The following is a 144,179-nucleotide window of genomic DNA, read 5'->3' as shown; positions in this document are numbered from 1 at the left end:
TGTTGCAGTAGTGTGACTGGTCCTTTGACCTGCGGTGCTTCGGCTACTCACAGTGAGGTTATTGTAGTTTGACTGCACACATACATGGTCTCTAGCCATATGGGTCCATGCAGTGTAGATTGGCTGCAGTAAGTTCACTGTAGGAGTAGGGTATGCACCTATAAGGAATCTATCGACCTTGATAGAAGAGGAGTGATCCTATGTGATTTGTTAGACTGAGTTCTAAGACCTTGGCCAGGGCAGTAATATAAAGTGGAAAAAGAGTTTTCCACTATCGAACTCGAGTCGAATAAATCTTGACATATGACAGACGATGGGGTTTGACGAATTGTCCATGACCTCCGTCCTGAAGGGATCCACGATAGTAGGACTGTATCACACGTTAACTGCACCTAGAGGTTCATCATTCCATTCTGCTGGGTAGCCACTACATGCTGCTAGGTGTCACTGGTGGATGGTGGGACTCATAGGGATTATCTTGATGATCGATAAATCCTAATGAGTTGAGTTGGAATCGTTCCAACCCATTGAAAGGAGTTTTCAATGATATTGAGATAGAGATCACAATATATCTCACTACCAGTCAGAATAGAACCTATGGGGTCACACACACTAGAAGTATTGACCGATCCGATGGTTGAAATCGTGATTAGGAATCACAAGTAATCAATTTGATTGATAAGAAGTTGAAGAAGGAACAAAGGGAATTAATTAATTGGACTTGAAACAAGAGTCCTACTTCGAGTAGGATACCTAGAGTCCTAATTGGATTAGGACTGGGATTCCTACTTGGAATAGGATTCCTACAATCCTAATGAGATTAGGAATTTTGAATTAAAATTAGATTCCTACTTGGAGTAGGATTCCTAGAAATCCTAATTGGATTAGGACTTCGGATTCAAATAGAGTCCTAATTGGATTAGGACTAAAATTAAATACATCCTAATTGGATTAGGATTCCTTAAGTCTAAATTAATTATTAATCTAATGAATCAACATGACTCCTAATTGGATTAGGATTGAAGAGTTCAATTGAGTCATGGTTCATTCAAGTCCTAATTGGATTAGGACTAGCCTAGATTGGATCCAAATTGGTTCACCCTTGGGCTAAGCCTAATTGGATTAAGGCTAAACCACATTAGGGCCTCCCAATCCTCATTAGATGAGGATTAGGGCAACATGAGAGGGAGGGGCTCACGCCCCTCCTCCTTGGATCTCTTGGTCCGGCAACAAGAGGGGCCGGCGCCCCTCTTGGTAATACATCAAGGGCTCCTAACTTGTAGGAGCCCTAGATGTTATAAAAGGAGGACTCTTGGGGGCTGACCTAATGGATACAGGAATCCCCCTCCTCTCCATCACGTGGCCACCCTCTCCCTCCCTTGGTTCAGCCGCCAGCAAGAAGAAGGGAAAAAGAAGCCATGGCGCCCTCCTCTTCCTCCTTTCCTCCTTCCAACGCAGGAAAAAGAAAGTAGGCTGCAGGGGCCTTGCTTCTTCCTCTTCTTCTTCCTTCTTCTTCCTCCTCTCAAGTACATTCATGAGTTGAAAGAAAGAGAGGAGATCAGCCATCAAAAGTTATCTCTGCAAGGGAGCTAGCACCCCGGTGAGATAGAAAGCTTGGATCGGATCCTGCTTCGTGTGGATACCCGTAGAGGCCGGACGTTTGAACGGCTTCAAGCGAACCCTCTTCCAAAAACCACGAATTCAGATTTGCGGTGATCATCTACCCGCGCAAGGTGAAGATCTGATCTTCCTAATAGTTTTAAAAGTATTAATTCTTACCTAATTACGAAAGGTCTCGAAACAACGTTCATGCGATGAACGTCGAACCCGTGCATGCCGATTCCGCTGCCATCTGAAAAATTTTTGAAATATCAGCGGCGTGGGCGGGTTCCCAACAGTGGTATCAGAGCCTAGGCTTCGTAGATTAAGGTAAGAATTAAATATCTAAAGGCTTATTAGATCTGAAAATTGAATGATCATGCATGCTGAAAAATTCTGCATGCAGATTTTTCAGGGGTGCTGATTTTTTGCATGCTGATTTTTATGTGATAAAAAGATGATTCTAAATGCATTGTTAATGGGATTACAAAGTTTAGAATCATGATTAGCATGATCAGCGACCTATGTCATGATACAATCAGTTAGTTTTCAAATCTGAAAATTATAATTGTTGCATACGGTGATGATCATACGATTCAAACCCTTTTGGTATCAAATGTAATGACCTGCGATGTGATCTACGATGTCATGTAATTTTTCAGATGCTTGCATGCATCTTATTTGATGTTTTGAGAGGCCTGCGTGCCTCCTAAAAGGAGATGTAATTTATTTTTATTTTTATTTTACATCTGGTTGTATTTCTGTGATGTGATGTACATCAACGATCAAGTTGAAGCAAAGGCATGAGATGAAAGGTGATCTAAGCGGTTGATGGCGATGGGATCAAGAGTTGATCAAGGATCGAATCAAGGAGGCTTGGAACCAATTCAAGAGTTGAAGACCACTTGATCGATTGATGTGCATGTGCTTGTAATACGACCTAATTAGAATCCATGATCATCACCTATTTAAAGTTTAACTTTATTTGATGCTGCGATTATAACTGCCTGTGATGTACCGTTTGCATGTGATGTGAATGCGAGTCGGGTAGATAGGTTTACATGTGATGTAGCAAACCCAATTGAGACCTAAATCAAAACCTCCTCAATCAAGTCGAGAGTGAACCGACATGAGCAAGTCATATTAGATTAATTGATCTAATTGGTGTCTAGGAAAGCATGAAAGGTGGTTACTTAATTAGGACCTTACTCTCTGAGTAAGGAGAGCCTCCCACCTGCTTACCTGGCCAATTGTTCGATTACCTCTTATGAAGGGCTCAAGTTGCAAACACTAAGACCTGATTAACCAATATTAAGTCAATAGGTCTTCCACTGTAGTAGAGCTGCTAAGGCCTTTCTGATGTTGATTTGTCTCGGCTGGACACAGTGGTCAAGTTGCATCGGGGGGCTGGACCTCTCTATAGACATGAGATGTTGTAGGGTAAAGGTGGGGTTGGGCACCAATAACTGTTAGGTGAGGACCCAATGACGACTTTATTCCTACGGTTATACGGTGGGTCTGACTTAACTAAGAAATGGGACCAATAACTGTTAGGTGAGGTCTTCATGGCTTAGAGACCAAGTTACACTGCAACATGCTTGAGAAGCATTGTACAAGAGTTGTACACTCATCCATCTATGTGTCACCAATAACTGTTAGGTGAGGTGGCATGTAAATTGGTGGGACCGCAGTACCCACTAGAAACCCTAGTCGTGTGGGATTTCCGTTTCCCTACCAGGGGAGTGTGAGGGATTCGAGAAAATAGTGGGAGTTACAGTTGTTCTAAAAGACCTTAGAACAGATTAGGATCAAGTACAAAAGTCTAACTAGAATCTTTACTCTCTGCAGATACAATGTCGGCTTCAAACCCTTTGACCCGTATTCTTGAGACCAACCGACTGACCGGAACCAATTACAAAGACTGGCTTAGAAATCTCAAAATAGTTTTGGACTGTGAGAAGATAGGCTACATACTCGATTCAGATATCCCCACACTACCAGCACGTCCTACTGATGTTCAGCGTGAAATGCATAAAAAGTGGTTGGATGATGACATTAGAGTAAAATGCTATATGATGGCATCCATGTCTAATGAACTCCAATGCCAGCATGAAAATATAAAGGCTGCTAGGGACATACTGGCACACCTGCAAGAGTTGTATGGTGAGCAGAGTCGCACAGCTCCTTTTGAAGTGTCCAAGAGGCTCTTCAAAGCGAAGATGCGCGAGGGGTAGTCTGTCCATGATCACGGTCTGACCATGATCAAGGACCTAGAGGAGCTTGAGAAGCTCGGTATGGACATGCACAAGGAATTACAAGTGGATTTGATCCTACAGTCACTTCCTGATTCATTTGGTCAGTTTATAGTAAACTACCACATGAATAAGATTGAATGCACTAAGACTGAACTAATCAACATGTTGGTAACTGCTGAGGGAGCCTTGAAAGGTTCAAGGGGCAATATCCTTGCTGCTGAGTTGACTTCTGGTTCCAAGAGAAAGTCTACTTGGAAGAAAAAGAAGCCTGCTAAGAAGCCAAAGAAGGAAGTTCAAAAGAAAAGTGCTAACGACAAAGGAAAATGTTTTCACTGCAATGTCGAAGGCCACTGGAAGAGAAACTGTCCTTCATACCTCGAGAGCCTGAAGAACAATAAAGGTGACACACCTTCAGTAGGTATAGACTTGCTCATAATTGAAACTAATCTAACGGTTTCTTCTACTTCTAGTTGGGTTATAGATTCTGGTTCTAGTGCTCATTTGTGCACTACCATGCAGGGTCTAAAGGAAAGTAGAAGGCTGGCGGAAGGTGCGGTAACCCTTCGGGTTGGCAACGGGGCAAAAGTTGCTGCTGTGGCTGTGGGCACCTACCATCTGCGACTACCGTCTGGATTTAGTTTAATACTTAGAGACTGCTATTATGTACCTGTTGCTAGCAGAAATTTGATTTCTGTTTCATGTCTAGCACAGGAAGGTCATGTTTTTACATTTGACAAAGACTGCTGTTTTATTTATTTGAGAAATAAAATAGTCGCACGTGGTTTCATGATTGACAGTCTCTATCATTTACATATGGATGTATCTGTGAATGTTACCGAGCAAGATGTGAGTGCCAAAGGATCCAAAAGATCCAGAGATGAGATAAACCAAAGATATTTGTGGCACCTCAGACTTGGCCATATTGGAGAGGATAGGATGAACAAAATGGATAAAGATGGGCTTCTCGGCTCATTGACTTCCAAGTCATATCCAGTTTGCGAGTCCTGCCTTCAAGGAAAAATGGCTAGACTGCCCTTTGTAGGACATGGGGAGAGGACCACTGAAATACTTACCCTAGTACATACAGATGTATGTGGCCCATTCGATGTGCTTGCCAGGGGACGTTATTCTTACTTCATTACCTTTACCGATGATTATTCACGGTATGGGTATGTGTATCTTATGAGACACAAGTCTGAATCCTTTGAAAAGTTCAAAGAGTTCAAGAATGAAGTAGAAAAACAAACTGAAAAACCTCTTAAGGCTCTTCGATCAGATCGAGGAGGATAATACCTTAGTGGGGAATTCCGGGACTATCTCAAATAAAACGGCATAGTCTCACAATGGACACCTCCGGGTACACCTCAACTCAACGGGGTGTCAGAGAGGAGGAATCGGACCCTGTTGGACATGGTCAGGTCCATGATGAGCTTCACTGATTTACCTATGTTCCTTTGGGGAGATGCCTTACTCACAGCGATTTATTTATTGAATAAAGTTTCCTCTAAATCCGTTCCTACCACACCGTATGAGATATGGCATGGTAAGAAACCAAGTCTGGGTCATCTCAAGATTTGGGGATGTCCGGCCCATGTCAAGAGACTACAGGCGGACAAGTTAGAGGCTAGGACCATAAGTGCTCGTTTTATAGGATATCCTAAAGAGTCATTAGGATACAATTTTTACGTCTCAGAGGATCACAATGTGTTTGTGAGCCGTCATGCCATCTTCTTGGAAAATCAGTTTATCCTTGATAGAGGCAGTGGGAGGAAAATTGAGCTTGAAGAGAAAGTCTCTGAAAAGCAACGAGTCATGGATCCTATTGAACCCATTCATACAGAGCCAGTACATGATGTCCCTCGACCACCTCGTAGATCTAGTAGGATCTTCCATCCTCCCGATAGATACTTAGGTATACTAGAAGAGGATACCGAGGAAATGTTCCTAGTGGGAGATAGGGATCATACACAAAATTCCAAAACCTACGATGAGGCGATATCTGATATCGATTCCGAGAAATGGCTGGAAGCCATGAAGTCAGAGTTAGACTCCATGCATTCCAACCAAGTCTGGACCTTAGTAGACCCACCAGAAGGTATTGTACCTATTGGATGCAAATGGATCTACAAAAGAAAGATAGGTTCGGATGGAGAGGTAGAGACCTATAAGGCAAGGCTTGTGGCGAAAGGGTATAGTTAGCGCGAAGGCATTGACTATCAAGAGACCTTTTCACCTGTAGCCATGCTAAAATCCATCCGAACATTGCTTGCCATTGCAGCATTTCATGATTATGAAATCTGGCAGATGGATGTGAAAACTGCTTACCTGAATGGATATCTTGATGAAGATATCTATATGGAACAGCCTTTGGGTTTCACTTCCAGTGATGGAGATCACAAGGTCTGCAAGCTGCAAAGGTCCATCTATGGACTAAAGCAAGCATCTCGGAGTTGGAACACTCGTTTCGATGACGCAATCAAAACGTTTGATTTCATCAAAAACGAAGAGGAACCGTGTGTTTCAAAAAGGTTAGTGGGAGTGCTGTCGTTTTTCTCGTACTGTATGTAGATGACATTCTCCTGATAGGGAATGATATTCCCATGCTAACCTCGGTTAAGGTCTGGTTGTCAAAAGAATTCTCCATAAAAGACCTTGGAGAAGCATCCTATATTTTGGGAATAAAAGTCTATAGAGATAGATCTAAAAGGATGCTTGGCCTTTCACAGAAAATGTACATAGAGGAGGTGCTGAAGAGGTTCAGCATGGAAAACTCCAAGAGGGGTCTCTTACCCCTAAGACATGGAATTCATCTCTCCAAGAAGATGTGCCCCAACACATCTGAAGAGATTCAACGCATGAGCAAGATTCCCTATGCATCGGCAATAGTAAGCCTCATGTATGCCATGCTGTGTACACGACCTGATATAGCTCTTACTGTGAGTGTCACAAGCAGATATCAGTCGGATCCAGGCAAGAAGCACTGGATAGCTGTGAAGAACAGTCTTAAGTACTTGAGAAGAACTAAGGACATGTTCTTGGTCTTTGGGAGAAGATCAGAGTTGAAGGTAGAAGGATGCACACATATTGATGATAGAAAGTCTACATCAGAATATGTGCAATTGTGGTTCAGTAAATTGGAAGAGTTCCAAACAACCGATCATTATAGATTCTACCTTAGAAGCTGAATGTTAAGCCGTATCTAAGAGTGCAGTGGAAACCTTCTGATTAAAAGTTAATTGCAGAGTTAGGTGTAATGTCATTAGATGCCATAACACTTTACTGCGATAACATTGGCACCATAGCACTAGCTATGGAGCCATGGTCTCATCAGAAGTCCAAGCACATAGAGCGGCGCTTCCATTTCATACGCGACTATGATGTAGAGGTGCAGAGAGTAGACTCCGCGGATAACGTGGCAGACCCGTTCACTAAGCAGCTGAGTCAGCAAAAGACTGAAGCCCACCTTGAGAAGATGGGCCTAAGATATATGACCAATTGGCTTTAGTGCAAGTGGGAGATTGTTAGATGTATGCCCTAGAAGCCAATTTGGCTGACACATTGTTGATTCTAGGGACATAATTTTGTACTTGACTATTTATTATTGAATAAATAAAAGGCATCTTTTCATTCATATTATTTATGTGTCTATGAATCGTCCAAGGAATTAATAAGATGATGATACATATTCTCAAGAGTTGAGAATTTAAGGCATGTATCATTGGTGATTAATTTCTAAATGCTCCTGATCAATGGATCATCACGAGGACGGTGATCGATCCGATCAGTGCACAGATCACTTTCCTTCTGGATGGACGAGACTTGAGTCCATAGTGTAGGGACACTAAAGTGATAGTGTAGGTGCTTGTTAGAGAACAAGGGTACTGAGCGTGACCAAGACAAGAAGTCACTTGGATGTCTATCCACTCGTCAGTGACTTGCTTGATGTTGCAGTAGTGTGACTGGTCCTTTGACCTGCGGTGCTTCGGCTACTCACAGTGAGGTTATTGTAGTTTGACTGCACACATACATGGTCTCTAGCCATATGGGTCCATGCAGTGTAGATTGGCTGCAGTAAGTTCACTGTAGGAGTAGGGTATGCACCTATAAGGAATCTATCGACCTTGATAGAAGAGGAGTGATCCTATGTGATTTGTTAGACTGAGTTCTAAGACCTTGGCCAGGGCAGTAATATAAAGTGGAAAAAGAGTTTTCCACTATCGAACTCGAGTCGAATAAATCTTGACATATGACAGACGATGGGGTTTGATGAGTTGTCCATGACCTCCGTCCTGAAGGGATCCACGATAGTAGGACTGTATCACACGTTAACTGCACCTAGAGGTTCATCATTCCATTCTGCTGGGTAGCCACTACATGCTGCTAGGTGTCACTGGTGGATGGTGGGACTCATAGGGATTATCTTGATGATCGATAAATCCTAATGAGTTGAGTTGGAATCGTTCCAACCCATTGAAAGGAGTTTTCAATGATATTGAGATAGAGATCACAATATATCTCACTACCAGTCAGAATAGAACCTATGGGGTCACACACACTAGAAGTATTGACCGATCCGATGGTTGAAATCGTGATTAGGAATCACAAGTAATCAATTTGATTGATAAGAAGTTGAAGAAGGAACAAAGGGAATTAATTAATTGGACTTGAAACAAGAGTCCTACTTCGAGTAGGATACCTAGAGTCCTAATTGGATTAGGACTGGGATTCCTACTTGGAATAGGATTCCTACAATCCTAATGAGATTAGGAATTTTGAATTAAAATTAGATTCCTACTTGGAGTAGGATTCCTAGAAATCCTAATTGGATTAGGACTTCGGATTCAAATAGAGTCCTAATTGGATTAGGACTAAAATTAAATACATCCTAATTGGATTAGGATTCCTTAAGTCTAAATTAATTATTAATCTAATGAATCAACATGACTCCTAATTGGATTAGGATTGAAGAGTTCAATTGAGTCATGGTTCATTCAAGTCCTAATTGGATTAGGACTAGCCTAGATTGGATCCAAATTGGTTCACCCTTGGGCTAAGCCTAATTGGATTAAGGCTAAACCACATTAGGGCCTCCCAATCCTCATTAGATGAGGATTAGGGCAACATGAGAGGGAGGGGCTCACGCCCCTCCTCCTTGGATCTCTTGGTCCGGCAACAAGAGGGGCCGGCGCCCCTCTTGGTAATACATCAAGGGCTCCTAACTTGTAGGAGCCCTAGATGTTATAAAAGGAGGACTCTTGGGGGCTGACCTAATGGATACAGGAATCCCCCTCCTCTCCATCACGTGGCCACCCTCTCCCTCCCTTGGTTCAGCCGCCAGCAAGAAGAAGGGAAAAAGAAGCCATGGCGCCCTCCTCTTCCTCCTTTCCTCCTTCCAACGCAGGAAAAAGAAAGTAGGCTGCAGGGGCCTTGCTTCTTCCTCTTCTTCTTCCTTCTTCTTCCTCCTCTCAAGTACATTCATGAGTTGAAAGAAAGAGAGGAGATCAGCCATCAAAAGTTATCTCTGCAAGGAAGCTAGCACCCCGGTGAGATAGAAAGCTTGGATCGGATCCTGCTTCGTGTGGATACCCGTAGAGGCCGGACGTTTGAACGGCTTCAAGCGAACCCTCTTCCAAAAACCACGAATTCAGATTTGCGGTGATCATCTACCCGCGCAAGGTGAAGATCTGATCTTCCTAATAGTTTTAAAAGTATTAATTCTTACCTAATTACGAAAGGTCTCGAAACAACGTTCATGCGATGAACGTCGAACCCGTGCATGCCGATTCCGCTGCCATCTGAAAAATTTTTGAAATATCAGCGGCGTGGGCGGGTTCCCAACAAAGCCTAATTGGATTAGGGCTTGACCACATTAGGGCATTCCAATCCCTACCTAATATGGATTAGGGTTTACCATGAGGAAGGGGATAAGCCCCTCCCCTTTCCACGTGGAGAAGGGAGAAGAGACGGCGCCCCCTCTTAGGAAAGACATCAAGAGCTCCTAAATGTTAGGAGCTCCACATGTCTATAAAAAGGGACTTGTGGGCGGCACCTAGGGCATAGAAGAAGTCCTCTTCCTCCTTGTCGTACGCCTCCCTCTCCTCTCCTCTTGGTTCAGCCGCAAGCAAGGAAGATAAAAGCCAAAGGTGTTGGCGGCATCCTCTTCCTCCCTTCTTCCTTCCAACGCAGGGAAAAGAAAGAAGGCTGCGTGGGGATTCTTCCTCTTCCTCTTCTTCATCCTTCTTCTTCCTCCTCTCAAGTGCATTCAAGAGTTGAAAGAAAGAGAGGAGATCAGCCATCAAAAGCTATCTCTGCAAGGGAGCTAGCACCCCGGTGAGATAGAAAGCTTGGATCGGATCCTGCTTCGTGTGGATACCCGTAGAGGCCGGACACTTGAACGGCTTCAAGCGAACCTTCATCCTAGACCACGAACTTCAGTTTGCGGTGATCATCTACCCGCACAAAGTGAAGATCTGATCTTCTAATGTATTTAAAAAGTTTTAATTCTTATCTTACTACGAACGGTTCATGAAACAACGTTCATGCGATGAACGTCGATCCCGCTTATGCCGATTCCGCTGCCATCTGATTTTTTTGAAATATCAGCGGCATGGGCGGGTTCCCAACAGTGGTATCAGAGCCTAGGCTTCGTAGATTAAGGTAAGAATTAATTATCTAAAGGCATATTAGATCTGAAAATTGAATGATCATGCATGCTGAAAATTTCTGCATGCAGATTTTTCAGGGGTGCTGATTTTTGCATGCTGATTTTTATGTGATAAAAAGATGATTCTAATTGCATTGTTAATGGGATTACAAAGATTAGAATCATGATTAGCATGATCAGCAACCTATGTCATGATATAATCAGTTAGTTTTCAGATCTGAAAATTATAATTGTTGCATATGGTGATGATCATAGGATTCAAACCCTTTTGGTATCAAATGTAATGACCTGCGATGTGATCTGCAATGTCATGTAATTTTTCAGATGGTTGCATGCATCTTATTTGATGTTTTGAGAGGCCTGCGTGCCTCCTAAAAAGAGATGTAATTTATTTTTATTTTTATTTTACATCTGGTTGTATTTCTGTGATGTGATGTACGTCAACGATCAAGTTGAAGACAAGGCATGAGATGAGCAGGAGTCTAAGCAGTTGATGGCGATTGGATCAAGAGTTGGTCAAGGATCGAATCAAGGAGGCTTGGAACCAATTCAAGAGTTGAAGACCAGTTGATCGATTGACGTGCATGTGCTTGTAATACGACCTAACTAGAATCCATGATCATCACGTATTTAAAGTTTAGCTTTAATTATTGCTGCGATTATAACTGCCTGCAATGTGCCGTTTGCATGTGATGTGAATGTGTCGGGTAGATAGGTTTACATGTGATGTAGCAAACCCAATTGAGACCTAAATCAAAACCTCCTCAATCAAGTCGAGAGTGAACCGACATGAGCAAGTCATATTAGATTAATTGATCTAATTGGTGTCTAGGAAAGCATGAAAGGTGGTTACTTAATTAGGACCTTACTCTCTGAGTAAGGAGAGCCTCCCACCTGCTTACCTGGCCAATTGTTCGATTACCTCTTATGAAGGGCTCAAGTTGCAAACACTAAGACCTGATTAACCAATATTAAGTCAATAGGTCTTCCACTGTAGTAGAGCTGCTAAGGTCTTTCTGATGTTGATTTGTCTCGGCTGGACACAGTGGTCAAGTTGCATCGGGGGGCTGGACCTCTCTATAGACATGAGATGTTGTAGGGTAAAGGTTGGGTTGGGCACCAATAACTGTTAGGTGAGGACCCAATGACGACTTTATTCCTACGGTTATACGGTGGGTCTGACTTAACTAAGAAATGGGACCAATAACTGTTAGGTGAGGTCTTCATGGCTTAGAGACCAAGTTGCACTGCAACATGCTTGAGAAGCATTGTACAAGAGTTGTACACTCATCCATCTATGTGTCACCAATAACTGTTAGGTGAGGTGGCATGTAAATTGATGGGACCGCAGTACCTACTAGAAACCCTAGTCGCGTAGGATTTCCGTTTTCCTACCAGGGGAGTGTGAGGAATTCGAGAAAATAGTGGGAGTTACATTTGTTCTAAAAGACCTTAGAACAGATTAAGGATCAAGTACAAAAGTCTAACTAGAATCTTTACTCTCTGCAGATACAATGTCAGCTTCAAACCCTTGGACCCGTATTCTTGAGACCAACCGACTGACCGGAATCAATTACAAAGACTGGCTTAGAAACCTCAAAATTGTTTTGGACTGTGAGAAAATAGGCTACATACTCGATTCAGATATCCCCACACTACCAACACGTCTTACTGATGTTCAGTGTGAGATGCATAAAAAGTGGTTGGATGATGATATTAGAGTAAAATGCTATATGCTGGCATCCATGTCAAATGAACTTCAATGCCAGCATGAAAATATGAAGACTGCTAGGGACATACTGGCACACCTGCAAGAGTTGTATGGTGAGCAGAGTCGCACAGCTCGTTTTGAAGTGTCCAAGAGGCTTTTCAAAGTGAAGATGCGCGAGGGGCAGTCTGTCCATGATCACGGTCTGACTATGATCAAGGATCTAGAGGAGCTTGAGAAGCTCGGTATGGACATGCACAAGGAATTACAAGTAGATTTGATCCTACAGTCACTTCCTGATTCATTTGGTCAGTTTATAGTAAACTACCACATGAATAAGATTGAATACACTAAGACTGAACTGATAAACATGTTGGTAACTGCTGAGGGAGCCTTGAAAAGTTCAAGGGGCAATGTCCTTGCTGCTGAGTTGACTTCTAGTTCCAAGAGAAAGTCTACTTGGAAGAAAAAGAAGCCTGCTAAGAGGCAGAAGAAAGACAAGAAGCCAAAGAAGGAAGATCAAAAGAAAAAGGCTAACGACAAAGGAAAATGTTTCCACTGCAATGTCGACGGCCACTGGAAGAGAAACTGTCCTTCATACCTCGAGAGCCTGAAGAACAAGAAAGGTGACATACCTTCAGAAGGTATAGACTTGCTCATTATTGAAACTAATCTAACGGTTTCTTCTACTTCTAGTTGGGTTATAGATTCTGGTTCTAGTGCTCATTTGTGCACTACCATGCAGGGTCTAAAGGAAAGTAGAAGGCTGGCGGAAGGTGCGGTAACCCTTCGGGTTGGCAACGGGGCAAAAGTTGCTGCTGTGGCTGTGGGCACCTACCATCTGCGACTACCGTCTGGATTTAGTTTATTACTTAGAGACTGCTATTATGTACCTGCTGCTAGCAGAAATTTGATTTCTGTTTCATGTCTAGCACAGGAAGGTCATGTTTTTACTTTTGACAAAGACTGCTGTTCTATTTATTTAAGAAATAAAATAGTCGCACGTGGTTTCATGATCGACAGTCTCTATCATTTACATATGGATGTATCTGTGAATGTTACCGAGCAAGAAGTGAGTGCCAAAGGATCCAAAAGATCTAGAGATGAGATAAACCAAAGATATTTGTGGCACCTCAGGCTTGGCCATATTGGAGAAGACAGAATGAACAAAATGGATAAAGATGGGCTTTTAGGCTCATTGACTTCCGAGTCATATCCAGTTTGCGAGTCCTATCTTCAAGAAAAAATGGCTACACTGCCCTTTGTAGGACATGGAGAGAGGACCACTGAAATACTTACCCTAGTACATACAGATGTATGTGGCCCATTCGATGTGCTAGCCAGGGGACGTTATTCTTACTTTATTACCTTTACCGATGATTATTCACGGTATGGATATGTGTATCTTATGAGACACAAGTCTGAATCTTTTGAAAAGTTCAAAGAGTTCAAGAATGAAGTAGAAAAACAAACTGGAAAACCTCTTAAGGCTCTTCGATCAGATCGAGGAGGAGAATACCTTAGTGGGAAATTCCGGGACTATCTCAAGGAAAACGGCATAGTCTCACAATGGACACCTCCGGGTACACCTCAACTCAACGGGGTGTCAGAGAGGAGGAATCGGACCCTATTGGATATGGTCAGGTCCATGATGAGCTTCACTGATTTACCTATGTTTCTTTGGGGAGATGCCTTACTCACAGCGATTTATTTATTGAATAGAGTTTCCTCTAAATCCGTTCCTACCACACCGTATGAGATATGGCATGGTAAGAAACCAAGTCTTGGTCATCTCAAGATTTGGGGATGTCCGGCCCACGTCAAGAGACTACAGGCGGACAAACTAGAGGCTAGGACCATAAGTGCTCGTTTTATAGGATATCCTAAAGAGTCATTAGGATACAATTTTTACGTCTCAGAGGATCACAATGTGTTTGTGAGCCGTCATGCCATCTTCTTGGAAAATCAGTTTATCCTTGATAGAGGCAGCGGGAGAAAAATTGAGCTTGAAGAGAAAGTCTCTGAAAAGCAACGAGTCATGGATCCTATTGAACCCATTCATACAGAGCCAGTACACGATGTCCCTCGACCACCTCGTAGATCTAGTAGGGTCTCCCATCCTCCCGATAGATACTTAGGTATACTAGAAGAGGATACCGAGGAAATATTCCTAGTGGGAGATAGGGATCACATACAGAATCCCAAAACCTACAACGAGGCGATATCTGATATCGATTCCGAGAAATGGCTGGAAGCCATGAAGTCAGAGTTAGACTCCATGCATTCCAACCAAGTCTGGACCTTAGTAGACCCACCAGAAGGTATTGTACCTATTGGATGCAAATAGATCTACAAAAGGAAGATAGGTTCGGATGGAGAGGTAGAGACCTATAAGGCAAGGCTTGTGGCGAAAGGGTATAGTCAGCGCGAAGGCATTGACTATCAGGAGACCTCTTCACCTGTAGCCATGCTAAAATCCATCCGAACATTGCTTGCTATTGCAGCATTTCATGATTATGAAATCTGGCAGATGGATGTGAAAACTGCTTTCCTGAATGGATATCTTGATGAAGATATCTATATGGAACAGCCTTTGGGTTTCACTTCCAGTGATGGAGATCACAAGGTCTGCAAGCTGCAAAGGTCCATCTATGGACTAAAGCAAGCATCTCGGAGTTGGAACACTCATTTCAATGACGCAATCAAAACGTTTGATTTCATCAAAAACGAAGAGGAACCGTGTGTTTACAAAAAGGTTAGTGGGAGCGCTGTCGTATTTCTCGTACTGTACGTGGACGACATCCTACTGATAGGGAATGATATTCCCATGCTAACCTCGGTCAAGGTCTGGTTGTCAAAAGAATTCTCCATGAAAGACCTTGGGGAAGCATCCTATATTTTGAGAATAAAGGTCTATAGAGATAGATCTAAAAGGATGCTTGGCCTTTCACAGAAGATGTACATAGAGGAGGTGCTGAAGAGGTTCAGCATGGAAAACTCCAAGAGGGGTCTCTTACCCCTTAGGCATGGAATTCATCTCTCCAAGAAGATGTGCCCCAACACATCTGAAGAGATTCAACGCATGAGCAAGATTCCCTATGCATCGGCAATAGGAAGCCTCATGTATGCCATGCTATGTACACGACCTGATATAGCTCTTGCTGTGAGTGTCACAAGCAGATATCAGTCGAATCCAGGTGAAGAACACTGGACAGCTGTGAAGAATATTCTTAAGTACTTGAGAAGAACTAAAGATTTATTCTTGGTTTTTGGAGGATCATCAGAGTTAAAAGTAGAAGGGTACACAGATTCAGACTTCATGACTGATGTCGATGACAGGAAGTCAACATCTGGATATGTGTTCTTGTGCAATGGTGGTACGGTGAATTGGAAGAGTTCTAAACAACCGATCCTTGCTGATTCTACTATGGAAGCTGAATACATCGCCGCCTCTGAAGCTGCTAAGGAAGGCTTCTGGTTCAAGAAATTCATTGCAGAGTTGGACGTGATGACATCAGATGCCATAACACTCCACTGCGATAATAATGGCGCCATAGCCCTTGCTAAGGAGCCAAGGTCTCATCAGAAGTCTAAGCATATAGAGCGGCGCTTCCATCTCATACGCGACTATGTTGAGAAGAAATATGTAGAGGTGCAGAGAGTAGACTCCGTGGATAACGTGGCAGACTCGTTCACTAAGCAGCTAAGTCAGCAAAAGACTGAAGCCCACCTTGAAAAGATGGGGCTTAGATATATGACTGATTGGCTTTAGTGCAAGTGGGAGATTGTTAGATGTATGCCCTAGAAGCCAATCTGGCTGACACATTATTAATTCTAGGAACATAATTTTGTACTTGACTATTTATTATTGAATAAATAAAAGGCATCTTTTCATTCATATTATTTATGTGTCTATGAATCGTCCAAGAAATTAATAAGATGATGATACATATTCTCAAGAGTTGAGAATTTGAGCCATGTATCATTGATGATTAATTTCTAAATGCTCCTGATCAATGGATCATCACGAGGACGGTGATCGATCCGATCAGTGCACAGATCACTTTCCTTCTGGATGAACGAGACTTGAGTCCACAGTGTAGGAACACTGAAGTGATAGTGCAGGTGCTTGTTAGAGAACAAGAGTACTGAGCGTGACTTGCTTGATGTTACAGTAGTGTGACTGGTCCTTTGACCTGCGGTGCTTCGGCTACTCACAGTGAGGTTATTGTAGTTTGACTGCACACATACATGGTCTCTAGCCATATGGGTCCATGCAGTGTAGATTGGCTGCAGTAGGTTCACTGTAGGAGTAGGGTATGCACCTACAAGGAATCTATCGACCTTGATAGAAGAGGAGTGATCCTATGTGATTTGTTAGACTGAGTTCTAAGACCTTGGCCAGGGCAGTAATATAAAGTGGAGAAAGAGTTTTCCACTATCGAACTCGAGTCGAATAAATCTTGACATATGACAGACGATGGGGTTTGACGAGTTGTCCATGACCTCCGTCCTGTAGGGATCCACGATAGTAGGACTGTATCACACGTTAACTGCACCTAAAGGTTCATCATTCCATTCTGCTGGGTAGCCACTACATACTGCTAGGTGTCACTGGTGGATGGTGGGACTCACAGGGATTATCTCGATGATCGATAAACCCTAATGAGTTGAGTTGGAATCGTTCCAACCCATTGAAAGGAGTTTTCAATGATATAGTGATAGAGATCACAATATATCTCACTACCAGTTAGAATAGAACCTATGGGGTCACACACACTAGAAGTATTGACCGATCCGATGGTTGAAAAGTGATTATGAATCACGAGTAATCAATTCGATTGATAAGAAGTTGAAGAAGGAAAGGAAATTAATTAATTGGACTTGAAACAAGAGTCCTACTTCGAGTAGGATTCCTAGAGTCCTAATTGGATTAGGACTGGGAATTCTAGTTGGAGTAGGACTGGGATTCCTACTTGGAATAGGATTCCTGCAATCCTAATGAGATTAGGAGTTTTGAATCAAAATTGGATTCCTACTTGGAGTAGGATTCCTAGAGTCCTAATCGGATTAGGACTTCGGATTCAAATAGAGTCCTAATTGGATTAGGACTAAAATTAAATATGTCCTAATTTGGATTAGGGTTTCTTAAGTCACAATTAATTATTAATCTAATGAATCAATAAGACTCCTAATTGGATTAGGATTGAAGAGTTCAAATGAGTCAAAATTGATTTAAGTTCTAATTGGATTAGGACTTACCTAAATTGGATCCAAATTGGTTCACCCTTGGTCAAGCCCTAATTGGGTCGTCTGGGCCGCGGGCTGGCCCTGATGTCGAGATGGTGCAGGGCCAGACCAACAAGCGGCCCAGGGATTTGGGGCTGCTACAGGGCATGGACCGGCTTAGGTTTACAATCTGGGCCGCGGCTCTACTGGCAAAGGACGCACGGCCAGCGTGGCGCAGGGGGCAAATCGTGGGTCGGCCATGGCTCGCTACACTGGTGCGCTTGGCGCGCCAGCGAACACCATACGCGCTCGTGCGAGATGCCCTGGGCACGTTTCGGGCCGCGGGGAGCTCAGCCCAGCAAGCCGTGACAGCGACTGCTGGGGCTTTTGATGAGTCGAGCCCAACAACAGGGCTTGGCCTGTTCAGTCTGAGCCACGGGCTCGGCTGATGTTGGGGTTTCCTTGGTTCAGGGGTGGTCTCCGGGGGGCGGTCAGGGTGAAGGGGGGGGGGGGGGTCTTTATTCCGCTTTGGAGCTAGCCACTCTATGGTGAGTCCTTAGCAGGGAGGGTCTCCAGGTGTAGTTTTTGGGGTTATGCAGCCTAGTGATGGGGGTGATGCAGTTGGCACTATGGCTGCACGTCCGGGGTGTTGGGAAAAATTTAAATGCGCACGCGGCCCGAAATTTGGCCGCGTGCGCGTTTGAGAGGAAAAAAAAAGGTAACGCCCAGCGGGCGTTACGCATTTCATTCTGGAAACGGCCGCGGCCGCGGCCGCGTGCTCGTTTGAAAACGAAAACGCTCGTTGGCGTTTTCGTTTGCATTAAATGGGACGCGTGCGCCCGTTGGCGCACGTTCACGAGAAGAGCGCGGACGCGTCCGCCGAAAAGACCATATTGCCCCCGATTAAATCCCTATATAAACCCCTCAATTTCATCTCCTTTGGTGTACGAAAAAAATATAGAAAAATAGTGGAAAAACTCTGGAGAAATTCTTCTTCCCCTTAGCCACTTCCGATTTTCATTTTTACATTTTTATTCAGTTTTATTTTATTCTTTTCATACTGCTCTTTGCTGGATCTGCAAGTCCGATCGGGTTCGTTTTGACTTCTTCCGAGACGTGCCGAAGAAGAGGTTGTAGGGTCGTCGTATCTCCGAGAAGGATTGCCGGGTGACCCGTACGTGGGGGCAAATACTTCTTTGGGACAGCGTCTACGCGCTTCGACCTGCTTTCAATCAGGCTACTTTCTTCTACCTTTATTTTTAATTTAATATTAGTAGATTGGTAGGATTTGAAATTCTATGATATAAACTTATTAAATGCATAGATTTATTTTGTGCTAGAATAGATTTATTTTGTATTAAAATAGAATTATTTGGATGCCAAATGATATGCATGTATATTATTTCCTTTAAGATTTTTATTAATTGAATTTATAGATTTATTTATTTAGTTAGGAGATATATTGCTAACAATCCAAAGAAGTATTTGTTTTTTGTTAGTAATATATAATTAATTAAATTCTTTATTACAATTGTGGCATATTAGATTTTAATTGCAATAATTGTTTTTGCTAGCACATCATTAATAATAAATTATTCTAAAGAGTTAATAATTTGGTTAACCTCCAAGAGGTTTATTATACCTTAATTTGGACTCCTCAAGGAGTAATTTCCAGATCCCATTCAAACGGGAAATTCGGAAATTGGTTGATATATAATAATTAATCTATTGAATTGACTTATTAGATCTTAATCAATTATTCTAATAAAGAAATAAATCTTTTAATTTATCGAATTGACATCTTAATTACAATAATTGATTTGCTACAAAATTAGTAATTAATTATTCTAATAAGAAAATAAATCAATTCTACTATATATAATTTATTGAATTGATAAATTAGATTTCAATTACAATAATTGTTTTGCTAGAATTAAATTTAGTAATCAATTGTTACTAATTCGGAAAGGTCAAACAAAAAAAAATTCAAAAATTAGTTAATTCGTTTAAATTTGCATTTAGGTTATTTTAAATATTGAATTTGTGTGATTTCTAGTGATTATATCCACTAACTAATAGTGTCTAAGAAAAGCTTGTCAAAAAGGCATACGTGCCTAAGAAAGGCTGGTACTTAAGTGAGCCTAGTGCTCCACCACCAATCTGGAGCTGATCTGGCTATTAGTTTTTTGGATATATCAATTAGACATCCAAAGTTCAATATAAATATTAGTGCAATCTTTTGACATAGATTTTTTGCCTTCAATCAGGTTTCTGTCACTATTCTGTAACCCTGATCCTATGGCCTCAAACACTAGTGACCATCTTAGTGCCAAACCTGAAAAATTTGATGGCCATAACTTTAGGAGGTGGCAGAACCAAATGCGGTTCTGGCTCACCACATTAGGGTTAATCTCAGCCATAGGTGAAAGTACGACCGAAGTTGATAACGGGTCCAACCCAACTACCTCTTCCAACACTGAACATTCTGCCTCCACTAGCACACCCTCTAGGACACCTGATGAGATAGATTATCATTGTATCCATAGAATCCTAGGTGCTCTTTCTGAGAGGCTGTATGATATCTATTACACAGCCAAGAGTGCCAAAGAACTCTGGGACACCCTAGATAGCAAATATGGTCTTGATGATGCTGGGGTAAAGAGGTTCAAGGCCTCCGATTTCAATAAGTTTAGGATGGTGGACTCAAAGCCTATGAATGACCAAATTCATGAATTTGAAATCCTGATCCACCAGCTTAGGGCTAATGGAACCAATTTGGATGAATCATTCCAGGTAGCCTGTTTGATAGATAAACTACCTACTTCCTGGTCTGATTTTGCTAAGACCCTGAGCCATACCCAAGGAATTCTCACCCTAACCCAAGTCTTAAACTCCATTAGGATTGAAGAGCAGCATAGGCTCAGAAATAATACCTCTACTGGACCCAAAAATAATGCATATAATGTAGAAGCTCCTCCTAAGAAAAATCAGAACCGACCCTTCCGTAAGAATTTCAAGAAGAAACCCTACAACCCTAGAAACCCTAACCACCACTACAATGGGAAGCCTATTCAATCCCAGGAGCAGAAGAAGAAGAAAGAGGAAGGTGGTGCTCGTTTCTGTTATGTGTGTGGTCGGACCAACCATTTGTCTCCACAGTGCTTCTATAAGAAGACTGCACCTCTTCAATCTAAGAAGAAGGGTCCACACACATCCAGTGCTCAAGTCAACATGGTGACTTCCGGCGCTGGCTCCTCTGAGACAGCTTTCAGGTCTGTTTCCTTCACTCCTGAAGTTAACATGACTTTACAATCACTAGATTGGTGGATTGATACCGGAGCTGGTATTCATATTTGTTCGGATCGTTCCTGGTTTTCTTCTTACCAGATCTCAAGTGGAGGAGCTGTGATCATGGCAAACAGCTCGGAGGCACGTGTGTTAGGAGTAGGACGTGTGGACTTAAAGCTTACCTCTGGAAAAGTCCTGTCACTGCACGGCGTCCAACATGTTCCAGTTGTTAGGAGAAACCTCATTAGTGGTTCTTTGCTTGTCCAGCAAGGCTTTCGTATTGTTTTTAAGTCCAATAAGGTTGTAATTTCTCATGGTGTTATGTTTATTGGAAAAGGATTCCTTAGTGAAGGATTGTTCAAATTGAATGTAATAGCTCCTTCAATAAATGAAAATCCTTTGATTATGAATATAGAGCCTCCTTCTATTTGGCATGGTAGATTAGGTCATGTAAATTATAATTCAATTAAGCAACTTATGAACCTAAATCTAATACCAAAAAGTGATCTCAAGAACCATGAGAAATGTCAAACTTGTGTAGAAGCCAAACTCCCTAGGAAGCCTTTTAAATCTGTTAATAGGGATTCTGATCTATTAGAGTTGATTCATAGTGATGTTTGTGACTCTGGTAGAACTTCTAGGGGAGGTAACAGATACTTTGTAACATTTATAGATGATCTATCAAAGTTCTGTTACATCTACCTAATTAAAACCAAGGATGAGGTGCTCAGCAAATTTAAAATTTTTAAGATTGAAGCTGAGAACCAACAGGAAAAGAAAATTAAAATTCTTAGATCAGATCGGGGAGGTGAATATACATCAAATGACATAACTCAATTTTGTGAAGATCATGGAATCATTCATGAAGTGACTGCACCCTATTCTCTCCAATCAAATGGAGTAGCAGAAAGGAAGAATAGGACTTTAATGGATATGGTGAACTCCATGCTTATAAGCTCAGGAGTGCCAGAAAATTTGTGGGGGGAAGCTCTTGTTTCAGCCTGTTATATCCTTAATAGGATTCCCTCTAAAAATAATGATCTAACCCCATATGAAGTTTGGAAACATAGAAAACCTAATCTTAGCTATTTAAAAGTGTGGGGGTGCTTGGCAAAAGTAAAAATACCTGATTTTAAGAGAAAGAAAATAGGGCCTAAAACAGTGGATGCCATATTCATAGGTTATGCAGCCAATAGTAATGCCAATAGATTTCTAGTGATAAATTCAGAAGAAAGTGATATTAGTAACAACACCATCATAGAAGCCAGAGATGCAACATATTTTGAAGGCACCTTTCCACTTAAGACTAGAGTAGATAGTGGTATAGCTAGTAGCTCTAGTAAAATAAGGACAAGTGAAGTAGAAGTAGAAGCAGAACCTAAAAGGAGTAAGAGATCCAGGGTAGAGAAAACATTTGGAGATGACTTCTATACTTTTCTTATAGAGGACTCTCCAACTACCTTTGAGGACGCAATGAAATCCTTGGATTCACCTTTTTGGAGAGAAGCTGTGGATAATGAGATGCAGTCAATTATCCAAAATCATACTTGGGAATTGACTGATCTTCCTCCTGGTTGTAAAACTATAGGGTGCAAATGGATCTTTAAGAAGAAACTTAGGCCTGATGGCTCTGTAGATAAATTTAAGGCTAGATTAGCTGCCAAGGGCTTTACTCAGAGACCTGGGATAGATTTCTTTGATGTTTACGCACCTGTAGCTAGGATTACTACTATTAGAGTCCTTATAGCATTAGCCTCCATTCATAAATTAGTGATTCATCAGATGGATGTTAAGACAGCTTTTCTAAATGGAGACTTAAATGAAGAAATTTATATGGACCAGCCAGAGGGATTTAAAACCCCAGGCCAAGAAAATAAAGTTTGCAGACTAGCCAGATCTCTTTATGGTCTTAAACAAGCACCCAAGCAATGGCACTTGAAATTTGATGAAACCATAATGATATTTGGATTTGAAATCAATAGCACAGACGAATGTGTATATCATAAGAGAGTTGGACACAAATTTGTGATCTTGTGCCTTTATGTAGATGATATACTGATCTTTGGGACAGGTCTTCAGATAATTGATGAAGTAAAACAATTTTTAAGTCATAAGTTTGATATGAAAGACTTGGGACAAGCTGACTTAATTTTAAATACCAAAATAATTAGAAGTGCAAATGGAATTGAGTTATCCCAAAGTCATTATGTTGACAAGATACTCAATAAATTTAATTATTCGGATTGTCAGCCTGTCTCTACTCCCTTTGATCCCTCTACACATCTTAAGAAGAACTTAGGAACTCCTATCCTTCAAAGCCTATATGCTCAAATCATAGGCTCACTAGGATTCCTAACAAACTACACTAGGCCAGACATAGCATATGCTGTAAATAGACTTAGTAGATATACTGTTAATCCAAATAGAGATCATTGGACAGCATTAGAGAGAATTCTTAGGTATCTTAAGGGTACCAAGTCCTATAGTTTGCACTTTAGTGGGTTTCCTGCTGTTCTAGAAGGCTATAGTGATGCCAACTGGATCAGCGATACCTTAGATGTTAAATCCACCACAGGATACGTCTTTCTCCTAGGAGGTGCTGCTGTGTCTTGGAAATCCACCAAACAAACCTTAATATCTAGGAGTACCATGGAGTCTGAACTGATAGCTTTAGACACTACTAGCACTGAGGCTGAGTGGCTCAGAGATCTACTTATAGACCTTCCTGTAGATGAGTCACCTTTACCACCTGTCTCCTTACATTGTGACTGTAAATCTGCAATAGATAAGTGCAACCAAGAAAATGCCAATGTAAAAATGAACAGGCACTTAAAAGTACGTCATAAATCATTGAGATATAAATTGAAAAATAATGTTATTGCCTTGAATTTTGTAAAATCAGAAAATAATTTGGCTGATCAGCTTACAAAAGGTTTATCTAGAACAGTGGTTCTAGAGTCGTCGAGGGGGATGGGGCTTAGCCCATAAAGATAGATCACCACGGTGGGAACCCAACCTTAAAAGGTTCAATGGGTAGAAACAAACCGAAGTGTGACTAAGAGGAGCACTATTTTATGTTGTCCTCATCCCTATGGCGCTAGTGCTCATAAAAGCAAGCGGTAGGATGAGTTCGTTTGTATAACTCTTAATGAGTCCGAGACTCAAGAGGCAGGAGCTTCCTTGCTAGCATCCTTATTAGGACTCACCTATATGTGCAGTCGTGAGGCCGCGATTATGGGAAATGGGCGATTCCCTAAAAAGCACATGAAAGATACCTGCGCATGGCCATAATAGCGCAACCCGCTTAGAACCCAGATCGGGCTATATTATGTGTGTTGTTGATTTAATCTGAGCCATGGACCGAGGTTCAAGGTTAAGACCACCTTGGCTCCACAGATGTAATCAATTGTCACTAAGTGAAGGTTCAAACCGAAAGGTACCTACACCTATTACATAATATAAGATATCCAGCATTTTATTTTGATTTTAAAATTATTTAAATTTTTGTGGGGGATTGGTGGGAAAAATTTAAATGCGCACGCGGCCCGAAATTTGGCCGCGTGCGCGTTTGAGAGGAAAAAAAAAAGGTAACGCCCAGCGGGCGTTACGCATTTCATTCTGGAAACGGCCGCGGCCGCGGCCGCGTGCTCGTTTGAAAACGAAAACGCTCGTTGGCGTTTTCGTTTGCATTAAATGGGACGCGTGCGCCCGTTGGCGCACGTTCGCGAGAAGAGCGCGGACGCGTCCGCCGAAAAGACCATATTGCCCCCGATTAAATCCCTATATAAACCCCTCAATTTCATCTCCTTTGGTGTACGAAAAAAATATAGAAAAATAGTGGAAAAACTCTGGAGAAATTCTTCTTCCCCTTAGCCACTTCCGATTTTCATTTTTACATTTTTATTCAGTTTTATTTTATTCTTTTCATACTGCTCTTTGCTGGATCTGCAAGTCCGATCGGGTTCGTTTTGACTTCTTCCGAGACGTGCCGAAGAAGAGGTTGTAGGGTCGTCGTATCTCCGAGAAGGATTGCCGGGTGACCCGTACGTGGGGGCAAATACTTCTTTGGGACAGCGTCTACGCGCTTCGACCTGCTTTCAATCAGGCTACTTTCTTCTACCTTTATTTTTAATTTAATATTAGTAGATTGGTAGGATTTGAAATTGTATGATATAAACTTATTAAATGCATAGATTTATTTTGTGCTAGAATAGATTTATTTTGTATTAAAATAGAATTATTTGGATGCCGAATGATATGCATGTATATTATTTCCTTTAAGATTTTTATTAATTGAATTTATAGATTTATTTATTTAGTTAGGAGATATATTGCTAACACGGGGGACCAACTGAGCCCTAGCTCAACAGTGGCTGAGGAGGTTATGGTGGACGAGGCTCAGGAGAGTGAGGCCCTAGCTTCTCGTGTTAGTTCTGTCCTGGGGGACGGTGAGGAGAGTGACCAGAGTGTAGGATGGGGGGCTGTTGGCAGGGTGACTGGGGATCACTCTTCGGTGGTCCAATAGGTCAAAGCAGCGGTAATGCAGGTTGGCTCGGGTATGAGTGAGGGAGGTGACCGGAGGGTGGCAGTAGGCCACGACGTGGAGGTGGTCCATGAGGCTTAGGGGCAGATTGACTCCGAGGCCACACTATCAGGAGGTTGCCTATGAGGATCCTAGTATGGAACTATAGGGGGGCAGCCAAGCCTTCATTTATGTCGTCATTTAGGAGACTGGTGCAGGTCAATAGTCCAGAGATCTGCATTTTGTGCGAAACGCATCTGTCTGGAGACGGTCTTAGCCGGATGCAGCGACGCTTTGAGTTTATCTGGGAGCTGTTTGCAATAGAGGCCCAGGGCCGGTCGGGGCATTTTGGTCCTGTGGAAATGAGAGGTGGCAACCATTGACGTATTTCGACAATGCACCCAGCATGTGATTATGGTTATTTCAGAATCTCAGGCAGCTCCATGGATTCTTTATGCGGTCTACACAAGTACGGATTATAGGACTAGGAGAGTACTATGGGAGGAGATTGCCAGTCTGATCTCCCAAGGCTTTCCAACTGTTGTAGTGGGTGATTTTAATTGTATATTGTCCCCCAGTGAAAAGAGGGGAGGTAGGGCCTTCACGGATTCTCGGGATAAGAGGGAGTTTCGGAACTTTGTGTCACAAAATGCCCTGGTGGACCTTGGATACACCGGGCCACGCTTCACATGGTGTAATAATCAATCTGGTAGAGCGAGGGTTTGGAAGCGGATTGATAGGGCTCTGGGTTCCCTAGAATGGGTCCTCCGATTCTATACCTATCAGGTGAGGCATCTTCCCCGGATTGCATCGGACTTGCTTATCTCCACGGCTTTGGGCTCCAGCCATAAATCTCCTTTTTGTTTTGAGAAGAAATGGTTATCTTACCCCCAATCATGGGATATTGTGAAGTCAGCCTAGTCCATGCCAGTCCGAGGTGATGCAATGCAAAGAGTTTCTCATAAGTTTGAGCTCACCAAAAGGCGGCTTCGCCGATGGAACTGTGAGGTGGTGGGTAATATATTCAGGAGGTTAGAGGAGGTGGAGGCCTCGATTGTTGATCTGCAGGGTAAGAAGGATCAGAGTGGCGAGCTCTTGGCATCTGATATGGTAGGTTTGTGGGGACTTCTTGCCACCCACCACTCACTCTTACGACAACAAGAGGTTTTTTGGAGACAAAAGTTTAGAATACAGTGGGTCAGTGAAGGAGATCGTAATACTAGTTTCTTCCACCGATCGACTATTATTAGAAGACATAGAGGCACGATTAGATCCTTGCGAGATGAGAGGGGTCAGTGGGTGGGGGATGAGTCGATGGTTCGGGGGATGCTACTCGACTTCTTTAGATCCAGATGGACGGAGGTGGAGGATTCCTCTGGCACTGGTCGCCTTCCAACACCAGAAGTCCTTATAGGTGATATGGAAAATGAAGGCTTCGTTTGACCAGTTTTGGATAGGGAGGTGTAGCAGGCGGTTTGGTCCCTAGCGGCGGACAAGGCCCCGGGTCCGGATGGCTTCTCCCCCATTCTTTTTTTGTAAATATTGGTGCATCATTTGGAGATCAGTGATTGAGGCGGTCCAATGTTTTTTTCGACAGGCACATATGGTGGAGGGATGGAAGGCCACATATGTCACCTTTATCTCGAAGCATCAGGACGTGACTGAGCTGAGTCATTTTAGGCCCATTAGCCTATGTACAATATTGTATAAGATTGTGGCAAGAATTCTTGTGGCAAGGGTAAAGCTAGTGTTGCCGGCTATTATTTGCCAAGCACAGGGGCTTTTGTAAGAGGTAGGAATATTTCGGATAATATCATGATTGCCCAGGAAATGATGTGGGATCTTTGGAGGGCACCGAAGAGACGAAGTTTGATGGCGATTAAGTTGGATATGGAGCGAGCATATGATAGGATCCGATGGAGCTTCCTCAGACTTGTTCTGGAGAGCTACGTGGTGGGGACACCAGCCTGTCTGCCATTTAATTGTAGTTTGTCTGTTATTTTCTTGGAGTCTTGAGTTTTTAATTTACATCCAGTATTTTAATTTGAAGTTCAGTTCAAGTTATGTCAGCCCAGTCCAATTTTGGTTTGAATTTGTGTCAAGCCTAGACTAAGTCATGTTCACATGGGTTACATAATGAAACCAGCCCAAAGAACCCAATGCCAGCAACCCTATGGATCCCACCACCCCATCTCGATGTGTCCATCAAAGAACACCCATCATGTGGATCCCACGGTATCCTCTATCGCACCTCAGCCCAGTTTCACATCATTTAAGAGCTCCATCGTGAATTCCTCATCCCAACAAAGCATCCCAGCCCGGTTCTCCTCTTCCCGAAAAGGACTCCAATACAGCCCAACCGAAGCAATTGAAGACATTCCAGCCTGCAGCCGGTTCTCCCCGATTCAGCCAACGAAGGATATTCGAAATGATGCTGTGAAGAGTCCCCGTTTCCCATCGGGATTTCCCTTGCAGTTCCAGCCGAAGAAGATGAAGAGGAAGTTCAGCCTTTTTCCTCCTTTCCCGAAGCAAGAACCCAGCCGGTTCTTCTCCCAGGTTCTTCCCTTCCCGCAGAAGCTCCCAAACCGAAGAAAACCCACCCGGTTCCAAGCCCTCCAGCCGTTCCTTGAAGAATCCCAAGAGGCATCCCGTTCTTCTTCCCAAAGCATTTCAAGCTCCAAGTCTTCTCCCCAGGTGGCTCTTTCCAACATTCCAAAGTCAGCCACGTCTTCATTAAAATCCCATCACAAGATGTGCAACCGGCTTCTTCCCAAGGTATTCTTCCCACAGGTGGTTCTTCCAACACTTCAAAGCAAGCTGATTCCAAGGACTACTCTTCCCCTTTCCGAGGCACTTCCAGCAAGTCACCCATCCCCATCGAGTTCTCCCATGCAACGCTGCCAACTGTGCTTTGAAAACCAAAGAGTAATCTAGGAATTGAATCCCGAATGAATGCTGTAAAAATCGAGAATGAGTCCTTGTTATGCCTATAAAAAGGGCTTGATATTATGAATGAAGAACAGAAGCTGTTTGACAAATTGCCTGAGAGAGTTTGGTTTCCAAACCCAAGAACCTACCTTTCTTCCTTCTCTAAAATCTTTCTCTTCTAAGTGAACGCGGCTTCTCCCTGTCTTCCGCGAGTTCTTCTAGCGCAGGCGGCGCATCCACCGGCTCATGTTCTCCTTCCGGATTTCTTTCCCGATCCGACGATCCGTCGTCCGGATTAGTTATCTTGTATTTTAAATTTGTCTTGTTCCATTTCAGTCCACACAAAAAAATAATCCCTTAAAAAAAATCTTGTTTTCAGATCTACTCGGAGTCCACCGTGTGCCGAGACGAAAGGCGGCCCGTTCGACGATCCCGGATCTCAGGGCCTTCCTCCCTCTTCCAGGATTCCAAGCGTCGTGTCGGTGAGAATCTTTCCACTTTTATCAGGAGTAGATCGTTATTGGTAATCATGTGACAAAAAGCCCTATTTTATGCTTAACCCGGTATAATTTAAAAGTTAGATCGAGGTGCCTTAATTTTGTGTCGATTTCTTAATCGACACCGGTCCATATTTTCTTAATTTAAAAAGGAATAGAATTTTCTGCATTTTGTTCCGCATCGTTGGTAAGGTCAGCTAAAATCTTTGACACATGAGTAACCCGAGAAGAGCTGCACCAGTTTTCCCTAATATTCTACCAGGTCCAAACCATATTTCATTCGACGGAGTCGAATTTTTTTCAGCCTGGGAGAATTGGTGGGGACACCAGCCTGTCTGCCATTTAATTGTAGTTTGTCTGTTATTTTCTTGGAGTCTTGAGTTTTTAATTTACATCCAGTATTTTAATTTGAAGTTCAGTTCAAGTTATGTCAGCCCAGTCCAATTTTGGTTTGAATTTGTGTCAAGCCTAGACTAAGTCATGTTCACATGGGTTACATAATGAAACTAGCCCAAAGAACCCAATGCCAGCAACCCTATGGATCCCACCACCCCATCTCGATGTGTCCATCAAAGAACACCCATCATGTGGATCCCACGGTATCCTCTATCGCACCTCAGCCCGGTTTCACATCATTTAAGAGCTCCATCGTGAATTCCTCATCCCAACAAAGCATCCCAGCCCGGTTCTCCTCTTCCCGAAAAGGACTCCAATACAGCCCAACCGAAGCAATTGAAGACATTCCAGCCTGCAGCCGGTTCTCCCCGATTCAGCCAACGAAGGATATTCGAAATGATGCTGTGAAGAGTCCCCGTTTTCCATCGGGATTTCCCTTGCAGTTCCAGCCGAAGAAGATGAAGAGGAAGTTCAGCCTTTTTCCTCCTTTCCCGAAGCAAGAACCCAGCCGGTTCTTCTCCCAGGTTCTTCCCTTCCCGCAGAAGCTCCCAAACCGAAGAAAACCCACCCGGTTCCAAGCCCTCCAGCCGTTCCTTGAAGAATCCCAAGAGGCATCCCGTTCTTCTTCCCAAAGCATTTCAAGCTCCAAGTCTTCTCCCCAGGTGGCTCTTTCCAACATTCCAAAGTCAGCCACGTCTTCATTAAAATCCCATCACAAGATGTGCAACCGGCTTCTTCCCAAGGTATTCTTCCCACAAGTGGTTCTTCCAACACTTCAAAGCAAGCTGATTCCAAGGACTACTCTTCCCCTTTCCGAGGCACTTCCAGCAAGTCACCCATCCCCATCGAGTTCTCCCATGCAACGCTGCCAACTGTGCTTTGAAAACCAAAGAGTAATCTAGGAATTGAATCCCGAATGAATGCTGTAAAAATCGAGAATGAGTCCTTGTTATGCCTATAAAAAGGGCTTGATATTATGAATGAAGAACAGAAGCTGTTTGACAAATTGCCTGAGAGAGTTTGGTTTCCAAACCCAAGAACCTACCTTTCTTCCTTCTCTAAAATCTTTCTCTTCTAAGTGAACGCGGCTTCTCCCTGTCTTCCGCGAGTTCTTCTAGCGCAGGCGGCGCATCCACCGGCTCATGTTCTCCTTCCGGATTTCTTTCCCGATCCGACGATCCGTCGTCCGGATTAGTTATCTTGTATTTTAAATTTGTCTTGTTCCATTTCAGTCCACACAAAAAAATAATCCCTTAAAAAAAATCTTGTTTTCAGATCTACTCGGAGTCCACCGTGTGCCGAGACGAAAGGCGGCCCGTTCGACGATCTCGGATCTCAGGGCCTTCCTCCCTCTTCCAGGATTCCAAGCGTCGTGTCGGTGAGAATCTTTCCACTTTTATCAGGAGTAGATCGTTATTGGTAATCATGTGACAAAAAGCCCTATTTTATGCTTAACCCGGTATAATTTAAAAGTTAGATCGAGGTGCCTTAATTTTGTGTCGATTTCTTAATCGACACCGGTCCATATTTTCTTAATTTAAAAAGGAATAGAATTTTCTGCATTTTGTTCCGCATCACTACGGCTTCCATAGGACTTGGATAGATTGGGTGATGGGATGTGTTTAAGGGCCTAGTTTTTCTATTTTGGTCAATAACACACCATCACCTTTCTTTCGTTCCACTATGGGGTTGAGGCAGGGGTGTCCACTATCCCCATTTTTGTTTATTATGTGCTCGGATGTTTTGTCTCGGGCCTTACGTGAGGTAGTGGCCACTTGTGCCTTGGTAGCCTATGTTCCTACTCTAGGAGCTAGACCTATCTCTCACATCCTCTTCGCTAATGACTGTCTTCTAGTAGTGAGGGCTAGGGCGAGGGAGGCACGAGTTCTTAGAAGAGTGATAGCTGATTATTGTCTAATATCTGGGCAGCGAGTGAATCTTTCGAAGTCAGCCATTACGTTTAGCCCGAGTACGGAGCATGGTGTTCGTGGGGAGATCAGGGGGATCCTTGAGATATCGGAGTAGGAGGGAGCTTGGAGCTATCTGGGGGTACCTATTACTGGTAGGAGGCTACGGGTCTCGGAGTGCTCTGGCCTCGTGCAGCGGGTTCAGAGCAGGCTAGAGGGCTGGCGAGCTCCATCTCTCTCCATGATGGGTAGATTGACCCTGGTTAGGTCAGTGCTGAACTCAATACCTATATACCTTATGGCCAACACAGTTGTACCGCAGACGGTGTTGGCTAGGATCGAACGGCTCCTTCGGAGTTTCCTTTGGGACTCCTTGGGGGGGGTGCATTTGGTCGACTGGGAGAGCGTGTGCCGGCCTCTACGGGAGGGTGGCTTCAGTGTGCAGTCTCTTCGGGCGAGGCGAGAGGCCATTATTGCCCGTCATGCCGTACGGTTTGTGCTGGAGCCTCAGGAACTCTAGAGTCAGGTTATGGCAGCTAGATATGGTCATGTGGGGTCTGCGGAGATGCTTCGGCGTAGACGCACGATCTTCTTTATGTGGTGAGAGATCGAGAAGTATTTGCCGATTGCTATGACCAACACTAGATGGCTGATAGGGGATGGGAGGAGCACCGATGTGGCAGGGGATACGTGGGTGGATGCATTGCCCTTGAGCCTATGGCCGACTATGGTTAGTACATAGGTGGGCAATGGACTACGAGTGTTTGACCTGCTTAGTCTTGAAGGTGGTCCGTGGGATGGTGATAGACTGCGGCGGCTTTTCGAAGAATCCCTTGTAGCACAGGTACGATCTCTTTCGGTACCTGAGTGTGGGGGTCCGGATGTCAGGGTTTGGCAGTTTTCATGTAGGAACAGGGTTAGGGTGGGGAATGTTGCTCGAGTTCTGCAGCAGGATCTCGAGGCAGGCCCGGACTATGCTTGCGTCTGGCAACTCGGCCTTCACCCGAGACTGGTTTTGTTTCTTTGGAAGGTGGTCTGGGATCTCCTACCGATGAGATCGGTACTCAATGACCGTGGGGTGAGGATTCCCCCCCGGTGTCCGACGTGTGATGTTGACGAGACAGTTGAGCATGTGCTGCTACAGTGTGTGTGGGCGAGGAGGACCTGGTCTCTCGCAGGGTTCCCACAAGACGACTGGGGACTGAGGGATCAGTTCTTACTGGTCATCCGATGCTAGTCTGCCAGGCCCCAGCTGCGCCTAGTGGCTATTAGAGCTATGTGCATTGCTTACTAGATCTGGCTGGCAAGGAATGTTAGGATCTTTGGCGGACACCGTATGTCGCCGAGATATGTGGTAGAGTATGCGTCTGTACAGGCAGAGGAGCTTAGTTATGGGACCTCGTCAGGTAGACCTTTGATAGTTCGGGATATCTGGGACTCCCATTTCGCTCACGCGACGCCTCGTTTGGTGTTCTTCACGTGGGAGCCCCCACCCCCGAGCTTCCTCAAGATTAACTTTGACGGGTCGGTATTGGATGGTGGATGTAGAGGGGTCGCTGGGTTCGTTATTAGGGATCTGAGCTCTCGTGTAGTAATGGTGTTAGATGTATGCCCTAGAAGCCAATCTGGCGGACACATTATTAATTCTGGAACATAAATTTGTACTTAACTTTATTATTATTGAATAATAAATGGGCATCTTTTCATTCATATTGTTTATGTGTCTATGAATCGTCCAAGGAATTAATAAGATAATGATACATATTCTCAAGAGTTGAGAATTTGAGCCATGTATCATTGGTGATTAATTGCTAAATGCTCCTGATCAATGGATCATCACGAGGACGGTGATCGATCCGATCAGTGCACAGATCGCTTTCCTTATGGATGGACGAGACTCGAGTCCACAGTGTAGGGACACTGAAGTGATAGTGTAGGTGCTTGTTAGAGAACAAGGGTACTGAACGTGACCAAGACAAGAAGTCACTTGGATGTCTATCCACTTGTCAGTGACTTGCTTGATGTTGCAGTAGTGTGACTGGTCCTTTGACTTGCGGTGCTTCGGCTATTCACAGTGAGGTTATTGTAGTTTGACTGCACATACACATGGTCTCTAGTTATATAGGTCCTTATAGAGTAGATTGGCTGCAATAGGTTCACTGTAGGAGTAGGGTATGCACCTACATGGAATCTATCGACCTTGATAGATGAGGAGTGATCCTATGTGATTTATTAGACTGAGTTCTAAGACCTTGGCCAGGGCAGTAATATAAAGTGGAGAAAGAGTTTTCCACTCTCGAACTCAAGTCGAATAAATCTAGACATATGACAGACGACGGGGTTTGACGAGTTATCCATGACCTCCGGTCTGTAGGGATCCACGATAGAAGGACTGTATCATACGATAACTGCACCTAGATGTTCATCATTCTATTCTGCTGGGTAGCCACTACATACTGCTAGGTGTCACTGGTGGATGGTGAGACTCACAGGGATCATCTTGGTGGTCGATAATTCTTAGTGAGTTGAGTTGGAATTGTTTCAACCCATTGAAAGGAGTTTTCAATGATATTGTGATAGAGATCGCAATATATCTCACTACCAGTCAGAATAGAACCTATGGGGTCACACACATTAGAGGTATTGACCGATCCGATGGTTGAATGTGATTAGGAATCACAAATAATCAATTAGATTGATAAATGGATAACCCGCTAAGAGTTAGTGGTTAGAAGAAGGAATAATTGTAATCGGATTGCAATTTAATTTAATTAATTGGATTTAATTAATTGGACTTGATTATGAATCCTACTTGGAGTGGGATTCATAAAGTCCTAATTGGATTAGGATTTTAATTAAATTAGAGTCCTACTTGGAATAGGATTTCTAAAGTCCTAATTGTCTTAGGGCTGAAATTTGAATAAGTCCTAATTAATTTTAATTTTAATCTAATTAATTAAATGACTCCTAATTGGATTAGGATTGAAGAGTTCAATTGAGTCATGGTTCAATTAAATTCTAATTGGATTAGGATTTGGAGGAATTAAATTGGGTGCACTTAGTCCTATTTTGAATAGGATTGGACCTAGAACTAGTCCTAACCCAATTCCCACTTAATTTGATTAAGTGGGGCTAACCAAATGGGAGAAGAGGGAGGGGCCTACACCCCTCCCTTGGCTGGTGGCGTGAAGGAAAAAGGAGGGGCCACCCCCCTCCTAATTTGAATTCACAAAGAGATAAAGATGAGCTCCTAAAATTTAGGAGCCCATCTCTATCCACACACCATAAAAGAGGGGTTCAAAGGGGCTACGAATTTTTCATGATTTTTCTTGGGATTTTTGGCAGCAAGGAACCATCTCCCATTCCTCCATTCAACCACAAGAGCAAGGGAAGAAAATAAAGGTGGCGTCATCTCCTTTCTCTTCTTCTTTTGGTTCTAGCGCAAGGGAAAGTAAAAGGCTGCGAAGAGCCTTTGTTTCTTCTTCCTTGGCATTTCCTTCTTCTTCCTCCTCTCAAGCCAATCAAAGGTTGATTCAAAGGAGAGGACCTCAGCCATCTAAAGCCATCTCTGCAAGGGAGCTAGCACCCCGGGGAGATCCAAAGGCTTCGATCGACTCACTATCTCGTGTGGATACCCGTAGAGGCCGGACACGTGTGCGGCTTCCATCGAACCTTCTACAAATCCACGTAAATCAGATTTGTAGAGACCATCTACCCGCACAAGGTGAAGATCTGATCTTCTTAATGATTTTAAAATGGTTTAAAATAATTTAATTCTAATCTATCTACAAACGAAAGTTTTTTAAAATACGTTCATGCGATGAACGGATCCCGCATATGTTTTTCCGCTGCAATCTGAAAATTATTTCGAAATTTTCATGGCATATGAGGGATGCTAACAAACGGCTGATGGCTGTCAGCTAGTAGAGACCCCGGTTCCTAGCGCCGAGCTGAGGGCTGCATGGGAGGGCCTTCGATATGTGCGGCGAGTATTGCAGGCCCACTCCATTATTATGGAGGGCGACTCGGCCACTATTATAGGGTGGATCCAGGAGGGTCTGAGGGAGTCGGGGTGGGATCATCCCCTACTTCGAGATATTTGGGCTATGGATAGAGATGGGGACACCTTCCTAGCCATACATGTTTATAGGAAGGCTAATGAAGCCGCTGATTAGATGGCATCTTATGTGACCAGTCACTCAGGCGGTACTTTATGGATGCACGGAGGAGAGCTGTCTATGGCTTTCCGTGATATAGTATTTTCTAATTTTATTGGATGTCCTCGTACTCGAGTACTGTGAGACATCCGTCTAAGAAAAAAAAAAAAATCTTATAATGGCCGTTTTATTGGCCCATGGGCGTCGTAGTATTTAACTATTTTCCACCCTGCCGTTTGCCGGTGCCAGTTTATTCAAGCACGCGACGGGACGTCCTCGATTTCGTGACTCCCTCGCCGATTTTCGAACTATATCTGGACGTTACACCGCCTATAACTTGGGAACCGGCATGCTCACACGTAGATAGAAACCTCCCTATCTTTCTCGTCTCTTTTTCATTTTCCTGAAACCCTACTTCGCTAGGGTTCTCGCGTTCCCTCTCCCCCTCTCTTACCTCCCCCATTGGAAATGGCAGTCTCTATTCCTCCGGTTCTAAAACGCTACTCGTTTCCTCTTTTCCTCTTTACCCTCGGCCTCTTCTTCCAGATCGCCGTTCTCCCTTCCTCCTTCCCCCCCACCCATTACCAGGGTAAGTCGACTGCTGTTAGGGTTTCTGGTGAAGTTTGCTTTCTTCTTTTCTGCTGCAATGACCGTTCTGGTACTTGGTTCTTGGCCAGTGCTCGGCGTGAAGAGGTATGCATCTGTTGAAGAAGTCACAGAAGCGTATGACAAACTTTCAACCAAATGGTACTCTCCTCATCTTTATATGATATATGCTTTCCTTTTCACTTAATTACTCTCATCTTTATGGTTTCTTTGTTTGTGAGTTAGCTAATTCTTTTCTTTGCTGCAACCGATCCTGTTACCCTGGAGATTTAACTAAAAGAACACTTTTTAATTTTGATAAACTTTCGATCTTGTAGATGCTATCATTCTTTTGATTTAGTTGGGATCTTTCTTTAGTGTGCACGCGATTCTTGTCTTTCTGAGTCCATTACTAATCAGAAGCATTTCGTGGAGAAGAATCTTTTCTTGATTTGTTTGCATTTGTTTGAATTATCTGGAACTCCATGTGCCCTATGAGAATCATAAAATTGACACAAAATGCTGATATTATATCTCCCGACAAGAGGAATATCTCAATCCTAATGGATTGATGAGCTTTTGTAGCAGAGGTAGGGCCCTTCCATAGTTCATCTTTGCATTTTGGTGCTTAATCTTCAGGTCATGTTTCTTTCTGCTTGTTTGGATTGCTCAATACCCCCCTGATTGTTGTAACAGTCTTTCCAAGACTGACAGTGATAGATATTAGGTAAATTAATTCGAACATCTGAATCTGTTAGGTCTATTTTGTCCTCAGGAATTCTACCTAAGGAGCATTGCATGACTGCAGCAAGAATTTATAATTGATCTCTTAAGTTAAATATGGCCTTGAGGCTTGGGTGGCTTTTTCCACCTCTTCTTTTTCCCCTCTTAATCTCTATTCTCTGACCTATTATATTCATCTTTTTAAGGTCTCTCATTCATTTTTTTTGGTATTAGAGCTGGAGCATTCTACTTTGATTCAATAGACCAAATTCATTCCTTCTTTCATTTAGTTGAGGTCATCAAGTTTAAGATAATACTAGGAAGAGTAAGTTCCTTCATCTACTTAGCCAAGGAATGATTAGTTTTTTTTTTAAATAAATTTTGTGCATATATCAGGAGCATGCATATGCTGAGTCAAGGGATTGACAAATGAGTTAGTGGTCTTAAAAAGGCCTTCCAGGTGGCATAAATGGCATAAACTCACAATTCATTTTCAAAGCTTCATTGACAAGATTATGTTGTTGTCCTTTCGTAGCATGTCCTTTTTAGATTACATCTATCGATGCGGCAAAACCATTTTCTTTTTCTAAATCTTTTATAATTGGAAGTCTTGGAAAGCTTGATCTTTAAAGTTTAAATGGTCCTTTGAGGTCCTGTGCAAATCTTCTTGTTAGCAATGAAGATCTTAAAGAGGATAATGCAATTAAAATGGGAATAATTGCTACATCAGTCTATAAGGGTATTGAAAATCATATGTAAGAGCAATGCAATTATGGTATGGGTATCCAAGGAAATCATATTATCGTATTATTGTTCATCTTCTTCACCAAAATAAGATCCTCAACCATGAACTGCTTAAAGGAGTTATGTTCTATGGAGTTCCATCATGTTGATAGAAACCATAAGAGGGAAAGGCAGAAAAGGGAGGAATTGGGAAAAGAAAGATAAAGGAAAAGTGGTGGAATTTACCGCTATACTTCAATTGACTTTAACTTGAAATCAAGTTTCCATGCTTCTTCTTGAGAACCGGGATGGGAGGAAGCTTGGCTGAAAATCAGGGGGAGGGCAGGAGTTGAACCTCGATCACTAGTATCCAAGACCTTCTGACTTCACCAGCTTTGTTATTTGGCACCCTTAAGTTTCCATGCTTCATACAATCGACCTATGTTCTATTCTACTTATTTAGACATAGGATGTTACATGCTTTAACTCCCTGTAAAACTTAATTACTAGTACCACTCTCTATAATAAAATTACAATATTTGAAGGAAAACCTAAGAACCACTTTCGCTTTCTAAGAGACAAATAAACCAATAAAAGTAATAAGAACTTAGCCACCAAGTACTCAATACATATGGGGGAAAAGAAAAGAAAAAGAGAGATGAGAGGGGCAATCATAGAAAGAAGAGAAAAATGGGACAAGTGTGTGTTGGTGGCTGGAGGGACACTATATAGTTAGAGAAAGTAAAGAGAGGGATATGCTGCATCAGCCCTCTCTTAAGTTGTGAAATGTGGATCCTTCAATGCCCTCTCATAAGCCCAACAGATATGGGTGATCTTGTATAACAATGTATAGCATAAAGATATAAAAGTTTCCTTATTGAAAGTACAAAGAATAAACTTGTAGCATAATAATTTTTTTGCTTGGGATTCATGTATGTGATAGGTGTCTATGTGGTTGGTTATCACAAGAGGGTAGACAAGACCAGGTGCCCATCCAACTGCCTATGCAACAAGGTATTTGACTTTTTTTTCTTAAAAAAAAAAATGGGGAAGGGTATACGACTTTTCCAGGTTATTGAAAACTCGCTCTGAAAATGCCATAACTCCTCCATCGAGATTCATAACCCCTTGCAACAGCCACCATATTTTCATATCTCAACTTATATATTCTTTCAATTGTGCTGTTAGGTACTTCATAGGCCACCTATGCCCACTATTTCCACACATGTACATACATGCATTCATACATACATGCATATATACATATATGAATGCATGCATTTATACATACAACCAGAAATCTTGCAACAACCCTCTATAATCCTTTAAACAGCTCTCTCTCTCTCTCTCGCACACGCACACGCGCACACACATGCACACATACGCATAGAGACAGACACATACAACCAGAAATCTTGCATACAACCCTCTACAATCCTTCAAATAACTCCCCGGCTATTATACTTATAAGCCTGCTCAACTTCCCTCGATTTACCAACTACAGTCCTTAGATCCTCGCACCTTGTATCACTAAAGCCTGTTTTCCCTATAATTCCTACATCAATTGCATGTTAGAAACATAAATTGTCTTAATGTGATAGTAAACAAGGATTGAGTTATCATTAGCTAACGTGGTAGTTTAGCACAGCGTCATTGGCATTGATAAGGTAAGTACTGTACCATGCCATGCTGTTTTGTGCCAGCAATTTGCATGCTTGGCATGCAGTGGTAGAGCAGCATGTCAATTACTGGAACGCAACCAGCTGGTGTTGCATGCAGGTAAGGCACTAGACAGTATGTGCAATGCCATGCTGAGCACCATTTAAATCCATGATAATAGTTATATCTAAGCTAACTTGTTAGCAAGAAAGACTATTGAAATGCTTTGATAATTGCACTGACCAATACTTTGAAAGACGAAACAGATAATATAATATCTTGTTATTATTTGTTGTCTTATTGACATTACACAAACTATAAGGTATTTGTGGTGTTGTTCCTATTTATAATAGGAGGAACGATAGTCTTTCTTTCAAATCTAAGTAAAACTTATTTGTTTTAAATAATCAGTTATAAATATTTCAAAATTTAGTATATTTCAAAATTTAGTATATGCATTATTTCCGAAGTATAATGGCTTTTCTTGGTCAGAAGTGATCATCCACATCTACTACTTACGAGTTTCACTAGATCTATTTGGGAGGCTGTTCCATTAATTAGCAAAAATGCACGAGTCACGATGGAATTATTTTTTGTTGACATTGCTTTTGAATAATGATATAAAAATATTTCTGAAAATGTTTTCCTCATCACATAGCATTGTCTTTATCTTGGATATTCTTAATATCCTCAAGTAATGGAGCAACTTTTTCAATGAAGCATTTTAAATATCATTACATATGCATAGTTGACTCTTATTCTCCAATTTAATTAAAATTAGGAAATAAAAAACCTTTAATAAGAATAATAATTTTATAGTGATGATGAAACATTATACCGTCTATTTGTTTTTGTCTGATGATTTCTTCATTGTCATTAGCTTCTATTAAGGGCAAGAGCCTCAAGAGTCAAGAAGAACCAATCTTTTTTTAGTTCATTCATCAAAACTTCCATCTAGGATCTTTCTTACCAAATATCATTATTTTGATTAAGTTTGATAGATGGCTCCATTAGAAATTGCCAACTTGGCCTTGGTCATTTGGATGGCACCTTTCTCCTCGGCATGTGCACTGGACAGAGGTTCTAGATTCAATTTGGAAGGTTGCGATGCCACCATTATTTAAAAAGAAAAGAAACTGCATCATGAATTTACTTAATGACACAGTTCGGACCTTCACAGCAATTTTCTTTGTGTGGCCTACCGCTAGATGGTCCTTTTAGTCCAAGCATAACATTTGGATTCATGTGGATTTATTGACATTTCAGGTTCTCAGGCTCAACGCCCCCAACTACTATAGAATTCATCAAGGTTAGTTTTTCATTTCATTTTCAAATTCGTGACACTTCAAAAATTCATAAATCATGAGTCCATTTTTAAATGATTACTGTGGTCATTGAATTTATTTAAATATTTTTGTTATGGTGTCAATTAAATGTATAGTTGTTAGAAATGTGGTTTGTAATATAAGCCTATTAGTGATATGTAATGTTAGACTTATGGTTTAACTGATAAGATATCTTGAACTGCCTATACTTAGTTAATCTTTTTAATGTATGAATTAGTACGGACCCTTTTAAATCATAATGAATTGACATGAGAACCTTTAAATTGTAGATGCAGTTATTAAATATTTTTGTTATGGTGTCAATTAAATGTATAGTTGTTAGAAATGTGGTTTGTAATATAAGCCTATTAGTGATATGTAATGTTAGACTTATGGTTTAACCGATAAGATATCTTTAACTGCCTTTACTTAATTTATCTTGTTAATGTATGAATTAGCACAGACCATTTTAAATCATAATGAATTGACATGAGAACCTTTAAATTGTAGATGCAGTTATTACATTGGTTTTCTATAAACGAATATCACAACATGATCCTCATAAATTGAGTGTTGCATGCAGGTGCTTTTGTACATTTATGATTGCAACGATGCTTATATGATTCAAGAGTATTGTTTTAGGCTGTGTTTTGTTGTGGAATGAATGCTAGATTATGGGGTTATTCTAGTGAAACTATTTTGTAAAATTGGGAATGGATGTGGAATTTCTTGTTTTGGTCAAAATGTTATTTCCAGCATAAGTGTTTCTTCTAATTGGAGTAGCCACCTTCTACCCAATTTTTTCCCATTTCCTATGCCTACCTAGTCGATGATTCTTGAAGATATTCTCTCCTTTCTCCTTTCCTCCTTTTCCCTTTGTAATTTATTATTACAGGCAAATTTATGACAACAACAATATTATATGCTATGTAATATAACATTTCTATAATAACAACATAATTGGTATATGGTATGTGAGATATGATTATATTAGAGGAGTTGTAGGAGTTGCACAAATTAAGGATAAAGTGATGGATATTCAATTGAGATAGTATGCAAATGAATTGTGAATATCTAATGGATTTGAACTTTTGTTGAAGGATGTAGAAAGAGGAGGGGAAGATTGAAGGGAATATGAATGGCAGTAGTCAAAAGGATATAGAAAAGCTTGAAAAAACATTAGAGGCAATTGTTGATAGGAATGCCGGGAGAAAGAGGATTCTTAAAGGATTATTGAAGAAAAGAATGAAGGTGAAGGGTCTAAAAGATATGCAAGGTATTGAAGAGTGTGAGGAATAAAAAGAGATAGCCAGATGGTGTTGTCGGCGCCCACGCCGGAACCCACTCACACCAGCGCCGCCACCGACGTCGGACAAGCAAGAGAGATACAAACGGATAAGCACTCTCTCGCTCCCTCGACTCCGGACTCAAGGATCACCTCTTCGCTCCGCCTACGAAGGGCAAAAGATTACCCCGTGGTATCAGTAGGGTAAAACACTTGAGCACCGCAACGGATTATCAAAGATCAAAGGAAGAAGAAGGAAGAAAATAGCAAAGCAAACACAAAGATGTAACGAGGTTCGGCTACAAATAGCCTACGTCCTCCACCGCTCCAAATCTCAATAAGGATGAACTGATTACAGAGATAGCACACATCCGAACGATCACAAGCGATCGATCTACAAGAGATTCACACAGAATTCCCTTTGCACAAGAAGTAGGATCCCAATCCTCTTCTTCTCTAGAACCCTAGCCTCACAAACAAGAGTCTCTCTCAAAATACGGCCAATCCCTTAACCCTAGGGCTCTCATGAGTCCTATATATAGTCTCAAGACCTTCAGATGATCATAGCCGTCGAAACGCCAACAAAACACCAAAAAGAAACTCATCCGTATGATTTCCCGCGAGCCCGAGTCGACTCGGCTGAAGTCCGAGTCGACTCTGGCACGTCTGAACAACTTCCAGTTTAACTGGCACGATCTCGAGTCGACTCCACTGTATCTCGAGTCGACTCGACGATGCTCCGAGTCGACTCGACTGTAGTTCGAGTCGACTCTGACAGTCCAGACAGAAACATGGTTTTTGCGGCTTTCTCCTCTCGGGTCGACTCGACAGACCTCGAGTCGACTCGACTGTTCCCGAGTCGACTCGACTGTAGCTCGAGTCGACTCCGACAGTCCACCAGACGGAACTATTCAGAATTGATTCTCCTTCAATTCTCTTCATCACTAAAGGTCTCCACATACCCCAACAATCTCCCACTTGGAGACCTTGGGTATATTCTCTTGTTACTTGGTTCTCCTCTGTGCTCCCACTGAAACTGGATCATCCTAGTGAAATCGGTACGATGCCTCCTCAACGTCTTCAAGCATGAAGACCAGCAGAAGCTGAACAGCTCCTCAGCTTCTCCACCGTGACGACCTTCGTCAACATATCTGCAGGATTCTGACTTGTATGAATTTTCTCCAACTTGACGAGTCCCTGCTCGAGCAATGACCTCACGAAGTGGTACCGTATGTCAATATGCTTCGTCCTTGAATGAAAAGCTGAATTCTTCGCCAGATGAATTGCACTTTGACTGTCTGAATATAACATGCAATCCTTCTGTTCCTTCCCAAGCTCCTTCATCAAGCCTTGAAGCCATATTAGTTCCTTGCATGCCTCTGTGGCTGCCACATACTCCGCCTCCGTAGTCGACAATGCAACAATTGGTTGCAACCTGGAAATCCAACTGACAGCTCCACTGCCCAAGGTGAACAAGTACCCTGTCGTGCTTCTCCTGCCGTCCAAGTCCCCTGCCATATCTGAGTCCACATAGCCCTGTAACCGGATCTCAGAACCTCCATAGCACAATGACATGTGCTCAGTGCCTTTCAGATACCTCAGTATCCATTTGACCGCGCGCCAATGCTCCAAGCCTGGGCAGCTCATGAAGCGACTCACAACTCCCACTGCTTGAGCAATGTCTGGTCTTGTACACACCATAGCGTACATCAAGCTCCCCACTGCCGATGCATACGGGATTTTTGACATATTGAGCTCCTCCACCCGCGTCTTCGGACTTTGCCCTTTTGAGAGCTTAAAATGGGCACCCAGCGGTGTGCCAACAGGTTTGGCACCCTCCATGCAGAATCTCCTGAGTACTCGGCTGATGTACTCCGCCTGAGATAGTCTGAGGATATGTTTAGACCTATCTCTGCTGATCCGCATCCCAAGGATCTGTTTTGCTGCTCCTAGATCCTTCATTGCAAATTTTCTTGACAGCTTCAGCTTCAATTTTGCAATCTCATGCATGCTAGCTCCTGCAACTAACATGTCATCAACATACAATAGCAAGATAATGTAAGATGTACCGAAGTCCCGGAAGTAGCAACAGTGATCCTCCTGACATCTCCTGTATCCTATCTCAAGCATGTAACTATCGAACTTGAGATACCATTGTCTGGGTGCCTGTTTCAAATCATAGAGGCTTTTCTTTAGTTTGCAGACTAAGTCACCCGTGCCAGCTGCAATGTATCCCTCCGGCTGCTGCATATATATCTCCTCATCGAGATCTCCGTGGAGAAAGGCCGTCTTCACATCAAGCTGCTCTAAGTGAAGATCCTCTACTGCCACCATGCTCAGCACCGCTCGAATAGTACTCATCTTGACTACAGGAGAAAAGATCTCTGTGAAGTCGATACCTGCTCTCTGCTGAAATCCTTTTACAACCAGCCTGGCCTTGTATCGCTTCTTCCCGCCTTGCTCTTCCTTCAGCCTGTAAACCCATTTGTTTGACAGTGCTTTCTTCCCCTTGGGCAGATCCACCAAATCCCACGTTTGATTCTGCTCCGATGACTTCATCTCATCATCCAGGGCCAACTCCCACTCCTTCCTGGTATCAACCTCCAATGCCTCCGTGAAGCATTCAGGTTCGCCATTATCTGTGAGCAGCAAATAACTAAGAGTCCCATCATACCTTTGAGGAGGCTTCCCATGAGTACTACGAGTGGACCTTCTTAGTTGTGGAGGGGGTGCCAATGCTTCAGGTTCTTGCTCTGACTGAGTCTTCTGACCAGAATTTGTAGACTCCTCTTCAGGATCCACAAAACACGGCTCAACAGGTTTTGTTTCTGATTCAGTGCTCTGCTGCATTTTCTCATTGAATACCACATCATTACTACGAATGATCTTCTTGTGTTCGGGATCCCAAAGCCGGTACCCAAACTGTTGACCTCCGTATCCAACGAAAATACACTTCTTTGATTTGGCGTCTAGTTTGCTTCTTTGACTGGAATCAACATGGACATAACTGGTACAACCGAATACTCGTAAGTGCGCCAAATCAATCTTCTTCGCTGTCCATGCTTCCTCAGGAATCCCAAATTCAAGTTTCTTTGATGGCCCTCTGTTGATCAAGTAGGCAGCAGTGTTAACTGCTTCCGCCCAAAACTGCTGTGGCAATCCAGCATGTATCCTCATACTCCTGGCACGCTCATTAATTGTTCTGTTCATCCTTTCAGCAACTCCATTTTGTTGTGGTGTTCCTGGAACTGTCCTCTGCCTGACGATCCCAGCATCTGCACAGTAGTCCTCAAACTCCCTGCTACAATACTCACCACCGTTGTCCGATCTCAGGCATTTCAACCTCTTTCCTGTCTCGAGTTCTACCATCGCCTGCCATCTCCTGAAGACCCCAAATACCTCTGACTTGTGCTTCAAGAAGAACACCCAAAGCTTCCTGGTAGCATCATCAATAAAAGTAACATAGTACTGAGATCCACCAATGGAAGAAACTGGTGCAGGCCCCCACACGTCCGTGTGCACGAGATCTAGCTTTTCTTGCTTCCGAGGTTTACCTTCTTTGTTGAATGAAACACGCTTCTGCTTTCCGAGAACACAATCCTCACAGAAGTCCATCTCAACACTCCTGAGACCCTGCAGCTTTCCCAACTGGTGCATCACCTCCAGTCCCTGATAACTCATGTGCCCAAGTCTACAATGCCATAACTTGGTGTCCACATCTGCTGCAACAACTCCAATAGAGTTCTCCGTGCCGTTGGTGACATAAAGTGTCCCAACCTTCTTGCCACTAGCCACCGTCAACGAACCTCTGGATATCTTCCACTGATCAGCTGTGAAAGTAGCCTTGTACCCCTGGCTCGCCAACTGTCCAACAGAAATCAGATTCCTCTGCAGTTGAGGCACGTGCCGTACGTCCTCAAGCTCAAGTGAAGATCCAGAAACCAACTTCACTTCCGCGCTTCCCCTTCCTTGTATGGTGCAAGGCTCTCCATCCCCTAGGTAGACTTTGCCAAAGTCTCCCTTCTCATATCCTCCAAGAAGCTTCCGTTGGGATGTAGCATGGAAAGACGCGCCCGAGTCTATCACCCAAGACTCGTCACAGGTAGACAAAGATAGAACGAGGGCATCCATATCACCGTCTTCAGCAAGATTTGCCAGATCCTTGCTGACTCCTTCGGTGTGGTCGCCTTGCTTCCCTTTAGGAGATTTGCAATCCCTCCTAAAGTGCCCCGTCTTCCCGCAGTTCCAGCACTTCGCTCCCTTGTTCTGAGGTGCTCGAGACCTGCTGGATCTCGACTTCGAGTCGCTTCGAAATCGACCGTCCTTCTTTTGTCTTTCCCGATCAGAGGTGTTTAGTGCACTTCCAGACGACTCCGTAGCTCCAGAAGATTTCCTTCTTGCTTCTTCACTCAGAAGCACTCCCACAACGTCATCAAAAATCAACTTCCCCGTTGCCGAAGAGTTGCTCACCGCCATCACCAGGCCCTCCCAGCTATCAGGCAATCCGGAGAGGATTAGCAATGCCCGAATCTCATCGTCAAAACTAATCTCCACTGACTCCAACTGGGCCGTGAGTCCATTGAACTCGTTGAGGTATTCTGCTACGCTGCCGCCATTTTTCATACGAAGATTAAACAACCTCTTCATGAGAAATACCTTGTTTGATGCTGAGGGTTTCTCGTACATCCGCGACAATGTTGCCATCAACTCCATCGTCGTCTTCTCGTTTTTGATGTTGAATGCCACTTGGGATGCAAGTGACAATCTGATGGTGCCGAGCGTCTTCCGATCGAGGACCTCCCAGTCTTCATCGGACATCTTCTCTGGTTTCTTTGCTCTACCTCCAAGAGGTAAATAGAGATCCTTCTGGTAAAGGTAATCTTCTATTTGCATCTTCCAAAACCCGAAGTTCGTGCCATTGAACTTCTCAATTCGCAACTTCCCTTCATCCGCCATTGCAGAATAACCAATAGCTCTGATACCACTTGTTGTCGGCGCCCACGCCGGAACCCACTCACACCAGCGCCGCCACCGACGTCGGACAAGCAAGAGAGATACAAACGGATAAGCACTCTCTCGCTCCCTCGACTCCGGACTCAAGGATCACCTCTTCGCTCCGCCTACGAAGGGCAAAAGATTACCCCGTGGTATCAGTAGGGTAAAACACTTGAGCACCGCAACGGATTATCAAAGATCAAAGGAAGAAGAAGGAAGAAAATAGCAAAGCAAACACAAAGATGTAACGAGGTTCGGCTACAAATAGCCTACGTCCTCCACCGCTCCAAATCTCAATAAGGATGAACTGATTACAGAGATAGCACACACCCGAACGATCACAAGCGATCGATCTACAAGAGATTCACACAGAATTTCCTTTGCACAAGAAGTAGGATCCCAATCCTCTTCTTCTCTAGAACCCTAGCCTCACAAACAAGAGTCTCTCTCAAAATACGGCCAATCCCTTAACCCTAGGGCTCTCATGAGTCCTATATATAGTCTTAAGACCTTCAGATGATCATAGCCGTCGAAACGCCAACAAAACACCAAAAAGAAACTCATCCGTATGATTTCCCGCGAGCCCGAGTCGACTCGGCTGAAGTCCGAGTCGACTCTGGCACGTCTGAACAACTTCCAGTTTAACTGGCACGATCTCGAGTCGACTCCACTGTATCTCGAGTCGACTCGACGATGCTCCGAGTCGACTCGACTGTAGTTCGAGTCGACTCTGACAGTCCAGACAGAAACATGGTTTTTGCGGCTTTCTCCTCTCGGGTCGACTCGACAGACCTCGAGTCGACTCGACTGTTCCCGAGTCGACTCGACTGTAGCTCGAGTCGACTCCGACAGTCCACCAGACGGAACTATTCAGAATTGATTCTCCTTCAATTCTCTTCATCACTAAAGGTCTCCACATACCCCAACAGATGGTTGGTGTGTTAGCGCTTGGCAGGAGGAGGTAGGAAGGAGGAGGTAGGAACTGAGAAATGTGAAGGGGCTGGTTTGAGGGAGAGGGAGGTGATAGGCTGGGAGGTGTGTTTGGCCAAGATATGTTAGAAACTTGAAATTAGAAAAAATTATTTAATTATCTAATAGGTCAAACTCTTATGTCTCAATCATGATTTCTAAATATTTAATTAATGTTTTTAGATGCCCCTTGCAATTTGCGAACCATGAGTAGATATAGGGGCATATTGTGGTATATAGTATATACTATACGTAAACATAAAACTTATGCCCTTGTTCTGAATAATGTAAAATAGTATGCTCGTAGTATATTATATTATTACATGCTGGTAATTTACACCCAACAAATGCCATTATAAATCTCTATAGATCTGCATAATCAATAGATTTTTAGATCAAAACCATTCATTAGGCCTTTCAACTTGCAATAATCCTTGAACCTGTCAAAGATAGAGTTGGAATTTCATTGAAATGAGCTCACTTTTTTCTCTCTCCAGATTTTCTGCTCGTTTCATATTGGAAACCAAGAGATTTGACTATTCTGGCTTGAGAAAAGAAAAAGAGTGTATGTCCACCTAAGAAAAATGAACAATCATGGCATAACAATTCAACGAAGAATAAGTTTTCTTATTCCATTTCTCCTATTCTGTGATTGAAGACTGCCTTAGGGTTTAGGAGTTTGAGGGTAGTTGAGTATCTTAACTTTTATCATAATTTCTTGATATATTTTTTCAGGGTGAATCTTTTTCAGTTGAGTCAACTTGTGAATATTATACTAATCCATTGTCTAGTGACATTTAATCTTTCTCATGACTTGTTAAGTTATTTGATGGTGTTTCAACTTGGCTCTTTGGGTTGTGTTGCTTGGACATAGTTACAACTCCGCTTTTTGAAACTTGCATTTTAGCGGTGGTTGCATGTTATTTTTCCTAGTCTTGAGGAATCTTGGTGGGTTGTCCCTGGGTTGCATATGTTATAGTTTATGGACAATAACATAGTCTTTCCTCGTGACTAGATTTCAATTTTGCATGGATGGCTTCTCTCTTGTTTCTGGTTACTTAGAAATTTGACACCAGAGCACTGGGTCCTGTAGGCAGGTGTCTTTGAAAGTTATTTTTCCTTTCATCAATATGTTTTGGTTGAAAAAGCCAAAAACATAGTGCTTATTGATTAAAGTAAAGATACTTGACTTGCTAGGTTGTCATATGGCCTTTAAAATATGAATTTATAAGTAACCATATGAGTTTTAACTTTTTAAGTAAGGTGTTCATTAACTTTAAGAAGTATACAATGCCCATTTCAAGTGATTTTCTGCTAAAGAAATCCAGTTTAATTGTGTACGAGCGTAATACATCAGGGATATCCATTATTTTTAGCAGGATTTAGCATCACATTATTTGTGTATATGTGCATGCATTCATGCATGTATGACATACTGTTGAATTTTTTATTGCGGTTACCTACAAGCAACTAATCTAGTTCTTTTAGTGTGAAAGCAAAGCCCTTGAAGGCAATGATGCCTTCTAGAATTTCTTTGGATCAAGGATCGCCGAACCAGTACTGGTAGGCGTACCGGTCGGTCACCGGACCGGTTCGAACCGCTACCACTAGTTCGGCCTCCAAAAGCCCAAAAAAATTCAGCCTAGCAGGTACGGACCGGTACAGGCTGGTATGAGGGCCGGTACCGCTTTTAACGCCGAATCAGACCGGTCAGAGACCAGACTGGTTTGGTACGGACGGAACCGGCTAGTATGGGCCGGTTCAGCATTCCTTGCTTTGGATGAAAATAAAGGAAAACTAATTATTTAGGATTTATTAGTATGATGGAAAAATTCATGCATACTGTGAGTCAATTCCATAAATTAAATATCTTTCAGGCAAAGATACATTGAAAGGAATACGACACATTTGCTTTCTTTAACAAGAAAATAGATCCAAAATTTACATAGTGATTGATTATAGCAACTAGCAGCAAGCCTCACTGCTGCTATTGGGCTTGAATTTATGAATACATTTTGTCCCTGTTAAGGTGAAAGAGTGAAACACTTATGATGGATCTAAGTCAAAGGTGGAGAATTGGCATCTTATTGACCATTAGTTGTAGAAAAGAGGCTTAAAAAAAAAAGATTGGATATTGGTTTTTCATAAACAGTTAGGTATGAGGAATTATATATGTTGGAAAAGAAATATATATGCCCTCATGAGAAAAGTGTTTTAGATTAAGAATAATAGACCCTGATTTTTTTGTTGGATCACATTATTGGAATAGTAAAATCCAATGACTGGATAGCATTCACTTGTGAAAAGTGGTTCTCATTTCTCCTCCATGGTAGTGGTGAATTTGAAAATCGGACAAGGCCAATAGTATTTATTTTACAGTTATGTAGCAGGCTTTGGTCCAATGCCTTGTTCAATGTTTCTGTTGCACACTCCTTTGATCTGGCATGTGCAGCATTCTACCACTGCCTTTTTTCTGGATGAGGTTATTCTAAACAGTTAAATTACATGGTTTAGCAGGTGGTATCATGCCCTGACCTGCCCTTTGCAGAAATGGTCATCCAAGTTGCAATATAAGTTGATAGTGCAAAAAGTTTATCCATGGAAGCTATCTAGCTGGTATTGGGCCAGATGTGTGCTGAAAAGATCATCAGTGTTCCTGTGGATATTGTGTCCTGCAAGAAGCATATTTAGTACTTTTTGAATAAGTTGGGGTTGTAAAATATGCCAGGATCCGCATATATAGCATATTAAATTCTAATAGCATTTTAAATTCTAAGAAATACTGTATTTTATATTTACATGCAGGTATGAGAAAAGCTCCCATTTTAGTAGAAAAATGACACTGCTTGATTCTTGACATTTAAAACATATCCATCACCTCTTGCAATGATCATTATATTTACAGTTTAGTTCATGGTATTTGCAGATTCGCTATGCATATGAGATGTTGACAAATCCTATATGGAAGAGAGACTATGACCTTTTTGGTATTGATGAGCAGCTGGTGAGATTTAGATTATTATACTCTAATTATAGGGCATAATGAAATCAATGTTATTATCTTTTGCGATTTCATTTCCTCTATCATCATAGTCAGTAAATAGATGTTGATGCTTTAGCGTCATTTCTTGGCTGTAGCATGCCATCGAGGAACTTAAAAAACATTATGATGGGGTGGACTTTTCAAAAATTGAACTACCACTGTTGAATGCGTCTATATCTGGTCAGTTTGGATTATTCAATTTTTTATATTTTGATATCAAATAATATACACTTGGCAACTTTTTCCTCCATTTCCTTATGGAATGAGGATTGATGTTTAAACTTGTCCTTGTCTTAGACTCGGCGAACCATGGCTTTAATGTACTCACACCTGAGGAGTTCGTTTCTATTACTGGGAAGAGAAAGGTGGTGCTAATACAAGTAAGACCGTTAACTATTCTTCAATTGAACATGCTATATGTTGATGAAAATCAGATAAACAAAAGACAAAACTGACGTGCTTGTTTGGCAGCTAATTAAAAAGCATGAAAAGCATCAATTCATGATATGGAAGCATATTATTTTAAACATGATTATTCTAGGGATGAATTGTATTCCTAACCTTTGCATTATGAATCTTGTTCATGGCATTGGCAAAATAAGGCTTATTCAGTTGGGAGTTCTCGCTGTGCCCAATTCCTCAACAGTTGGAAGAGAATCGGTATGTGTGTCTTCTGCTGTACATTAAATCATAATAGCTCGAACAGAGTTCCTTGTTATTGTATCCCCTAGATTTGGGTAATTTAACTATTTTGGTCGTTTCTGTACCCTGGGTCAAAAACTTTGAATAAAGGGATAGCAAGAATGGCCTATTGGCAAATCCCTATTCAAATTTTGGAGTTAAAGAACATGTATAGCAAGGATTTTTTGTGAACCTCTTGACACACTTCGCTGCTCATTGGTGTTTGGCAAGGATAATATGGTGGTTTCATGTCTGGCTAATATTACTGTTCTTGCAATACCCAAACTCATCTTCTTAGCTCATTACATTTTCAAGAAGCATGACATGCTGCACCAGTGTGCTTCTTAGGCTGTGTTTGAATACTGAATATCTGGCCACCCTTGAATAAATTTAATCATGTGTATTCACCCCCTAAAGCAAATAAACTTATTTGCGGTTTGGTTGGTGCTCCCTTGGTTAGTAGGATAAAGTTTTGGGAAAAAAAATGAAAAAGTAAAGAGGGAGAGAGAAAGCTCTGGTTAGTATCTGTTTGAGTCTTCGACCAAATAAAGTTATACTTTTTGGATGGTGTTTGGCTAATTAAACAAATAACTCCTCTTCATCCACAGTTTAACCAGCATCCAAATGCAGTCTAAGAAAGATGACATGGAATAAAAACAGCTCAATCTAGTTATTCTATGAAAGGCTGAAATTTTTTTCCATTTATCTTGAAATTAATTATTTCAGTCAAGGTAGGAAATCTGGTTACCCCAAAATAAACTACTCTACCAGGAGAGATGGAGTAGTTTATTCCACGTGCGCAGTGTATTAACACAATTCCATCCCAAACATAACCCTTAAGACTCTTTCTCCCCCATCTCTCGATTAAACCCTCTTTTCTCTCATCTCTATGCCTTGGCAGATGTTGCCCTCCTCCCCACTATGGTGCCCATCATCACCGGTAACCAAGGCTCCCACTCCTCCTTTGCTGCTCGAGCCTCCACCATCTACTAGTTCATGCTATGGCTCCTTGATGTGAATGAGGTGTTGGAGCAAGCATGGGCGACCAAGGTTCCAAGATTTCCACTCCTCTCCGCTGCCTGAGCCTCCACCACCTCCTAGCCCATACTCTGGCTGCTTGACATGAACATGAGGTTGGACCATGTGACGGTACCCTAGCCCCGACTCCAATTTCAACCTTTTCCTTTCTCATTTCTGAGGACTGAGGAGCCTAGTGAACCACGAGGCTAAGAGCTTCCTCACCCAACTTGGTCTTGATGCTACCAACATAGTGTATGATATCATAGGTTGGATTTGGATTAGAGGGAGAGGAAGAGGTCAGAGGAATTGGGGAGCTCTGGCTTGCTGAACTTTACGTGTACTCACAGGAAAATTAAAGAACTTATGGAATTTATTTTTTTATATATATATGATATTGGGAATTTCATGTAGTGTGTAGGTTTCTGTTTTTTTGATTTTTGAAATTATTGGTTCTTTCACTTATCATTTGATGTTAAGAAGATGACAATCTAGGCAAATAGAGGTGGTTAGATTAATTTAAGTTAAACACATATCATTTTAAAATATTAAATATTATTACTTTCACATAGAATAATGGTAAGTAAATAAAAAATTATTCATTAGCTTATATACTGTTAAAATAGTATAAAAAATAATATAATATACTTTCTGTTCTTCCATGTCATTTTTTTCATATATACAACAACAATTTTGTCCAATTTCTATTTCATATTTTAACCTTCTTATTCCAAACAAAATTTAAGCTTTTTCCATTTAATTCACGGGGTAACTAGAATACAGATAATTAGAAACAAATTATTTTAATAATTGTATTCCGCTTCCAAATGCAGCCTTGATGTTGCACCCTATTTTGATTTCATCTAATAGGGAGTTTAGTGATCTTCTTTTGATTAGCCTCTACACCCCCATTATTCATCTGGGCTTGTAGTCATATGCAACACCTGAAATAGTATGCCTGAATACAAAGGGTGTACATCAATTTGCTCTTGTTCTCCGAGCAACCTGCACGATGTTGCTTTTTTTTTTTTTGCAGGATGGGGGACCCTAGCTATTTGTATTGTTATTTGTATGATACAAGGTAGGGCTCAACAAACTTAACATCTAGACAAAAGGATGAAAAATGGGGGAACTCCATAAATACTTGTTAACTAAAATTCCTGCCGTACCTTTTGACTTTAAAAATTCCAAAAGAGTTGTGCCACATCTCTTTCAAATTTTCTCCTTAAGACTTAATAATAGTGCCAGCCATGGTCTGATGCCGGTATTGGGCATCAGACTGATTGCCCAGTGGCACGGGTCGATACGGGCCTGTGTTGTGTTGTGTCGGGCCGGTACCAACCCAGTAGAGGAGGCAGGAGAGAGGGCGAACAGGAGAGAGGAAAAGAGAGAGAGAAGGGGGGAGAGGGAGGGAGGCTAGCTGACTTTATTTAAAAATTGCAAAATTTTTTAGCGGCCGGATCCCTGTTTCGAACGAAACAAGAGACTCGGTTGCAACCTCCGCCTCTTGCTCGGGCGCCGGCCTCTGAAGGCCCTCCGCCGGCCTCCCTCCCTCTCCCTCTCCCTCCCTCCCCTGCTCGCTCTCTCTTTTTCTCTTTTTTTTTTTTCCTTCTCCCCTTCTGGCAATGGATTTTGTTTCTGTTGCCGGAACCGTTCTGGTCCGCAATCAAGACGGCTCGGTACGACTGGAACCGCCTGGTTTGGGACGGTTTCGCCGACCCTAGTGCCAGCTGATATAGAAGTCCATTTTGTAAGATGGGCTTGCTTTGTTTCTCTATCTTAAAATAGTTAATTGGCAGTTAACTAACAAAGGAAGTGCCATTATACACTCTTTAAGCATACGGTCATCAGTAGTAATGTCCCATGATTTTCAGCATCTAAGTGAGCTGTTTATATACTATGTAAAGTTATGACATGCATACCTACTTGTGAAATACAACTTGTATTGATTTTAGAAATCACAGTTCTTGAAATGAAAGGCACTTAAAGTGATCCAAATTGAGAGATTCCATAGAATGGAAATGTTTCAAACCAACTCTTAATCAGAATATTGATATGCTTGAATATTAGAATCATTGGTGTTGTTATTGGCTAATCAGAGGTTTTTGAGATGCATCCTTTAGAAAAATTAGAAATAATAGGTTTTGTTCAACTTCTAAATGATTTGTAAAGTAACCTAAAATCAAGTGTTTGTCATTTTATTTTTGATAGGAAACTGCAAATAGACAATCCAATCTGTAGCTTTGTTGATTTGAACTGGCATTTCTGACTTAACCATTGTTGTCAGTTGGAAAGGATGCTAAGTTGGTTGGCTGGTTGAAGTTGATTAATCAGGATCTGACAAACATCGAATTAGACTATTAGTTATGGCTAAGCTGGTAATTTTGCCTCCATCTTTTCACCAGAGTCCACACCTGATCATCCTAAACTCAGATTTGGTAGTCACATATAATGGGGATTACTTTTGAAGATCATAGCAAGAATTCCCTGAAGAGCTGTAGAAAGGATATGAGTATATGATTCTACATTTTAGATCTTATATTAGTGAACTATATATCAAATAACTTAGGCAAGTTAAAATGTCACACTAGTTTAAAGTTTAACTGATGACTAGCTTTTATATGAGTCGTGCTATCTTTCCTTTCAACTTCCCAATTTCCCTTTCTCACTTGTGAAAGTCAAATTGCCTCCAAATTGGTGCATTGACACAAAGTATTGGATGGTTTTTCAATTTATCTTACTTTGCTGTGCTTGTTTATATGTATTTTCTCTATTATAGTCCATATTTCCATAATTCATCTGCAGTTGATTAGTGGTCTCCATTTTATTTGGTCCTTCTGGATATGCAGCTAATTTACTGGAAGGGGTTGCTGAAACTGGTATGGTGGAACTTGGTGATGTTCAGGTGGCTGCTTACCTTGCTGATAAGAAGTATACCAGGCAGCCATTTTTTCGAAATGGTAATGTATTAACTGTAATTTCAGTATTAGTTCTATATTTGTTTCAAGGGAACTTAAAATAAGCACCCAAATAAAATACCAAGGGACATAATCGAGTGCAACTTGAGACGCCCAAACAGAAAGTTACTTTTCATGCAATGATGCATCTCATGATTAAGCCTCAAAATGAATATTAGTACCATGAGATTGTTAATAGGAGCTTCATTTCGTGCACAACATGATGAGTGGTGCCTGCTTTTAATTTTTTTCATTAAAATAAAGAACAATACAACGAGATATCTTATTCTGTTTGATTTGAGAGCATTTTTAATGCAATACTTTGTTACTTTCTGCTTGTCCTAAACTGACATGGTAAATAGTTTATCAATTGTAAAAGGTGGCTAGAGACTGCGATGAACACATTTGACATTTGCTAGTTCGAGCTTTTAGTATGATTCATATAGCCAAATGTATTTGCATAAAACTCATTAATAATGATTTACTTAAAAGTTAAAATGGTCTCTTGGTTGAACCTAAACAGAAATAATAAACCTAATATACAATTTAAAGAATTTTTTTAGAATGATCACACCTTTTTCTTAATATGCATCTCCAATTGCTATTGTTGGTATTTATGAAACAGTTTGTGATCTGCATGTGCAAAGTTTGAGTTGTTTCATGGAAGATGATGCTATTAAATTACATTTTATGATTATTGATCTTAGGTTGGTGGTCTTTTAGGATCTTTAGGGTTCTGGTGGCTGTCTGCTTTCCTACATATCGGACCTGCCAGCCACTACGATTAGCATGAGGAAAATGGATTGTTTTCAGATTTATTTTTGCTTGTCAGATGACTCTGTGATATTTATGACATTGTGAAGATGTTGATAACATACTGTATATAAAAACAAATCATTTTCTTCCTGAATTCTTTTTAGAAACATTACTCCATCCAGGCATGGATTTACATTGTGTGCCGAATTTATCGATGTTAGGTTCTGCCAAGAGATGATGACTAAAAAAATAATAAAATGCATCTTATTCAGTTTAATTTTGGTTTGTTTGTATTTGAACATAAATCTGGCATACAACCCTTGCAACCTAGAAATGTTTGTCTATAAAAGTCACAAGTGCATCTTATTGACAGTTTTTCTTTGTTGCAATTAATAATAGTTCTCCTCTTAAGACCTAGAAAGAATTGCTGGTAAATATTAAAAGTACTTCAATTTATAATCAGCATGTTTGAAATAAACATATTTGTGGTTTACTGGTAATCATTTCTTGTATCTTAGAAGTGTGTCTCTATTAGAATAAAAGCAAATTTCAGAAGTATATTTGTTTCTTTCTGTTCAGTTCCTCTAGGATTTTTGATAAATGGTACTCCATTAAAGTGCACCATACCAGCCAAGTATTGGGTAGGAATGATACCGATATGGTCCTATACCAACACGCCGTATGTTAGACCGTGCCGATCTGGTATAAGTACACCCAAATTCATTTTTTTTATTTTTTTTGGTTTTTTTAGTTTTCCCAAGGTGATGAAGTCTAAGTGGCTTTATGTTATTTGTTTTGACTTTTTTTTGTAAATGTTTTTAGGGGTTCCAAAATACATGTTTCAGGGTTTCAACTTTAAAGATCATGGAACATTGCATGAAACTAATAAATTTAAATAGATAAATGGTTCACTGTCTCCATATCGGCTTTCGTATTAGTACCATCCTATTACAGTGTCGGTATACGGTATGGTACGAGACGGTGAGGCATACCGAATACCCGTATTGTATGAGACTGCGTACTGGTTAGGTACCGGTATGGTGCAGTATGCCCGGTGCGGTAGGGTATCGTCTGGTATGGCAAACTTTGGATAAAGTAATAAGCTGTTACTTTAGAAAAACATCAAATAAATGTAAACTGCAGGATACATGAATAGATCTACTGTCTGAGAACATCAAGAAGAGAATATTGCGTTTCAGAAAGATGATTTTGAGAGGTAGATCATTTCTCTTCAATCATTCTCTCTTACCCACTTTGCTTGATTTCCCTTGTGAGTATTCTAAAGAAAATTGTGCTTTCAAAATCCTCTTCTCTTGAGGAAGGAGTACGTCCAATTAACTACATCAATAAGAAGTGCATCCCAAAACTTAATCTTTTGGGCAGCATGACATTTTGTGAATAGATATTCTGTATTATGATGTACACTTCATTATGTTGATGGCAGTTTGTTGATCATGAATTTTGCTATTTAGCCTTAATTTTGTCGTTAAATGACAGTCTCAAATTTATGTTAATTGTTGGTAATAATTTAATAATGTTAGTGATGTATGCAGGTCTACCTGCCCTTGTTGCGTTTCCACCTGACTGTAGAAGCACAGACTGTTATGTGAGGTTAGTTGAGTCTAATATTTTTTCTAAGTTGAACAAAATTAACATGGTAATAGACTAATGGTTATAGTGCCTCAGACATGGTATGCTGAACCGGCCCATACCGGATTGGTTCGGTTCCTGACCGGTATGGTACGGTGGTGGAAAATGGTTTCGGCCCCTTTGGGGCCGAAATCGAGTAGTATAGAGGCGTACTGGTGCGAACCGGACCGGTTCCCACCTGTATGCACACCCGCGGGCGCTGGGAATTGCACGGGCGCGCGTTGGGCGGCAGATCAAAAAGGCACCGATCCGAACCGGTATCGAACCGGTTTGGTAGGCCACCAGTATGCCTATCGGTATTGGTTCAGTGGACCTTGGCCTCAGTTGTGACTTTAGAAAATGGGTGTTGTTATGTTTATGCCATGTCTGAATTATGCCTAATTATTCAGCTTAATCAAAAACTTGATATGTTTTTGTTGCTAGGTACCAAGGAGAACTCTCAGTATATGAAATTGTTGATTGGATGGCAACAAATATACTTGGTTTACCTCGCATATATTACTATTCAAAGGAAGCTTTGGTAATTCATGAGATTTTTGTTCTAATTATTCAATCAATCCCTGATAATTTTCTTTGGTGAATAAATGAAAATGTATTTTTCCACATCAGCTGACCTTAAATAGTTTGGACAAGGCTCGTGGTCATGGTCATGGCATTTTCTTTTCGTTGAAAGGGGTGGTTCTGAGATTGCATTCTGTGTTTTTTTTTAATTTTGTATATTTCCATTAGGCTAATATTTTCCAGGATGCAAGACATCATCTTGGTTTCTTTGCCTGTTGTTTGTAACCGTCACCTTATGATGGTATCCCTTCCAAATCATTGCATCTGTAGAAGTCTAGTTTGCATATAGCCACATACAACATCTCAGATTCACTTGGCCTGAAAATTTTTCTGTTTACCAAGTATCTTGCTATTTTCATCCATCATGGAGTTTGCATCTTTAGCAGTCAAATAGATCTGAATTATTCATGAACATCATGATCTTTTTTGCTGTACCAATCATCTAGGATATAGAGAGGTTGATTGGGTTGGAGACCCCGACATTTGCGCTCTATGATTCGATTCATCTGTATCTTGGATCATTCTTAGTTTTGGTGCTCTGGCAACCATGACATCTCAAGAGTTGAAAATGTTTATGATGTCTGGTTGCTAAAGCTGTAGGATAGCCTGTTGTTTGTCTCTTAATCTGAATTTGGTCCATCACTTCACAATCGTCCATCAACATTAAGAATCAAATTTCTGCAATTTGGTTGTTGAAGCTTGCAAAACATATTTGAGTTCCATCGCCATTTTTTTAGTGAAAAGTTTAAGATCTTAGAGTTCATCCATTAGTTACCATATGGCAACATCTTCACCAAAAGCCTCTCTCCAAGATAAACCATAGTAACCTTTGTACAAGTTCTCATGTTGGCCAGCACTCAGATTACTGAGTGCAGGTGTACATGCAGATACACAACTGTATATACACAGTGCACAGATATTACATACATGCATATCTTTTGAATCTGGTGTCACTCTTAACAATCTTCCATGCACATGAACACTTACATTGCAATCAGATTTTTGCTATCTGATTCTTGAAGCTTGCACAAAATAATTTGAGTTCATCAATCTTTTCATGGAAATATTTAGATTTTAGTGTTCTTGATCTGTTAGTTTTACCAAATAACTACATCTTCATGAGAGCCTCTTAAAGAGAAGTCATAATAACCTCTGCAAGTTTCCATGTCGGCCAGCTCTCTGCCCATGGAGTGTTTTCTGTGTAGGTTCAAAAGCTATCTTTTTAAATTTAATACATAGAAGGTAAAAATCTGTCTCGTGTACACAAAATGAAGTACATTTGGTGTCTACTAACTATTAGCTATCTGTGATCCACATTGGGTTGACAGCACTTCCTTTCAATTTCAGTTAGTTTTATACATGGTAACTGCTCTGCTCCTACCTCTGCTGAGCATGCTTTTCATGGGTTTTTGGCCACTGTCCTCTGCTTTCTTTTCATGTTTTATTTTTCTTGTAGTCTGTCCTTTTATCGATATTTGGAATGTACCTTTTTTCAGTTTTATGCTGCTTTATTTTGAGGCTTTTAGGTGCTGATGTTTAGGTCCTGTATGTACCACTTTGATTTTACCAAATGAAAGGATCTGTCAGGTACTGCCCATCTTCCTTTTAAAAAGAAGACAGAAATGTTTGTATAAGAGGAGGTTTACTGGTTACATTGATGGAGGAATAAGTGATGAAGCAAAAACATTTGAACTGTATACAATACCTGTTACATATAATTTGTGGGATATGAGGTTGGACTGGTCTATTGACTGGTCTTTTCCTCAATCTTTGTTGGAATTTGATTTCGATAATAACCATATGTTGTAATGTGAAGCAATATTTCAATTTCAGGCTCCCAAATTCATGGCGAAGATTGGTCAACATAAGGTATTGAATTACTGCTTATTTAGGTTTCTAATACTGTAACTATCTTTATGTTCCTAAAAAAATTGTTTCACTGACATTACTGGGACAAACCAAATGGGCAGTTCATATTGTTTAGTATCAATGAAAAATTCTATTAAATATTAATGTGATTCGCCTTTATCTATTGACTGCATATAGACTTTGCCTCATAATAGCTACTAAATATAGCTATTTGGGTAATGCATGTTCAGATGGCTTGGTGATGTTTAGATAGAAACATAAGGCACTAAATTATTATTTCTCTGATTTTCCTCTCTCATGTTGTAGCTATTATTTATATGTTAAAAGTTATCCTATTCACATTATTGAGATAAATCACTAAATACTCAATGTTGTACAATATCAAAGAACAGTTGGATTAGTATTAACGAGGTCCAGTTTTGTTTATTGATGCACGCAATTTTTGCCTCATACTAGCCAGTGGAAATAGCTATTTGGGGAAGACTTTTTCAGGTGGTCTCGAGTTGCTTTGGACAGATAAAACATATAATTTTTCCTAAGGTCATCATGGGCCCTAAAGAGATGGAGCTGTATGTTGCACAGTATGCACCCAGAGGAATCTCATGGTGAATGATATGCACCCAGAGGAATCTCCCCGGTCTGATCTGCATCCCCACACTTGATTTCGAAACAACTGGCTCATTGTTGAGGAGACTTTCTCTTTAGAGGTTCAACAATTTCTAACCACCAGGAGGCTGTGCCAATGGAATTATAATTTTCTACTTTGTAAGCATTAAGGGGATTAACAGCTTTGGAAATTTAGGACCCTGATCCTTTTTCATTGCCGTCTTTAATGAAGTTTGAGATATGAGAGCTGATTGCGTTAAAGACAGCAGCGAAACAATGTATATGTTGGCTATGTTGGAAGTTGTCCATTTCTATGCAGAGGACCTAACCGAGGTGTCTTGGATCTTAGTCATTTAATACAAAATGGGGGAAACTCTATTAGAATTTCATCCTCATACTACATAGTGGGATCCCAACTCCCAAGCATAATGATTAGGTGGATGAACCACACCTTGTTGTCCTATGGCTTCTCTTGCAACTTTGTGTAGTTGTTGCTTGACTTGATAGTTTAATTGAATGCTTTTCTTTCTTGTTGCTTGACTTGATAGTAACTCAATAAGACTTGTAACTTCTAAGGCTCGCTGAGATGTAAAGATGACCGTATTCTGAAGCACCACCACTCATAGACCTACAACAACTTTGAAGAAGCTCTTAAACATCCACTGTTGCTTGTGCTGTCAAATAATTTTGCTAAACTTGTGTTGTTGATGTCCAAATTAAGTCTAGGAGAAATCTATATTGGGAATTAGATGTCTTGAAGATCAGACCAATGGTGGAGTTTCGAGATAGTTCAGTATTCCCCTTGGTGGCTTAAGGATGAAAAGCCAAAGTAAGGTTTGCCGTACTGGTTGGTACTGGTGCGTATCGACCGTACTATACCGTACCAGTACCAATTTGCGGTATAGAGGGTGCACCGACTTGTGGTACGCCCAACCAGCCCTTGTACCGGGTTTACCAACATTGTGATAGGATGATATTAGTACAGGATCCGGTGCGGAGACGACGAATCTTGAGCCAAGTTTCAATGATTTGGCTGCCAAATGTGGCAAGAATTTGAGAATGAAACTTCTTTGCCGTTTTTTCAAGGATGCGCTTGAACAAAGATCAGGGTTTTTTTTCTCTCTAAAGTATTATAAACATGGGCATATTAATTAAATTGCTAAGGAAGACACCTGTAGTTCTAAGGAGCAAACTTGGGTTGTATTTGAGGATCTTTGGTTATGTTGTTTTTTGTCAACAATCTATTTGCTATAAATCCGTTGGAGGATCCTTAGAGCCATCTAATTTAGCATAGGTAATTGGCTTTAGACCAATAATGGAATAAAAAATCTCATCAAAAAAAATAATGGAATCAAAATGCATGTGCCAAGTGTTCGGTAGGGTGATCTATAGCAAAGTTTGTCGTACCAGTTCGTACTATATCATATCGGATGTACTGTACCGTATCGGTGTAGTCTCGTACTGTATTGACACTTGGTAAGTCTCGCCGTTTCATACCGTATTGCATATCAACACCGTAATAAGATGGTATCGATATAGGGTCGGATATCGAGACAGCGAACCTTGCTTCTCTATAGCACATTAAGCTAGAAGTCAAGTTGGCCAACGAGGAGGGTAGGTAATAGCGAGAATGGACCCATGGGTAAATCTCTGTCACTGGAAAAAAATATCTATTCATGTTTAAGCATTTTTGTCATAGTGTATAGTAGGCGTAGCACATGTTGATACATGCTAGGAACAAGCTATATGGCACCAGATGCACTTTTTCATTGGCGTGGAGCTTTTATATTTTTTCTTTTGATGTTTAATTCTTTATATATCACTTGTTTTCAGTTTAGTTGATAGTTGTTCATACATGGTGAGAATATGTATGCATCTGGAATATTGTGCCGTGTTTTTTAAACTAATTTGACGTCCTAAAAATAGAATTCCATACCACCCCAAGTACTCGATACGAGGCATAACATACGTTATCAGGTTGGAACCAGTACGAAACTCGTATTTGAGTTGGTACAGGCCTCGTACTGTCCTGTATCGAGATGTATCAAGGCATGTCAAGGTGCGTACCAATCGTACCGAGGTGTATCGATCCTTATTGTGATAAAAAGTGAGAAAAATGGTTCGAGAGCTGTTTCAGCATAGGGTGCATACCGTGCCATACTGACCCATATTGTGCCAAACTAGTAATGTACCAATACGGTACTTGGTATCGAGATTGCGGATCTTGATCCTCACCATATGCTAACATTGATTTGATGTCAGTTTTTAATAAGAAGTAATCGTCCGTAGAACAGATGGTATAAAAAGTTATCAATAGATCGTCTGATAAAATATCAAGATTAGCCTTGTTTATGCAAATTGCAACACTAGTGACATAATATGTGGTTATCCATATTTCTTAACGTACTTGATTACAACACATTATTCATGGTTCTTTCTCAACCTCAGTTCTCCACTCCTCTGCAACCCTTCTGCTCTCTTAAAATTTGTATAAACAAAAGATAAATGGGGTTAGGAACCCTTTTGACTCGGCAGTTGATAGTATGTGAATTTATCAACCTATGGTATGCTCAATTGGCATGGGTTGATAGGGGCTGGCATTACTCAATACTGAGTGGCTTGGCGTAGAATTCTTGATACCTTTTGAGAGAACATAGTAGGAAGTTGAGGAAGGAAAATGTTGGTCGCATCGTGCAACAAGTTGGCAAATGAAACTCAGGCTTTTATAAATTTTTTTTTGGAATTTGGTGCACAATAAGTTGACCTGATAATGGATGTTCAAATTTTGATGAGCTTGGGATCCTGCTTGTCTCATACGTTTTGTCATTTTGAGGAACAAATGATACCAAACATGTCTTATTCTGGTGTGAGTTTGCTGGATAAGTTTGAATGACATAAAAAGACCTATATGCTGCATCATACCATGAAGGAGATGATATCATCTTGTCATTATAGGGACACACTGAGAAAAACATTGAGGGTTTGCAGAGGTATAGTATTCTCTGGACTTTATCGCACACCAAGATTAAGTGCATCTACAAAGAGAAAGGAATGACCCACTTGGTGAGTGGTGGAAAGATGTGTCCAGATTAAGTTGTTAATTGGGAGATGATGGGGAGACTCACTGAAAAATGCGAATTAGAGAATGAATGAAGTAAGATGGGTGGTGATGCTGATGGTGTCGACCAGCAGTGTCTTGTAGTTAGACTAGTGATTAATTTTCTAATGGAAGCCCCTATTTGGACCCAAAATGATTCTATGATTGTTAGAACCCAACTACTGGTTTTGTCTAATCTTGTAATAATTACCTTATTGCAATCCTTCCATCAGCTGGAACCCAATAGATTTGTGATAATTCTGTGTTGTTTTACATTGTATTGACTCAAACACTTGCTTCCCGAGGATCGCAAAATGGTTTTGCTTTGCTTCAAGAAGGGAGGAAATCACCTTACAGATGAAGAGAGATAATATCCAATGACTAATATAGCTGGCCAACGATCTCCTATAATAAATGGCTATCTGAAAATCTTAGAGGATTAAAAGGTGAATCTAGCATTTCCGCCCTTATGTTATTCTAATATGATGTCATCAATTTTAAATTTCAACATATGTAAGAATTTAACAATCATGCAATTGAGACAATATAGTAGTTGTTCAAGGTTGTTCTCCTTCCTATTAGGATAAACATTTGTATTTTTTCGTATGATCATCTATATCCCTTTGTTCTCATTTTGTGATCCTATCAACTTGTTGGATTTACTGCATAAATTGATAGGTCAAAGTTATTTGCTTCTCAAAAACTGGAGAACGTGCTGCTCCATTCTTGCGCCAAGCTGCCAAAGATTATTGGACTTATGCATCTTTTGCATTCGTTTTATGGAGAGAAGAGGATTCTTCCATTTGGTGGAACTCGTATGTGCTTTCAATTCCATGCCATTTGAATTTTTATTCATTTGACTAAACTATAAACAATTATGCATCACAAATGAGCATTTCAGGATGCATCATGCCACGGTTGATGAATATTCTCTTCAATCATTCATCTTTGAGACTAGGAGGGGCTAATCCTCACCTTTTACCCTATACCCACCCACCCCTCCCTTGAGGGTAGACTCCAACCCGAATTAAAGCCCCAACCCCTTGCCGAAATGACAGGGGATGTTACATCCGAGCAAGCACTAGGTGGTCTTCAATAGGTCATTTTTATTTAACAAACCAATGTAGCATATACGCATGTCCTTGTTTGCACGCATGCATGGTTGGGTGTGTTAATGGACGTGTACATGGATGCAAGGCTTTTACTGGATGGATTGCCTTGGAGAATGGTCTATTGAATTTTGTCTAATTATTGATGTGGTTATGTGTGCTTAGTGATTCTAACTACTCCCTTCATTTTGTTGGTTTGTTTTTTGCAATTAATTCTTTCTTGCCTGCCAATATCTTATTATCAATTTTCATTCCCTCCATTTTATTTGCTTTTACATGCTAAATATAAAGCTATTCTATTCCACTCTTCTGATTCAAGTAATGACATTTTTCGGGAATGATAGAAGTTTTGGTCTTTAGCAACTTAAAAATGTGGCTTTTTTTTGCCTCTTTTTGCTTCAAATATGCCCTGCAATTGTACATGTCCATTTCCATTATGATGACCCTAATACTATGAAGTGAGAAGGTGCACCATGCACTGGTATAGAACCACAAATCACATGAAGATCCATCGGGTGGTCTCTCTCCAGCAAGGATTCAAATGTCGAGATATGGGGTTATGTCATGGCCGGCCAATATGTATGCATCATATAGCATATTGTATCAAAAAAGAGACATACTTTGGTATGACTGTGAGTCTGTGACAGTCTCTTGTTAGGGCCTAGTTTGGCATCCAATTTCGTACGTTAGTCTTTTTTCGTATGTTTTATTGTTTTAATTCTATATTTTTGCATAAACTGTGTTGATTTAAATGCCCTATTCATCCTATTTGATGTGTACGGAAGCTTTTTTTTAGTGCTAATTTTATTTAATACATAACTTGAAAAAACTTGCAATTACATAACCCCTCTTTCGAAATAGGGGACGCGGCTGCGGCTTTTTAATTTAGGGATTTTAAGTGAAGTCGGCAAATTGGGTGCCGACTTCACTTAAAAATCTCCAAATTAAAAAGCCGCGGCCTCCGCCGCGCCCCCGCGGGTTTCCCTCCCCCACCGCAGGCTCCGCCGCCCCTCCGCGGCTATCTGATGGCAGCCACAGTCTCCTCCCTCCCTCTCTTTCCCGCGCTCTCTCTCGTTCTCTTCTTCTTCCCTGGCTTCGACGAGGAAGAGCTGGCCGCTTCGTACCGGCTGGTTCCGGTACGAACCGGAACCGTATCGGTCCGGTAGGCGACCGGTACGCCTATTGGAACCATATCGGTCTGGTAGGCGACTGGTACGCCTACCGGATCCAGTACGGGGAACCTTGTATTTAGTATCATTTTAGGTGAGATGCTTTGTAGACCAAAATATTTGACTTTTCTTTGTGGTTTTGGTTTTTAGCAATTTTTGTGTCAAATCAAAATTCACAAATCTTTAGAGTTTGAGAAATAACTTAAGATTTAAAAGTTGAAACTCTGACCGAACCCCAAAAATTTGAAATCGAACTAAAGTTGAGAACCATTTTTTATTCTTAAGAAATTTGAATTTTTGAGGATTATTATTTTACTCAAGTATAAGGTTTTCCTTGTTTACATGTAATATCTTAAGTAAGACAACATTTGCATAAATGATGTTTAAGTAAAAGAGTTTATATGTAGTAGTTTATTTGGCTGTGTGTTAGTAGTCTACTTCACCTGAGTTGTTCCTATCTTCCAGCATTGAAGAAAACCCAGAAAGGGGGTCTGAAGGCATCTTGGTCAGTAGTTGACAGTATGATCGGTCCTGGACTGTGTTTTCTCATGATCAACTCTGGCATGATCCAGACAGGGCAGCCCAGTTGTACTAGCATCTGGCTGGTATGGATGAGATTTAAATTCTTGTTCTCTATCCATCATTTATCACCAATTTCCCCAGTCTTAAAAAACACTTGTTCAAAGTTCCTCTTTCTTGAGTCAAGGGCAACCTGATCCTAAATCTTGAATTCACCAAGATGTGAACTGCTTTGTTCCTTTATGTCCTCCTTGCCTTCTTCACTAAGTGTTGCCTTCTTCTCTCCTACCATTAATGCCTTTAACACTCTTTAGGTCTCTTACCAGTCCAGGTCACCCTCTCCTGTCACGCTCGCCTCTTTCAACATCACTGCCTTCATTCTTGGCATATAGCAGCCATGTGACCATGGGAAGCCTAGAACAAATAATTGGTGAATTCAATAATGGATGTTATTGTATTATAAGAAAGTATAAGGGGTTTCCATAAAAGAAAACATATGGTTTGACAAAATCTTTCCAGGACTATTTAATTGATGGTGTCATTTGTTTAGTGTACCATGTTTTATAATGGAAATCTTTTTTCAACCTGCCTTCACTTTTCATCATTATGGTTTCGTTGGCAATTTGACATTCAATAATAATATCTCTTGTTTCATAATTATGTTTTTGTAGATTATTATCACAATTTTGAGGCTGTCATATGGATATCACTTATTTTTAAGGGTTTTCTTGGCCTTAAAACAGTTATAGGCAATTATTGCCTATATATTGCCTGGTAAACTAATGGCCCAACTGCCTTACTCTCTGTTTGCAATTTAAATTTCTTAGTAAACAATATGACTTTTTTTAAAAAATTCTGATAGGTCTTCTTTTCTTATTAGTTGTTACCTCAGACCTAATGGATTCATGATCAAGTACCTGCTAAAACAGACTCAGTTAGATTTTGTCATCATTCTCTATAAGGTTATGATGAATGGTTTTATTGCTATTATCAGATTTGGCGTGGAATCAGCCCCTGCTATTGCATTTCTAAAGGATCCAGGTTTAAAACCTGTTGTGTACCATGGTATGTTTCTTTCTTACCTTTTTATGTCATTACCTGGGAACTGTAGGCTTCCATTTTGTCTGAAGGACTAGTCATCCATTCCTATTATTGCAGGAAGCCTAGACAGCTCAGAGTTTATAACCATCATGGAAGAGAATAAACACCAAGGTATGGTGTGTTTGAAAACTTGGAACACCTTATGATTATTGGTTTATTGCATATATATTTCATTTTCTTTTTGTCAGAGAAAATTACCTGTGGCTAATTTTGGTTATTTCAGCTGGAAATTGAATAGGCAATGCTAAATATTACAATGTGATATCAATTGTTGTGGACCATTAACTAATTAGTGATGTTTTTGTGTGCTTGTTCTTTAAGGCATATTTATTTTGATAGGTGTTTTTTCTGTTATTCGCTTTGCTATTTCATTTGGCACTCTCATTTCAATATTCGCAAAAGCTAGAAGTCCTTATTGCACTTCTTGTCCGTTCAAGAATGTAATGCAATACTTGTGTTGTGAGGAATGAGCTTTTCATTGTTGTAAATTCTTAATGTGGATTTCTAATTGTCAAAATTCAAAAGTGTAAGTGGAAGGTAAGGGCTTGTGCTATCTGAACTCTGAAATGCGCAGACTAGGAGATGGATTAAGTTGGGTATTTTTATTTGAGGTGAGAATATTTTTAGCAGTGTGAAGACATTTCCGATGCAAAAGCTTATTGATGGAGTGGCAATCTGGAATTTGGGTTTAATGTGCGCACGCGCATGTTCGCACTCACATGTACATTCTTGTTAACAAGTAAGATACGGAAATGATTGAGTAAACCTTGTATAAGATTTCCAGTATATCTTTATTCATTTTTTTATATGCTTAACATCTTAAGAAACTGATGGTGGTTTAGAGTAAAATAAATTATTGAGTATCATTTGTTATTATCTGCATATATTTTTCATGTGAAATAAATTCACGTGATGACCTTTTGCTTTGGTTTCCAGAACTTCCCCAACTAAGGAGTGTGACATCTATGGAGCTAGGTTGTGATGCAAGAGGTTATTCTCGAGCTGGAAATGACACTAAGATCTGGTATTGCGTGATTGTTGCGGGGCGCCCTAGCCATGAGCTAAGTAAAATGCGTGATGTAAGTCTCTTTCGAGTGATTGTATTGTAATTTGATAATATTGGAAGGGTCAATATGTGTTTTAAAGGCCCAATTATGTTCTGTTTAGTGGGGTTTATCAACAACGGAGTATATGCTTTTAAGCTATGTCTAATGCTTTGCTTTAACTTACCACATGCATCTTAGATTACTATAGACCATGCGCAGGGTCCGCAATGTATTGATGGATGCTGTTGATCCAGATAATGCCAACAAAGTTAACTCTTCAGTTCAAGCATCTGCTGCTGCATTAAAAGAGAATCGCCTGACATTTACATGGCTTGATGGTGAACTTCAGAAGGTCTGTCCCACTTGAATATCATCATTTTGTCCGTGAAACTTCTCATATCAGTGGAATTATTGAATTTGCTTTGTAGCACTCAAGTTTGTGCATGCTGGGAAAAGCCACAACTCAAGCTTGCTACTTAATTTACTCAAAGAATCTACTCAAAACTATGCTAACCTTGCTGCATGGACAGAGCCAAGGGGGTGAAGTGGGGCAACTGCGCACCCCCTCCCCCCAAACATGTCTCTATTTTATTCCTTGTTGGAGATGTCCAATATACTTTGTTTCATTAGAACCAACGTAACAAATTCATAACCATAAACATCAGACTATTCAAGGTCACTTTATGAATCCAACAAGAATTGTCCCAAGTGGCACAGAGTTGCCAAATATAATTAGGATCCAAGCTTCATGTAAGCATAATTCAGAAGCTAGTTATTCAAACTTGATGCAGAAATCATTTTTGACTGCTAGTTGAAAAGCATTTATTCTGTGAATGTTATCAAATTCCTCTTCAGAGATTTTTTTTAAGGATTTATGCTAGCAACACTAATAACATCCCTGAGTTTCTTAAAAAAATATAAACCCTCACAACTAAAAAGCCATATGTGCTTAAGTCTTTGGTAGGTGACTTAAAAAGTTAGGTTAATTTTTCTTTACACCTTAATATTTCTAGATGGATCTTTCTAAATATTTTGGATTCTTCCATAAAGGTGAGCCTTCGTTTTAGACCTTTTACAATCTTATTTTCCTTAAGTGGTATATAAAAGTGAGCAAATTCATTTTCCTCATCATATGAAAACTTTTAATATTCTATCTTTGATAATTAGGTTTTCAGCATTTGGAAAAACAAAAAGCACATGCAGGTTAATTTGGGTCTTTTCTAGTTGAAGTTTATCCAACCTATAAATGATCTCATAGTGATTATCAGCAGTCAGGAGTTAATACAAACATGTGACACATTACATGATCATAACTTGATTGTTGTAGGACTCCAAGAAATGTTTTCTTACATAAGTACTTCCTAAAATCTAGTCCTTTCATTGTTTCCTATTTACAGTTATCCTTCAAAACAACTGAATAGGACTGCCTGACCCATTAGTACTATGCACAATCAACATGTGGAAAAGATTATTGTATATTATGCTTGTGTTAGTCGAGCTGGCACAGTACATTTATCATATTTAACACTTTGCATGCACTAGCACAATATAACACATGATTCTGTGATAGATTTGTAAATAGCATGCTAAACTCTGCTAGTTTATTCAAAAAAATTATATTATAATTTATAAACAATTTTAATTTCTCTATTACAGTGTATAGACATGTTTTCAATAAATAAACATAGTTTAGTTTATTTGTGGAATTCTAGTTTCCTACACAATGGTGCTGGTAGCAATTTAATATGTATATTCGATAATATTAGAGGACTATTCTGTATGTAATCAAACTCAATATTCATTATGAAAATTCGGAGGGGGGAGCCTTGGTTTTTTCCTTTTTGCAGCATGGCTGGGCATGGGGGAGTGGACCAATTATAATAATTAGTAATTCAAAAAAGGCACAATGTCATGTTTCCAGTTCACAAGAAAAGAAAATAAATAAAAGTAATATGTTTAAACATTTCAGTTGCAATATGAAGGGACTTCATGATTGTATTTATAACTAAATGACAATTATTTTATCAGTATAGGAGCATGACTGAGCTCCACATGCATTTGACACTTCAGGGTGATGTGGTACTGGATGCGTACCTTACTTTGTTATCATTTCTACCTGTATTGTCAAAGCATGATTGTGATCCAACTCACCCAAGTTTGCTGACCAATTTGAGCATGAATAACTAATCCTATGCTGGAAGCAATGTGTATAACAATAGGAATAAGTTAGGCAAATCCAATAAAAAAATATCCTATGTATATAATGATAGGGGCGTTTATATCTAAGGCCTTCTACTTAAACATGGAAAATTGTGATAATATATTTCAGAGTCTAAAGAAATGAATAAAAGAAACACATAGCTATGTTTGTTAGGAAAGGCAATTAAATTTTCTAAGGTCTTTGTCTTAGTTTTTGAGCCTTTTGTTATAAAAGATCCCTCTCTTCTCGTCTTCCTTTATTCTCTCTTCTTCTTCTCTTCCTTTCTTCAGACCCTGTAGATCTGACTTTGTAGTAACTTATAATATTCGGGAAAGGAGATGGGTACAAAGAGTTGAAAAAGGTTGTATTCTGGGATGGCAACTCAAAATAATGGGTTGCAGTTTTACTTAAATTGCTTAAACTTCTTTCAATCTTAATCATTTAGGTCATTGATGTTTATAGTTGATAGGAAAGTCAAAAAAAAATATGATAACAAATTCCTTGATCACAGAGAGGAATTTAATCCAGCTTTATTAAATTAGCCACTTATGGTAAAACCCCACAACTATATCTCTCCTAATAATAAATTCCAGAATAATAGAGGGAAGCCTTATAATCGATCAAAAGTTCATCCTATATTACTGAACAATTCTAAAAGGTGGGGGGAAATTGCCCCCCATCAAACCCCCTTCTTCCAAAAGTGGGCTAAAATGACACGGTCGTTTTGTGTCAATTGCTATCATTTGTGACCAAATGTCTCGAACTGAAATTTTAGGTACTCATTTATGGTTACACAACAGAGGACGGGCCTTGGCACAATGGTAAGGTTGCTTTGCTATGATTTGGATGTTATGGGTTCAAAACACAAAAACAGCCTCTCCGTACATGAGGGTACTAGGACGTCCCTTTTATTTATGGTTGTACAACACCAAGAATGGTTCCTTGTGAACCATGTGTGAAGATCATCGTGAAGAAAGGCTGTTTTTCTGTCATTTGATAGAGGAATTATTGAGAAATTGTGATAATAATAATGATGATCATATTTGCAACAGGATCATTGCTCCTTATATAATTGCTCTGTATGAAGTAATGGACCATTAAACATGCTTTACAGTCCTGCATTGAACCATTTAACTACGTCTTAGTCTTGCACCTACTGACAAAATACTAAGGACCTTCACGAGAGGAAGAGATGAGATTTTGAGTTTGGAACTTTGGATGTGCTGACCTGCCTTTCCTTGATGACATTTTTGCCACCCATGAATGTATGGGAACCTATGATGACTTTGCAGCTCTAAACTTTTGTAATGGCCAGCAGATATGACCTAAATTAAGAGAAAATCAATTAGAGATGATAAGATCATGCTATTGAGTGTATGGTAGATTTGAATAGTACAGTCGTACCTGGATGGAGTGTTGAAGCAGCAGAACTTTTTGTTGATGGTGTACCCGGAGGACCAATAGATAATGGAGACTTGTTAGCAACTTCTTGTTGATGGTGACATGAACAACAGGAGAGGGAGTGGAACTATGAGGGTGTGTATTGGATTTAGAGTAGGAGCGAAATTCAATATTTCAGTTGAGGGTTCATCTTTAGTAGAAGAAAGAGTCAACAACAGAAGTGATGGGGAGGAGGACTAACAAGAGCTGGTGGAGAAGATGCTCAAAGAAGGTTGCATATGGGTGATTTGCAAAACAAGGTCATGAAATATTTAGTTTCTGAATCTTAATTTACCTAGAGTAGCGTGTTGGAGAGGAACTGCAAATTTTGGCACGTGGCAAATATGTTTTCTTTTTATGAGGCGGAAATTGTTTCACATCTTGCTAGTTAATATTGATGCACATTGGTTTGGAAGAGGATTTGGAGTATATCTTGGATGAGGAGAAAATATGCTGTAATTTATTTCAAGGGGAACTAACCTATTCTGAGCCAGGTGGGATTGAGAAAATGGTTGTGTTCTGTTTCATGATATCTAATGAGGAATAGGTGGAGGGTATTTTCGATTAGTTTATGGGTGCTTTGAGAGGGGGTTCATTCTGTATGTTGTAAATATGGGTCTACTTTACCTTGAGTTTCATTTGGGGCTTGGTCTTCCATTATTACATTTATTAACTAGGCATATGGAAGTCACTTCTTGCACCTTCTGATGTTCACATACATTTCTGATAAAAAGAGAAATATATACATTTTCACCCACCCACTTGGTTCACCCATCGAATGTATTACTACATTATTATCTATTTCTTTTAAAAAAATGATGTACTTCATCCATGCATGCTTTGGAGTAGGCCTGCTTATTCTAGTATGTATATGTGGTTGCTTTCGATAATAAACTTAATTAGCAAACCCAATTTTATAGTATGTTTTTCTGGTTCAGAGAAGATGCACTTCTTCCCTTAAAGAAAGAAGAAATGCATGGGATATAAATATGGTTTTTGCATTTGTGAGTCACAGGAGATTTAAAGGTTTGTTTTGCATAAATTCAGTAGGTTAAGCACATGTTTCAGTTCTTGTTGTCATTTATACTTTTTGACTAAATGTTGCTATATTCAATGCAGAAATACTGTTTGTTTTACCTCTTTTCGGATGATGCCTATGAAACTTGTGGGCCGAGGAGGTATGGAGATCTTACTGATGTGCCTCGGCTATTTATTGTGCGCTACAAAAGAAATTCAACAGAAGCAAATCTTGAGGTCAAGAAATGGCCAAAAAGTATATGGGACACTCCTTCAGAGGAGAATGCTAATGTTGCCTCCCAGCTCGTGGCAAGGTACAAGGGTTCACAGGACATTCATGAGGTATGTGCTTTTACTTATTGTAACATCCTTTTCTTTGTTGTAGTATTGTAGATTCTTTTGAAGATGATGAGACCTAAGGTAACGTGGGTGGAGGTTCTGGGAAAAGATATAGAAAAGCTTGAAATATCATCACAGATGGCCCTAAACAGGATATATTGGCAAATAAGGATCTACGAAGTTGACCCCAAATGGTTGGGATAAGGGTAGATGTTTATGGTTATGGTTTTGTTTGATAGATAATTTCCACCTTTTTTGAGCTCATATAGTGTGACCTTATCCTCTTTGACTATAACATGTTCACTGACTGTAATCCTCATCTTTTACTAAGTTTACATATTTTGTATTTTTTAAAATTTAATTGATTAGATACTCACATGAACTGGCCATTAATGGGGATAAAGATGACATGATTTTGAATCCCTTCTAACCCTTTTATCATATGTTGGCTTTCATTGATTGCTATGGCAAATTCAAATAGATACCAAATCTTCATTTTCATAATGTGTATAGTGCACTTGAGTAGTGATTAAACTGCATAACAACATGCTACAGATACCAAGGCAGAACTTTTATGCTGAATTGCTCCGTTAGTCTGTTAATAACCAGTGTCCCCTTCTGGACTTTTTTTGCAGATTGTTAATTGGATCTTGGAGATTGTTGAGGATGGTGACACAAAAGAGCTTCCATATTCTGTAAGTGGTTTATGAACGGTCGACATCATGCTAATAACATATTTTCCTGAAGAAATTTTGGCATCTTATCGTGTAGTTGTCACAATGATGGATTTTATTCTTTTTAATTATGTATGTGGTTTGAGTTGTAAACTTGTAATTATATTCTTTGTATCAATTTGTTGCAGAGCTATTAGCAGATTATGTCAATTTTCGTGATTCTGACTATTCATGTTAGCTGGTCTTTTGACTGCATAGTTTGGATTCGGTCTCTCACCTACAGCGATCATCTGTACTTATCATGTGCTCAAATACCTAGATCATCTAATAGAAACATCCTCTTCATGTTTTTTCATTTGGATTTTTTTCCTCCTATTTTTCTTTTTAGAATAATAATGAGAGACCACCTTTCTGTGTTTCGGATACGGATCCTCTCCTTAGTCAATGGATTAAGGAGAGGGGTGCCAACTGGCAGACCCAAGTCCTAGTGGCCTTCTTTCTGGGTGGCTAGAATGTCAAAAGAGAGGTCAATGAAAGACCATTGTTATGGGTCATCTAATAAGTATAAATTTTTTGCTATCCCTTTGATGGCGGACACTAGGATTGGGCTCTGTACAGGGGGTGGCAGGCAGAAAAAAAAAAGGAAAAGATTTTTTAAGATTTGAAATTTCTGGATGCTTGCCATCTAGGATTGAGAAATAGGGGAGATATGAATCAGTTCCAGTTATAGTGGGGAAAGAGAGTTTGTGTGTTAGCTCTAGAGTTTTGGGAGGTCTCAAAACATAAGCAAGAGCAAGGTTTTAAAAATTGGTGGAACAGGATGATACGAGCAACACCGTATCGTTTCGGCAGAAAACTGGCACCGATACAGCGTGTCAGTACAGGATGCAATCCCATATCGTATGTCAATATTTGGTACCATACCAGTTTTTTGAAAATCCGGCATGCTTTCCAGTACCGGTTTTTAAAACCATGAATATGGGTTTCTAGGGTTCAAAAGAATGTCAGACTAGGTATACTCAAGGTCATGACCTGTTCAAGGAGATTAGAAGTAAAAAGGAAGTTTTCTGGATCTGATCAAGGTTGAGCTCAACAGAAATCTGAGCTAGCTATGCGATAATTCAATAGTCGAGAAAATATCAGCATTAACTTGATTGAGAATGATTTTGAACTTTTGATATATCAGATGTTAATAACATGCAAAGATCAATCTACAATGCAATAATCCAGCAAAGAAAAAGAATAGCAGCAGAAATATACAAGAAAAAAAGAGAATAGCAGAAAGTGGAAGAAATAGGAAGAAATAAGAGGAGAGAGAGAGGGAAAGACAGCCATATCAGGCCTCTTCTTAAAATATCGTTCAAAATTTCACATACAATCTGTTGGACGCCTATCCATATAAAGCCAGCTGCTATTCCTTCCCATTTTGGAGTCTTAGACTCCTACAATATCAAGATTCTATTGAACCAAGCTGATAAAGGGGGGAAAAAGAACTCTAGTTGGGCATCACTGTTTACAGTACTGTAGCATGAACAATGCCAAACAGTGGCCCTTTTTTCCTATAAATTAACTAAAGCATTCCTTATAAAGATAACATACTTAAACTACCTAATCAGCAATCGATTCGTTGCCGTTGGATGAAGTTGCAGCAACCTCTCGCCTCATGGTTGTTCATGGTAGTGGGGTGGGGTCGTAAAACACCTCTATAGCCATCCAATCTTGTAATCTCAGCCTTTCTTTGCTCATAATTGTGATAAATATTCTTGTAACACTGAGATTTGTACCCATTGCCTCCACCTTGAGGCCATAAATGCTTCTATTTGTTAGCAATTGCATTAACCCCCCCCCCCCCCCCCCCCTTCTCTCTCTCTTCTTTCTTCTCTCATTTTTAGAAGTAGAAAAGTGCCTAAGATGTCATTTCCTGATGAAGCCACACGTTGAAGAAGAAAAGTGCCCAGTCTTTTTGAGCTTTGTTACTGGAGAATCTTAAGCCATCTTTGCTTCATTAATAAGTCTCCATGCTGAAAAGAATTAGTGCTCACATAACCATCATGTCGTACTTCACAATTAAAAACCATGGCTTACCCAACAGGAGGTGATGCACCTTCACAGGAAGTCTGTCACATTGAACTGTATCAACAAATTCTTCAATGGAATAGGTGACCAAACACCTTTCCCTTGCTTTGAGATTGTGATTATTGAACCAAGCTATTTTTCAAGGACTTGGATGAGCCTGTCTTTAATTTGAGTTTGTTAACTGCATTCTCTAATACCACACTAGTCAATGACCATTGTGCACAACTGTCTGCTACACCACACACGAGTCTGAGATATATTGGTCCACCAATTTTCATTTTAACCTTCTAGATGTGTAATCAACAATGGCTTAAGAATAACACAATGATGTACTATCTCCTCACAATTGCTCTTACTCTTATCATCGTCACTTTCTGGTTCTGGCTCTAACACCACAGCTTCTCTTGCCTGTTGTTCAGGTAACAGCTGATTTATCTGCAAAAGTAACCAATTGATTTCGGCATTAGGCTGAAAAATGATCAATCCTTTGCATGTATAGCTGGATTTCAGCCCTCGCTTTAGAATTGGAGCCCGAACCATTATAGGTACCAGAAGAAGTGGAGGATATAATTGATCTATTAGTAGAAGCATTAGAACCAATTTGAGACATCCTGCAATAGAATGGTCAGCCCTTAAGGTAACTTTGTGAAGAAGCCCTTAGGTAACTTTGTGGGGAAGCCCTTATAGCTATTTTTTCCCCTCTGTTCTTTTATCTGGTAAGCCACCTGAACTGCATCAGCCATCGTATATAACCTGCTAGTAGCCAGACCTAATGAGATGGAAGGTTCAGCCCTTGGCAATACATTGCAATCATGACATATTCATTCCGAGGAAACTCTGATTTGTCTCTAGGCTAGAAAATTTAGTGCTGTAACTCCTCCATTGTCATGCTTCCTTGTAAAGGCTTTGTCAATTGGATATGGACTCATTAGTTATAATTTGGAGGGACAAAGTGCTGACTAATAGCTGTCGTCATGTCATTCCATGATCTAGAATTGCATAATAGGTTTAGTGGGGGATTTAATCCACCAAACACTTAACCGTCCTTTTTAATGTTTTTTTCTGCAAAAAAAAAAAAAAAAAAACTTTCATCTTCTAGCTTGTACCAGCAAAATAAATTCTCAATAAAAATCAGCAGCTTCAAGCTTTGCTCCTTGCTGCACATCAACAGATCACTGCTCTTCGGGCTGTTGAAACTGAATTTGCTGAGGGGGGATGGGTTCTTGTACATGGGGATCTTTTGATGCTCTAATGCTAGACAAATGTAGGACACCTTGTTTCTTATGTTTTGAAAGTTCTGGATGCTTGCTGTCCAGGATTGAGAAATGAGGCAGATCTGAATTAGATTCTAATTATAGTGGAGAAAGCAAGGTTCGTTGTCTCAGTATTGGACTCCGTACCAATGCCATCTTGGTACAATGTCGGTAAACCCTGTACGGGAGTCAGTTTATGTACCGAGAGCAGGTATGCTCCAGTACTGAGTCTCGATTCGGTACCTATATGGTATGGTATGCTTGGTATAGGGCGGTACACAGTGGTATGGCGAACCTTGGAAGAATGAGAGTGTTAGCCCTAGGGTTTTAGGAGGTCTCAAAACATAAGCAAGAGTTTCTAGCAAGGTTCTCCGTACCGGTGCCACACTAGCACAGTGTCGGTACGGTACGGTATGAAATTTTTTTGGCATGCCGAGTGTCGGTACGCTATCCATATCGGATATTGATACCGAACCGGTATTGTACGGTATGCTCTGTATCGTCCGGTTCGGGCCAGTATGGCATACCATGGTTTCTAGAGTTGAAAAGAATGTCAAACTAGGTGAACTCAAGATTAGATCGGTTCAAGGAGATTAGAATAAGTGAAGGAAATTTGCTGCATCAGATCAAGGCTGAGCACAGCAGAAATCTAATCTAGCTATCCGATAATTCAATAGTCAAGAAAATACTGGTGGTAATTTGACAAGGATATTGAGAATGATGAAATTTTAATAGATCAGATTTAATAACATGAGGAGATTTATCTATAATGCAATAATCCATCATAGAAGAAGATTAGCAGCAGAAATATATAAGGAAAAAAAAGGAGAATAGCAGGAAAAGAAATAAGAAATAAGAGAAGAGTGGAAAAGGCAGCTGTACCCGACCTCGTCTTCAATCTCTATCAGAATTCCATGTACAATCTGTTGGATTCCTAATGTGGTCCATATACAAAGCCAACTACTGTTCCTATTTTTGCGTCTCAGATTCCTATAATACTAGAACTCCATTGAACCAAGCTAATAAGTAAAAAAAAATAGACTTTAGTTGTGCATCACTGTTTGTGGTAATCCTTTTTGTTACTATAAAACGAAGACACTGCTTATAAAAGGTGAAATCCATAAACTAACTGATTAGCAATCAAATCAATGTTGGTTGAAGTTGTGGGACCTCTTGTCGCATGGCTGTTCATGGTAGCAGTGTGGGACCCTAAAAAGCCTCGGTAGCCATCCGATGTTGCAATCTCAGCCCTTTGTTGCTCATGGCAGTGATAAAGATGCTCATAATGCTGAGATTTGTACCCGTTCCACCCACCTTTAGGCCATAAAAGCCTCTCTTCAAAAACAACTGCATCACCCTCTTTCCAGACATACATGAAATTGAAGTTCTGGTATATCTAAGGCATTAGCCATGAGTGGTGAACATGTAATTATAGCATTCCTATAAACTAAATGTCTTTTCACGTAGTAATTTGCCTGCAATTGTCCTTATGGCATTTGTAACCCATAGTGCAGTATGCTTGAAATTTATTTTGATTAATTTAAAGTATACATTGTACAGCATTGCAATTTAGTTAATGTCCCGCTAGTGTAGATATTTTTTTTATTATATATTCTTATTAAACAACATAAATCTGTCATAGCTACAGTTGTAATTACCAAGAAATTTCTTTGTAAATCCTATTTGTGATTTAGCCATGTTCAGTTGAAGAAACCTTAGTCATGTTATGTATCTTTCATGCTTTGTTGAGGCAGTATCTCCTCTGAAAAACAATTTGGATTTAGCATATAAAACAAGTTTCACATGACCCAATGTTTTATTGACTCTTCCTACTGTTTGCAGCAATATAGATCACTAATTTGCGTCTTGTGTGCAGACTCAATCGACTCCAGATCTTATTCCTGAGGATGCCAACCCAATCTGGTCAAGGAGCACCCAGGGTATGCTTTCTGCTCGCAATGCTGTAAAAGAGAAGATCCAGAGCATTGCTTTCTATATTGGTGATTACATGAGAGACCCCAGAATTGGTCCTGGCTTGCTGTTAGGTGCATGCATATCCTTGGGTATGGTTTGGCTGCAAAACAGTCAAACAACCCAACCTACTAAAAGGGTGAGAGATCAACTAAAATTATTATATGGTGCTATTTCTCTCATGAACATTTTTGTTATATGTGCTGCGTACTTTTAGTAGGATAAATTAGAATAACAACTGATATCATGGACATGCGTTCACCTTACTGTTTCACTTGGCTCTATTTTTCTCTGTTTCTTCCTCGATGAGAAGTAATAACATTAAAAAGTTTTGTCAAAGGTATAGGTCAAGATGTTTTATAAATACATGACATTGTCAAAAAGAGATATTTAGATTGATCCATAATTTTCAATTCTAAGGTTGATTTATTCCCATAAATAAAAAAATATTTTAAGAGGGACTTTGAAAGGCAAGAGAGCAACACAGAATACACACAAGATAGTTATCCTGGTATAATTATTTAAGGCTTAAGCATGTGTTTCATAATGGCAACATTGCATGTGCCCGCACTTGCATGTGATTCTGAGGGGTAAGCATGTGATTCTGAGGGGTAATTCCAGAAGCATGGCTCTTGTTTTTGATGAGTAAGGGTTTATAGTCTGTTAGCTTTATATTGAGCTTGTATTTGATTGCATTCAGAGAAGTTCTTTGTGACTTGGATCTTGCGTTGGTTTAAAATATCCAAGGCTATTAATGGAATCTATGCATCATGATTGTATAGAGTGATTCCAAGAAGCTTGTAGTGACAGAATACATGGTCCTGTGTAGGAATTTGGAGGTCTTCCAGGGAATAAACTGTACTTAGAAAATGGGGATTTACTGTTCTTTGTGCTCATTCTAAGAGCTACCTCACTTGGTTTGACTTATTTCCCTATTATTGATGGTAAAATAACAAGGTATGAAACATAGATTTCCATGGAACAGGCTGACTTCTATGGTCCTTTCTTTTCTATCACCCTTGATCAACTTACAGGACTGAATTTAGTGCTCTGGATTGCTATATATGTATGGTACAGCATATTTGTGTGGAGTAAAGAAGGTACTGCATATGGTGTGTGATTTAGGTCTTAGAGCATGTCTTGTACTTTGCTTGTTTGCTTCTGTTATTTAGTGGTGATTGGCATGGAATCAATGTCCTTATATACATGTCAGATTGCTTTTCTTCAAAATTCTTTAGTTTTTGCTTGGAAGATTCTAGCAAACTTTCTTGCTTTTTTGGGCAGGATGAAGGAACAAACAGTAGAGGAGCCAGCAGGAGACGTAAAAACACAAGCAGCTTAAACCATGATAGGCCCCCATCCATCACTGATTCTGAACCAAAAGATGCATATCAGATGCTATCAACAGACTCTGACTCAGAATAGGTGGCGTTCGTATGGGGTGCTAGAATGGAGCATATAGCGCGCAGCAGCAACTACTGCAGATTTTATTCAGATTTGCCCGTCTATATTTAATGTTAGACTGAAATTTAAGCAAAATTTCTGCCAAGGTGTTTGAAAAAATGTCATTTGTTCGATAGAAATGCAAAATTTATAATCGATGAGTGTCTTTCCAAACCACGACAAGATCGGCATAAACTCTTAACTACCTTTCAAAAGGTGACATGAGAGTGATGAGTCGTGCAGAAGAAATGGTAGCGTTTCTCATGTATCCCTGATTTCTTATTTATCTGAAAGGTTGTACTTGCAAGTGCTACAATCTTCAATTATAAAAGAAATCAAATTCCTTTGAAACAGATCGCCCCTACCCCCATTTATACGTCTAACCTCTGCGGATGTTTGTCAGACAGTGTGCTCGATCCTTTGAAAGGCCACTCATGTTCTCTCTTTTTTTTTTTTTTTTTGTTTTTGGTACAATGGCAGCTCACCTACTCATGATGGATGATTTCAGAATTGCCTGCTGCACCTTGTTAGTAAGGCACCACGGGTTGATGATGCAACGACATTAACTAGCGATCAAACTTCTAGCACCATCCTTGGGACTTCGGAACACGGGAGACAATGTCCACTTTACAAACTGAATAAATGAGAATGTCTTAAGACTCCCATCTAGAACGATAGACTTCATTTTGCTTTGCTGCAAATGGAGGATTCTTACAGAAAGTGCCCCTTTCAAAGATTGGACATTGTTGATGCTCTTTTCTTGAGCCAGTATCTGTGCTTTCGACTTGGGTAATCCAAAACTACTAACGTCACCAGTGAACCGAACCTGGTAGTCAGCGTTGTAGAAAGCACCGAAGCACCAAGTGTTAAGGGTTTTTTTTTTTTTTGTGAATAACTGGAGGGTTTAAAGCCGCTAGAATTTATTGATGAAGTGAAAAAAACTTGATGCGTCTAGCTTTAACTTATATGATACAGCCATTCAAGGTCGGTCGAACAAGGCAGAACCATCCGGTTCGGCCTATGCCATGCCGACCGGGTCAGGGACCGGGTCGGTTCATCGAATAAAATCGGAACTGGCTCAGACTGACTGGAACCGGCCAGCAATGGCCAAAACCGGATCGAACTGGCCAGACCTGATCGCGAATCGACCAGACCTAGTCGCGAACCAGTCAAACTGTTCGGAATCGGCTGCTTTCATTTGAACTTGGTGCAAATCGAACCGGCCAAAAATGGCCGGAACTGGATCAAACCGGCCGGAACTAGTCGCGAACCGGCCGGACCTGATCTTGAACCGGCCGCTTCCGTTTGAACTTGGTGCAAACCGGACGATTAGCACTGAGTTGATCCGGTTCGGAACTGGGCCCCCTCCCCCTTTTCTTCTTTTGTCGGTCGGAACCACATTGAACCGGCTGAAACTAGTCGTGAACCAGCCGCTTTCGTTCGAACATGGTGCGAATCGTGCGAACTTCGCTTTCGTTTGAACATGGTGCGAACTGGACAGTTCGCACCGAGTCGGCCTGGTTGCCTTCCCGACATTTCTTCTCTATAACATATACACTTTAACGGCTCCACCCTTTCCCCCAATTGGCTAAATTACACCGATTCAGTGTGATTGAAGAAAGATCCAAACTTAAATAAGGTGTGTTTCCTTTCTTCTATCTCATTTTCTCTATTTTTTGTGACTTCAAAAAATTGTCCAAAATTTACAAAATAAGAAAAGATCATGCCAAATTTTTTGATTTGGGCTTGATTTTATGATATGTTGTATATCAAATGGAAGATCTACATGATGACATAAAAAATATTAATTTTTGCATTATATATAATTTTAAAAAATTAAAAATATATTTTGATATTAAAAAATAAAAAATATAAAAAAATAATTTAAAAAAATAATTTTAAAAAAAATATAAAATTAGAAGAGTATTTAGAAGTATGCAAGCTATGCTTCAGCAAAATTTGATGTCTATTTGTTCAATTTTTGATGCGATCATACATATAGTGGACTAGGCCTAAATTTGAAAAAAATTAAAAAATAAGTAGCCTTTGCTGCATGCCCATAGAACTTAAAAAATAAATATAGCATTTATTGTTGGATTCTACATAAATCTGAGTTGAAATTAATTTTTTAAAATATTTATAATTAAAAATTATTTTTTAATTTAAAAATAATTAAAAATATACAATTAACACTAAAAATAATGAAAAATTAGTAGTACGTAATACATATTTTAGAAGTATTTTCTGAAGTAGAAAATATATTTTTTCTGAATTTATGGTATTTTAACATATTTTTAATTTAAAAATTATTAAAAATATATAAGTAAATAAATATAAAAAATTAGAATTATGTATTAGATAAATCAGATGCATTTTCTAAGATAAAAAATATTATCTCATCATGAAATTTTTTTGCTATTTTTAAATAATTAATAAAATGATGTACTTGATAATCCTGTAGGAATGGAATCATCAAAGAAAAAGGAGCTAAAGCGTGACATTGGTTGAGATCATGGGCAAATACTCTCGGGTCGGCACCATTGGAAGTGCAACTGGTGCAACACAGAGTTCAAGGAAGAAGGGGTAATTAGGTTGAAGCAGTACTTAGCTATTGGTTACTCTAACGTATCTATATGCCAGAAATGCCCACAGGAGGTCAACAACTGATGAAGTACTTCACCGATTTCAAAGCAACGATGGAGAGGGTTGCCAAGATGAAGGCGGAGGTGGACCACCGAGCGGTAGAGCAAGCTTTTTATCATTTTAGGGAATCAAAGTAGACGTCTGATCCAGATGACGAGGAGGCATAGATCTAGACTGTCATTGAGGCAAGCTTTGATGATTAGTGACACCAGGATGAGGTGGCCAGGTATAGGACTTGAGTTGAGCTCTCATGCTATGATTCGGGCTCTAGTTCTATGAGCAGCATGGCAGATCCAAAGTTTAGGAGAACCTTCTCAGTCAGGGAGGTCGTTAGTAGAGACAGTGGCCATATTACATCTATTATAGGGGCTTTTGGTAGCAAAAAGAAGTCATTCAAGAATATTCCACCAGGAGCCACCATCCATGATTTAGATCCACATGCCTTTTTTCCAGCAAGGATTCGAGACAGTAGAGGGTTGACATAATGCTAAAGAAGGATAAGAAGAAAGATATGTGGTGAGCTATTAAATCCTAGTTTGACTTCAGCCCTATTCCAGAAAATGTGGCAGATAATACATACTATAGGTTTGTCATTTCCTCAATATAAGTTGCCAGCCCCAGTATAGATTCTTCGGGACTGAAGGACATCTAGGGTGAGCTTTTTGACAATAATAAGGATAAGCTAGAGAAGTGGATTGCCTTATACAAGAGTAAGTGGTCCACATATAGACTGACGGTGATGTGTGATGGTTGGACCAGGTTTACTGGCGGAGTATTAACAACTTTTTAACATTTTGTGATACGAAGATTTTCTTCCATAAGTCAGTTGATGCTTCCGATCAGGTGCACGATGCCATGTACATTCTTAAATTGATGGAGGAGATGATTGATTAGGTAGGAAAGAAGAATGTCGTGCAGGTCATCATTGATAATATGCCACAATATAAGGCTATCGGGGAGATCTTGATGGAGAAGCTACCACATATTTTCTAGACCTCATGTGCTGCACATTGTATCGACCTCATATTGATGGATATTGCGAAGATTAATATGGCACAGCAGATAGTGGAGAGAGCCCAAACGATCACCAGATATATTTATAACCATATATGAGTCCTTTCACTGATGTGGAGATATGCAAGGGGAGAGATCTTGAGATCAGGAGTCACATGGTTTGCTACCAACTACGTAGCACTTGATAGCCTTCTTGAGAAGAAAGCAGCTCTACATCAGATGTTTGTCAATCCCGAGTGGTAGAAAAGTAGATTTGCGAGGGCCGGCATTAAAGAGAGCGTTGTTGAGGACTTGGTGATGAGGCCGACATTCTAGCAGCAGGCCGAGAAGATAGTGAAGGCTATCAGACCATTGTATGAAGTGCTTCAGGCCGTAGACAGCGAGAGGTACCCTTAGATGGGCTTCTTATATCATATGATGGAGAGGGCAAATATTCAGATCAAGGAGGTAGATCCGACATATGCCTAAGAGTACATCAACATCATTAAGCAACGGTGGGACTACCAGATGGATAGAGACTTGTATCTAGTAGGTAAGTAAGATTATTAAAAATTGACTGCTCCTGTACTTATACAATTTTATTAAAATAATAACGAGCTTTATCTGCAACATACTACTTGAACCCAAGGTTTCAGTACACCATAGCCGGAATTGAAATAGATGACGAACTTCTAGCCGCTCTATATAATGTGATTTACAAGATGGAGCCTAATCCAGAAGTTATGAGCCTATGTCTACAAGAGGTAAATTAACTTAAGTGATATGTGTAAGTTAACTAGTATCTTTAATTATTAACATATTACAATACGATTTTTTTTTCACATACCAAAATATTTCGAGAGGGCATCAATAGGTTTGGAGTCTCGGCAGCTATCGTAAGTAAAAAAATTATGAATCCGTGTATATTACACATCAAGAGGATATTTACCTGGTGCTAGATAGTTACTAATATGATACTATCTTACATATATTTTTTTCAATATTTTTGCTGTCAAATGGTGGATTCATTTTGGTTTGTTTGTGAAAAATCTTAAGCGGCTAGCTATCTGGATCCTCTCTCAGATGGTCTTCTCGAGTGGCTATGAGTATAAATAGTCCACCTTTGCCCTCATCCATAATAAACAGACGAACCGTTTGACATATAAGCGCCTCAATGTCCTTGTATATGTCCCCCACAATCCGAGATTGAGGCTGAAGTGCATTTAGAAGGAAGTGGAGCTAAAGTACATAAATTCGATCCATAGTGCTTTCGTTGATGATGAGGATGATCCTATGATCGGATGGCTTGTGGGCTAATAGCAGAAGCCGAAGCTTGATGAGTGAGGATTGCCTCCATGGCCGGCCAATTTCGTAGCCAACAAGGCTAGGATCAATATAGGGTAATGGAAAGAGAGCAATATTCCATGCATCCTTCCTACTGATCGACCACAGCCATAAGGGTCACTAGGACGCCGATCACCACTTGACTTTTTGTCCAAGATATTTTCTTAGACGAGACCGCTACGTTATCCAGTTGACTTGGTCAGGAGAGCGACATACATCCTCCCAACATAGCTAGATAGAGAGGGGCATAAATAGTAAGCAGACAGTGAGTGGCACGAAGGATAATTAGTCAGCGAGTGGCACGAAGGGTAAGCAGGCAGTTGCTTAGCACACAAAAAAGAAAAATAAAAAAGCACCTACAACCCCAATTGAGTGTGGAGGAGAAGCCAGCTCCTCAGATTCAGAGACCAGGAGCAGCAGTTTTGGTGGTCATAGATCTACTGGCTATGAAGAGAGTGGAGGACATGAGACCACCGTTTATGAGACAACCATAGGGTAGTCTTCGATTCACTGGTGAGTCCTAGTTTATTCATGCTACACAGGATAGTGACCATGGTGCACGATTTGGTAGAGCCCGCGAGGATACGATTGTATATAGAAGATAGGCTCCTTAAGGTCATTCAAGAGGATACGATGCAGTTGCAGATGACCTCGCACATGGAGTAGGATTCGTAGATGTATTAAATTTCGAGTCGTATACTGGATCCCATTACTTGCAGCCATAGGCAACCTATGACTCATATAGATATGGATATGGATATAGTGTGTTGGAAGCATCTTCCGGTTACTACTACCCTGCACAGTTCGGAGCATTTTATGAGTCGGATTTTACTGTCGGCTCATTCAAATGGGCCCCTTTACAGTCGTTTTATCAACCAGAGGATACCTATCAGAATTAGAGGTTCAGCAAGAGATTCGAGAGTGTTTATAACCCAAAGCGTGTTTTTTATGCGATGAACATACAAAACTACAATATCGTTTAGTTTGAGGGGTGGGCTAATATAACTCTTGACTATGCTAACGATCCGGATATCTACGAGAGACATCGTCACTCGACGAGATTTTAGATATCAATGTGTATATTGTACTTTAAATATATGTAATTGACTGTATTATTTTATATTTTTTACCTTACTAGTTAATTTTAAAATATTTCATATTGCTTCTTTTAGCATGCAACATATCACTAATCATTTTATGTTTTGTATTACTTTAAAACAACAAGATGCATTATTTAGGTTAAACTGGAATCATAGAAACATCAAAAAATATTAAATTAGATTTAAAATTATTGAAAAAGTTGAAAAGAATTGACTACAATTAATCGAAGTTGAAAAACTCAAAAAAAAAAAGGTGTCCATCGACCGGTACGGATCCCAGTACTAATTCAGGGGATTTTGCTGCTATCATTCCGAGTTTATGCTTGCAAGTTACTTGATTCTACACTTTCAACATGTTGATCACCAAATTTTTGAAAAATCTGCCTTTTTTTTTTTTTTTTTTGTTAAACAAGAATTTATTTGACATGCAGTGGAACATGTCAGCTTGTACGGGCAAAAACAGGCTCCAATTTGGAAAGAAACAGACAATGGAGGCCTCAATATATTTATGTAATTGACATGAATTGAAATTTTAACAATTAAGCATTAAAACAACTATTGTCAAATTTCCTAAATACATTCAAGTGAAAGAAGTAATATTCACCAGCAGTTTGTTTCTGGTTGCTCCAAAAATTGCACTATTTCTAGCAGGACCAGAAAACCATTAACAGGGGACATTAGTGCAGCTTTTACCATGATCTCCATTCACCAAGATGGAGAATATTGATGGTGATCTTGGTGAAATATTGTAATTTCGGGATGGGCAAAGATATCAACCTGTATTTGCAAAGACTAAGGCACCAATTAGTTCAGTTGGTAAAGTTATTCTGCTACGGTATCCAAAGACCTCAGTTCAACCCTACCTGCAGGAGGCTGGATGGACATCGCCCCATCCCTTGGATACACACACACACATGCATATGTTCTCATCTTCTTTTTTTTTTCTTTGCTTAAAACGAATGCTTCATACAGTGCGTGTATGAATATACCCAATAAAGTCAAAATACAACTCACGGAGTGCCAATGGTAGCTCCCCCTCCCCCGACCAAAGGGCGTACTCTGAGTGGTAGGCCGCGTAGGCAGCCACCCACCCAATCGGCCGCCCCATTGGCTTCCCTAAGTACATGCTTGGCCTGGATGGCCCCCCATCTCTCATCATCATCCCTATGTCGCGGATCAAGGGGTAGTCTGTGCTCTCACCCCTCGACCCTCTCTGAATCCACCTGATGACCGTGGCCGAGTCGACCTCCAGAATGATCGAACTGGCCTACAGCACCATCCGCGCATGTCGAAGACCCGCCCAGGCAGCTCGCAGCTCTGCCCCCGGAACTGACGTGTCAAACAGCTGGCAGCCACCTACTGCCATTACCCTAGGTGCGGGCCTCGTATGACAAAGCCTGCACCGCCCCGCGTGCCACCATCCAATATCGACTCGTCGAAATTGATCTTGAGGAAGCTCGGGGGTGGGGACTCCTATGTGACAAACACCGTCTAAGGAGCTGCCGGAGCAGAGAGGGAACCCTAGGTGTTCTGAGCTGTCAAAGGTCTATCTGAAGAAGGGGTGGGCCTGATCTCCGTGGCCTGTGCTCGTATGTTCTCATCTTGCTGGAACTTTGATGTCACACGTAATTAGAAGCTTCCTATAAAGACATGCACAGAAATTGAACACATGGTGAATCACAGGCTACAAGGTATAAGTAACTAAGACTCGATGAATATGCCACTAGTTACTGTGTCAATCTTTGATACATTGTGCTAAAACTGCGGACAAAAAGCTATTTTCATTTATTAAGAAGACAACCAAAGTGTGAATTACATACCCCCTGAAGATGAAATGTTCGCTAGTTTCTGAACAAACTGATCAGACAAAGGACAAAATTTAACAAAGCCCCTTATATAACCATGAATGGAGTTCACCAGCGCTGACCAACATTCCAGCCACGAGGCTGGCCGCCACCTGTACCACTTCCGCCACCTCCTTGTTGATCTTGCCTCTGCGCAGCCTTTTCAGCTTTCATGTTTCGCACAATCTCAAGTATCTTGGGATTAAAGAAACGATCATGAACATATTTCTTCTCCTCTGCTTGTATCTCTTTGATGGCACTTGGATATGGGTTTGGAGGTGGTGCCTTCCCCTGGAGGCGTGCAATTTGTTTCAACTCGGCGTATGCCTTCTTCTTTGCTTTCTTCTCAGCACGATATTCCATCTAACAAAAAAGGAAAATTGTTAAGACAAGGATATGAAGATTCAGTGAAGTAAATCCAAGCAAAGTTCCTGGTCATAAGAGCTAATGGACTTGTAAAAATGGAAGGATATAGGGGTAGATCAATGTTTCAACTTTTGACCATGGGCTCCTGAAAAAAAAATTTATGAAGAATCAAAAGAAACGGGGATATACATCAGCTACAGCCATGGCCTCCTCTTCACAGACACCCTGTCCTTTCAGTTCCAGCACGCGCCAAGCAAAAACTCGTGCAGGAGGGGGATCAAATCCACTTATCCTGATGAAAATGAAAAATTCATTATTGTAACTTCCCAAGGCACCAAATTCACTCGTGATATAATGTAGTTAGGGAAAAAAAATGGTCAAGACTAATAATTATTAATATGATTTTATTAGAATGATAACAATTTAAAAAGGCAAAAACTGCGAAAGGCTGGTCCGACTAGATGAAGGAATTAAGTAAAAGCCTGTACAAGGGATGACAAGGTTTCTGACTTTAAGATTTCAGTTTCATCTCGACTGAAATGCAACACCGATGAAAGTTTAACCAAGAATCTGAATGTCTTGGACGATGGAAAACAACCCGGAGATGAATTTATCAGTCAATATAGTATGTGATCCAACAATCAAATGAAGGCACTTGTACACAATTATTGATCAGCCATTATCTAGTGATATTTCAGATTATCAACCAAGACATACAGGGCTACTTTTCTGAGCATTGTAAGGAATGAATAGCATAATATTTTTTTAAAAACAAATATGATTGACATTATATTTTGTAATACCATAATTTGCAATGCATTTAAGACAGATATAGCATCCAATATAATAACATAATATAGCAGATTTGCTGAGATGTTACTGCCCACCGCCAAAGATACATTTAATGTATTGCAAAACATGAAATTCTTGGATTTTACATAAGTTTTAAAATTGCATATTATGATTTTATAATACTAGGTGTTTCCTTGTGCCATGACGTTACATAGAATCCCTATAGGGTCATATACCTCTACAACACTTCACCATAAGAATATTGCCTCATTTCAGGCATGTGCTCATCTACAGGATAAGATGTGCCTCAGTAATATCTAAAGAATATGGAGATTTCCGCATTGAAAGAGAGCGAGGATCTCTGTCCCAAACAATTATGTGGATTCTGCATAATTTTCAAGAGAATTCCACCTGAAGTCCCCTCTAACAAATATTAAGAAGATAACACCCTACCATGAGAAGGATAAATCAAATTCCTGATCAAAAGAAAGGTGAAAAGTAAATATTATCAAGCATATGGGCCGTAGGCTAAAACCACTATATCCTGTCTTTGTGTCTATCAGTCTCTCGTTCCTAAAGATTTGTACTAATGCTAATCATTACCTCTCATTGAATGGATTCACACTAGATAATTCTGTCTTGAAACAAATGTCTTATTTATATTTTTTGAGATACCACATTTTCTTCCTGTTGATAGGTAATGCTTCAGTAAATTTCTGAGAGGATACACCCTCTCTCGCCTGCAATTAGAGTAGACTCATCCTCCTCCAGGAAACAGTCCTTATTGCGACTCTTGTCAAGTAATTACTATGGTTAAATGTAAACATCATATATTTAAGAGAAAACTCTTGAGCTAAGATGAATGTTTTTCACTGCTTTCCTTTTGCAACATGGTGCTAGAAAGGAACAAGATGTTGAATAATATTGAAGAACTCCAAAGATGAAAAGGTTATAATGTAGGAGGACAAGCACTCCTAAAATGAATTGATTTGTAAGGTATTGCCATCCCTGAACAAGAAGGAAACTATGATAACCACATGATGGAACGGGCACTAACAAATCAAACAAATGAACATGCCAATAAATTAATTTTCAAATATTCAGATCCTTTGAGGTAATGAAGTTCTCTGTTCCTCATTGTTTGGTTCAAGATAATCATCATGACTTCTATTAAAAAGAATCTCTGAATACCACATCACTAAGAGGATTGCCACCAGATAAAGTTAACTCTGAAAACAGGCACTCCAAATATGCTTCTAATGAATATTGACTCAAGGGTTGGTTTTTGCAAAGCATATTGTATCAGCTTCATCCATGTAGAAATTTATACCCGTCAATTTTTCAAGAACAAGATCTTCCATGCCATCAATTCAATTGAAGACTTCTGAAAACATAAAATGCCTTGTAAATCTATAAAGACACAATTAAGAAACACAAAGTCAAATTATCCCACATTCAAAGTATATTTTGGGCAGTTACATATTGCCGAACGTAGAGGCATATACAGAAGTATAACCAAAATTTTGGTAAGTAATGTTCTACAAATAAGGACAGTTGACAACCATACAAGAAATGTGGTGTTTAAGGATGCTTTTCTATCAATAAATTGTTAAAATAATCAAAATTCTTATATTTCTTAATTACATCATGCAGGTATCTTCTTATGAGCATGTAAATTTTTGTCCAAATTTCTTATATTGAAGTTTCGCCACATCAATTCGAATATTTGTCATTCATTATGAATCAAATATATTTATCATGTTAAACTTCCATGCATTATGACAAACATGACAAATAATAAGAACACACAAACAAGATGTTAAAAAAAAAACAAAGCAGAGATAGCAATCGAGAACAATACTTTATGGCATCGTGGTATAGGGAATCCGGATGTTTCCTGAAGAACCTCTTGATGTAAATATCCTCCGGCATCTCAATCTTCTTGATCTTTCCATCGGTACGAGGAAATGCCACGGGCGGTGCCCTGAGAGGCACAATCAAATGAAGGCATCCATTTTTTCTTGAGTGAAATAATTATAATAAATAAAGGGAAGGAAAATTTCGAGAAGGGAAAGGCTCGTACCGTTCCATGGCCTTGAGCCAAACGGGGGTGGGCTTGGCGAGGCCCTTCACCAGCTTCCTCGTCCTCGTCAGCAGATCTCCTCTCATATATGACATCTCTTCGTTCCGATTTCGCTCGCCGTCGCCACCGCCGCTATGCGCAGTAAAAGTTTAGAATGAGCACTGAAGAGCAAGCGGACCGGGTATCGCCGAATCTGGACAGAACCTGCAACGTTTTTCGGTCTGTTTATTGGGCCCGTAGGTGATCCATCAGTTGAATTAAGTTTGGGTGCAGAATGGTAACCCGATCCATTTTTTCCCCTTTTTCTACAACATAGGAATATAGGTTTTTTTTGGCTAAAGTGGGAAATATAGGTTTTTTAAAAATTAAAAGACACTCGCACAAAAGCCTTTAACACTTGATAAAATTTGATGAATTTTTTTTTCTAATGAGATGCAGGAGGAGGTGTAATATGTAAATTCCAAATATATCCTTGAGCATGTCATTCAATACAAGGATTCTTAGTCCATTGTCCAAAAGTTTGAACACTAGATCTCTTGTTTTGGAAGCAAAGAAGATTAATATATCATTCCGTGGTGCATACACAGCATGCATTAGTGTGTGCATAGTCGAAGAAGAGTTAAAAGTTTGAATGAATTTTGATGAATATTTTACCATTCTTCTTATGCCAATATTTTTCTTAGATTCCCATTTTGATGAATTTTCTTTTAACTCTATGTTTCTCAATCCATTTCTTAGGTAGCAACAATGAATTTTAGTATAGTGGGAGGTTATCTCAAAGTTAAGACCTTCCATATCGAGCTTACAAAACTTTGACCTTGCTAAACCTAGAACACCTCAAAGTATGCTTGATCATTTTCTGGTGTTAAACCATTGGCTAGCTTGCTAGAATAACTTTCTCACTTTACAGCCAAAAAGGAAAAGTTCAAACGCTAGAGGATGTATTTTAATGTTTGTATACATGGAGTAGATGCTTTAGCTCCAAATGAGTGCATGAAAGGGTATGCTATATCTAATCAAAAAATAGAAAAAAAATGATATTCATAAAGCAGATAGATGGATTGACATTCACATTTGAAAGCATGCTCTATTTGCTTTTTCTTGATTGTAGGTGGGTCTGATTAGAAGCAAGCATGCAAAAATCAAATATTAGAGAATGTCGGATGACCAATCACGGGTTTCAAGTTCTATTATAGTTACATATTGAAGATTCATTTTTGACAAGTATCATGCAATTTTCCTGATGCATTTGAGTAATAGGCTTACTTAGTGATAATCTCAGGGCAATTGTTATAACTTTTTCTAAGATGCATTTTAGACCCACTTTAAAATGGAAAGTAAGTGTTCAACTTTAACCCAATATAGTGTGTCAAAAACTGCTAGTTCAATTTGTTGGCACTTCTCTATTGAAGATTGATATAAAAAAAGAGGGAAGAGTCTTGGCGTATGGTAAATATATTTTCTTTTTGGTGTAAGAATATTGCCCTTACATGAAATCATAAAATGCTTTAGTTGTTTTTCTTTTTGTTAATCAAGAGAATCAGAATCCCTTTTGCTTGATAATCTACCACTTGAAGATTCTATGTTTACATTCTTCTTTTCATTCTCTTAGAGCCCTATACGTGCAATGAATATAACTTACATTAATCATGGGAAAAAAGAATGATAAAAAGGGTGAAAACGGATTGCAAGCCAAAGAAATCTATTACATATCAAAGAAAGAAGATAGTGTCACATGATGACTATGAAAGGGGACTTTAGAAAGAGTCCAAGAGAATAGGTCCCATGATAGAGTTAAACAACGGAGCAGGGATCTGTCCCTAAAGTTCACTTTATAGTAGTAGAGATGTTTCAAGAAAGCCTTTTTTTTTCCTTCTACTTTTTTTTTGCTCCTTTGCCCCTTCCAATTATTTGGCATTAAGTTCTTCCTTTGAGGGCCATCTTTGAATTTTACACTTAATTTCTACTGATTGAAAATTTTATTCCCATCCTTTGATGGTCATTTTACATTTAATCATTCTTTTTATTCAATAAAATATCTATTCACATGCTTTAAGAATCATTTTTTATCTATTCATCCTTCTTATGTCATGGTTCTATTCTTTTTTTTTTCCTCTTAAAACTACAATCACTAAGAACTCTTAATTGTGTATTTCTTAAGCTTTATACCTTTCCGTCCATGAATTACTCTATATGGTTTCCCATTTGAAGCAATCCAATTTATCAAACTCATGTTTATTGGAGAAACTAGAGAAGCCCACAACTCAGAACATGGAGCTAGGATATAGGGTTGTTTAACAAAGTGAGAAAGATAAGGTCAAATTAAGAATTGCCCAGCTCAAGGAAAGCTTGAATCAAGCTTATTTTGCAGCTAAACAAATCAAACATGAAGTTGAAATTAATTTCAAACTAAGATGAAAGCTAACACTGCTTGACCAGGGTCTATTTGATAAGATTTGAACATAAGCTTGATTCAAACTTAAATTGATTTCAATTAAATTTAGAATTATCAAACCGAACAATTAGACTCATACTTTAAAATCAAACACAAATTTGAGCTCGAAATAATAATAAGCAAGTCACGCTTGATTTTAGAGTCTAAGCTCAAAATTAATATCAAATGAAGCTCGATCAAGCTTGGCCCAATTACAATATCGAAAGGAACCTAGCTATCCATGCTTCCACTGCATGGGCACGCGCCAGCCCTAGCTCATGCATTATTTAAGTCAGCTTGTACAAGTCGGAGCTAATTGAGACAATTGGGCTCCAGATCTAAATTAGTTATGCCAAAATGAGCTCAGTTGATTTGGTGCTCTCCTTGACTTTTGATTTTTTTTCCCCTTCTCTTGATTTCATTTATAACTTTGGCTAAGTGGATTGCATTAAATTTCAGAACATATTTGAATTAAATTATAGAGACATTGCTGGCAATCTTTATTATTAACTAATTTCTCTTCATATAATTTGTATTGATTTTCTTGAAATTCTTGGTATTTTAGTGACTAGGAAATGAATTTTCAAATAATATAATAATAAAAATACATTATGAAAGATGGAGGAAGAGAATATAAACAATGTCACATTTAGTTTTAGTGTGATTGCACTATATCATAAGGTTTCCATTGAAATCATTGATATATTCACTGAATAATTCTTCACGTAGTTATTGTTTATGTTTGTTCGGTTAACTTGATAGTTGCTTGGTGCTCATGAATCTTCCAGTGGATGAGCAAATTGAGATTCTTAGTGTAACTATTTCGAAGACTCGCATACTGTCGTTTCACAGTTTTGGATGCCGTGCTTTTCTGTTATTTAGAGCATGATCATCCACAGACATTACTAACCAAGCATGAATTATGTGACACCTTAGCATATTCAAGAACTCAAACTATTTACTACTTTTATGCTTATCTTACAGTTTTGGACTTATGCTATTGTGCTTCCTTGTCCATGTTCAGTCAAGCAGTTTAAAGTTTGGTCAGCTTATATACACTAGTTCACGCTGATTTCTAATCCTAGTTATTCTCTATTTGATATAAATATAGAATTAAAGATCAAGAAGGCAAGGTCATGCAAGACAAGGTGCAAAGAACAAAGAACTACAATTCAAATATTAGGTTGAGTTAGCTAAACAAGCAGAGTGATATCAGCAAGTGAAGGAAGAACGAAAAGTACAATTCTAAGAATAACCTTCTAAGTTCAAGCTAGCCACAATACATTTTTAGGTAGAGAAGTGGCACAGGTTACAAGTTACATGATGTCCCAAAGTTTTTGACATTTCAATATCAAAAACCCTAACACATGGGCACTTCTATACAAATATGTACAGATAAAGATGTCTGCACATGTCAAAATGCCTTGACTACTAAACCAAGATAAGTGGTCAAAGATACTTTGTATTAAAAAATTATAATTATACAGTACTGCACTAGAAAGAAAAATATGCGCGACACTTAACTAGAACTATATAGACACTTAGGACTCATTTGGTTTGCGAGAAAAGACGGGGAGAAAGTATAGTCAACGGAAAAACAAAAAAATGCCTCTTGTTTGGTTAGAGTTTTCAAAGGAGAGATATGAAAAAGTAGCATTTCCATAGAAATACGATATTTATGTATCATGAAAAAGAAAAATCCACGGTAGATATGGAAAAGCTACTTTTCCACCGGTTGGAAATTGAGGTCCTTTTTTTCAAAAGTATCCTTAAGCCATTAAAATCCATTGGTAAGGTATTTTTCTTTATTACGGATAAATAGGTATTTCATATAACTTTTTCAGGAAAGTAGATGCTCAACCAAACATAAACCACTCTGCAATGTGCCACTTTTTCATGATCAACTAAACATGCCAAAACTATTTTCTCAGGCATCATATTCTCAGGCAGCGGCGGCCCAATTCATTAGGGGCCTAAGGCGAACTCACTAAAGAAGGCCCTTTTTTTTTGAAAAATGATGAAAATTTTTTAATAAGAATAAAATACTTTAAAAAATTATTGAAAAATAATTCGTCTAGCTTTTTGAGATGCAAAATTATTAATCAAACTTTTATACTCAAGATTCATTAAAATGCTATTTTCAATCGATAATATGGCTAATCCATTTAATTTTTTTTATGACATAGTTGACTGCAAATAAAATTTTATCAACTTTAATTTTGAAAAACTTCTTTCAGCAGAAGCAATTGTTATAGGTGTTGTTAACAATATCCTGTAAGCAGTGCATGCATGTGATCAGAATTGCCTCACACTTAAGGGTTGATCTACATGAAATACATGCTACATATGATGGTGGCCCAATAGTCAGGAAGACAACTTTTGTGGCTCTAAAGCATAGGTTACCATGGTGGTAGGGCCTTGGTTATCACAAGTTTGCTATCTTTCAAAGATGCATGTGCCTAACCTCATTAGTCCTAAAGAATACATTATTATAAGAATGGTGGTAAAGTAACATTCCTTGAGCTCAAGATAATTACATGTTACCCAGAAATATTAAGTATCGGACCATCCTGAGTTAAGTCAATCGAGCTCTCCTATTATGTTTATAATTAGTTAAGTGCCATCTGACCACCAAATGCATAAAAAGATCAATTCAATCTTACAACTTGAAATTTAAATGCTTGAATTTGGAAGAGTTGTAGTTAATTTTGCCATGAAAGTCACAAAGTCAAGCGCTAGCCGCTAAACACGTAATCTACCGATGTTTAGGAAGGACATGTAAAAATTGTGAATGGAATTAATTAATTACTATAGACTAATAGCAATTTTTATTCTGTAATTTTGTTATACATATGATATCTGTATCAAAAAGATAATAAAAAAGGCATGATACATTTACTGCTCAGCTGTTGTTTATTCTTGGCAGATGTGGTAGCAATAACTGAAATATGATTTGGAGCATGGTTGGAGCAGGGGAGATTGAATAATTCATAAGTGTGTGGCATTTCAAGTAGAAGATTCCTACTGTTGAGGATCGAATGAGTCATCTAAAAAAAGTAAAAAAAAGGTGTAAAACTCTGATGCTTAAGTACATAGACAAAAATAACCCATGCTTCTCTTCATGTGACACAGTATTTAAAGTTTTAAACTATTAGAACTCTGATGCTTAAGTACATAGACAAAAATAACCCATGCTTCTCTTCATGTCACACAATATTTAAAGTTTTAAACCATTAGCTTTAAATGAATTCCTTTCCAACTGTAAGTCCTGGACTCCACATACAAACCAATTCAAAAAACTAGCATGAACTGCAAAGATCTACTGCCATGTATATTCATGAAAAAAAATAGACAGAACAAAAAAAGGCTAGCTACACCATTTAAATTAACATTTTCAAATTTTAGGTAAAGAAGAAGTAAACTTGTTACTTGGCAATAGATAGCCAATACCATGAAAAAGCTAGTACTTTTTGGAGTCAAACGGCACTATAAGCATCATTTCATTACAAAAGGCATCAGATCAAGCCACATAAATGCAAAAGAGCCATTCAGCAAGGTTCCAAACATACCACATTCTCTGTGGATCCAATCGGAATCAAACAAAACATGAATAGGTACAGCAGACTCGTCGATTCACCCCATTGTGGAACCCCCAAAACAGATCTTTTCCCCTTCTTTCACAGAAATTTCTTATAAAAATTAAAAAAAAGAAATTTTTAACACATATAGCGCATCAAAACCCCCAAAAATTTAAATTTAAGAGAACAAAATGAGGAGCAGGAATGAAGCAAAAACCTAGGAACAAAATCCAGCAGCATTACCTTAAAAATCACACAGAATCAAAAGAAAACACCCCGAAAGATCCTAATCGAACATTCGAGAGAATCTGGATAGGAAAACAACCAGAAAAAAAAAAGCGTCTCGCTATGATTTCCAACCATACCTCTCGGCCAAGACGATTAGAAAAGAAGAGAGACTCTTCTCCCTCCCTGGTGCGGATCGGAAGACTAGATAAGGAGAAGAAGATAGAGAGAGAGAGTTATAACAAGTTCCAGGAAGGAAGATGACGGCGCTGCGATGGAGAAGAGTGGGTGTTTTTCACGACGAGAGTTTCATTGTTTCAGTGAAATAGCTCTACGCTTCTAGGACTGCAGTGGGCCTTTCTTTGGGCCGGGGCCTTAGCCGACCGCCTCAGTCGTCTAAGATCCCAGCTGGCCCTGTTCTCAAGAATCATCTTTGCAGAAAAAATATTATGAGAAAAAAAATTCTTTCCGTGAACGAAACGAGTCCTTAGAAAATTTTCGGATATCAGAAGGAGTTATCCCTCTGATGCTCAAGATGGGACGACTTCCAAAAATGGTAAAATGATGAAGAAGGGTAAAGGATTGAAGGAGGTTGGGATCCATCATCTCTGTATTTTAGGATACCATAGGCATGTATAATATTAATATTTCTGCTAACTAGCTAAAGGTCCTCTTTTGCATCCCCTTTTTTGCCCTATTTCTTTGTCAATTTTCTTCCAAGCATTGATGTTACGCTTGGATAGTCTATCATGGCACGAGCATTGCATAGAAACAAGATATTTTTTCCAAGTTTCCAACCCGATAAGAGGGAAAAAATATAAATGGGGTTATATAGAAAAAACTAATTTAACTAAAAAATATATATTTAAATATCTCATAAAATTCTCTGAAATTTTTTTTCAAATAAAATATTAAGAGACATTATTTATCAAAGTCTTGCAATATGCTTTTTTTTAGTTTCCTACTTAACTTTAGGATTTTAGAGCAAAATGCCATTTGGGAAAGTCATTTTAGAGCATGCATTCTTAACTAATCTCTAAAAAGAATAAAAGTGCACTTTTAACATATAGTTGGTTGAACTCATTGTTGGAGGTATACAATTACAAATTTTTAAGGCTAAAAAGTCTGATCATTATCCAAGTGTATTATGTGTATCTCATTCTGATATATATCTGATATCAATACAAATTCTAGGAGCTGAATGCAAGTGTTGGAGTAACACAGCTTGCGATAAAGAAAGACATTAAGGATGACAATATCCAGCAATTGAAAAAGTGGAGTACTATATTATCATGACTTGTATTCTGTGTCATATGATAGTATGACCCATAATCCAGACCAAGTGCTGACACGATGGTTTGATAACTGGGTGTACAAGGGGAAATCCCTTTTTCAAGCTTCTTGATGCATCATGTTATATCATGTGGCCAAGTGCATTAAGCATAGGTACTACAGAGTTCCTAAAACAAAACATTCAAGATAACATAGTTTCAAACCAATTGTAAATTCTTAATTCACAAATGACACAGATATTCTTAAACAGTAGCTTTTCACACAACTGCATTATGAACAGATTCTTTTATTTCTCAGTACTCCTCCCATTAAGTGATGAAAAAAGAAGCCCCACTTCCATATTTTGTTCCTGAAAGATAATGGAAGAATATAGATAAATTATTAGGCTAGGTCTAGTAATTGTTTAAAAAATAGCAAGAGTGGTTGGAAATGTTGCCAGCTCTTGATCTTGGTCATCATTTGCATTACAAAACAATGTTGTACTTTTGAATGGTTGTTCTGGAGGTATAGCTGAAGTGAGTAAGTTCATGTTATTTCGTTTTATGTTCTTTTTGGAGATAGTAAGATCCTTTATGAAGATCAGTTTTCTGGAGGTGCCAGCTTATTAAGATGGTAAAGTCCTTGGCAGTTGGACCATGTGATCTGGGATCAAATCCTGCCTTCAGCAGGGTTTGGGGATTAGGGGGTATTTTGGGGAGGGCTACTCCCATTGTGTAGCTCATTGCCTATGGGCCATTCTAACAAGAAAGTAGAAAAGATAAATGGCTAAAGGGTTGTAGACTAGATTTGCCATTTAAGTAATGAATAATGGTAGTTGAGGGTTAGGACATGACTTTGGGAAGAACAATAAGATGAGATGGGTGAAACATAGTGAAATACTTTAATGTGCTTCTGTAGACATTACTAATGAAGAAAATTAAGTGATGTTATCTAGTCGAGAATCTCTAGCTTGTTGTTTCCTGTTTGCACATTAATTTCCCTGATTCTCCAACAAGGTGATAGTTTGAAAGTCATTTGGATACAAATCCAGCCTCGAATAGTCAATCAATAATGAAAAGAAAAGAAGAAATAGGATATACATAAACAAGCCTCTTATAGTGGAGCAGTCTTTGTCTTGTCTCATTTTCCTCTTCATGTCTCCAAAATTCTGGGATGCTCAATATACTAAAACGCGAATCTGATTTGTCCAGTGATAACATTATCAAAATCAAACCTAAAATCAATTAATCTATTCTGATTTGTCCTGGTTGAACATTATGAAATTTTCTCTAGATGATCATGATCTGAGATTGCTTACGCCTCAATCTGAATGAGGAAATGTTGCTTCTAATATCTTAGGTTTGATATAGCTATTTTTCTACCTATCTTGCTTGTATTCATCCTATGATCAATCAGTACCATTCAGTATGTGCACTGGAAATTGATTACAGAACCACTAATGGAGTTGAATTTGGTGAGACTAATCCATACAGATTAATATGCTTTTTGGGAAGGATACCTCCTAGAACTGGACTGCATATGCAAGAATCAAAAAAGGTACAACAAGAGATGGTTCATTTGTTGGACAAATGTTTATGATGGAAAAATGCCACTTTGATGATTTTTAGCCTTATAGTTTTGCATTATGTCTTGGAACAATAAGGATTAAGCAAACTCCTTTATTGTTTGACACATGGCCCATTTGCTTTTGTTAATTTAGACTAGTTAACAATTTAATAGTATCTCAAATACTAATTCATGACTAGTAGGTCCTTCTCTTTCCCAAGTTGGATTGTCCAGGAGTTCATCACCTATGCTAGGTTTGGCGTTCTTCACGGTTTCTCAAAACTTGATGTGATACTTTATTCCATAGAGTCGACCCCACAGAGAGGATAAATCTTGCTAATTAAGCTATTCTTTTGAGATTATTATTATGTAATGATACTAAGGAGATTATTGAAATGGATTTGTAGTTGATTGTTTCTGAATGACACTTTGGACATTCTTTAAAGAAGTTGAGCGAAACCCGAAACAAAAAATAAAAGGAATCGAACCTCTGTCGGGAGTCGGGACTCACCGGAGTCGGGAGTCAAGAGGCGGTGCTCGGAGGAGGAGGCCCTCGGAGCCGGAGGAGGGGCTCGGAGGAGGAGGCGCTAGGACGAGGCGGAGCTCGAAGGAGGGGCTCGGAGGAGGCGCTCGGAGGAGGAGGCGCTAGGACGAGGCGGAGCTCGAAGGAGGGGCTCGGAGGAGGCGCTCGGAGGAGGCGACGCCCGGAGGAGGGGCTCGGAGCAGGCGCTCGGAGGACGAAGAATGGCGATAGGGACTCGGGAGAAGAAAACTTTAGCGCTGTGCTTTTGACGTTTGGCGCTCCATTTCGGGTTCGGGTCGTGGGTCCAGGCCGCAGGGGAAAGTGCGGAATTTGGGGTTCGGATCGGGTCGGGTCGGATTGGATCCAGATCCAGTAAATTCAAATCCAACCTATAAAATGGTTCGGGTAGACATTTTGTTTTTATTTTTTGTTTTTGTTAAACAAGAATTTATTTGACATGGGTGGGACATGTCAGCTTGTACGGGCAAAAACTGGCTCCAACTCGAAAAGAAACGGACAATGGAGGCCTCAATATATTTATGTAATTGGCATGAATTTAAATTTTAACAATTAAGCATTAAAACAACTATAGTCAAATTTCCTAAATACATTCAAGTGAAAGCAGTAATATTCACCAGCAGTTTGTTTCTGGTTGCTCCAAAAATTGCACTATTTCTAGCAGGACCAGAAAACCCATTAACAGGGGACATTAGTGCAGCTTTTACCATGATCTCCGTTCACCAAGATGGAGAATATTGATGGTGATCTTGGTGATATATTGCAATTTCGGGATGGGCAAAGATATCAATCTGTATTTGCAAAGACTAAGTCACCAATTAGTTCAGTTGGTAAAGTTATTCTGCTACGGTATCCAAAAACCTCAGTTCAACCCTACCTGCAGGAGGCTGGATGGACGTCGCCCCATCCCTTGGATACACACACACATGCATATGTTCTCATCTCCTTTTTTTTTTTTTTTGCTTAAAACGAATGCTTCATACAGTGCGTGTACGAATACACCCAATAAAGTCAAAATACAACTCATGGAGTGCCAATGGTAGCTCCCCCTCCCCCGACCAAAGGGCGTACCTTGAGTGGTAGGCCGCATAGGCAGCCACCCAATCGGCTGCCCCATTGGCTTTCTTAAATACATGCTTGGCCTGGATGGCCCCTCCATCTCTCATCATCATCCCTATGTCGCGAATCAAGGGGGTAGTCTGTGCTCTCACCCCTCGACCCTCTCTGAATCCACCTAATGACCGTGGTCGAGTCGCCCTCCAGAATGATCGAACTGGCCTACAGCACCACCCGCGCATCTCGAAGATCCGCCCAGGCAGCTCGCAGCTCTGCTCCCGGAACCGACGTGTCAAACAGCTGGTAGCCACCTACTGCCACTGCCCTGGGTGCGGGCCTCGTATGACAAAGCCTGCACCGCCCCGCATACCACCATCCAGCATTGACTCGTCGAAATTGATCTTCAGGAAACTCGGGGGTGGGGACTCCCATGTGACAAACACCGTCTGAGGAGCTGCCATAGCAGAGAGGGAACTCTAGGTGTTCCGAGCTGTCAAAGGTCTATCTGAAGAAGGGATGGGCCTGATCTCCATGGCCTGTGCTCGTATGTTCTCATCTTGCTGGAACTTTGATATCACACGTAATTAGAAGCTTCCTATAAACACATGCCCAGAAATTGAACACATGGTGAATCACAGGCTACAAGGTATAAGTAACTAGTACTCGATGAATATGCCATTAGTTACTGTGTCAATCTTTGATACATTGTGCTAAAACTGCTGGCAAACAGCTATTTTCATTTATTAAGAAGACAACCAAAGTGTGAATTACATACCCCCTGAACATGAAATGTTCGATAGTTTCTGAACAAACTGATCAGACAAAAGACCAAATTTAACAAAGCACCTTATATAACCATGAATGGAGTTCACCGGCGCTGACCAACATTCCAGCCACGAGGCTGGCCGCCACCTGCACCACTACCACCACCTCCTTGTTGATCTTGCATCTGTGCAGCCTTTTCAGCTTTCATGTTTCGCGCAATCTCAAGTATCTTGAGATTAAAGAAACGATCATGAACATATTTCTTCTCCTCTGCTTGTATCTCTTTGATGGCACTTGGGTATTGTTAGAATAAGTGGCTCATATTAAGTGGTATTCTTATTTGAGTGGTACACTGGTATTCTAACGGAGCGGAGTGAAGCGACGAGATATATTTATTTTTGGGATAATTATGTAATATTTTATCTTACCAGAGATGCTGATAGGGATTGGGACTCCAGGGTTAGGGTTTAGCTATAAATATCTTGTAACCCTTGTTACTTTGGTGACAGAAGAAAAGTTACGGCCGTTTCGCTCCCGTGGACGTAGGCATATTGCCGAACCACGTAAATCCCTGTGTTCTCTTCTTCTTCCTCTTCTTCTCTTAATTCTGTGCATTGTTCTGTTCGCCGTTTGGATCCTGTATTTTCGCAACAATTGGTATCAGAGCCTTAGGTGATATTTCCTGCGGCTGTGGGCGGTGTTCTTCCCGTGGGGAGATTAGAGGCGTCTTCTCCCAAGCCGAGAAAACGCAAAGAAATTTTCCTCCCGTGGGTGGTCTTTTCCGTGCCAGGTTGGTTTCACAGGAGGGGTTGCTTCTTGAAGGCCGTGAAGAGAGGGAAAGGGGAGATCAGACGTGGAAGGTTTTGCTTCAACGTGAAGGTAGGAGATTTTCCTTTCACGTCGGAGGGGTTTTTTGAGGGTTTTGTGTCCTCTCTCCCAAGCACAGGGAATACAATTCTTCACGTGGGCGTTCCTGCTTCACGTGGAGGGGGGGCTCGTGGGTTTCTTCTTCCCAACCGAAACCCCATTGTTCTCTGGTTCGTCGTGGCTCCCGTGGAGAAAAGAAAACCCCATCGCAGAGAGCATCTTTCCCCGAGCACGCCGTCAACCCCGCAGCCTCCTTCCCGTCGTGCTCTTCAACGGGAAGCAGGAGATCAAGGAGGAGAGGAGCGCTGTCCGAGCAAGGAAGCCCAAACCCCCATCGTCGACCGACGCAAGCGAGGAGAGGAAGAACTTCCCGTCATCCGCGCGCCACCACCGCCGTCCGTGGCGGGATCCAGTGGAGAAAGAGGCCGTCGCTAGCGCTCCGCCCGCCGGTCCTCTCGTCGCGAGGAGGGGGGTTCTGCCGTTGCTAGCGTGCGTTCTGACCTAGGAGAAGAGGGGCGTTTCTGGTATTTTAATTTTTCAACAGATCCTATTTTTTCTCTATTTTATTTTGCAAAAAAATAAGATTGTAGGGATGTCTTCTGCAAAGTTCGATGTGATAAAGTTCGATGGAACTGGGAATTTCGGGCTATGGCAGAGGAGGGTGAAGGATCTGTTAGTATCACAGGGTATGGTGAAGGCCTTGTATGGAAAGAAACCAGATGATATGGGTAATACAGAGTGGAAGGAATTGGAGACTAAGGCTGTTTCAAATATACGACTTTGTCTGGCTGATGACGTGATGTATCATGTCATGGACGAGGAATCACCGGCAGCAATTTGGTCAAAATTGGAGAGTCGGTACATGTCCAAGTCGTTGACGAACAAGCTCTATCTTAAGCAGAAATTGTACGGTCTTAAGATGACAGAGGGTGCTGATTTAAGCCAACATATCAACGTGTTCAATCAGATTATCAGTAATCTGCAGCGAGTTGATGTGAAGTTCGAAGACGAAGACAAAGCGTTGATGTTATTGCATTCTTTACCTGCTTCTCCTACGTACGAAAATTTGGTTACAACTCTGACGTGGGGAAAGGAGACCCTAGAGTTAGAGGACGTCATTGGAGCCTTGTTAGGTTTTCATCAGAGGAAGAAAGCCAGTGCTGAGAGTTCTCAAGGAGAAGGCTTAGTGGTGAAGGGTAACCAGGAGCGTGGAAGAAGCAACACAAGGAATGGATCAAATCGCAGTAAATCTCGGTCTAAATCCAGAAAAAAGAAGAGCATAACGTGCTACAAGTGTGGAAAACAAGATCACATAAAGCAGAATTGTCCTGAGAAAAAGAAGGATAAAGATGATGACAGATCTGAAGGGTCCAAGTCTGCAAATATAGTGAAAGAAGACACAGAGAGCAGTGATGGTGATATACTTTCAGTTTCGTCCAGTTCAGATCATCTCGCGGATTCTTGGATTCTAGATTCAGCATGTTCCTATCACATGACGCCCAATAAAGATTGGTTTGACACCTACAGGTTAGTTAATTCTGGTTCTGTTTTGATGGGTAATGATGCATCTTGCAAAGTCATTGGAATAGGTAATATCAGAATTACTATGTTTGATGGTGTGGTTAGAACGTTGTGTGATGTTAGACATGTTCCAGATTTGAGAAAGAATCTAATTTCATTGGGTACCTTAGACTCTAACGGGTTTTGTTACAAGTCTCAAGGTGGAGTAATGAAGGTTAGTAGAGGTGCTATGACAGTGATGAAGGGGCAGAAAGTAGCAGGGAACATCTACAGGTTGATAGGAACTACTGTTGTAGGTGGAGTTGCTGCTGCAGAGTCTGAGTCTGATAATACAGTCTTGTGGCATATGCGTTTGGGTCATATGAGTGAACGTGGTATGCTGGAACTGCATAAAAGAAATTTCCTGAAGGGTATTAAAACTTGCAAACTGGATTTCTGCAAGTATTGTGTTCTTGGAAAACAGAACAAGGTTCAATTCAGGACTGCCACGCACAAGACAGAGGGTATTCTTGATTATGTTCATACAGATGTTTGGGGACCAGTCAGAGTAGCATCACGGGGTGGACATACATATTTCGTAACTTTTATTGATGATTTCTCGAGAAAGGTCTGGGTGTACTTCATGCAGCACAAGTCAGAAACGTTTGCCAAGTTCAAGTTGTGGAAAGCTGAAGTAGAAAATCAGACAGGGAGAAAGATCAAATGCCTCAGGTCAGACAATGGGACTGAGTACACAGATTCAAAGTTCATTGAGTTTTGTGAGCAGCATGGGATTAAGAGACACTTCACAGTACGCAAGACACCTCAGCAGAACGGTGTGGCGGAAAGGACGAACAGGACTATAGCTTAAAGAGCACGGTGTCTCAGGTTAAATGCAGGGCTTGCAAAGAACTTCTGGGCAGAGGCAGTGAATATGGCATGCTTTTTGATTAACAGGTCACCTAGGGCAGCACTAGATGGTAAGGTTGCAGAGGAGGTATGGACAGGTAATGAGGTAGACTAATCAAGTTTGAGAGTATTTGGATGTCCTGCCTATGTGCATATTCCTAGTGAGGAGAGGTCAAAGCTAGACCCGAAGTCTAGACAGTGTATCTTTCTGGGGTATCAGAAAGGGGTGAAAGGGTACAAGCTTTGGGATTCGAAGGCAAACAAGGTGGTGATCAGCAGAGATGTGGTTTTTGATGAGAAAGCCATGTTGAAAAGTACTCAAGAAGAAGAGAAGCAGATGCCAGAAAGTTGCACCAGCAATAAGCAGGTGATGCAGGTGGAGTTAGAGAGTTCTGTCAAGGAAAATAATGTTCAGGGTACAGAGACTTCTACCTCAGCCGATCAAGAGCAACATAATATAATCACAGACAGACCCAAGCGTACTATCAAGCCACCAACTAGGTATGGTTTTGAAAATTTGGTTTCCTATGCATTAATCACTAGCAGTGGAGATCCTACTACTTTTCAGGAGGCAGTACATAGCCAGGAGAAGAGTAAATGGATGGGTGCTATGATGGAGGAGATGGAATCTTTGAATAAAAATCAGACATGGAAGTTGGTGGAGCTTCCAAAGGGGAAGAGAGCGATAGGATGCAAGTGGGTGTTCAAGAAAAAGGAAGCAGTATCAGAAAAAGAAGGGGAAAAGTTCAAGGCACGTCTGGTAGCAAAGGGATACTCACAGAGAGCTGGGATTGATTATGATGAGATTTTCTCCCCAGTGGTCAGACACACTTCCATCAGGGTAGTGTTGGCATTGGTAGCACATTACAATATGGAGTTAGAGCAGATGGATGTAAAGACAGCTTTTCTTCATGGTGAGTTGGAGGAGCAGATTTACATGCAGCAGCCAGAAGGGTTTTCAGAACCTGGACAGGAGCACTTAGTCTGTAAATTGAGGAAGTCACTTTATGGGCTAAAGCAATCTCCGAGGCAGTGGTACAAGCGTTTTGACTCCTACATGATTCGGATTGGCTACAAGAGATGTGAGTATGACTATTGTGTTTATGTGAGGAGCCTTGATGATGGTTCTTTTATTTTTCTGTTACTTTATGTGGATGATATGTTGATTGCTGCAAAGAGTATGAATGAAGTCAACAAGTTGAAGACTTTGTTGAGTAGAGAGTTTGACATGAAAGATTTGGGCGCGGCCAAGAAGATTCTTGGGATGGAGATTCGCAGGGACAGAGATTCCAGGAAATTGTGGTTATCTCAGGATAGTTATATACAAAAGGTGTTGGAGAGGTTCAGCATGAGTAATGCGAAGCCAGTGAGCACACCTTTAGCGAATCATTTCAGATTGTCTACCTCACAGTGCCCAAAGACAGAAAAAGAAATTGAAGACATGTCAAAGGTTCCATATGCTAGTGCAGTGGGGTGTCTGATGTATGCTATGGTTTGTACTAGGCCGGATTTAGCGCATGCAGTTAGTGCAGTGAGCAAGTTTATGGCGAATCCAGGAAGACAGCATTGGGATGCAGTCAAGTGGATTTTCAGATACTTGAGGAGTACTACAGACCATGGTATCATGTTTGTCAGACAGCAGGATGATCCTTCAGTCGTGGGGTATGTTGATGCAGATTATGCAGGGGACTTGGATGACAGGAGGTCGACTACAGGCTATGTATTCACTCTTGCAGGAGGGCCTATCAGTTGGAGGTCCATGGTTCAGTCTCTAGTTGCACTATCTACGACTGAGTCCGAGTATATGGCAGTGGCTGAGGCTGCCAAGGAAGCATTGTGGTTGACGGGATTAGTCAAAGAGCTGGGTGTTCAGCAAGGTGGAGTTCAGTTGCATTGTGACAGTCAGAGTGCGATCTATTTGGCGAAGAATCAGGTATATCATGCGAGAACCAAGCACATAGATGTAAGGTATCACAAGATCAGGGAGTTGGTTTCTTCCGGTGACATATTGCTCGAGAAAGTTCACACTTCTGAAAATGCAGCAGACATGTTGACAAAACCCGTTACTGCAGATAAGTTCAAGCATTGCTTGGACTTGGTTAACATCTCTAGGTGCTAGAGAGGATGTGTTCCAACCTATCAGCGTCAGGTGGTATCCCAGGTTATTTTTCTCCTAAGGGGTGAATATTCGCCAAGGTGGAGATTGTTAGAATAAGTGGCTCATATTAAGTGGTATTCTTATTTGAGTGGTACACTGGTATTCTAACGGAGCGGAGCGAAGCGACGAGATATATTTATCTTTGGGATAATTATGTAATATTTTATCTTACCAGGGATGCTGATAGGGATTGGGACTCCAGGGTTAGGGTTTAGCTATAAATATCTTGTAACCCTTGTTATTTTGTGACAGAAGAAAAGTTACGACCGTTTCGCTCCCGTGGACGTAGGCATATTGCCGAACCACGTAAATCCCTGTGTTCTCTTCTTCTTCCTCTTCTTCTCTTAATTTTGTGCATTATTCTGTTCGCCGTTTGGATCCTGTATTTTCCGCAACAGGTATGGGTTTGGAGGTGGTGCCTTCCCCTGGCGGCGTGCAATTTGCTTCAACTCGGCGTATGCCTTCTTCATTGCTTTCTTCTCAGCCCGATATTCCATCTAACAAAAAAGGAAAATTGTTAAGACAAGGATATGAAGATTCAGTGAAGTAAATCCAAGCAAAGTTCCTGGTCATAAGAGCTAATGGACTTGTAAAAATGGAAGGATATGGGGGTAGATTAATGTTTCAACTTTTGACCATGTGCTCCTGAAAAAAAAAATTATGAAGAATCAAAAGAAACGGGGATATACATCAGCTACAGCCATGGCCTCCTCTTCACAGACACCCGGTCCTTTTAGTTCCAGCACGCGCCAAGCAAAAACTCGTGCAGGAGGGGGATCAAATCCACTTATCCTGATGAAAATGAAAAATTCATTATTCTGACTTCCCAAGGCACCAAATTCACTCGTGATACAAAGTAGTTAGGGAAAAAAAATGGTCAAGACTAATAATTATTAATATGATTTTATTTGAATGATACCAATTTAAAAAGGCAAAAACTGTGAAAGCTGGTCCGACTAGATGAAGGATTTAAGTAAAAGCCTGTACAAGAGATGACAAGGTTTCTGACTTTAAGATTTCAGTTTCATCTCGACTGAAATGCAACACCGATGAAAGTTTAACCAAGAATCTGAATGTCTTGGACGATGGAAAACAACCCGGAGATGAATTTATCAGTCAATATAGTATGTGATCCAACAATCAAATGAAGGCACTTGTACACAATTATTGATCAGCCATTATCTAGTGATATTTCAGATTATCAACCAAGACATCCAGGGCTACTTTTCTGAGCATTGTAAGGAATGAATAGCATAATATTTTTTTAAAAACAAATATGATTGACATTATATTTTGTAATACCATAATTTGTAATGCATTTAAGACAGATATAACATCCCATATAATAACATAATGTAGCAGATTCGCGGAGATGTTACTGCCCACCTCCAAAGATACATTTAATGTATTGCAAAACATGGAATTCTCGGATTTTACATAAGTTTTAAAATTGCATATAATGATTTTATAATACCAGGTGTTTCCTTGTGCCATGAAATTACATAAAATCCCTATAGGGTCATATACCTCTACAACACTTCACCATAAGAATATTGCCTCATTTCAGGCATGCGCTCATCTACAGGATAAGATGTGCCTCAGTAATATCTAAAGAATATGGAGATTTCCGCATTGAAAGAAAGCGAGGATCTCTGTCCCAAACAATTATGTGGATCCTGCATAATTTTCAAGAGAATTCCACCTGAAGTCCCCTCTAACAAATATTAAGTAGATAACACCCTACCATAAGAAGGATAAATCAAATTCTTGTTCAAAAGAAAGGTGAAAAGTAAATATTATCAAGCATATGCGCTGTAGACTAAAACCACTATATCCTATCTCTGTGTCTATCAGTCTCTCGTTCCTAAAGATTTGTACTAATGCTAATCATTACCTCTCATTGAATGTGTTGCTGGAAATTGGACCCGGGGGTGACCACTGGCTGAGAAGGTGGAGCTCCGGCAGGTGGTGTGTCTGCGGGATGCGTCCTCCGGAGGATCTGCAAAAAGCTGATGGCCGGGGTTTCCGGCGCCGGCCTAGCTGTTGCTGGAAATTGGACCCGGGGGTGACCACTAGTTGAGAAGATGGAGCTCCGGCGGGTGGTGCGTCGGCGGGCTGCGTCCTCTGGAGGACCTGCAAAAAGCCAATGGCCGGAGTTTCCGGCGCCGGCCCTTCGATGCTTAAGTCAGAGGGGAACTTTTGTGGAGAAAGGAGATGACTTGTAAGTAGAAGTCAGAGCCAAAAATCAGAATCTTCCTTCAAGAGGAAGCGATTCTCCTTTTATAGGAGGGATACATGGTTATCTGTGACGTGACTGGACGAATTAAATGAGTTACTGTCATGATTGGGCATGATCGTGTGAATTAATGAACTGCCGTGGGTGACTGGATGGAGTTGAGTGAGTCAACTGGTTGCCGTGGATGGTCTGAGATTTTGAGTAAGCTGGAAGTCCGTGGAGATCGTGCACATTTAATGGCTGACAGTGGCTCAAGTAGAGATCATGGGATTGGGTCCCATATGAGGAGGGGAGAGTTTTGGTTCCCAGCAGGGTGAAGGAGTTTGCTTCGTCCTTTAACCGGGTCTTCTTTGGGGTTGAGGTCGATCGGGTTCAGCTTGGCCGAGACCAAGGCCGCGAGGCTGTGAGCTCTGAAGTCGGGGATGCCGAGGTCGGGCACTTCGAGGTCGGGCGCTTTGTGGTCGGAAACCTCTAAGGTCGGGCGTGTCCGCGGTTGGGCCCCCCTGAGGTCGGGCGCCTTGTGGTCGGGCACCTCGTGGTTGGGCGCCTCTAAGGTCGGGTGCCTCAGAGGTCGAGTGCCCTGAGGGTTGCTGCCGGGGCGTCTGTCATCACGTGCCGGCGAGGCATCTACGTGTTTCGGGGCAATCCATTTTTTTTCCAACACTATTCCCCAACTTTCGAGTTCGAGCCGTTCACGAGCTCGGGCGAAGGTAGTAGCTGCCTTTATTATGCTAATGGGGCCAAGCAGCTTTAAATTGTTCCACCATTCCGCACGCTTCGGGGTATTTTTAATGAGAGGCGACGGGGCGATGCCCTTCTGCTTTTCGAGGTTGCTTCGAGCCGTGGGCTCATGATGAGGCTCCAGGATTCGACGAGACGCCGCTTCGATTTTGCTTTAGAAGCGTCGATCCAGGTTGATATGTCGCTTCAGTTTTCGGGGCCGACATGTAGCGCGATCTAGGCGGAAGGCGGAATTTGGCTCTGTCGATCTGGACCGTCGGAAGGGTCTATATAAACCCCAGACCTGGCCCTAAAAGCTTCTATTTGGCCGCCGCTGCTGCTGCCTTCCCCTTTCTCCATTTTCTTTCTCTTCCTTCTCCTAGCCGTCGCCCAGTTCTTTCCGGCGGTGCCTCAAAGCGTTTTCTTCACCTTCGGCCGGCGGTATTTTTGGGGAAACTCGCAATAGGTCTTTCTCCCTCATTTGCTCGGAGGGTTTTTGCCCTTCTTCCTTTTTTTGTCTTCCTCCTTCTCTATTTTTTCTCTTGGGGATGGGTCGCGGTCTGGACGAAGTCGGGTCCGATTTGACCGAGGAGTTGGAGTTGATCCGCGGTTGGTTCTTCCCTCCATGCGGGTTTCGCCTTGAGCCCGCAGGGTCGGAAGACCGGATGACGAGACCTCCTCTAGGCCGGATCGGGATATACGTAGAGACACTCTGGGCCAGCCTGCGATTCCCCTCGCACGGGTTCATGAACGAGTTTCTGGCGGCGTACCAGCTCGTCCCAGCGCAGCCCGCTCCGAACTCGTAGAGGACCATTGTTGGTTTTTTATCCCTCTGCCTTGTGCATGGGACATCGACCTCGGTAAATGTCTTCCGCCGGTGTTTTATGTTGAAGTCCAACCTGGCGGATGGGGAATGGCTCTACCTCGCCCTTCGGGGCGGTAGGCCGTTCTTCCGAGGTGCTCCTTCCTCCATTTGTGGATGGAAGAAAAAATTTTTCTTTCTCTCCTTCGAGTGCACGTGGGGATTCGACCCAAGGTGGGGACATCCCCGGCTCAAAGCCGCCAACAAGCTCCCTAGACTTTCAGAGAGCGAGCAGAAGGCCCTCGATGCTGTCCACGGCCTCGAGGAGAATATTCTTCTGAACGACCTCCTGAGCGAGGAGGCTTTGGTGAACGTCAGCCTGAGCTCGGCGCGCCCCCGGGGTAAGGGCAGTTGCATTGTTCCTCTTGTGTTTTGTCGTCTCTTGTTTTACTTATTCTATTTCTTCTTTATCATTATTCTTTGGGGACGACCTGACACTTAGGCCTTTTTTCTTCAGATATTTCAAGGATGGTGACCAGCGACTCAGCTCTTTATGCCCGGTACAAGAAGAGGGCAGCTGAGGCTGGCGGGGCTCCACCCGAGCCCAGGAAGAAGGCTAGGTTGGCCTCAACTTCTGCTCTCGTCGAGATGGTGGGTCCTGAAGCTGGAACTTCCGGGTCCATCTGGAAGGAGGCTCCGTCCGCCGGGCATGCGAGCTCCCGCTCTAGGGGGCATTGCTGTTGGGAACCCGCCCATGCCGCAGAAAATTCAAAAAAAATTCAGATGGCAGCGGAATCAACATAAGCGGGATCGACGTTCATCTCATGAACGTTGTTTCATGAACCGTTCGTAGATGGGTAAGGATTAAATACTTTTTAAAACATTAGAAGATCAGATCTTCACCTTGTGCGGGTAGATGATCACCGCAAACTGATGATCGTGGTTTTGGATGAAGGTTCGCTTGAAGCCGTTCAAGTGCCCGGCCTCTACGGGTATCCACACGAAGCAGGAACCGATCCAAGCTTTCTATCTCCCCGGGGTGCTAGCTCCCTTGCAGAGATAACTTTGATGGCTGATCTCCTCCCTTATAATCAACCCTTGATTGTGCTTAGGAGGAGGAGGAAGAAGGAGCAACCAAGGAAGAAGATCACCTGGCTTTTCAGCCTTTATCTTTTCCCTGCATTGGAAGAAGGAAGGGTGGAGGAAGAAGGCCGCCAAGTCCTTCTTTTGTTCTTCCTTGCTTGCGGCTGAAACAAGGAGGGGAGAGGGGTGGCCACGGCTTGGAGGAAGAGAGCTTCACACATTTTAGGGCGCCGGCCCTTGCTCCTCTTTTAAAGCCATCTAGGGCTCCTACAATTTAGGAGCCCTAGATTAACTTCCTAAGAGGGGGCGCCGGCCCCCTCTCTTCATGCCACACCAAGAAAAGGAGAGGGGCTTATGCCCCTCTTATTTGGTTAACCTAATCCTCCTCCAAGGAGGATTAGGTGTCCCTCTCATGGTTTAGTCCTAATCTAATTAGGCTTGAATCAATTGGGTTCAATCAATGCTAGTCCTAATCCAATTAGGACTTGAATGAACCATGACTCAATTGAACCCTTCAATCCTAATCCAATTAGGAGTCATGTTGATCCATTAGATTAATAATTAATTAGGACTTAAGAAATCCTAATCCAATTAGGACTTATTTAATTTTAGTCCTAATCCAATTAGGACTCTTATTTGAATTCGAAGTCCTAATCCGATTAGGACTCTAGAAATCCTACTCCAAGTAGGAATCCAAATTTAATTCAAAACTCCTAATCTAATTAGGATTGTAGGAATCCTACTCCAAGTAGGAATCCCAGTCCTACTCCAAGTAGGACTCCCAGTCCTAATCCAATTAGGACTCCAGGAATTCTACTCCAAGTAGGATTCGTGTTTTAAGTCCAATTAATCAATTCCCATTCCTTCTTCAACTGAATATCAATCGAATTGATTACTTGTGATTCCTAATCACGATTCAACCATCGGATCGGTCAATACTTCTAGTGTGTGTGACCCCATAGGTTCTATTCTGACTGGTAGTGAGATATATTGTGATCTCTATCACAATATCATTGAAAACTCCTTTCAATGGGTCGGAACGATTCCAACTCTACTCATTAGGGTTAATCGATCATCGAGATAATCCCTGTGAGTCCCACCATCCACCAGTGACACCTAGCAGCATGTAGTGGCTACCCAGCAGAATAGAATGATGAACCTCTAGGTGCAGTTATCATGTGATACAGTCCTTCTATCGTGGATCCTTACAAGACGGAGGTCATGGATAACTCGTCAAACCCCTTCGTTTGTCATATGTCAAGATTTATTCGACTTAAGTTCGAGAGCGGAGAACTCTTTCTCTACTGTGCAATCTGCCCCGGCCGAGGTCTTATGAACTCAGTCTTATAAATCACATAGGATCTCTCCTTATCTATCAAGGTCGATAGATTCCTTATAGGTGCATACCCTACTCCTACAGTGAACCTACTGCAGCCAATCTACACTGCATGGACCCATATGGCTAGAGACCATGTATGTGTGCAGTCAAACTACAATAACCTCACTGTGAGTAGCCGAAGCATCGCAGGTCAAAGGACCAGTCACACTACTGCAACATCAAGCAAGTCACTGACGAGTGGATAGTCATCAAAGTGACTTCTTGTATTGGTCACGCTCAGTACCCTTGTTCTCTAACAAGCACCTGCACTATTACTTTAGTGTCTCCACACCGTGGACTCGAGTCTCGTCCATCCATAGGGAAAGTAATGTGTGCACTGATCTCATCGGATCGATCACCGTCCTCATGATGATCCATCGATCAGGAGCGTTTAGAAATTAATCACTAATGATACATGGCTTAAATTCTCAACTCTTGAGAATATGCATCATCATCTTATTAATTCCTTGGACGATTCATAGACACAATAACAATATGAATGAAAAAGATGCCTTTTATTTATTCAATAATAATAAAGTCAAATACAAATTATGTCCCAAAATTAATAATGTGTCAGCCAAAATTGGCTTCTAGGGCATACATCTAACAATCTCCCACTTGCACTAAAGCCAATCAGTCATATATCTTAGTCCCATCTTCTCAAGGTGGGCTTCAGTCTTTTGCTGACTTAGCTGTTTAGTGAACGGGTCTGCCACGTTGTCCGCGGAGTCTACTCTCTGCACTTCGACATACTTCTTCTCAACATAGTCGCGTATGAGGTGGAAGCGCCGCTCTATGTGCTTGGACTTCTGATGAGACCTTGACTCCTTAGCTAGAGCTATGGCGCCATTATTATCGCAGTAGAGTGTTATGGCATCTGATGTCATCACGTCTAATTCTGCAATGAATTTCTTGAACCAGAAGCCTTCCTTAGCAGCTTCAGATGCGGCGATGTATTCAGCTTCCATAGTAGAGTCAGCAATGATCGGTTGTTTAGAACTCTTCCAGTTCACCGTACCACCATTGCACAAGAACACATATCCAGATGTTGACTTTCTATCATCGACGTCAGTCATGAAGTCTGAATCTGTGTACCCTTCTACCTTCAACTCTGATGATCCTCCAAAGACCAAGAATAAATCTTTAGTTCTTCTCAAGTACTTAAGAATATTCTTCACAGCTGTCCAGTGTTCTTCACCTGGATTTGACTGAATCTGCTTGTGACACTCACAGCAAGAGCTATATCAGGTCGTGTACATAGCATGACATACATGAGGCTCCCTATTGCCGATGCATAGGGAATCTTGCTCATGCGTTGAATCTCTTCAGATGTGTTGGGGCACATCTTCTTGGAGAGATGAATTCCATGCCTAAAGGGTAAGAGACCCCTTTTGGAGTTTTCCATGCTGAACCTTTTCAGCACTTCCTCTATATACATTTTCTGTGATAGGCCAAGCATCCTTTTAGATCTATCTCTATAGACTTTTATTCCCAAAATATAGGATGCTTCCCCAAGGTCTTTTATGGAGAACTCTTTTGACAACCAGACCTTGACCGAGTTAGCATGGGAATATCATTCCCTATCAGGAGGATGTCGTCCACGTACAGTACGAGAAATACGACAGCGCTCCCACTAACCTTTTTGTAAATACACGGTTCCTCTTCGTTTTTGATGAATCAAACGTTTTGATTGCGTTATCGAAACGAGTGTTCCAACTCCGAGATGCTTGCTTTAGTACATAAATGGACCTTTGCAGCTTGCAGACCTTGTGATCTCCATCACTGGAAGTGAAACTCAGAGGCTGTTCCATATAGATATCTTCTTCAAGATATCCATTTTGAAAAGCAGTTTTCACATCCATCTGCCAGATTTCATAATCATGAAATGCTGCAATGGCAAGCAATGTTCGGATGGATTTCAGCATGGCTATAGGTGAAAAGGTCTCCTGATAGTCAATGCCTTCGCGTTGACTATACCCTTTCGCCACCAGCCTTGCCTTAAAGGTCTCTACCTTTCCATCCAAACCTATTTTCCTTTTGTAGATCCATTTGCATCCAATAGGTACAATACCTTCTGGTGGATCTACTAAGGTCCAGACTTGGTTGGAATGCATGGAGTCTAACTCTGACTTCATAGCTTCCAACCATTTCTCGGAATCGATATCAGATATCGCCTCGTTGTAGGTTTTGGGATCCTGTATGTGATCCCTATCTCCCACTAGGAACATTTTCTCGGTATCCTCTTCTAGTATACCTAAGTATCTATCGGGAGGATGGAAGACCCTACTGGATCTGCGAGGTGGTTGAGGGACAACGTGTACTGGCTCTGTATTAATGGGTTTTATAGGATCCATGACTCGTTGCTTTTCAGAGACTTTCTCTTCAAGCTCAATTTTTCTCCCACTGCCTCTATCAAGGATAAACTGGTTTTCCAAGAAGATGGCATGACGGCTCACAAACACATTGTGATCCTCTGAGACGTAAAAATTGTATCCTAATGACTCTTTAGGATATCCTATAAAACGAGCACTTATGGTCCTAGCCTCTAGTTTGTCCGTCTGTAGTCTTTTGACGTGGGCTGGACATCCCCAAATCTTGAGATGACCAAGACTTGGTTTCTTACCATGCCATATCTCATACGGTGTGGTAGGAACGGATTTAGAGGGAACTCTATTAAGTAGATATACTGCGGTAAGTAAGGCATCTCCCCAAAGAAACATCGGTAAATCAGTGAAGCTCATCATGGACCGGACCATATCCAATAGAGTCCGATTTCTCCTCTCTGACACTCCGTTGAGTTGAGGTGTACCCGGAGGAGTCCATTGTGAGACTATGCCATTGTCTTTGAGATAGTCCCGGAATTCTCCACTAAGGTATTCTCCTCCTCGATCTGATCGAAGAGCCTTAAGAGGTTTCCAGTTTGTTTTTCTACTTCATTTCTGAACTCTTTGAACTTTTCGAAAGATTCAAATTTATGTCTCATAAGATACACATACCCATACTGTGAATAATCATCGGTAAAGGTAATGAAGTACGAATAACGTCCCCTGGCTTGCACATCGAATGGGCCACACACATCTGAGTGTATCAGGGTAAGTATTTCAGTGGTCCTCTCCCCATGTCCTACAAAGGGCAATCTAGCCATTTTTCCTTAAAGACAGAACTCGCAAACTGGATATGACTCGGAAGTCAATGAGCCGAGAAGCCCATCTTTATCCATTTTGTTCATTCTGTCCTCTCCAATATGGCCAAGCCTGAGGTGCCACAAATATTTTTGGTTTATCTCATCCCTGGATCTCTTGGATCCTTTGCCATTCACTTCTTGCTCAGACACATTTACAGATACATCCATATGCAAATGATAGAGACTGTCAATCATAAAACCACGTGCGACTATTTTATTTCTGAAATAAATAGAACAGCAGTCTTTGTCAAATGTAAAAACATGACCTTCCTGTGCTAAACATGAAACAGAAATCAAATTTCTGCTAGCAGCAAGTACATAATAGCAGTCTCTAAGTAATAAACTAAAACCAGACGGTAGTTGCAGATGGTAGGTGCCCACAGCCACAGCAGCAACTTTTGCTCCGTTGCCAACCCGAAGGGTTACCGCACCTTCTGCCAGCCTTCTACTTTTCTTTAGACCCTGCATGGTAGTGCATAGATGAGCACTAGAACCAGAATCTATAACCCAACTAGAAGTAGAAGAAACCGTTAGATTAGTTTCAATTATGAGCAAGTCTATACCTTCTGAAGGTGTGTCACCTTTCTTGTTCTTCAGGCTCTCGAGGTATGAAGGACAGTTCCTCTTCCAGTGGCCGTCGACATTGCAGTGGAAACATTTTCCTTTGTCATTGGCCTTTTTCTTTTGAACTTCCTTCTTTGGCTTCTTGTCTTTCTTCTGCTTCTTCGCAGGCTTCTTTTTCTTCCAAGTAGACTTTTTCTTGGAACCAGAAGTCAACTCAGCAGCATGGACATTGCCCCTTGAACCTTTCAAGGCTCCCTCAGCAGTTACCAACATATTTATTAGTTCAGTCTTAGTGCATTCGATCTTATTCATGTGGTAGTTTACTATAAATTGTCCAAATGAATCAGAAAGGGATTGAAGGATCAGATCTACTTGCAATTCCTTGTGCATGTTCATACCGAGCTTCTTAAGCTCCTCAAGGTCCTTGATCATAGTCAGACTGTGATCATGGACGGACTGCCTCTCGCGCATCTTTGTTTTGAAGAGCCTCTTGGACACTTCAAAACGAGCTGTGCGACTCTGCTCACCATACAACTCTTGCAGGTGTGCCAGTATGTCCCTAGCAGTCTTCATATTTTCATGCTGGCATTGTAGTTCATTGGACATGGATGCCATGATATAGCACTTGACCCTAGTGTCATCGTCTGTCCACTTCTCATGCGTCGTACGCTGATCAGCGGTCGGACGTGCTGGTAATGCGGGGATGTCATTGTCGAGCACATAGCCTATTTTCTCGCAACTCAGAACAATTTTGAGATTCCTAAGCCAGTCTCTGTAATTGGTACCATTCAATCGGTTGGTCTCAAGAATACGGGTCAAAGGGTTTGAGGCTGACATTATGATCTGCAGAGAGTAAAGATTCTAGTTAGACTTTTGTACTTGATCCTTAATCTGTTCTAAGGACTTTTAGAACAAATGTAACTCCCACTATTTTCTCGAATTTCTCACACTCCCCTGGTAGGAAAACGGAAATCCTACGCGACTAGGGTTTCTAGTAGGTATTGCGGTCTCACCAATCTATATGGCACCTCACCTAACAGTTATTGGTGACACATAGATGGATGAGTGTACAACTCTTGTACAATGCTTCTCAAGCATGTTGCAGTGCAACTTGGTCTTTAAGCCATGAAGACCTCACCTAACAGTTATTGGTCCCATTTCTTAGTTAAGTCAGACCCACCGTATAACCGTAGAAATAAAGTCGTCATTGGGTCCTCACCTAACAGTTATTGGTGCCCAACCCCATCTTTATCCCTACAACATCTCATGTCTATAGAGAGGTTCAGCCCCCCGATGCAACTTGCCCACTGTATCCAGCCGAGACAAATCAACATCAGAAAGACCTTAGCAGCTCTACTACAGTGGAAGACCTATTGACTTAATATTGGTTAATCAGGTCTTAGTGTTTGCAACTTGAGCTCTTCATAAGAGGTAATCGAACAATTGACCAGGTAAGCAGGTGGGAGGCTCCCCTTACTCAGAGAGTAAGGTCCTAATTAAGTAACCACCTTTCATGCTTTCCTAGACACCAATTAGATCAATTAATCTAATATGACTTGCTCATGTCGGTTCACTCTCGACTTGATTGAGGAGGTTTTAGTTTAGGTCTCATTGGGTTTGCTACATCACATGTAAACCTATCTACCCGACTCTCATTCACATCACATGCAAACGGCACATTGCAGGCAGTTATAATCGCAGCATTAAGTAAAACTAAACTTTAAATAGGTGATGATCATGGATTCTAATTAGGTCATATTACAAGCATGTACGTCAATCGATCAAATGGTCTTCAACTTTTGAATTTGTTCCAAGCCTCCTTGATTCGATCCTTGACCAACTCTTGATCCAATCGCCATCAACCGCTTAGACCCCTGTTCATCTCATGCCTTGTCCTTAACTTGATCGTTGACGTACATCACATCACAGAAATACAACCAGATGTAAAATAAAAATAATAATAAATTACATCTTCTTTTAGGAGGCACGCAGGCCTCTCAAAACATCAAATAAGATGCATGCAACCATCTGAAAAATTACATGACATTGCAGATCACATCGCAGGTCTTTACATTTAATACCAAAAGGGTTTGAATCCTATGATCCCCATATGCAGCAATTATAATTTTCAGATCTGAGAATTAATTGATTATGTTATGACATAGGTTGCTGATCATGCTAATCATGATTCTAAACTTTGTAATCTCATTAACAATGCAATTAGAATCATCATCTTATCACATAAAAATTAGCATGCAAAAATTCAGCAACCCTGAAAAATCTGCATGCAGAAATTTTCAGCACACATAATCCTTCAATTTTTAGATCTAAGATGCCTTTAGATAATTAATTCTTACCTTAATCTGCGAAGCCTAGGCTCTGATACCACTGTTGGGAACCCGCCCATGCCGCAGAAAATTCAAAAAAATTCAGATGGCAGCGGAATCGACATAAGCGGGATCGACGTTCATCTCATGAACGTTGTTTCATGAACCGTTCGTAGATGGGTAAGGATTAAATACTTTTTAAAACATTAGAAGATCAGATCTTCACCTTGTGCGAGTAGATGATCACCGCAAACTGATGATCGTGGTTTTGGATGAAGGTTCGCTTGAAGCCGTTCAAGTGCCCGACCTCTACGGGTATCCACACGAAGCAAGAACCGATCCAAGCTTTCTATCTCCCCGGGGTGCTAGCTTCCTTGCAGAGATAACTTTGATGGCTGATCTCCTCCCTTATAATCAACCCTTGATTGTGCTTAGGAGGAGGAGGAAGAAGGAGCAACCAAGGAAGAAGATCACCTGGCTTTTCAGCCTTTATCTTTTCCCTGCGTTGGAAGAAGGAAGGGTGGAGGAAGAAGGCCGCCAAGTCCTTCTTTTGTTCTTCCTTGCTTGCGGCTGAAACAAGGAGGGGAGAGGGGTGGCCACGGCTTGGAGGAAGAGAGCTTCACACATTTTAGGGCGCCGGCCCTTGCTCCTACAATTTAGGAGCCCTAGATTAACTTCCTAAGAGGGGGCGCCGGCCCCCTCTCTTCATGCCGCACCAAGAAAAGGAGAGGGGCTCATGCCCCTCTTATTTGGTTAACCTAATCCTCCTCCAAGGAGGATTAGGTGTCCTTCTCATGGTTTAGTCCTAATCTAATTAGGCTTGAATCAATTGGGTTCAATCAATGCTAGTCCTAATCCAATTAGGACTTGAATGAACCATGACTCAATTGAACCCTTCAATCCTAATCCAATTAGGAGTCATGTTGAGCCATTAGATTAATAATTAATTAGGACTTAAGAAATCCTAATCCAATTAGGACTTATTTAATTTTAGTCCTAATCCAATTAGGACTCTTATTTGAATTCGAAGTCCTAATCCGATTAGGACTCTAGAAATCCTACTCCAAGTAAGAATTCCAGTCCTACTCCAAGTAGGACTCCCAGTCCTAATCCAATTAGGACTCCAGGAATTCTACTCCAAGTAGGATTCGTGTTTTAAGTCCAATTAATCAATTCTCATTCCTTCTTCAACTGAATATCAATCGAATTGATTACTTGTGATTCCTAATCACGATTCAACCATCGGATCGGTCAATACTTCTAGTGTGTGTGACCCCATAGGTTCTATTCTGACTGGTAGTGAGATATATTGTGATCTCTATCACAATATCATTGAAAACTCCTTTCAATGGGTCGGAACGATTCCAACTCTACTCATTAGGGTTAATCGATCATCGAGATAATCCCTGTGAGTCCCACCATCCACCAGTAACACCTAGCAGCATGTAGTGGCTACCCAGCAGAATAGAATGATGAACCTCTAGGTGCAGTTATCATGTGATACAGTCCTTCTATCGTGGATCCCTACAAGACGGAGGTCATGGATAACTCGTCAAACCCCTTCGTCTATCATATGTCAAGATTTATTCGACTTAAGTTCGAGAGCGGAGAACTCTTTCTCTACTGTGCAATCTGCCCCGACCGAGGTCTTACGAACTCAGTCTTATAAATCACATAGGATCTCTCCTTATCTATCAAGGTCGATAAATTCCTTATAGGTGCATACCCTACTCCTACAGTGAACCTACTGCAGCCAATCTACACTGCATGGACCCATATGGCTAGAGACCATGTATGTGTGCAGTCAAATTACAATAACCTCACTGTGAGTAGCCGAAGCATCGCAGGTCAAAGGACCAGTCACACTACTGCTGAAAGAGTAGATGCCCTACAAGCCAATCGCAATATGTATTGCGAAAGGTTTTTTCTTTTGATTTGTCCAAATCATGTACATGACATTTAAATATGAATAAAGGCGTTATGTTTTATCATATGCTGTTGATTATATTTATGATAAACTCCTTAGTTTAGGGCAATGGTTTTAAGACTATGATGAGATCATACTAGTGAGACTTAAAATCCTAAAATCCTAATCTTAAATATTCCCAGTCATTGGTACATTGAGTCGGGGATCAATGATTACCGGAAAGACTGGCATGTCTTATGTATGCTCGATGCAGAGGATGATTGATCTCACAATTATTTGTGTGGAGACACTAATACAAAGATGTGGGTGCTCATTAGAGGAATGAGTTCACTGAATTGACCTACAAAGAGAAATCTTATGAAGTCTTACTTACATGTCAAAAGATGATTCTCTTAGTGGGAGTTGTGCAACTGATCCTATGACCTGAGATCACCATGGTATCTTGTGCACATGAACCCATATTTTGGTTTACACTCATTCATGACAATAAGTTATGTACGAGGTCTTCTGGATATGGTGAATTGTGTACGAAGATTATGAGTAGGTCAACAAGGAATTAATCACTTCTAGTAAGAGAAGATAGCATCCTATTTATTCTAATCATATGATAATTCAGGAAACCTTTGATCAAAGTAGAATGAAAATTAGAAAGAGTTTCTAATGTTTCATTATTTGAATTATCATTAAAAGATTGAGAAAAATATGAATATGAAATTGAGTTTGACATATATTCATACTCATATGCATATTTGGGATGCAATTTGATTAAAGGATTGAATTGCATGGTAACTTGCCACTGAAGGGTATTTTTGGTATTTTCACCAAATTCCATATTTTTCGGGTAGACATGACACGTTGCTAGACGTCAATCTTGTTTTATAGGTTTGATCAAATTAAAGAGTTAATTCGATCACCAATTAGAAATGATTCTAATTGTTAAGTTCGGGTTCGCGCAGTTTGGACTTAAATCGATTAGAAGAGTTCTAATCAAGTTGGGTCAACTCGCACTCACACCTATTGCTGGCTAAGTATGGAACCCAATGGGTCACACACAAGAAAACTTATCAAGGGTCTAATTGGATTAGATCATGTTTGCAAGATAAACATCCTAGCAGGTGTTGCAAACCTTAGCTCCTAATTCGAATTGGATTCGAATCTGATTCGAATTAGATTCGAATCTGATTCTTAATTGATCTAATTTGATTAGATCATATTCTAATATGGGTTAGCCAAGAGTTGGCACCTAATTGGCTTGGTTTGAGTCTAATTGGATTAGATTTAATAAATCATTCAATCTAGACCGTTAGATCTTGATCTACCGTTGGATGAAGACATAATGGAGAGTTGGTTTAACCCAATTGGATTGGGTTAGAGGATGGCTACCATAATTGACCATTGGATCTTAATCCCACCATTGGATGAAGACATAATGGGTCAAGTGAATGGCGCCTTGCATTGGAGCCCTTGGATCATCATCATGAAAGATCAAGAGGTGAGGCGTGATGGACATGTGATTAGCATGTGATGTTGACTTGGTCAAAATATGGCACCACATGAAAGGACATATCATTTGATACACCTCCTCACTTGATCTGCACCTCCTCTTATTTGATATGGCCCTTTAGATGATGCCCTTTCATGAGAGGATGTGTGGATGGGATGCATCCCTTGGAGATGCATCCCTACACCTATTATAAATAGGTTAGCACTCCATGGGTTTCATCATTCCAATTCCACCCCACTCCTCTCTTCTTTCTTTCTTACATTAGTTTCTTTCTTTCTAGCATTGCTTCTAGTGTGTCCTAAGCCAAGACAAGGTGGTCTTCTTTAGGACAAAAGGATTAGAAGTGATTTTAGAAGGCTAAAGAAAAATAGAAAGGAAGGAAAGCAAGCCATTAGAGTTCTTTAGAAGAATTCTGCATTAAGGATCAAAAGTCTTTGGAGCTAAAGTCTTGATCAAGTTTTCGTGTGGATCACCATTGGAGGGCGGACACTTGGACGCCTCGTGGAGATTGTACACTTTGGATTAGCGTTTGAGGTATTCTACTAATTCTGCATTTATTTTATATCATTTGATTGTAATCATTAAGGTGATCTAGGCTTAAAAGGGTTTCATGTATAGGGACTTTATTATGAAATTTTTAAAATCCCTAGCTTCCGCTGCGCATTATAACATGCTAAAACCCTACAGTGGTATCAGAGCCATCCTTAATTGGTTCAATCAAATAATTATGTATGATGTATGATTATTAATTTACTATGAGATAGTAATGTCATATGCTTAGAGAAATGCTGAAATGTATGATTAATATATGATATGTTATGTAATAAAATATCATGATATGAAATTTTCCATATGAAAATATGTTGAAGCATGTTAATTAATTGCTTATGATTTATACATGCTATGAGATAGCCATGATGCATAATAGTTTATTATAGACATGTTAAATGTATGTTACAATTAAAGAATGTGCTAGAGACTAGTAAGCCCTCAATAAAAATTATATTAAGTCATAGTGTTGAAAAACTTTGAGCTAACCCATTCTAGAACAATTAATCTAATTGGTGTCTAAGGAAAGCACTAAAGGTGGTTACTTAATTAGGACCTTACTCTCTGAGTAAGGGGAGCCTCCCACCTGCTTACCTGGCCAATTATTTGATTGCCTATTATGGATAAGCTTAATATTGATATAACACTATTGATAGCCTTCCTTCATGCCTCGATATTATTATGTCAAGATCCATGCTAGTTTGTTGTGCTAACACAAGACTTGCAATGGGGACTGATGTTATACTGTCTTGGTGCATTAAGATGCTTATGGCATATTTTAATATATTGCCTTGTTGTGCAACCACAAGGGCAATATTATTCGAATATGACTATATGGAAATGAAGGGTTTGACTTAACTAAAATATTATTGTTTGTTGTGCTAACACAAGGCAATAAGTATTTTAAGAGGACAAGATAAAGTTGAGAATTGCATGAGATGCAATTGGAAAGAGTTTCCTACCTTTGAACTCATAAGAGTTTGTTGTGTAAACACAAGGCTTTTTATGATGAATTAGGATCTCAACCCTACTAAGAAAAATTATATTTTCACGTTTATCATAGGGGAGGGCTATGATATTCGATAAAAATAGTAGGAGACAAATTAGATTAAAGTCCTTATCTAGTTGCAAACATGTCATCATGATTGGTCTGCTTATATTAGTTTTGTTCTTGCATATGTAGAATTATTAAATGGCTTCTTCACTTTCACTAAGAGGCATCTTAGATGCCAACAAGTTGACCGGACCAAACTATGTGGACTGGTTGAGGAATTTAAAGATAGTACTCACTCAGGAAAAAATTTCCTATATACTTGAAACCCCTGATCTTGGAGATCTAGGGGATGATGCTATAGAAGAGGAGGTTGCCACACATAAGATGTGGAAAAATGACAGTGTGACTGTCAAATGTATCATACTTGCCTCTATGAACAATGAATTACAGAGGCAACATGAAGGCATGGACACTCAATCCATACTTCTCAATTTAAAAGAGTTGTATGGAGAACAAAGCAGGACTGCTAGGTATGAGATATCTAAGCAGTTGTTCCGTGCTAGAATGAATGAAGGAACTTCAGTGCAAAACCATGTTCTTATGGTTATAGACTTGATCACCAGATTAAGTCAATTAGGTTTTGCTATAGATAGTGAGCTCAGTCAGGATTTGATCCTGCAATCACTGCCTGATTCATTCTCTCAGTTTGTTGTGAACTTTCACATGAACAAACTGAACACCTCCCTGCCCGAGCTGTTAAATATGCTCAAAACAGCTGAAGGACATATTAAGAAGGATAAAGGTCCACTCCTTCTTATAAATAGCACCTCTATGAGGAAATCGGGAAATAAGGGTTCTAAGAAACGATTGAACCCCAAGAGTAGCATCAAAAAGAAAAAAGGAAAGAAAAACTCCGGATCAAGTACCTGTTTTCATTGCGGCAAAGCTGGCCACTGGAAAAGGAATTGCAAGAGTTTTCTTGCAAGTATGAAGACCGATGCAAGAGTTGCATCAAAAGGTATGTTTATGTTACATGCCAACTTGTCATTAAGTTCTTCAAATTCAAATTCATGGGTATTGGATACCGGCTGTGGTTTTCACATTTGCAAATCTTTGCATGGACTACAGAAAATTAAAATTTTGAAGAAAGGTGACTTCGAGCTGTATGGCGCTGGAGGAGAGTCCATCCAGGCTGAAGCTGTTGGAACCTACAATTTGGAATTGCCTTCGGAAAAGCTCCTACAATTAGAAGATTGTTATTATATGCCCAAAATTATTAGAAATGTAATTTCCATTCCTTTGTTGTTAAAGAAAGGTTTTGAAATTAATGGAAAGGGCAATGGTTGCTCTATTTATTTTTCTAATAAGCATCTTTGCAATGGCATTATGGAAAATGGTCTTCTAGTTTTATTACTTAATGATAATGTCTTTCATATTAATAAAAGCAATAAAAGAAAGAGAGAGGAAGTGAATAATACCCTCCTTTGGCATTGCCGACTTGGTCACATAAGTGAATCAAGAATTAACAAGTTATACAAAGAAGAGTTCTTTGATCCTTATGATTATGAATCATTAGGAACTTGTGAATCTTGTCTTATGGGAAAAATGACCAAGTCTCAATTCACTGGACATGGAGAAAGGGCAAGTGAGTTATTAGGACTTATACATACAGATGTATGTGGTCCTATGACAACTCCAGCTAGAGGTGGATACTCTTACTTCATCACATTCACTGATGATTTATCAAGGTTCGGATTTGTGTATCTTATGAAACATAAATACGAAGCCTTTGATAAGTTTAAAGAGTATCAAAGTATGGTTGAAAAACAAACCGGAAAGTGTATTAAAATCCTTCGATCTGATCGAGGAGGTGAATACCTTTCTAGTGAATTTTTAAATCATCTTAAAGAAAAGGGCATTCTCTCTGAATGGACACCTCCGTATACGCCACAACTAAATGGTGTAGCTGAACGGAGGAATCGTACTCTATTAGATATGGTAAGGTCCATGATGTGATTTACAGATCTTCCTATTTCCTTCTGGGGTTATGCCTTAGAAACTGCTACATATGTGCTAAACAGGATACCTTCAAAATCTGTATCTAGTACTCCATATGAGATATGGAGAGGTAGAAAGCCCAATCTTAAATATTTTAAAATATGGGGCTGCCAAGCATATGTCAAAAGAAATTTTGGACATAAGCTAAGTGCTAGATCAGATAAATGTACATTTATAGGTTATTCCAAAGAAAGTATTGGATATCTCTTCTATCACCCTACTGAACAAAAGGTATTTGTTAGTAGGCATGCCACTTTTTTAGAAAAAGAGTTTATCTTAGAAAAGGGCAGTGAAAGAAGAATTGAACTTAATGAAGTTCAAGACCTACAAATAGAAACACAAGAAATTCTTCAACCAAATGTACCCATTGATGAAGTACAACCACAACACACATCTCCTCTCCAAAGGTCAGATAGAGTGCGAAATGCACCTAAGAGGTATGGGTTTATCATTGAGAATGATGAAGCCCACATCATCGAAAATGATGATCCTCTGACCTATTCGGAAGCTATCATGAGTAATGACTCTAACAAATGGTTAGAAGCTATGAAATCCGAAATAGACTCTATGTATACCAACCAAGTATGGACTTTGGTTGATGCACCAAAAGGTGTTAACCCTATAGGTTGCAAATGGGTCTATAAGAAGAAGATTGGAGCAGATGGCCAAGTAGAAACCTACAAGGCTAGATTGGTGGCAAAAGGTTTCAGGCAAAAGCAAGGAATTGCTATGATGAAACTTTTTCACCAGTTGCCATGCTTAAATCTATTCGGATTTTGCTTGCAATAGCTGCATACTATGATTATGAAATTTGGCAGATGGATGTCAAAACCGCCTTCCTTAATGGTTATCTTGAGGAAGAGGTTTACATGACACAGCCAGAAGGATTTGTCTCAAGTGGGAGAGCAAATCAAGTATGCAAGCTTAAGAGATCCATTTATGGATTAAAGCAAGCATCGAGGAGTTGGAACATCCGTTTTGATACAACAGTCAAAGAGTTTGGTTTTATCAAAAATGTGGATGAACCATGTGTGTACAAGAAGACTAGTGGGAGTGCCGTTGTCTTCTTAATATTGTATGTAGATGACATACTAATCATTGGAAATGATATTCCAATGTTACAATCGGTCAAGACTTGGCTATCAAAAAGCTTTTCCATGAAAGACTTGGGAGAAGCATCCTATATACTTGGTATAAAGATCTATAGGGATAGATCTAAAAGGATGCTAGGCTTGTCCCAGTCTAAGTACATAGATCGTGTGCTAAAAAGATTCAGCATGGAAGGAAGTAAAAGAGGTTACTTACCTATGAGTCATGGCATACGTCTCTCTAAGAAGATGTCTCCTAAGACATCTGAAGAGAGGAATAGAATGAATTCTATTCCCTATGCTTCGGCAGTAGGATCAATTATGTATGCTATGCTATGTACTAGGCCTGATGTTGCTTATGCCTTAGGCATAACAAGCAGATTCCAGGCTGATCCAGGAGAAAATCATTGGATAGCTGTGAAAAATATTCTTAAGTACTTAAGAAGGACTAAAGATATTTTTCTAGTTTATGGAGGATCTGAGTTGAAACTAGAAGGATTTTCTGATTCTAGTTTTCAATCAGATCCAGATGATAGCAAGTCCACTTCAGGGTATGTCTTTATCCTAAATGGTGGTGCAGTGAGCTGGAAGAGTTCCAAGCAGCAAACTGTAGCTGACTCAACTACTGAGGCAGAATACATCGCTGTAAGTGAAGCCGCTAAGGAAGCTGTCTGGATGAAGAAGTTCATCGCTGAGTTGGGAGTAGTTCCTGAGATTGCTGGACCAGTTTCAGTTTATTGTGACAACACTGGAGCTGTTGCTCAAGCAAAGGAACCAAGATCTCATCACAAATCCAAGCACATTCTAAGACGCTTCCACCTCGTTCGAGAGATCGTCGAGAGACAAGACATAGTCATTGAACGAGTAGACACAAAGAACAACTTAGCAGACCCGTTCACTAAAGCTCTACCACAACAGCAGTTCGATCGCCACCTCGATTGTATGGGGATAAAATATAAGAGCGATTGGCTTTAGTGCAAGTGGGAGATTGAAAGAGTAGATGCCCTACAAGCCAATCGCAATATGTATTGCGAAAGGTTTTTTCTTTTGATTTGTCCAAATCATGTACATGACATTTAAATATGAATAAAGGCGTTATGTTTTATCATATGCTGTTGATTATATTTATGATAAACTCCTTAGTTTAGGGCAATGGTTTTAAGACTATGATGAGATCATACTAGTGAGACTTAAAATCCTAAAATCCTAATCTTAAATATTCCCAGTCATTGGTACATTGAGTCGGGGATCAATGATTACCGGAAAGACTGGCATGTCTTATGTATGTTCGATGCAGAGGATGATTGATCTCACAATTATTTGTGTGGAGACACTAATACAAAGATGTGGGTGCTCATTAGAGGAATGAGTTCACTGAATTGACCTACAAAGAGAAATCTTATGAAGTCTTACTTACATGTCAAAAGATGATTCTCTTAGTGGGAGTTGTGCAACTGATCCTATGACCTGAGATCACCATGGTATCTTGTGCACATGAACCCATATTTTGGTTTACACTCATTCATGACAATAAGTTATGTACGAGGTCTTCTGGATATGGTGAATTGTGTACGAAGATTATGAGTAGGTCAACAAGGAATTAATCACTTCTAGTAAGAGAAGATAGCATCCTATTTATTCTAATCATATGATAATTCAGGAAACCTTTGATCAAAGTAGAATGAAAATTAGAAAGAGTTTCTAATGTTTCATTATTTGAATTATCATTAAAAGATTGAGAAAAATATGAATATGAAATTGAGTTTGACATATATTCATACTCATATGCATATTTGGGATGCAGTTTGATTAAAGGATTGAATTGCATGGTAACTTGCCACTGAAGGGTATTTTTGGTATTTTCACCAAATTCCATATTTTCCGGGTAGACATGACACGTTGCTAGACGTCAATCTTGTTTTATAGGTTTGATCAAATTAAAGAGTTAATTCGATCACCAATTAGAAATGATTCTAATTGTTAAGTTCGGGTTCGCGCAGTTTGGACTTAAATCGATTAGAAGAGTTCTAATCAAGTTGGGTCAACTCGCACTCACACCTATTGCTGGCTAAGTATGGAACCCAATGGGTCACACATAAGAAAACTTATCAAGGGTCTAATTGGATTAGATCATGTTTGCAAGATAAACATCCTAGCAGGTGTTGCAAACCTTAGCTCCTAATTCGAATTGGATTCGAATCTGATTCGAATTGGATTCGAATATGATTCTTAATTGATCTAATTTGATTAGATCATATTCTAATATGGGTTAGCCAAGAGTTGGCACCTAATTGGCTTGGTTTGAGTCTAATTGGATTAGATTTAATAAATCATTCAATCTAGACCGTTAGATCTTGATCTACCGTTGGATGAAGACATAATGGAGAGTTGGTTTAACCCAATTGGATTGGGTTAGAGGATGGCTACCATAATTGACCATTGGATCTTAATCCCACCATTGGATGAAGACATAATGGGTCAAGTGAATGGCGCCTTGCATTGGAGCCCTTGGATCATCATCATGAAAGATCAAGAGGTGAGGCGTGATGGACATGTGATTAGCATGTGATGTTGACTTGGTCAAAATATGGCACCACATGAAAGGACATATCATTTGATACACCTCCTCACTTGATCTGCACCTCCTCTTATTTGATATGGCCCTTTAGATGATGCCCTTTCATGAGAGGATGTGTGGATGGGATGCATCCCTTGGAGATGCATCCCTACACCTATTATAAATAGGTTAGCACTCCATGGGTTTCATCATTCCAATTCCACCCCACTCCTCTCTTCTTTCTTTCTTACATTAGTTTCTTTCTTTCTAGCATTGCTTCTAGTGTGTCCTAAGCCAAGACAAGGTGGTCTTCTTTAGGACAAAAGGATTAGAAGTGATTTTAGAAGGCTAAAGAAAAATAGAAAGGAAGAAAAGCAAGCCATTAGAGTTCTTTAGAAGAATTCTGCATTAAAGATCAAAAGTCTTTGGAGCTAAAGTCTTGATCAAGTTTTCGTGTGGATCACCATTGGAGGGCGGACACTTGGACGCCTCGTGGAGATTGTACACTTTGGATTAGCGTTTGAGGTATTCTACTAATTCTGCATTTATTTTATATCATTTGATTGTAATCATTAAGGTGATCTAGGCTTAAAAGGGTTTCATGTATAGGGACTTTATTATGAAATTTTTAAAATCCCTAGCTTCCGCTGCGCATTATAACATGCTAAAACCCTACAACTGCAACATCAAGCAAGTCACTGACGAGTGGATAGTCATCCAAGTGACTTCTTGTATTGGTCACGCTCAGTACTCTTGTTCTCTAACAAGCACCTGCACTATTACTTCAGTGTCTCCACACCGTGGACTCGAGTCTCGTCCATCCATAGGGAAAGTAATGTGTGCACTGATCTCATCGGATCGATCACCGTCCTCATGATGATCCATCGATCAGGAGCGTTTAGAAATTAATCACTAATGATACATGGCTCAAATTCTCAACTCTTGAGAAATGTATCATCATCTTATTAATTCCTTGGACGATTCATAGACACAATAACAATATGAATGAAAAAGATGCCTTTTATTTATTCAATAATAATAAAGTCAAATACAAATTATGTCCCAGAATTAATAATGTGTCAGCCAAAATTGGCTTCTAGGGCATACATCTAACAATTGCTGCATCTGATGCTGCCAAAGAAGCTGTCTAGTTACGGAAGTTCATTGCTGAGCTAGGAGTTGCACCCTCCGCTGATGGACCAGTCCCACTATACTGTGATAACACTGGGGCCATCGCTCAAGCTAAAGAACCAAAGGCACACCAGCGCACCAAGCACATTCTGCGCCGGTATCACCTTATTCGTGAGATAGTAGAACGAGGTGACGTTGATCTTCAAAAGATTGACGGGAAGGATAACTCAGCCGACCCCAGGCACAGAGGGCACCATAGGGAGCTGGGCCGTCTCGCACTCCACAGGTCGGTCGTCCCTCGCCGCTTGGATGGGCTCCAGGCCCTTTTTAGTGGGCCAAACCCATTCCCAATGCCCACCGGCCCCGAGCCTAGTTTTGTTCTGCGGGCTTGGGCCTGGCCCAAGTTCAGCCGCCCATCGGCCCGTCCTAAGGCGATGTTCGGACTTGGGCCCTTAGCCCACTTTGGCGCACGGATCGGGCTTGAGCCCATAGCTTGATTTAGGGCTGGGTCCAGGTCTGATCGAGTGTGACTCGGTGCCAACTCAACTGGTTTCGCTGGTGCCACCTCCACGCCCAACGCCGAGTTAACGGTCCTTGTGCTCTTCTCCAATGAGATGCGTCGGGCAATCTTCCTGGGCTTCTGCCAGCCCTCAGAATCTGGCTGCGAGTTAGGTTCCCTTGGCCCTCCCTTAGCCGAACTCGGCTCCAAGTCAGCTAAGATTGGTCCCCGAGTCAACTCATTGGGGGACTCGATCGTCTTCTTCTTCCTCGCACCAGACCTGGTGGCGTCGCCTCCCCGCTACAGCCGAACTCTGGTTGTGGTCATCCACGGGCCGTACACCATTCGCTTTCTCTCCCCCGGTGCCTCCACCTCCATGGCCTTCGGAGCTTTGCTAGACGCCTCGGTCTTCTTCGGCTTCGACCTCTTCTCCGCCTCGTGGAACCGGCACTTGCTCACCTGGTGTCCGATGCGAGCACAGAGGTAGCAAAAGCCCAGAAGGTCTTCATAGATGAAGTCCTGCCAAAACCTCTTCTTCACCCCTTAGCCAAAAGTGTCGGGCACCAAGGAAAGGCTAATGTCTACCTCAACTTTCGCCCGAGCATATCCGATCCGCCGCCGCTTGCTAGATACCCCGTCGATCTCCACCGCCCGCCCCACCACTACTACGACTTCCAGGATTGACGCCTTATCCCAGTATTCCAAGGGGGAGCCCTGGTAACCGGACCCAAACCATCATCTAATTCACGGTATGGATGCCCAGGATGAAGTCGGGCTGCCATTCTTCCATTGCTAATAGCTGGCCTCCAATCAACTATGGACCCGCTACCATAACCGTTGCTCGTTTCTCTCCAGATTCGAAGCGGATAGTTATGAGCCCCCCATCCATTGGGAATACCTCAACCGGGTGTTTAAGCTTACCCCTTCCCTTGAGCTCGCGCACAACCAGCTCTGCCGGAATGGGTCGCCCCAAGCTCCTGGCAATCACAGCCTTGTCGTCCCATTCACTTCGCGCCTGCAGCACCTACTCCTTCGACAAGACCACCACCCAAGGGATGAGGTGCTCAAGCTCCATTAGCTCCTCCTCGGTTAACCAGCAGCAGTGCATCTACGATCAGTGTGAGGACCCCTACGCCACCGTGGATCATAGAGGAGTGGCCTTGGCCACACCTGGCGCCGAGGCATCCCGTCGGTCCCTGCTGGATCCGCTCGGCTTGCTAGTTTTGGGGGCTACTATCCTACCTGCCCATCAGGTGTTCGATGAATTGCCCGCCCTCTGCACGAAAATTAATGCAGCGAGGGGCTAAGAAGAATGTTTTTCACTGCTTTCTTTTTGCAACACGGTGCTAGAAAGGAACAAGATGTTGAATAATATTGAAAAACTTCGAAGATGAAAAGGTCAAAATGTAGGAGGACAAGCACTCATAAAATAAATTGATTTGTAAGGTATTGCCATCCTGGAACAAGAAGGAAAACTATGATAACTACATGATGGAACGGGCACTAACAAATCAAACGAATAAAAATGCCAATAAATTAATTTCCAAATATTCAGATCCTTTGAGGTAATGAAGTTCTCTGTTTCTCATTGTTTGGTTCAAGATAACCATCATGACTTCTATCAAAAAGAATCTCTGAATACCACATCACTAAGAGGATTGCCAACAGATAAAGTTAACTCGGAAAACAGGCACTCCAAATATGCTTCTAATGAATATTGACTCAAGGGTTGGTCTTTGCAAAGCATATTGTATCAACTTCATCCATGTAGAAATTTATACCCATCAAATTTTCAAGAACAAGATCTTCCATGCCATCAATTCAATTGAAGACTTTCAAAAACATAAAATGCCTTGTAAATCTATAAAGAAACACCTCTCACCAAGACTATGTTTCGCCTAACAATTAAGAAACACAAAGTCAAATTATCCCACATTTAAAGTATATTTTGGGCAGTTACATATTGCCGAATGCAGAGGCATATACAGAAGTATAACCAAAATTTTGGTAAGTAATGTTCTACAAATAAGGACAATTGACAACCATACAAGAAATGTGGTGTTTAAGGATGCTTTTCTATCAATAAATTGTTGAAATAATCAAAATTCTTATATTTCTTGAATTACATCATGCAGGTATCTTCTTATGAGCATGCAAATTTTTATCCAAACTTCTTATATTGTAGTTTAGCTACATCAATTCAAATATTTGTCAATCATTATGAATCAAATATATTTATCATGTTAAACTTCCATGCATTATGACAAACATGACAAATAATAAGAATACACAAACAATATTTTTTTTTAAAAAAAAAAAATAAAGCAGAGATGGCAATCAAGAATAATACTTTACGGCATCACGGTATAGAGAATCCGGATGTTTCTTGAAGAACCTCTTGACGTAAATATCCTCCGGCATCTCAATCTTCTTGATCTTTCCATCCGTACAAGGAAATGCCATGGGCGGTGCCCTGAGAGGCACAATCAAATGAAGGCATCCAATTTTTCCTGAGTAAAAGAATTATAATAAATAAGGAGAAGGGAAAATTTAGGAAGGGAAAGGCTCGTACTGTTCCATGGCCTTGAGCCAAATGGGGGTGGGCTTGGTGAGGCCCTTCACCAGCTTCCTCGTCCTTCCGATTTCACTTGCCATCGCCGCCACCGCTGTGCGTAGTAAAAGTTTAAAATGAGCACCGAAGAGTAAGCGGATCAAGTATCGCCGAACCTGGACAAAACCTGCAACATTTTTGGGTCTTTTTATTGGGCCCGTAGTTGATCCATCGATTGAATTAGGTTTGGGTGTAGAATGGCAGCCCGATCTATTTTTTCCCCTTTTTTCTACAACAGAAGAATATAGGTTTTTTAAAAGTTAAAAGACACTTGCACAAAAGCCTTCAACACTTGATAAAATTTGATGATTTTAATCCATTTGCTAGCTTGCTAGAATAACTTTCTCACTTTATAGCCAAAAAGAAAAAGTTCAACCACTAGAGGATGTATTTTAATGTTTGTATAAATAGAGTAGGTGCTTTAGCTCCAAATGAGTGCATGAAAGGGTATGCTATATCTAATCAAAAACTAGAAAAAAAATAATATTCATAAAGTGGATAGGTGGATCGACATTCACATTTGAAAGCATGCTCTATTTGTGCTTTCTTGATTGTAGGTGGGTTTGATTAGAAGCAAGCATGCAAAAATCAAATATTAGAGAATGTCGGATGACCAATCATGGGTTTCAAGTTCTATTATAGTTACATACTGAAGATTCATTTTGGACAAGTATCATGCAATTTTCTTGATGTATTTGAGTAATAGGCTTACTTGGTGATAATCTCAGGGCAATTGTTATAACTTTATCTAAGATCCACTTTAGGTCCACTTTAAAGTGGAAAGTAAGTGTTAAACTTTAATACAATAAAGTGTGTCAAAAACCACTAGTTCAATTAGTTGGCACTTCTCTATTGGGGATTGCTATAAAAAAAGAGGGAAGAGTGTTGGTGTATGGTAAATAGATTTTCTTTTTGGTGTATGAATGTTGCCCTTACATGAAATCATAAAATGCTTTAGTTGCTTTTCTTTTTGTTAATCATGAGAATCAGAATCCCTTTTGCTTGATAATCTACCACTTGAAGATTCTATGTTTACATTCTTCTCTTTTCATTCTCTTAGAGCCTTATATGTGCAATGCATATAACTTACATTAATCATGGGGAAAAAGAATGATAAAAAGGGTGAAAACAGATTGCAAGCCAAAGAAAGTTATCACATATCAAAGAAAGAAGATGGTGTCACCTGATGACTATGAAGGGAGACTTTAGAAAGAGTCCAAGAGGCTAGGTCCCATGATAGAGTTAAACAACGGAGCAGGGATCTGTCCCTAAAGTTCGCATTATAGTAGTAGAGATGTCTGAAGAAAGCCTTTTTTTTTTTTCCCCATTTACTTTTTTTTTACTCCTTTGCTCCTTCTAATTATTTGGCATTCTGTTCTTCCTTTGAGGGCCATCTTTGAATTTTACACTTAATTTCTATTGATTGAAAATTTTATTCCCATCCTTTGATTTTGATGGTCATTTTACATTTAATCATTCTTTTTATCAAATAAAATATCTATTCACATGCTTTAAGAATCATTTTTTTATCAATTCATCCTTCTTATATCATGGTTCTATTCTTTTTTCCCCTCTTAAAACTACAATCACTAAGAACTCTTACTTGTGTACTTCTTAAGCTTTATACCTCTCAATCCATGAATTACTCTATACAGTTTCCCATTTGAAACAATCCAATTTATCAAAACTTATGTTTATTGGAGAAACTAGAGAAGCCCACAACTCATAACATGGAACTAGGATATAGGGTTGTTTAACAAAGTGAGAAAGATAAGGTCAAATTAAGAATTGCCTAGCTCAAGGAAAGCTTGAATAAGCTTATTTTGCAGCTAAACAAATCAAACATGAAGTCAAAATTAATTTCAAACTGAGATGAAAGCTAACACAACTTGATCGGGGTCAATTTGATAAGACTTGATCAAAGCGATTCAAACTTAAATTGATTTCAACTCAATTTAGAATTATCAAACCGAACAATCAGACTCGTACTTTAAAATCAAACTCAAATTTGAGCTCAAAATAATAATAAACAATTCAGGTTTGATTTTAAAGTCTAAGCTTAAAATTAATATCAAATCAAGCGCCAGCCCTAACTCATGCATTATTTAAGTCGGCTTATAAAAGTTGGAGCTAATTTAGATAGCTGGGCTCCAGATGTAAGTCAGTTATGCCAAAATGAGCCCAGTATTTGGTCCGGTTGATGCTGGGGAAAAAAAAAAAAGTTTCTAGGTTCTTCGGGGACTAAAGCAGCAAGTGCGCCCCTTCAAAACAGGGCTTCTCCAAAGTCTCTCAATTCGTCTCGCCAGTTTCTTTTTGGATCTCTCTGTTCTCGTCATGGCCGTCATCTCGGAATTCCAGGAAGAAGAACAGCAGAAGCCCTCTTCCTCTTCTTCCACCTCAGGCCTCGATGCTGACGAGGAGGTTATGAGCTCGATTCTTGAGAGGAAGGGACCCATGCCCTTCCTCGAGATGGCGATCGATCTTGTAAGGCGGCGCTCGGACCTCTTCAAAGATGGGGCGGCGGCGAGCAAAATAACGGCCATGGTGGCCGCAGCCAAAGAGAAGTTGGACGCTGAGGAAAGGCTGAAGAAGAGGGCGGTAGAGGCGGAGAAGCGCCCCAAAGAGACGGCCACAAAGGTTCCAGAGAAGAAGGTGGAGGTGGATGCTCCCAAGCAGCTGCACCAGCCGGTCGAGGTTGGTGCATCCGACAAAGAACGGGCAGTGGAAGCTGACAAGGCCAATGGAAAAGAGGGTCCAATATGTGAGCTTTCTGCATCCCTTCTTTCCCTTGTTTTCTTCTAACCCTAGATTAGCACATGATTCTTTCCGGCTAACTCGTTTTTTTTGATTTGGTGCTCTCCTTGACTTTTGATTTTTTCCCCTTCTCTTGATTTCGTTTATAGCTTTGGCTGAGTGGATTGCATTAAATTTCAGAACATATTTGAATTAAATTATGAGACATCGCTTGCAATCTTTCTTCTTAATTAATTTCTCTTCGTATAATTTGGATTGATTTTCTTGAAATTCTTGATATTTTAGTGACTAGGAAATGAATTTTCAAATAATATAAGAATAAAAATACATTATGAAAGATGGAGGAAGAGAATATAAACAATGTTACATTTATTTTTATTTTGATTGCACTATATCATAAGGTTTCCATTGAACTCATTGATATATTCACTGAATAATTCTTCACTTAGTTATTGTTTATGTTTGTTCGGTTACCTTGATAGTTGCTTGGTGCTCATGAATCTTGCAGTGGATGAGCAAATTGAGATTCTTAGTGTAATTATTTTGAAGACTCGCATACTGTCATTTCACAGTTTTGGATGCTGTGCTTTTCTGTTATTTAGAGCACGATCATCCACAGACATTATTAACCAAGCATGAATTACGAGACACATAAGCATATTCAAGAACTCCAACTATTTACTACTTTTTTGCTTATCTTACAGTTTTGGACTTATGCTATTGTGCTTCCTTGTCCATGTTCAGTCAAGCAGTTTAAAGTTTGGTCAGCTTATATACACTAGTTGACGCTGATTTCTAATCCTAGTTATACTCTATTTGATTTAAATATAGAATTAAAGATCAAGAAGGCAAGGTCATGCAAGTCAAGGTGCAAAGAACAAAGAACTACAATTCAAATATTAGGTTGAGTTAGCTAAACAAGCAGAGTGATATCAGCAAGTGAAGGAAGAATGAAAAGTACAATTCTAAGGATAACCTTCTAAGTTCAAGCTAGCCACAACACATTTTAGGTAGAGAAGTGGCACAAGTTCCAAGTTTCATGATGTCCCAAAGTTTTTGACATTTCAATGTCAAAAACCCTAACAAATGGGCACTTCTATACAAATATGTACAGATAAAGATGTCTGCACATGTCAAAATGTCTTGACTACTAAACTAAGATAAGTGGTCAAAGATACTTTTTATTAAAAAAATATATTTATACTGTACTACATTAGAAAGAAAAATATGCATGACACTTAACTAGAACTATATAGACACTTAGGACTCATTTGGTTTGTGGGAAAAGAAGGGGGAAAATTTTAGTCAACGGAAAAATAAAGAAATGCCTTTTGTTTGGTTGGAGTTTTCAAAGAAGAGATATGGAAAAGTAACATTTCCATAGAAATAAGATTTTCATGTTTCATGAAAAAGAAAAACCCATGGTAGATATGGAAAAGCTACTTTTCTACCCGTTGGAAATTGGGTCCTTTTTTTTTCAAATGTATCCTTAAGCCTTTAAAATCCATTTGTAAGGTATTTTTCTTTATTATGGATAAGTAGGTATTTCATACAACTTTTTCAGAAAAGTAAATGCTCAACCAAACATAAACCACTCTACAATGTGCCACTTTCCATGATCAACCAACACATGCTAAAACCATTTTCTCAGGCATCATATTGTTAGGAATCATTTTTTCAGAAAAAAACATTCCGGTGAGAAAATTTTTTTTCCGTGAACCAAACGAGTCCTTAGAGAATTTTTGGATGTCGGAAGGAGTTATCGCTTTGATGCTCAAGGTGGGATGACCTCCAAAAAATGGTAAGATGATGAAGAAGGGTAAAGGATTGAAGGAGGTTGGGATCTCATTATCTCTGTATTTTAGGATACCATAGGCATGTATAATCGTAATATTTCTGCTAACTAGCTAAAGGTCCTCTTTTGTGTCCCCTCTTTTGCCCTATTTCTTTGTCAATTTCCTTCCAAGCATCGACGTTATGCTTGGATACTCTATCCTGTCATGAGCATTGCATGGAAACAAGACATTTTTTCCAAGTGTCCGACCCGATAAGAGGGAAAAAATATATATGGGGTTACATAGAAAAAACTAATTTAACTAAAAAATATATATTTAAATATCTTATAAAATTCTCTGAATTTTTTTTCAAATATAATATTAAGAGATATTATTTATCGAAGTCTTGCAATATGCTTTTTTTTTTTAGTTTCCTACTTAACTTTAGGATTTTAGAGCAAAATATCATTTTGGAAAGTTATTTTAGAGCATGCATTCTTAACCAATCTCTAAAAAGAATAAAAGTGCACTTATAACACATAGTTGGTTGAACTCATTGTTGGAGGTATACAATTACAAATTTTTAAGGCTAAAAAGTCTGATCAGTATCCAAGTGTATTATGTATCTAATTCTGATATATATCTGATTTCGATACAAATTCTAGGAGCTGAATGCAAGTGTTGGAGTAACACAGCCTGCGATAAAGAAAGACATTAAGGATGACAATATCTAGCACTTGAAAAAGAGGAGTATTATATTATCATGACTTGTATTGTGTGTCATATGAGAGTGTGACCCATAATCCAGACCAAGTGCTCACACGATGGTTTGATAACTGGGTGTAAAAGGGGAAATCCTTTTTCAAGCTTCTTGATGCATCATGTTATATCGTGTGGCCAAGCGCATTAAGCATAGGTACTACAGAGTTCCTAAGACAAAACATTCAAGATAACATAGTTTCAAACCAATTGCATATTCTTAATTCACAAATCACACAGATATTCTTAAACAGTAGCTTTTCACACAACTGCATTATGAACAGATTCTTTTATTTCTCTGTACTCCTCCCATTAAGTGATGAAAAAAGAAGCCCTACTTCCATATTTTGTTCCTGAAAGATAATGGAAGAATATAGATAAATTATTAGGCTAGGTCTAGTAATTGTTTAAAAAATAGTAAGAGTGGTTGGAAATGTTGCCAGCTGTTGATCTTGGTCATCATTTGAATTACAAAACAATGTTGTACTTTTGAAAGGTTGTTCTGGAGGTATAGCTGAAGTAAGTTCATGTTATTTCATTTTATGTTCTTTTTGAAGATAGTAAGATCCTTTATGCAGATCAGTTTTCTGGAGGTGCCAGCTTATTTAGATGGTAAAGTTTTTGGCAGTTGGACCATGTAATCTGGGATCAAATCCTGCCTTCAGCAGGGTTTGGGGATTAGGGGGTATTTTGGGGAGGGCTACTCCCATTGTGTAGCTCATTGCCTATGGGCCATTCCAACAAGAAAGTAGAAAAGATAAATGGCTAAAGAGGGTTGTAGACTAGATTTGCCTTTAAGTAATGAATAATGGTAGTTGAGGGTTAGGACATGACTTTGGGAAGAATAATAAGATGAGATGGGTGAAACATAGTGAAATACTTTAATGTGCTTCTGTAGACATTACTAATGAAGAAAATTAAGTGATGTTATCTAGTCGAGAATCTCTAGCTTGTTGTTTCCTGTTTGCACATTAATTTCACTGATTCTCCAACAAGGTTATAGTTTGAAAGTCATTTGGATACAAATCCAGCCTCGAATAGTCAATCAATAATGAAAAGAAAAGAAGAAATAGGATATACATAAGCCTCTTATAGTGGAGCAGTCTTTGTCTTGTCTCATTTTCCTCTTCGTGTCTCCAAAATTCTAGGATGCTCAATATACAAAAACGCGAATCTGATTTATCCAGTAATAGCATTTATCAAAATCAAACCCAAAATCAATTAATCTAATCTGATTTGTCCTGGTTGAACATTATGAAATTTTCTCTAGATGATCATGATCTGAGATTGCTTACGCCTCAATCTGAATGAGGAAATGTTGCTTCTAATATCTTAGGTTTGATATAGCTATTTTTCTACCTATCTTGCTTGTATTCATCCTATGATCAACCAGTACCATTCAGTATGTGCACTGGAAATTGATTACAGAACCACTAATGGAGTTGAATTTGGTGAGACTAATCCATACAGATTAATATACTTTTTGGGAAGGATACCTCCTAGGACTGCATTGCATATGCAAGAATCAAAAAAGGTACAACAAGAGATGGTTCATTTGTTGGACATATGTTTATGATGGAAAAATGTCACTTTGATGATTTTTAGCCTTATAGTTTTGCATGATGTCTTGGAACAATAATGATTAAGCAAACTCCTTTATTGTTCGACACATGGCCCATTTGCTTTTGTTAATTTAGACTAGTTAACAATTTAATAGTATCTCAAATACTAATTCATGACTAGTAGGTCCTTCTCTTTCCCAAGTTGGATTGTCTAGGAGTTCATCACCTATGCTAGGTTTAGCGTTCATCACGGTTTCTCAAAACTTGATGTGATGCTTTGATCCATAGAGTCGACCCCACAGAGAGGATAATTCTTGCTAATTAAGCTATTCCTTTGAGATTATTATTATGTAATGATACTGAGGAGATTATTGAAATGGATTTGTAGTGGATTGTTTCTGAATGACACTTTGGACATTCTTTAAAGAAGTTGAGTGAAATCTATTTTTGGTAACTTGACTGTGGACTAATGGTGGTGGATCCCATGAGTGGTAATGTGGATGCCTGGAAGTTATTTGATTGTAATCCCTTCATCTTGCAAAAACGTGTGATAGTTATTTGTGATATCAGCAGGCTGGATTCAATTAGAGTGGCATGCATCCCCTTTTCCTTTTTTGAGGCACTCTCAAACTGAACTTTGACAAATAGCCTTTTTGGTTCTCTGGACCCTATAGGATAGTTGGGGTGGTGACTGTCCATGATGACATGATACTCTTGGCAAGGTAGCTTGCATTCCATGCCATCAAGCTAATGTTTCATTATCTCTCTGGCAATCCAGTCTTCTTGCATAGGATGGTATTTTCACAGGAACTAGTGTAGAGGCTGTAACACTGATATTAGTTGCCGGATTGAATTGCCAAAATGAGAGAAAAGCCCACTATATAATGTTGGTTCCTATTCAGTGTAGTAGAGCTCTTAGATTTTGCCAAATGATGGTGTGTTTGATGTTGAGCTTTATCTTCTCGTATTATGTATGCTTTTAAGTCTTGTTATTTTGGGTTTGTTGTAAAGGTTTCATAACATTATATTTTGGAGATGTTCTTTTATAGGGTGCAATTTTTGCATGCTGAAAT

General features: G+C 40.2%; 3 protein-coding genes and 1 pseudogene across 5 annotated transcripts in view; 2 read left to right on the top strand and 2 right to left on the bottom strand.

Annotated features, from left to right (window-relative positions):
* The first annotated feature begins 35,391 nt into the window (after positions 1 to 35,391).
* LOC103705749 (DNAJ heat shock N-terminal domain-containing protein) lies at positions 35,392 to 81,359 on the top strand. Of its 2 annotated transcripts, XM_039116074.3 has the most exons (20): positions 35,392 to 35,739; positions 35,828 to 35,897; positions 40,107 to 40,149; positions 50,341 to 50,418; positions 50,553 to 50,637; positions 50,755 to 50,837; positions 51,060 to 51,117; positions 55,005 to 55,115; positions 57,422 to 57,479; positions 57,942 to 58,038; positions 59,913 to 59,948; positions 64,330 to 64,466; positions 67,443 to 67,513; positions 67,607 to 67,660; positions 68,486 to 68,628; positions 68,804 to 68,947; positions 73,355 to 73,594; positions 74,227 to 74,286; positions 79,471 to 79,704; positions 80,850 to 81,359. In XM_039116074.3, exons 1-20 carry the CDS (start codon positions 35,619 to 35,621, stop codon positions 80,988 to 80,990), a joined length of 2,064 nt encoding a protein of 687 aa, XP_038972002.3. In that variant the 5' UTR covers positions 35,392 to 35,618; the 3' UTR covers positions 80,991 to 81,359. The 2 variants fall into 2 exon arrangements, with proteins under 2 accessions (XP_038972002.3, XP_038972003.3); XM_039116075.3 differs by lacking the exons at positions 57,942 to 58,038; positions 64,330 to 64,466.
* A 6,660-nt stretch (positions 81,360 to 88,019) lies between these two features.
* Positions 88,020 to 102,030, bottom strand: LOC103705748 (uncharacterized). 2 transcript variants are annotated; one of them, XM_008789590.5, is made up of 5 exons: positions 101,760 to 102,008; positions 92,174 to 92,377; positions 91,952 to 92,074; positions 89,488 to 89,590; positions 88,020 to 89,295 (listed from the first exon to the last, which is right to left on the bottom strand). In XM_008789590.5, exons 2-5 carry the CDS (start codon positions 92,266 to 92,268, stop codon positions 89,002 to 89,004), a joined length of 615 nt encoding a protein of 204 aa, XP_008787812.1. In that variant the 5' UTR covers positions 92,269 to 92,377; positions 101,760 to 102,008; the 3' UTR covers positions 88,020 to 89,001. The 2 variants fall into 2 exon arrangements, with proteins under 2 accessions (XP_008787812.1, XP_008787813.1); XM_008789591.5 differs by having other exon boundaries at positions 88,783 to 89,295; positions 101,737 to 102,030.
* A 1,464-nt stretch (positions 102,031 to 103,494) lies between these two features.
* On the bottom strand, positions 103,495 to 136,303 carry LOC120104625 (uncharacterized; annotated as a pseudogene).
* Positions 136,304 to 138,401: 2,098 nt separating this feature from the next.
* The window catches only part of LOC103721229 (protein BOBBER 1-like), a 7,388-nt gene continuing 1,610 nt past the window's right edge, over positions 138,402 to 144,179 (top strand). Inside the window, exon 1 of the mRNA XM_008811347.6 lies at positions 138,402 to 139,017. Coding sequence (XP_008809569.4) covers positions 138,591 to 139,017 — 427 coding nt within the window. The 5' untranslated portion in view covers positions 138,402 to 138,590. The remainder of the gene's footprint in view (positions 139,018 to 144,179) is intronic.

The sequence above is a fragment of the Phoenix dactylifera genome, chromosome 5 (genome assembly GCF_051530095.1).
Source record: "Phoenix dactylifera cultivar Ajwa chromosome 5, Ajwa_hap1_PhDact_Kaust_v1.1, whole genome shotgun sequence".
Lineage (NCBI taxonomy): Eukaryota > Viridiplantae > Streptophyta > Magnoliopsida > Arecales > Arecaceae > Phoenix > Phoenix dactylifera.
Note: the sequence above shows the minus strand (reverse complement) of the source record. Positions and strands in the feature narration are given on the sequence as shown.

Coding starts and splice junctions, on each gene's coding strand:
- LOC103705748 (XM_008789591.5), bottom strand. CDS start 92,268: ATGTCATATATGAGAGGAGATCTGCTGACGAGGACGAGGAAGCTGGTG. Junction 89,591..91,951: donor CTATACCACGATGCCATAAA/GTATTGTTCTCG, acceptor CATTTTCATCAG/GATAAGTGGATTTGATCCCC. Junction 89,296..89,487: donor AGGCCATGGCTGTAGCTGAT/GTATATCCCCGT, acceptor CTTTTTTGTTAG/ATGGAATATCGTGCTGAGAA.
- LOC103705749 (XM_039116074.3), top strand. CDS start 35,619: ATGGCAGTCTCTATTCCTCCGGTTCTAAAACGCTACTCGTTTCCTCTT. Junction 40,150..50,340: donor CTACTATAGAATTCATCAAG/GTTAGTTTTTCA, acceptor TGGTATTTGCAG/ATTCGCTATGCATATGAGAT. Junction 74,287..79,470: donor CAAAAGAGCTTCCATATTCT/GTAAGTGGTTTA, acceptor TCTTGTGTGCAG/ACTCAATCGACTCCAGATCT.